Below are 144,179 nucleotides of genomic sequence, written 5' to 3' on the forward strand. Positions count from 1 at the left end.
TTACACTTCCACGAAATTACTCCTACCAAAAGCCGTATACCGAGACCTAAGATGTATACAAACCTAAAAATTGTTCTTAGTGTCCATTGTAACCGATTTCACAGAAATGATTTTGATCTATTGCTCTCATTATTTTACATACATAATGCATTTGTTTATTCGTTAATTGACAGCGAATCCATTGCATGAAGTAACTTATAACAAATCAAGGGAGTCACGGAAGGAATCGGCAAATGACCAGGGCAAGGATTCGCATTGGTATTTGCTGAGAGTGGTGGTTTATAGATAACAGTAAAAAACCAAAATGAGGACTACCAGACTGGAATTCTGGTCAGGGTCCTAGTGTGTATCTCCCATTGGTTACTCTTTCTCGCCAGTCGGACGTCCCAGGCGCTGCGCCATACAACAGCACCTACAGTGGAGAAGAACGGTCGCTGCGAATAATCGCATCCGGCTAACTACTCTATGGGTTTACTCATCCTATACTCCATTTAAAAGGTTGTGCCAACTACATCAACAAAAAAAAAAGAAGACAAAATCAAATTATTTGAATTAGAAACTTGGCCAATGCCGTAGCATGTATTGTTTGAAGGTGGCGGTCCAGTATATCCATTACATACTCATTTATGAGTAATTTTTCTTTTTAATTGAATTTCAAAAGAAAGTTGACTGCCACAATTCCAGAGTACACTTTCAGATCTCCAACGTTTACTCATAGAAATTTAAATAATGATTTTTCTTGAGAAAAGAAACCTGAAAAAATTATAATTTGGGTTTTATTAATTAATTTCAATACGTTGTTCTGAAAACAATTGTTCGATGATTTATTTGAAACTATTGATACATATATTAATGTATTTAAATACACGAATCACACATGTTGAGTTTGTATGAAAGACGTGCTTACAGTAGTAAAACGTGTGCAAATCTACACTATATATAGCCTACTTAGAAACACAATTCCTGTGGCTTCTGTGTATGAGTAATGTCAGGCTATAACTGAAGGGAGGAGGGGGGGGGGGGATACACTATTGTAGCTAAATTGCTATAATTTTTTTCTTGTTCTGTCTTCAGTTTTTTCTATTGAAATGCTTGAAGTGACCCCACGACCTACCTCCCCCCTCCCTTTTTTTCCCCCCGGCTACGCCACAGATTTTGACACAAGTTTGTAATTAACGACCTAACATTTCACAAATTTGCAATTCATTAATTAAATGCCAGAGGGTAGAACTTCTTTAAAATGTATTGAAACTACTCTTAAAAATAAGATATTAATTTTAGTGCATTCAGTAAGAAAATAGTATAATTATACAAAGATATTGAACTGATGTAACACGGGAGAGAAGTGTGGAGCGGATGAGTAATTTGGGTTGTTCATGTCAGTTGTCCATAGTAAGAACACAAAACATCAAGTTCCAGCGTGATTGCCTTGACGTGACCTTCATGGTGTCTTTATTATACCGTTCGCTGCAACGTCGCTCGAAGTCGGCTCTGTGGGAATGGAACATTAACAAAACGTGTAGCCTTTCCCGTGGCCCGCACATTCGATTACGGGCCCCGGACCCAGGATCGGAGACGGGTTTCGCCCCCCCCCCCCCCAACCCATTTTTACAGTCACGTGCTTCATTATAATTGCATGGTTATTTCATACCTGCTCTTTTTAGGATGTTATTTAACCTGAAACTACAGTGTATAATCATGGTTACTATTTTATAAGTACAAACTAAGCTTTATTTATAAAATATCGAACATTTTTTTGACGTGACGTCTAATAAATCGATGAACGCTAGCTGCACGCACGAAAAATTGTCCCGTTACGCATTTTGTCCCGTTACGCTGTGTCCCGTTACGCTCATTGTACGCTTGCGCCGCATCTATCTCTCTTCCACTCGATTTGACGTTTTCGAGGCACATTAAATTTGAAACACTCCCATTCGTTTCCTACTTTTCCTATCATCGTCCTTTCATCAATGTTTTGTTATGACGTTGTCACGTTAAACTATCGTCCGTAAACCGACTTTACAGACAACCAATTTTTTTCTAGTTTGTAAAGACTTATAGTAGTTTAAACATTTGTGAATAAACAGGGCTGGTCAGTGGCGTAGCCAGGATTTGTGTATGGGGGGTGTTAAGAAGCATGGACCCCCCCCCCCCCCCCGTATTAAAGCGAGGGGTCCGGGGGTCCTCCCCCGGGAAAATTTGGATTTTAAGGTGTAAAATAGTGCTATTTTAGCAGTTTTCGGTACTTAAATTTAAATATTGTAATGGTTAAAATTTTTATTAATTTTAATATGAAATTTGTTTGAGTGATGAATAAGAAATTAATTAAAGATTTGGCGCTAAGGGGGGGGGGGGTTTGAACCCCTAACCCCCCCCCCTGGCTACGCCCCTGGGGCTGGTCCCAGGGGTCCACCCAGCCCCCTCCCTTGTGGGGGCCGCGCATGGCCTTCCCACCTCCCAATGACGAGCCACCCACCGCGGACGCAGCACTGAGGAACGCCTGACCAGGCTAGTCTGGTGGTTCATAGGGGCGGATGTCGGGTGCCTCGACTGAAGAGACTGTGTCCTCTGAAGTTTGCAAGAAATTATACGGATATTGTCCTGGACGCTGCACGTGCCAAACAGTGAATCAGCGACGACCAGACACATCCACTGTTTGCTACATCAGAGGAAAATTTTCCAAAAACCTTAGGTATAATAATCTTTTTCTCTATTTTTACACGCTTTATATTAGCTTCACCTGTATGTTTGTTTGTATGTTTGTTTGTATGTTTGTAACCGACACCTTTGGGTGCGATTTTGACCCACTTTAAACGGCCAGATTTCATTCAAACTTTGTAGATTTATCGAGGACCGATGACAATACACTAATTTGATAAGATTATTCCATTAATCAATTTGCAAAATAATATTTTTGTCAATTTATATAATTGGTAAAATGAAGCAAAGACATATTTGTAAAGAAAACAATTTCGCTCATGTGCGAACTCTTTTCTTTCAGTTTGTCTTTGGCGCGATATAAACAAAGACTACTAAATATTGTGACATTTAATTAAATGAAAAGTGAGAGTGGGTTATGATTATTTTATCTAAACTTGTGAATCTATCAGAATTACACAAAACACTTTTAAAAAATAACACACTTTAACGTGTGTGAAATGTCTACATATATTGATTTTCCAATTGGGCGGTGATTGAAACAACAGCGTGCCAAACTTTGCCTCGTCGACGAAGGCGCGGGAGTTTTTACACGTTTTTTACACGCTTTATATTAGCTTCACCTGTATGTTTGTATGTTTGTAACCGACTCCTTTGCACTCGATTTTGACCCACTTTAAACGGACAGATTTAATCTAAACTTCGTACACTTATCGAGAAAAAAAAGAAGCGGATTAAGGCGTGAGTCTTCGATGCCGTCAACCGTCAACCCACGGATTCACCGGTCGTGGGCTCTAATTCTGTCCACGGCTGAAAAAAAAATAATTTTTTCTTTTCAACAAATTTTGGGATTGGTGCCGTATACATATCCAACTGTAATTCGTTTGGGACTTCGCCAATCCTTCTATTCAAACTAAAAAGTGAAAAATAAATATTGTTTAAAAAAAACTAATAAACATTATTTTAAAGCACATCGAACTAGAAAGTGAAAAATAATTTTTAAAATAAGCTTAAAACAATAATGAATGAAAAATACTAGTATTATCGTGAAAAAAGCGTGAGGCGCTTCGTTCCATATTTATCGTGCATCGAGCGCCCGATGGTAGAGCAGCCGACATGTCATTGGAAGGCTCTGGGTTCGAATCCCAGTCTGGGCTATCCGAATTTTTCTCACATATTCTACACACTCTCATTGAGAAGGTCCTTTCCTCATCCTTTCTCGATCCTTATCCATCCCAAAATTCCTGTTACCTAGATGTGGAACGCTTCACTGACTATCAATACAGCTGTACATATTAATAATTTGGTAAATAATTACATTTACTTATAGGCCTAGTTATCACGGAATTAATAGTAGAACAAATAACAATTTAAAATTTTTAAAAAACACGCTTTTATAAATAAACCAAACTAAAAAGTAAAAAATAAATAATAGTTTAAAAAAACTAAAAAACACGCTTTTATAGAAAATCCAACTAAACAATAGAAAATAAATTTTAATAAATTTGAATTAAAAATAGTGTAAAATAAAAAAGTATGTTATTTTAAAAAAGCGTGGGGTGCTTTTTAATATATTATCAAAATGATAATCCTTCTACTCATATCAGTCAATAAAATAATTATAACTATTGACACCATGCACCCCACGCTTTTTTAAAAATAACATACTTTTTTTTATTTTACACTATTTTCAATTCAAATTTATTAAAATTTATTTTCTATTTTTTAGTTGGATTTTCTATAAAAGCGTGTTTTTTTAGTTTTTTAAACTATTATTTATTACATATTTTATTAATAGTTAAATTTTTGTTGCTTATTCTTAAGTGAATTACGATACTTGTTAAAAAAAACATTATAAAATTAAACTAGCTCTTCCTTAGAATGAAAATTTAAAAATTGGTTAAACGAGGTCTAGTAGATACATTTTTTTTTTTTCTTTTTTTACGGATACGTGCACAGTTTCAAACCTCACCGAGGAAAGAACGAGCGCCTTCAACGACCAAAATCACACAGTTGCTACATTTTTGGACTTGAAAAAAAAATTCCTTCGATAGTGATTTTCACGCGGGTATAACCTACAAATTTTATCTTTTCGGACAATTATATAAAATTTGCTACAGAAGTAGCTAAATCACGCCTAAAACCAGGATTGCCACAATACAGCATTCTCGGCTTTGTGCTATTCAAGCACCCAAACAATGTTCGGAGGAAACTTTTCTGGGCAGCCCATCTCTTTCATCTGGACCATACTCTTTTGTCCTGTACTTAACCCGCTTGCTTTGCCCAATTTAACTTGTTCTGATTTATGATTAACAAAAGGGAATTGGTCACGGCGCAGATCTCTGCCGCACGACTGGCCAATCACCAGTGAGCACCCTGCACGATTAGTCGAACAAGCTTCGGCCTGAGATGAACGCAGAGTCTTCCCTAACCCAAACCCTCTCAAAAACCAATACACCTAGTTTTAGTCTGATTAGGAAACAAATCATGGCCGTGTCCACTGCGGCATTTGGCGAAGGTCTGCAGTTCGATCTCAACTATGATGCCGGTGATCCCGTTGCCTTTTGTGCATAACGCGGTGCGCTGCAAAAAGGTAACAACTAAGTTCGTCAAACCAAAATCATCGGTTGAATGAACATCATTTTGAGCGCTGTAAATGGCAAATAGAAAATACGTGCCAAACTGAGAATACATACGTAATGCTATAAATTTCGCTGTAACTTCTTAAATCGTTCATGCTGGAGATAGCGGTTCGAAAAGGCAGCAGGGGGTTTTTCCCAGTTAACTCGGAGGCGAACAACGCGACAGTGTGTCACATTTCTCAGATACGAGTGCTAGTGACGTCATCGTCACCCTGCCCTGACGGGCGCGGCTTGCGACTCAGTCGCTCGCTTCGCACGGCACTTGTGACATGGGATGTAGTCCTCGACAACCGAGCGGCTTACAAGGGGGTACAAGGTGTCTCCTTTTTTACTCTTGTGTGTATTTATCTTGACAGGGCGTAATCCGCTAGATTAGATAGTCGGTCCTTGTGACGTGAATGGACTCGACTCTTATAAAAATACTTAATGCTCCCGTTGGGGTTAGCGATTCCTCTGGTAGATCCCAGCCGCAGGAGACAACGTAATCCGCAGCAACGGTAGACGTACCGAACACTGGAAATCAGGTAGGCCGTCCACTTGCTGAGGTAAGAGGTACTCACTCCCTAGAAGATGGCCAACTAGGGTCGTCGAAAGGTTTGAGTCACGAAGAGGGGGGGATCCTCGGAGATATTTTTAATGCTCGGATTTATCCTAGTAAGTCTACTGTTAATTGATAAGCGATACGCCCTGATCACGTTTACAGTTATATCCTCAGTAACTGTTACAGTCTTAGGAATTTTTCTTTAATTGTGACGTTTGAAAAGTTTACTTTGAATATTAGGGAGGTAATCTGACAATATTAATTGCCACCAGCCCTTTATTTTTCTCCGATGGTACTGTGTCTAACTATGGGGAGGGATGGATTGACAGAAAACATTTTACTTCAGTTAGTTTAGCTCTCCTGTATACAAACCTTACATTCTGATATACTAAAAATCACTGCTCACTACCATTGAATTCATTTATTGAATGGCTATTGGCGCCACTGAAACTTCATAACCACGGCCATCTGGTCGTTCATGAGATTTCCAAGATTTAAGTTTTGGACATATTCTAGATTTTCTCGAATTCTTCAGTATACAATTTTTTTTATAGCTTTTCTGTTCTCGCGGCAACCGCATGTCCACTAAAATATTATCTAATTAATTTTAAGAAATTATCTGAAGTCATATTAGGTAAAAAAAGCAATTAGTGGGGTTATTGTTTAATTTTTAACATTATTATTACAAGGTCAGCAAGTTGTTGGGTTCAGTTCACCCTCGTAAAATATAAGTAAACCACAAAAAAAAAATTCAGTAAGAAAATGAAGACCTTTTAGAAAAAAATAAATTAAAATAAAACAGTTCACTGCTTTCTAGCGTTTCAAGGAGCACTTTTGGTTTTAACTAAATCAAATTTTTGAAATGCATTTAATACTTAAATGGTTTGATCTCCATAACTATTGACGGTTCACAAGACCTTATCTCTTGGGGAATTACTAGGGAGAGGAAGAGGAAGATTTGTGGAGAGGGGAGTAAGGAATCGCAAGAAAGTTTAAATGTAATATCCAACAGCCCTCAGATTTTACAAGTTCTGTACAAAATTTAGCAAACCCATGAAGAATTAATTTGAGTAACCAAAATACTTAAATAACTTACACCTAATGGTCATTAATTGTTTATCTATAGAGGGTTTTTTTATACGTACAAAACGCAACATGTAAATATTATTTGTACGCCAGTATAGTGTGTTGTCACGTTGCAAAAGTTTTGTTTAAAACAAATTATTATATATTTGTTGAGCTGTGGAGCAGGGTGTCCACAAAGAAAAAAATATTTCGTACCAACTTAGGCGAGAAAAAAGTACTAGATTTGAAAAAAAAAAGTACTAAATTATAATTTGTTATGGTTTTAACAATTTAGGAAGTTATTATGACTTGCAATGCTCTAACTTAAATATCACACCACACACACACATACATTCCATAGTTTTCAAAAATAATTACGCTTAATAATAAAACATATTGAAGTTACTGTAATATTATATTAAAGAAAAAAGTACTAGATCTGAGCGTAAATGTACTAGACCACTAAAAAACTTATGAAAGTACTAGATCTAGTACGAAAGTACAGAGTGGTCAGTTGGCTTCCAAAAGACGTCAGGGGGTTGACGGAGCGAGCTGTCCTGCCATGAGGGGTAGCATCAGCGCATGCGCGTCACTCAGGATCGACGGTGGCGGCGGCTGGCGGAGGGTTGGGAAACTGCTACCACCCCAGAGTCGAGGGCCACTGGACTTAACAACGGCGCGCAACAACACATCCCAGCAGCTGTGACGTCCGCCAGGAATTGCTATCACTCGCGCGACTTTAAACACCCACTATACGACACTTAGAAAAAAAATTATGTATTTAAAATATTTGTGACAAAACCACAAATGCAAGAGATGCACAGTGTTAAATTTAAAAAGATAGCCCCTTACTAATATAGTAATGACGTGAAAAGCATATATATATATATGTGTGTATATATATATATATACTAGCTGCCCGACCCGGCTTCGCACGGCTATACTAATGGAAAAAGAATTATGCTACATCTCCCATTTACAGTAATGGTTAATAATAAAAAATTCCGTGAAAATTTATTACAATGCTGTATAATGTACCGATGGTTTCCCGACTCGTGCACGCAACATAAAACTGATGTACCCGTACTTCGCTACGGCAGTCTACAGGCAGATCACTCTTGCGCCGCCCATAATACATGCCCCTCGTTGTGGGTACGCCACTGCCGCGCGATGCCTGTTGCCATGGAGACGCAGAAGGCATGAACAATGCAAAATACTGTTCTCATGCAGACAAAGTACCCACTGTTGCCTGGTTTTAACCACCTATGCTATGTGATCTAATTTTCGGAAAATGTCATCCTGCGTAACATAAGGAACATTACTGTGAAGTTTCAAGTCTGTAAAATATATATACTTGAAAAAAAGGGCAATTTTTGATATTTAAAGTACTTGCAAAATTTCAAAGGTGATGAGGACTGCACTAACAATGAAATAGCCGTTGCCATAGAGACGAATGAAGCATCAACAAAGCAACAGCCGTTGCCATGGTGATTTCCTACCAAAAACTGGAAATAAAAAAAAAATTAGGGGTAGACTACCCCTAACATTTAGGGGGATGAAAAATAGATGTTGGCCGAATCTCATAGATACCGGATAAGCACAAAAAATTTCATCAAAATCGGTCAAGCCGTTTCGGAGGAGTATGGCAACGAAAACTGTGACACGAGAATTTTATATATTATATATATATATATATATATATATATATATATATATATATATATATATATATATATATACTAGCTGCAGTACCCTGCGTTGTCCGGGCTGAACACAGGGTGAGGAGGGACCTTTTTCGAAATCAGATGTAGTTAGTAATTGTCTTCTTAATTTGAATGTCAAGTGTACAAAATAATTTATATCACTTTCAGATCCCGACAGACGTTGTTCTGCCAGTGCAGTAGCGGATCCAGAAAGGGGGGGGGGGGGGGCGGCTAAGGGGCTCAAGCCCCCTCCAAAAGCATCTGGGTCCACTATTGTTTTAGTGTTTGCCTTGATAAAGCATAGCCTCAGCTGAGTCAAGCCCCTCCCAAACCAAAATCCTGGATCCGCCACTGTGCCTGTATACATCTGTATATATCTAAAAATTGGTGGTCTGCATGTAGTCTAGACTCTATAAAGCACTATAGAAAAAAGCATAAAAATAAGAGATTGCTAACATTGAAAAGATTCAATTATCTAGCTAATGCTCGGCATGCATTGCAATGCCTCATTTAGTTTTGTTTTGTAATCTGTTTGAAGTTGTTACACATATACAAATCATCTATCCATCTCTCTAAACATATATTTATCTCTAACTACATATATATATCTTTATATCTACATACATATATAACTCCCACTATCTCTATCTCTTCTATATATAAATCTCTATATAGCTCTATACATCTATATATCTCTTTATCTAACCCATTTCATTCTCTATACCTCGCTCTATCTCAACTTATCTCTCTGTCTCTCTCTATCTCACTCTCTATATATAACTCTATCTCTGTCTCTCTTTTATATTTAAATAAATTGTGTCATGCGAGCGCACTTATACAACAAATTCAGATGAAGTGCCGCTATCTAATATGAAATAAACACATTTTTTGAAACGATTTGTGCTCCAACTATTGCAAAATAGTTATACCGTCTCAGAAACATTCACGGGCATGCGCATAACTCACCAAAATTTCATCGCAATCGGATGAATGGTATAGGAATGCATACGGCACAAACAAACGAAAATTAAAGACATGACAAACGCATCAAACGATGGTGCGTTTAAAATTCAAGGCAACTAACTCTATTTATTGACGAAGTTAAGAACAAAACTGTTATGAGCGCCTTTATTTTGCTAGCCGCTGCGAGCTCCACTAAGCGGGCTGGTCTCACCAAGGAGAAAAATACGAATTTGCCAGACCTTACTATGTGTATGATCGTGTGGCAGACATTGAGAAATGACACTCACTCACTATTTCTATGTCTATGACCTATGATTTTTTCTGTTATAAAACGAAATTATCACTTTTTCACTCCCTTAGGGATGGAATTTCATATTAATATGTGGTCTATGTGTTTATCCAGGTAATGAGCTCGCTGTAGGCGGGGAAGGTTGATTAAGTGTTAAATGATCAGCTATCGACCGGGGTTTAAAATATAAAATTCTATTAAAAATTAGGGGTTGGTGATAGAAGGGTGAAAATTTAGGGTTGTATGTTTTTTAAATGCCACATAATAAAAAAATTAAAAAACTTTTGTCCAAAAAATAAAATAAAAAAATGTTAGAGTGGACAACCCTTATCACTTAGGGGTATGAAAAATAGATAGTAGCCGATTCTCAGACCTACTGAATATGCATACAAAATTTCATAAAAATCGGCCAAGCAGTTTCGGAGGAGTATGATAACTAACACTGTGACACGAGAATTTCATATATAATATATACATACATGTAAAGGAAGCATTTATAATGGATGCAATTACATAATTTAATGTAGTGTGGCTGTTTTTAATGATGAAAAAAAATAATAATAAAGAATTACAATGAGCATTAAATACCCTATAAGTTTAACTTCACCAAAAGGTAGCACTGTCAATATATTTATTTAGGTTTTTGTCTGTCTCTAATAGAGTTAAAAATCAAAATATTTTTGTTTTAAACTAATATAATGCTAAAACTCTGAAGCAATATTATTTAGAAACAAAACACAAAACTATTCCGAAGCTAATGGATTCAGGGACGCACCAGTGGATGCTAGTGTCGCATCCCTAGAAATCTCTAGTTTAATGGACGTATGTAGGGTTGCATCGGCATCCCTTGTGAGGATTCGGAAGCAACACAAAGATGGCCGCTTCCACTACGACCACTAAGATGCACTTTTATTTGATACATCAGCTAAAGGCCCTGTCATACTGTCAAATATGTTTCTCCGGTATATTTTAAAATAGAGTTGGGGGGAAAGGTTTGGAAGGAAAATGGCTTACAATTTTCTCTATCAAATACATTTAAACAGATAACTTCCAATGTGTTTTAAATCATGTCACTCTATTAAAGTTTTTTTTTGTCTGAGCTATCTTGAACATTTCAATTTTTTCTTCTTCTCAGTTTTGGAATTAAATAATGCATCACTGTGCTGGGCGGAATTTTTAACTTGCAATCATGTTGGACGTTTTTAAAAGTTCTGGAAATGAATAAATTTTAGTCACAATAATACTGCATTGTGTAATAAATTATTAGAAACATAATTTTTGAATACGACATTCATATTAACATTAATTTAGTTATTTAACTTTTTTTAACCTCTTTAATCGACCATGTTCTAATCACCATTTTATAGAATCGTTGGGACGGAAGCGGATGACATTTCCGGTTTCTCCAGGCAAAATTTTGATTGGCCGATCGTGTCCAACATCTAAACATAGTTTAGAACCCGTCCCACGTGCAAAATATTTGACGGAAACGTAAGTCATCCAACTTCGCTAGTGACGATTTCGGTGACGTTCACAACACTCCAATCTTATTTGCCACAACATATTGGAATGTGTCTGAAGCGAAATTTCGACGGTGTGGCTGGTGCTCTCTATCGAGGATTTTTGGAACTATGTAATGGTTTGAATTTCTTTCAGAAAATATTAATTAATTTTAACTGGCATTTCGAAATTCTCAAATTTGTTACGATCTTGACAGCCAAGAAACATGAAATGTGTTTTTGTATTAGAAATGAGAACCATATCATGAAGTAGCCAGTGGAATTGCAGTTAAACCTAAAAAGTTTCAGTTCTGCAATAAATTAAATTTTCCTTATTTGAAAAACCAAAAAAACGTTAAAAATGTAACTTTGGCAGCTAATTATTCAAAAAAAAATATGCGCTGTATATATATTTTTCATTTCGTGAAAGTTAAACAATTGAAAAAGTCTAAAAGTTGATCAGTGAATAATCTAATATATAAAATTCTCGTGTCACAGTTTTCGTTGCCATACTCCTCCGAAACGGCTTGACCGATTTTCGTGAAAATTTGTATGCATATTCAGTAGGTCTGAGAATCGGCTACTATCTATTTTTCATACCCCTAAGCGATAAGAATTGTCCACCCCTAACATTATTTTTTTATTTTTTGGACAAAAATTTTTATTTTATTTTTTTTATAATGTGGCATTATAAAATACATACAACCCTAAATTTTCACCCTTCTATCACCAACCCCTAATTTGTAATAGAATTTTATATTTTTCAACCCCGGTCGATAGCTGATCAATTAACACTTGATCAACGTTCACCGCCTACAGCGAGCTCATTATCTGGATTAACACATAAACCACATATTAATATGAAATTCCATCCCTAAGGGAGTGAAAAAGTGATAATTTCATTTTATAACAGAAAAAATCATAGGTCATAGACATACAAATAGTGAGTGAGTGTCATTTCTCTATGTCTGCCACACGATCATACACATAGTAAGGTATGGAAAATTCATATTTTTCTCCTTGGTGAGACCAGCCCGCTTAGTGGAGCTCGCAGCGGCTAGCAAAATAAAGGTGCTAATAACAGTTTTCTTCTTAACTTCGTTAATAGATAGAGTTGCCTTGAATTTTAAACGCACCATCGTTTGATGCGTTTGTCATGTCTTTAATTTTGTTTGTGCCGTATGCGTTCCTATATACCATTCATCCGATTGCGATGCAATTTTGGTGAGTTGTTATGCGCATGCCCGTGAAGGTTTCTGACGGTATAACTATTTTGCAATAGTTGTAGTACAAATCGTTTCAAAAAATGTGTTTATTTCATATTATATAGCGGCACTTCGTCTGTTTTTGTTGTATAAGTGCGCACGCATGACACAATTTATTTAAATATAAAAGAGAGACAGAGATAGAGTGATATATATAGAGTGAGATAGAGAGAGACAGAGAGATAAGTTGAAATAGAGGGAGTTATAGAGAATGAATTGGGTTAGATAAAGAGATATATAGATGTATAGAGCTATATAGAGATTTATATATAGAAGAGATAGAGATAGTGGGAGTTATATATGTAGATATAAAGAGATAAATAGAGATAGAGAGATACTTACACAGATATATATAGATGTAGATAGAGATAAATATATATTTAGAGAGATGGATGGATGATTTGTATACCTATGTGTAACTACTTGAAACATATTACAAAACAAAACTGAATGAGGCATTGCAATGCATGCCGAGCATTAGCTAGATAATGGAATCTTTTCAATATTAGTAATCTCTTATTTTTAAGCTTTTTTCTATAGTGCTTTATAGAGTCTAGACTACATACAGACCACCAAAATATAGATATATACAGGTAAATAACTATACACTGGCAGAACAACGTCTGTCGGGATCTCAAAGTGATATAAATTATTTTGCACACTTGACATTCTAATTAAGTAGACAATTACTAACTACGTCTGATTTCGAAAAAGGTCCCCTTCACCCTGTGTTCAGCCCAGGCAACGCCGGGTACTGCAGCTAGTCTAATATATAAAATTCTCGTGTCACAGTTTTCGTTGCCATACTCCTCCGAAACGGCTTGACCGATTTTGATGAAATTTTTTGTGCTTATCCGGTATCTATGAGAATCGGCCAACATCTATTTTTCATCCCCCTAAATGTTAGGGGTAGTCCACCCCTAATTTTTTTTTTATTTCCAGTTTTTGGTAGGAAATCACCATGGCAACGGCTGTTGCTTTGTTGATGCTTCATTCGTCTCTATGGCAACGGCTATTTCTTTGTTAGTGCAGTCCTCATCACCGTTGAAATTTTGCAAGTACTTTAAATATCAAAAATTGCCCTTTTTTTTCAAGTATATATATTTTACAGACTTGAAACTTCACAGTAATGTTCCTTATGTTACGCAGGATGACATTTTCCGAAAATTAGATCCCATAGCATAGGTGGTTAAAACCAGGCAACAGTGGGTACTTTGTCTGCATGAGAACAGTATTTTGCATTGTTCATGCCTTCTGCGTCTCCATGGCAACAGGCATCGCGCGGCAGTGGCGTACCCAAAACGAGGGGCATGTATTATGAGCGGCGCAAGAGTGATCTGCCTGTAGACTGCCGTAGCGAAGTACGGGTACATCAGTTTTATGTTGCGTGCACGAGCCGGGAAACCATCGGTACATTATACAGCATTGTAATAAATTTTCACGGAATTTTTTATTATTTACCATTACTGTAAATGGGAGATGTGGCATAATTCTTTTTCCATTAGTATAGCCGTGCGAAGCCGGGTCGGGCAGCTAGTATAAATATAAAATCACGACCTGAAATGGGAGGCACCCCTGAGGCCAGTGTTCGGACGCGGCCGAGGTTGCGGGCGCGGGAAGGCGAGCAGGGGATCCGGGGTCGTTACCACAACGCCAAACGTACAATAACGCCGAATACCATAACGCCGAATGTCAAAATTGAATACAACGCCGACAGCTAGAAAACTGCTGTGTACCAAAACGCCGAATTACCACAACGCCGAAATAACTACTGAATGAATTTGTGTGTGTTTCTTAAATGTACCTTAACGCCGAAATACCACAATCAAACCTAACCTTACCTAACCTAACCTAATCTATCGTAATATAACCTAACCTAACTTAACCTAGCCTATCCTAGCCTAGCCTAACCTAACAGAGCCTAACTTAACCTAGTCTAACCTAATCTAGTCTAACCTAACCTTGTCTAACCTAACCTAGTCTAACCTAACCTAGTCTAACCTAACCTAGTCTAACCTAACCTTACCTTTGTGGCAGTCCTGCAATGACATTTTTTCGGCGTTAGTGTATTTCGACGATGTGGTAATTCGGCGCTGTGGTACACAGCAGTTTTCTAGCTGTCGGCGTTGTGGTCAATTTTGTCATTCGGCGTTATGGTATTCGGTGTTATTGTACGTTCGGCGATGTGGTATTTCGGCGTTGTGGTGCGTCCCCGGGGACCCGAGTCTGTCCCCGGGACGAGGTGGTCGCGCTTGTTGCAGAGACGGCGGACAGATGGCCCTGTCGACGCTGCTACTCTCGTTGTCGCTACTGGCACACGCCGCGCTCGGCACCCCGGCGCTGAGCGGCAGTTCCTCCGTGCAGCAGCTCTACGACTCTCTCACGGATCAAGGTCAGCCGACTCCTCTGGCTCAGACTGTTCGCTCGAGTCAGACAAACACTGCGACCGAGTGCGCCGCGAAACTGTATTGTCGTTGCAGCCAGGGCCGGCGCGTCCACACAGGCGAACTAGGCAAGCGCCTAGGGCGCCAAGTAGCTGGGGGCGGCGCAGCACGACACATAACAGCTCATATAATATGTTTAACTATTATTGAAACTAGATGAAAATGGATTTTTGTAACAGTTTGGAATGTTTATATTGATATAAGTAATTATTTAAAGTCCACGGTGACCTGTTTATGATTTGTAATAATAAAAAAAGAAAAAAAAACACAAGCCTGCTTACATTTGATTGTTGACAAAATATTAGGCTTACGTGATGTATTTTGAGGCAAGGACAATTTTTTTTTGGGTGTCCGGCCCGGGGGGGGGGGGGGGCATTAAGGTTTTTCGCCTAGGGCACCAATTTACATTGCACCGGCCCTGGTTGCAGCTGCTGCGGGCCTCGTGGTCCGTGGCTATGCCAGACCCGGGCATCGAACCAAGGACCCCGCGAGGAGTTCCACCCACTACCTCTAGTTGTGAAAGAGAAGCCTAAGATGTCCATCAAGTTCTGTCCCTGCCCGAACACGCCCGAACATTCACCTTCAGCCAACCTCGGGATTTGTTTTATTTTTGCGCAGGAAAAATGAATTCAAATATTAAAAGTGGTCGGTTAGGTTAGCTACATTAAAACACTATGGACGGTTAGTTAGGTTATTATTGCTGCATTAAAATAAACAGAGAAATATAAATATATATAAATAAACCCGAGGTTGGCCGAAGGTGAATATTCGGGCGTGTTCGGGCAGGGACAGAACTTGATGTACGTTAGGCTTCCCGGACATCTTAGGCTTCCCTTCAACAATGCACGGAAACTGAGCAAATGGCAACCAGTAGGATTGCATTTCATGGTTAATAAATATTAATTTTTTTTTTTAAAAAAATAATCTTCGAGATCATAAAAAAGACTACGATTATCATATATAATAAAAATTAAACCTCGAAGTAATAATACAACTGCTGTAACTGTGAAAATTTTCCTTAACGGCCGACTTCATTCTTTTCGAGGGCCAGATATCATTTTTGAAATTAATCCGAGTGCCAGACACATATTAATAATTATTAAAATTATGTAAATAACCACTAACATACGTAAAATAACATTTAAATACCACATGTTGCATGTGAAGAAGTAAACAAAAATTATTATCTTAAAATTAGTATTTAAAAAAAATTGTGTAAAGACAATTGTCATAAAAAATATATATATTTCCAAAATATAATAAATAAATATATATATTTAAACATATGTTCGAGAATTTGTGGCATCTGTGCAGTGTATGCTGAAAACGTTTTCTACATATAGGCCTATGCAAAAAAGACGATTTACACAACAGTATGACTGATGGTATTTCTTTATTGAACGCTTATTGGATTAGGTCCCGTAATCATGGTATTTTTCATATATTTTTATCTATAATTTTAATTTTTGGCATGTCAAAAAATAAATCACATCTCTCAGACATTCAATACCTTGTTGCAACCACATAGAGAGAAAAAAATTGTTTTCTAAAAATAACATAGTGCGGGGGGTTTTTCGCTTTCATTTCTTTTTCAAGCATTTAATATTCCTAACCATTTTGGATTTATTACAAATTTGATTAAAATAAAAATAAATTAACTAACATGAATTTAAAAAAATCATTATTCACTTCAAAATAACTGCTCAGGATATTAATTAACAATAAATATTACTCACTGTTGAAATACACCACAAAAGAAAACTGTGCTTGTTACTGTTTCTTCAAACAATTCTGCCATTTGGAACACGCCAAATCTCTGAACGAAATATTAAAATCACAACAGGGAAATGCAGGGACTGTCTCAACAGCGCTCTCTACGCTGCTGGTTGAACAAGGAGGAACGCGAGCGCGCACGTAGCAAATATAAAATTCGATCCATTCACAGCTGACTGTATAGTATACCTAAATCTACTGACTAAAACAAGCGCATGCGCACACTCTCTGTCATTATTTCGTTCATCTATCTCTCTCGGTTCAATTTTTTTTGTTTGGGTTGGAAAAGGGGGGGGGGGGGGGGGGGGGGGTTGAATCATCTCACAAAAAGGAGAACGAAAACGAACCCAGAAACGTATACAGCATAGTGCTCTCTTAACATAATATTTGACCAAGTACCTTTTCTTTGTCCTTTCCGCGTCGTAAACGTTTCACGGCAATGTTTCACGAAAACGTTGCATTAAAATTTAGGCCTTGAAATTTTACTCTCACTTCAAGAAAAATTAATTTTTTTTTGCATGATCGTCAGGATTCTACCACGATTTAATTTCACAGTTTCAAAGCGACTTGAGAAAATAATGATGTGTAAAAGTTCATGAAGTTCGACGTGAATGGAACACGTGTCTGGGGGTGTCTGTGGGGTCATGCCATAGAGCGGTGTTGTTGCAGAGAAGGAGTACTTCATCAGGTACCATCTGGGGAAGGCGGTGTCGACCCAGCACAGCGCCCGTCTGCCCGCTGACGTCGAGACAGAACCTGCCGTGCTCGTGCCCCAGCACATCCAGCAGAAGATCGAGGTCGTAACATAGAATTCTCGAAAAAAAAGAAAAAAAAAGGGGGGGGGGGGTTGTCCATAAAGTCGGTTTACGGACGATAATTTTAAGTGATAACGTCATAAGAAAACATTGATGAAAAATTATTGCATACTTTTTGATTTTCAAATATTATTTACAGTTTTTGCAAATTTAATTTAAATAATTTGTTTAAATATAATCACGAACAATTAGTTAAAAAGCCCGCCTTAACCTGTTTGATATTATAGAAGATTTTCTCGCACGGTATGGTTGGCCGGTTTTTTGCACGCTCGGCTCAGGCGATCAACGTGACAATTTTTTTTTCGTGCGTGCAGGCCGGCGTTCATCGATTTATAAGACGTTATCACGTCAAAAATCCACTTAGAACTCTCACAAGTTAGGGGGGGAAAAAAATATTATCTTAGAAACACGCAATATACCGAATCACACAACTTAAAAAAAAAAAAAAAAAAGTTGTAACTTAGAAAGTCGTGCGTTCTTTAACAGATTCGTGAAACGGGGAATCTCGATTTAATACAATTTCTTGGACATAATGCCGTTGCAGTTTCGCGCTGTTTTGTCAAGGAAAAAAAATCCAAGAACGCAAATTAATAAATAAAAATGAAATACATAAACCCACAGTCCTTGTATGCCTGATGACGGGAACGCATGCCAGTTTGCCGAAACGTTGAAACTGTCTTGCCTTGCGTTCGTTGACGTTGTCGTCGTTGTGTTGTCCATAATATCTGTTTACCTTCATCGTTGAGTTTGTGTATTTGCTGCTTTGACCAGGTTTTGTTGTCTGCCTGCATTTTCTAAAATTGTTGAAAGTGTTTCGTCGCTGTTAGCCCATTGTGTTCGTCTGTGCTTCTACGGAATTATTGTGCTGTCTGATACTTAAGTTTGAATGTGTCCGTCTGTATGCTGTCGTCGTTGTGTTGTCCATATACCTGTTTAGGTTCATCGTTGGGTTTATCTGTTTGGCATCAGCTGGGTTAGGCTTGTTCTTTGTGGGTTTATGTTTTCATTTTTATTTCTAAATTTGCGTTGTTGAACCTTTTTTCCATGACAAACAGTGCAAACTGCAATGAAGTATGTCCAATAATTTATATTAAATTAGAAATGTATAACTTAGAACTATCACTTAGATAAAATAACTTAGAAACACATTACTTATAACTGTTAAAATTTAGCTATAAGTAACTTAGGAATACACAACGCCGAATCATGTAACTTAGAAAAACATAAATTATAATAACGTGCACGACGTATAAAATTATATCTCGTGTGTTTCTAATTAGTGTGTTTCGATGTTATGACAGCACCCCGATTGTGGTATGTGCGTCAGGCAACGCTCTCCTCTCGCCAATTCGCAAAACTAGAGTTCCAAAGGCAAACAAATAATCCTTCTAAATTATTTAATTTTCCTCGTAGAAATTGATTTTACTGAAGTAATCTTCACCATATCGAATACAGGACGGATAAATGACGAATATTTTGTATTGCTGCGGCCGTTGCTCCACGTATTCATTAAAACCTCGACATCACAAACTATCGCTGAGATTGTGCTTCAGCCAAAACACACACAATAACAGATAACTGATAAATCTTCCATTTTCCATCACGAAAACGATTTGTCGTATTGCCTTGTTATTATATCAAACCGAATGCCCTAAAAACTTATGGTTATCGCAAAGATATTCAAAAAACAATACACTGTAATCACCAGGATATTACGATCTCTGCCCAAAACAGCAATGTCCAAGTTCACGCCCCTTGCTTAGTAGTTTCTGTCTGTCTCGACCAACTATTCTTGTGTTTCCTGTAACCAAACTGCTCTCATAATGCGTAATTTTTGCACCCCGCATGAAAGAGCCCAGGGTTTTCCCTGTGTTATGCAGGTTGTTTTACCTGGACCTAACTTATCTTAACTCTGGATATAATCTGAAGTTAAGAGTGGCTGAGGTTACTCATGGCATCAATCACTGCAGTGGTTGGCCAATCCCTTCCCTAGACCCCTCCTGCATGGCTAACAACACCAGTGGCGTAGCCAGGATTTGTGTATGGGGGGTGTTAAGAAGAATGCGCCCACCCGTATTAAAGCGGTGGGTCCGGGGGTCCTCCCCCGGGAAAATTTTGATTTTAAGGTGTAAAATAGTGCTATTTTAGCAGTTTTCAGTACTTAAATTTAAATATTGTAATGGTAAATTTTTTTATTAATTTTAATATGAAATTTGTTTGAGTGATGAATAAGAAATTAATTAAAGATTTGGTGCTAAGGGGGGGGGGGGTTTGAACCCCTAAACCCCCCCCCCCCCCTGGCTACGCCTCTGAACAACACCCTGCATGATTAGGCGTATAGGCTTCTGCCTGAGACGCACTTAGAGTCTTCCCTACCCAGACCCTTCCCTAACACACATATTTTTAATTGACTAGGAAAAAAAGACGATATTCTATATGTTTTCCCCAATGATTATCCAGTTTCTGCTATTGGGAAGTTTCACGAGCATTCTCGTAATGTCCCCAGTACACACCAGAAATATTTCTATATTGTGGCTACATTTGGTATATTCCTAAAAAAATATTATTTGTCTATGGAGATTCTCTTACTAAGTAGGTGTGAGAAATACATAAGCAGCGTTAGACTGAAGACGATGAGGAAATGGGACTGAGTCAAGGAAAATTTTACAAAGTTCACTTTTTTCCCGGATGTGGAATCGACCCAATCTCCTCAGTTGTAGGAAGTCCAACTGTTAAATGCTCGTTGCTGCGTTAGGTACACGCAACTAGAAACTTTTCTCGTTGGCTTTTAAGAGCGACTCACATTGAAATTTACATGGGACTCGTTAATTTATCTTTGCGTTCGTTTCACATCACCACAGAATAAACAATTGGTAACAGAAGCGACAAAATGTGGTTTTATCCTTGGTTAGTGCGTACCAGCAATCTGATGCTCTCGGGGCGTACACGAATGTAAATAAACAATGTTTTCCCATTGAAAGTAAGGGGCGTATGATTTAATGAACAGTTTGTGTGGTAGTAAATACAATAATTCGTCGTAATTTCACAAATATGTTTGAATTCATAGTATTTAGAGTATTCATGCGTGATTCCAATCAACATTATTCTTTTGTATTGGAATAAATAAGCTAGTTCGTGCGCATTCTAGCCTTGTGTTCCGTGATTCAGGGAATTGTGCAGTAAATGCCGAACAAATATATTTCAGAAAGAATGCATAATTTTTGGTGTAACTCGTCGACATGTTATTAAATAATGATTGAAAGCCAGTAGGCGTCTTCTTGTCCATCTCGTTTGCTGGAAATAATGCGTGATATTTGTGTAACTCTGTGCTTACTGCCATGCAACGTGTCTCGATGCCTTTATTTATTTATTTTTTGCCACAATGCACCTAAGACTACAGCAATCAAAATGTAGAGTGATTTTTGTCTATAATTTAATATGCCATTTATATTACAAATGCCACACTTAACATGCGTGTGATTTATTTTCCTGTAGGCCTAATTTAATATTGTTGAGAGTGAATTTATTTAAGTCGTTGCTTTTAATTGGCCCCTACGTTATGTAGTTAACACGTATAAAATATGTATTTACATACTTATAATAAACTTTGTAAATGCACATCATATCTATGTATTTCTAATGTAGGTCTAAATAGCTACCTACTTTTTTTGGCTTGTTAAATAAGTAGAATCTCATAACACAAATTAATTTAACATTTAAGTTTACTTAACCATTTTCTTATTGACACTAACTGAAGAAACTTTCTTGTCTGTAAATTTTAGTTATTAATGGGAGGACAACATATCATTATGTCATTTTGTTTAGCATATTTTGTCCATCTTGTCAGATCTTCTGTGTGTACACGTTTGTACAAAGATATTAGACGTCAATACAAAACAAACAAAAAAAACTTGCATTATGTTAATCAATGTACGCAAATGTGAAGCCTACGTAATCAAATCATTTACAATGCCAGAATTCACTCGCAATCACTAACTAATACAGTACTTAATTCAAATCCGACTAAACTGCTATCCCAGCATTGGCTAAACGCGCCCCGAAAAGATGGCGACCGAAAAGTAAACAAACGATGAGCGAGTACGCGGGTAAACCCACTTTGTCGCTTCTGTTACCAATTGTTTATTCTGTGACATCACTAAGGGATTCATAAACGTACTATAAATGAATGTTTTGGTTAAGAATGTCTTGTAATAAGTGCCGTATTTATGGATAACCACTGAAAATGTCTAGGCATTACGGGCTAAATGCTTATTACTTGTATATAACAAAAATCTTGCGGCACAAGTTTGGACATATATTTAGAAGATGGATATTTTGCCTTAAAGTACTTCTTACAATTTCATCATAACTTCTACCTATACTATCCTGTAATGTATTAATATATTTTTACATATTCACCTAACGTTTCGTTTATTTAAAATAAGTTTTAATATTCAGTCTTATTTAATATTTCGAAGTCATAATATCGTGCATTACAAAACATTCATCCTCATAAGCAGTCAGAAGTCGTCGTAAGTACCAGCAGACGTCGCGTCGATACAAATTTTGATAGATACAGAAAACACATCGCCACGATAACTTTGTGTGTTACATTGAAGTTGTATAAACATCCACGAAACGTTAACTGCAACTGCACATCACAAAAGGTTAATTGTGAAAACACTGATTAGTAGAGACCGGAAAAATTCGCGGATTCATTTCACGATAGGCTAGAATTAAAATAGTTATACCTCAGTGCTGCCTCTGCTATTGGCTCACAACTCACCTGGATGACTCTGGGCCATTGAGAAAAACTCAACTGAAGCAGCATCAAATCACAGACTGCTACGTTGGGACGTCTCACGAGACAGCAGCCAATGAGTGGGTGACATTTGACCGAGTGTACGTAGAACTATGGAGTTCATCCTGCAGGTCATTGAACCCGCGAATTTTTTTCCGGTCCCTACTGATTAGGCAGAGTGAATCGGCACTTAAACAAGGTTTGTTGTTCCACAGGACGTGAGCAAGAACCTGCCCACGGACTTCCCCAACAGACTGTACGAGCTGGTGACGACGCAGTACGACCTCACCTACAAGCAAGTGCGCACCTTGGTGCGATCGGGCCAAGTCTGCAACGCCAACGGCGTCTGCCTCTACCCCAAGGACGTCGGTTCAAGCTGCTGCCCCTTCTGACGACCAGCCATCGATGTGACGTCACAGCTCCTCAGTCGCATCATCTGTGCTCCACGACTTGGTCTTTGAACTAATTACCATTTCACTATACTGATTAAAAAAAAACAACACCTAAGATAAATTGTGTAGTACAGATGACTACGCAATATCAAACATGGACCCAGTAATGTAAATGGAGTTTTATAACAATTTAATTAAAACCTTTGCATTACTTTTGAAGTGAAAAAATCTTTACTGTGGGGGCAACATTTTTTCGAGCGTTGCGAAAATTCCGATCGCATGAGGGGAATAGTTAGGTACACGTGGTGGGAGAATCGGCAGAGCAGGAGAGTATGTCAGCGGCGACGCCACTCCAAATATTGCACTAGCGGTCGAATGGGAAGACAGAAAAAGGGGGGGGGGGGAGTTACGTAGCGGAGCATGCTGTATGCTAGATGTAACGGCCGGAAGCGGAAAGAGGTAGAAATGACGCAGCAGTGATGCTACGGAATTCCTCGTAACTATGCTTGAGTTTGTCTACTCCTCAGTTTTTCGTAACAGCTGAGGATTGACGTTGCCGTATTTACTTTTATTTATTTATTCGTTCTGAAAAGAGTTATTGATTTGTGCAATTGAGATTATAAATATCATTTATTTATTATGTGGATAGTTTGATCGCAAATGAAAATAATTTACGTGCAGTAACATCTAACCTCGGTAGCGAACAAATCTATGTGTTCTTATGTTGTTCGTTCAGAATGAATTATGTAATTTCATAACAGTGAAATATAATTTGTATAACTAGTCCGGCAATTTTTTAGTTGTTTTCCTGCATACAAACTTACAGTCCCGCTGTACAATAATTATACATAAATATAGACTAGTAAAAAAAAAAAATGTGAGAGCTTGCACTGTCGATGGTAAATTTATTTTGAAATAAATGTTAGATTTTAAAAGAGTGTGTTTAGTTAAAATATGTATGTGTGCTTACAAGCATGAAGTTATTGTATAAACATTTTATTTATTTGGTTTTGAAGCCACAGAAAAGTTAACTTTTTTAATATTACTTTTGGCTTTCTTTTGTTTTACAGTGTTTAACTTGCTGCAGCTAATACTGGAAAGCTATTCAAACAACTGTTTGCAAATAACTTTAAATATTGGAGGTACTGGGGCAACACAAAGTATAAATGATAACACTATTTTGTAGTGAAACAGGTATTTTAATGTAAATGTACAAATTAACAAATATGTAAGTTTACATGAATATTTCTGTTCTATTTACAAAGAAAATTTACGGTGCACAACGGCAAAAAGAATAACTCAACGATGACACTTAACCGATAAAAATTGAAAAAAAAAAAAAACAACAACAACAACAACGGCTATACAGAGACGCTCAGGTGAACCCAGGTTGAGTGAACAGCATTTTTGCTAGTTTCGTACTTCATGGATTGGTGAGGCTGATAGCCATCATGACAGCACAGACCAACACCGTAAGCAACAGTTGAGAAAAAAAACTATTTCGAAAACCGCAACGATGATAGCGCAGACTAACACAGTATATGATTCTTAAGAGAACAGTTGCGGCGTTTCGGGAAAGAGATCTATTCCCTTCTTAAGGCACAAACAGACTGAGGTTTGTCATGAAATAGGTACAGTTTGATGAGTAATGGCCGAAACTACATCTTGAATTCATTTACCTATTTTTTAAAATGTTGTTTGTCAGTTGAAATTTTATATATTGAACTACATTTAATTTGTTGATATTAACATAGATACTGACTTTCTTTAAATAGATTTGTGTTTTGTTTGTTTTATGTGTATATTTGTTCATACTCCTGATATAGTGCAGAGAAGCTTACTCAAAAGAGGAACCTGTTTCTGTAACAATAAGTGTCAAGAGCGTAGTAAAAAAAAAAAAGGGGGGGGGATTGGGGGGGGGAGGGGGGTAGGGTTTCCAGATTTATTTAGACAAAGAATTTTATTTTAGAAAAATTACAATGGCAGGAATTTCAAAAAGTAGGTACTTAAGGGATCGTCAACTAACCTAAAAATGTATTTTCAAGCATTAGCTTTGTAAAAGAGTTTACGGAGGAGGGACTGGCTTCTCCCCTCTCCTTCCACCAATACTGTCTACACCCATGGTAAATGTGTAAACAAAATCACACGTAGTTACACGCACTAGTACACAATATATCAACTCAAAAGACGTGAATTAAAATTTTGGAGACCGTAATTTTTGATAGTTGTACTTATAATATTAGATGTCAATAATTTTTCAAGACATATGATGATAGCCTACATGGAGTACTATAGTCTGAAACTATGTATTTGTACTGTTATGCAATAATAGTACACTCACACCTTTAGCATAAGGAATCACCACAAGGCAATCTGAAGATAAGAAAAGATACACTATCGAAGTTTAAGGACCGAGTCGTAAGACACTATATTAGTATTCCAGAGAACATAGGTTCAAATCCCGACTAGTAGGTGTCATATCATTTTGACGCGAAACGTCTTAAAAATCACAGCGAAACATATGGTACCAGAAAAAGTATGTCGAAAATGTCTGAATCATCTTGCTTTTAACGTTTTCCTAACTATAAAGGCTTCGGCCTGAGACCACTTAAGTCTTCTTTACCTAGACCTCCCAAATACACTTAGTTTTAATCAGGGACTGGAAGTAACGCGCTACTAGTAACGACGTTATTTGTAACAGTTACTTTTTATGGTAACGATCGTGGTAACGCAATATATTAAGTTTTCAGTAACTGTAACTGTAACTGAATTACATTTTTCTGCCTTAAAGTAACGATAATTGTCGTTACTTCTTGCGTTACATTTTTAAAATGTATTTCTTATCGAACGAACAACGATTTGTTGATTTTTTCAATCCCAGAACGAAAATCCCGACGAGCATATTATTTGCGATGGTACCTATTGCTTGTACTTGTAAAACTGCTGTTGGCTAGCCTGCGCTCGTATTTTGATTGTCATTTATTTAATATTTGCGGCATGCGGGTTTACTGCTGTGCTTTTTAATTAATTAACCTACCTGTGCACATGCGCGAAAGCAATGACAGAATCTAATGAAGCGAGAAGCCGAGAAAGCAGTCCAGAATTTTCGTTGCCGTGGCCTTCATATTCTAATTTTTTCGAAGTTCGGTCGAGTGATCAAAATAACCTTATTGTGAAGTGCTTGTTGTGTGGTGCTGCGAACAACTTTGTAGTGTGAACTAATTACTCAATGTAATTTAAAACCTATTTAAAGAATTTCAGTTTAAATAAACATATATCTTTACTAAACACAATATGTTTTATTATCTTTTAATTATAACAATATTACGTATCACATTTTTAGTTTTTCACAAAGTAACTAATAAAGTAACTTACAGTTACTTTTATCAGAACTGTAACTGTAACTGGTTTATTTTCAGTAGTGTAACTTGTAGTTGTAACAGGGTTACATTTCCAATGGAGTATTTGTAACTGTAACTGAGTTACTTTTTAAAAGTAACTTTCCGGTCCCTGGTTTTAATTAGAATCACAAGACTTTGTATGCTGCTTATTTATACTAATTCTTTCTAAGATAATAGACATAATTTACTCATGTTGTTAGAATATTAGGACTGTATGGTCACGTTTTAACTTATGGTAGTTTTCCGTCGCCCCCAGGCGGAATAATAATTCCATTATGGTAGTATTCCAGTATGGCAGTCTTTCGTCCCCCCCCACCCCCCCCCCCCCCTCCAGCTTTGTCAAAACAAGAGGAAAAGTGCCATAATTGAAAACTACCATATCTTTATTTTTACAGATCGTGGTTATAAGTATACAGTGCTGCTTCCTATAACCCATTTTTGGAAACATTTGTTTCTATTAGTGTGCGATCTGTTGAGTTGATTTATAGCTGGAACTACAGAAAGTAAGTGTCAGAAGCTCTATCTGTAGCTTTGTAAGTTAACCTAAGAAACAGCTAGGGGGTTAACAGTGCTACCTAGCGACATATTCTATACAATACTTCGAGAGCAAAGCAGCAGTACTCATTCTATGAAGTGTTTAAACAAATATGGTAGAATTCCGACTCGTCCTTTTAAATTATGGCAGATTTCCATTATGGTACTTTTCTGTCTTTTTCGAAGAGGCCAGGCGGAAAACTGACATTATGGTAGTCTTCCGATATGGTAGTCTTCCGCGTGCCCCCTAAGGATCGCATAGACGAATATGTATGGATCTCGAGAAATAATGATTCATTTTCTAAATGACAGTGGTGTAGGAACCGGGGGGAGGGGGGGGACAGAAGGAACGTGTCCCCCTGAACTTTTTGGGTGGAGGGGACTGTCCCCCCCCCCCAACTTTCTAGACCGTGATATTTCTATTTTATAATATTATTCTGCCCAACTTTATTTGTAATTTCTTCACTCTCAAATTTTATCTTAAGGAAACAATAATAATTTTAGCATCGATGTTTTCAATGGTTCGATACAAAAACTGCTTAAAAAGTGCTATTTTGCACTTTTAAAATCAAAATTTTCCGGTGGACCCCCGTCTTAGTAAAAGGGGAATGGGTTTACATGACATCAAAATCATTATTTGTCCCCCCCCCCCCCCCCAAACTTTATGAACACAGCTACGCCAATGCTAAATGATGTACTGTGAACTGGACTCGTGAGCTTTTCAAGATTGCAGGATACGTGATATTTATTCTTTGGACCTACTACTTAGTAAATTTATATGGAAACGAACTCAAAGGTGGGTTTTATTCTGAATAACTGCAAGTAAAGAACTATCGAGACACTAAATACACAAGAGATTTCCGATGTGTGGTCTTGTCAGCCGGGTTGGTTTCCCTGAAAATATAAAAACTTGGGTGAATTGATGTTGGAAATTAAACCAAGTGCTTTCAATTATTACCCACCATTAGTTAGTTTCGTGACGCGATGGCGAGTGAGGAATGTCTGGAGCGGGCGGCGATTGTGGAAGAGCTCGCTTCCTCAAGGCCTGCGGTACCGCCATAATCCTTTCATATCCATAACAACCTTAGCTACCTGTGCGTTGTCTCGACAGAGCCTGCCAGCGGGAACGAGGGTTGCACACCAGAAGTAACAGTGGGAGAGGTCACCCTAATGAGATGCATAAGGTCATGGCCCCCACATTCGATAACGGGCCCTGGGCCCAGGATCGGAGACAGTCCTCTCCCCTTCCCAACCGCACCCTTGTGGGGGCCATGCATAAGGGGCGCATCTGCACGCAGCGCATCACCCCATGCCTCGGCAGAGCCGGTCGGAGGGAAACGTGGAATGTCTGGGCAGTGGGCAGCGGTAGTTCTACAGAGACCAACCTCAAGGGTGCGGCCCAAAAGACACACCTTCACTGTACCAGTGGTGGATTCAGAAAGATGTTTCAGGATGCAGATAGAACATTATAACTGTAGCTGCAGAGATATTCTAGAATGGTTCTGGTTAAGAAGTTGACACTATAATATGCCTACATAACACGATATATCTTCAATATTACGATATACTTATTTTTTGTTGTTTTCTGAACACATAAATACTTATTATTTAATAAAAATTACTTTATGTGTAACAACACTTAATTTTATTATTATTGCTTACCACAATATGAATATTAAAATGTATAACATACTGAACAAAGTATGCCTATATGCAACTACAATTTAACAAATAATACTTAAAAGCAAACACATTACACATAATAAGAGGTAGGTTTATAAAAGAAATTAAGACATGTATTACCTACTATGAGTATAAATACTTTAATAAATTAAATACTTAAAAAAAATTACTTATCTTATAAATTTTTTGAATTATATTCAGACATATAACTAGTTATAAAGGAATACTACAAAGTAAAAATTATGGCTGTAAGCTAGCACTATAAGCATACTTCTAATAAATATGACTATAGCTTTGTTATAGTGGTAACGCCGACCGCCAATGCTCCTCTGTCGCATAGACCGCTATGCCTCATCAGCGTCTCGCAAAAGCGTGTGCACCGAACGCGCCCTTGCGCGCAGCAAAGGGTAGTGCGGGCGTCGAGGCGAACGCCATGCAACGAGTGCTGCGCCGGCGGAAGGATCCGGCCGGGTGTGGCATATCCTTCCGCCGCACTACAACAAATTATTATAATTATGTTTTCCACAGGTTTTTATTAAACATTATTTATCATTAATTAATAATTCAGTCCTTGCAAAATCATGTTTCACTGTGCGATTTGTCCCGAACCTGGCCGGTTCAGTTTCCCGCGAAATTCACACGTTTCCGCGGGAGGGCTGGCGGGGGAGGGGGGTCGCGCGCGGCGACACCGGCAGTGTCCTTCGAGAACTCAACCAGGCCGGCAGCCTGCGCGCAACGCGGAACCTTCAACCTTTGCTTTCACCGACATGTAGTTTTCAATAGTGTAATTTCTTTTCAACCTTTCACGTACAGTTCCGCGGTCGGCCTAAATTTACCATGAGGTACTTAACTTAATTAAATCAGTGCTCCAAGATGAGTGTTCTACGTCATATGTATAATCTGTGGGAAGTTTATGTGAATTTACGTCGGCGCTTCACGCCCCAACCTAGCCTACCGGCTACATAGTTTTGGCCCGCATGGGGCAGCCAGCAGGCGACGCGTGCCATCGAACATAATAACGATTCAGTCCCTGGGACACATCTAGACATCACGTAGAGTCGCCGGAGACACGGGCCTACGTGTCGCTAGCCCAGTTTATTAAGTGTAATGTATTAGTGAAATAGTTGTTCGTCCAAGTGTTATCTGTCACGTCAGGGTTTATGTATCATCGTCGTACGGCATTGAGCCGCCAAACATAATAACGATTCAGTCCCTGGGACACATCTAGACATCACGTAGAGTCGCCGGAGACACGGGCCTACGTGTTGCTAGCCCAGTTTATTATGAGCTAGGTAATAGTGAAGTGTATTGTTCGTCAAGATATCGTGCGCCATGTCAGAGTGTATTTTGTAACTTTCGCATCACGTGTACAAGTCCGCCCCTCACGCGCATTAAAATCGTGAGCCGCCACTGAGGAAGTGAGCTGCGCGTGTGACTAGTCGCGTCGGGCAAACCGTTACGGCCAGAACGGGCAGCACCATGTATTGGGCTGTGCTGTATTAAATTCACCAACTAAACTTTGTGTTATTCTTCAGGCGTCCCGAGTGGCCATAACAGCTCGGGGGGCCCTACTGCGTTAACCCCTACCTCTAGCCACAAGGCCGAACCTTCCCTGAGATCACGAACCCGAACAAAATCACGTCTAAATAGTCAGAGGTAGCGGGGACGGCGTCAGTGGTAGTCAGCAGATATGTCAATCCAAGATTACATCTTTAATATTTAAAACAATTTATTTTGAAATTTGAATAATCTCCACCATCACCTATTGCTATAAAATATGGCGGACTTTAGAATTTTAAACATAACTACAACTGTAAGTTTAGTTTTGGTGCCAGTATAAAAAATGGCTGCCTACAGCAGATTATTAAGTTTTTCAAAGTTGGCGATATTGTAAAAAAGATAGCGGCCATCAGCAAATGATTACATTTTTTTTAAATGTTTCACCAGTAATAAACCTGGTGCCAGTAATAAAGATAGCTGCCTACAGCAGACTACTGTATAATTTTTAAATCTGCAGCCAGCAACTAGAACTATAAATATCAACTTGGTGCGCCTCTGATGTTTGAATTTACCATTGCCCAACTAAAAGCATATATTACTTATTTAATTCTTCCTCCATCAACATATGTTCTGGTCTTGTGGCTAGCATCGATGACTGTCGATCGGTGCCCCTGGGTTCGAAGCACAGATACTGCGATAAAAAATATTATTCTTAAAAATAAAACCACACCAGTGGTCCCTAGCTTCGGAAAAATGAACCAAGATGGTCGCCTATGACATCACCAGCAGGACATAACAACAACCCTCACCTTGTGTCTCGAGCACCTGCTGCCATGCCAACCTCACCACATGTTCCGACCATGGGACCCCACACAGTGTCCCAGAACTATTATGCTTTGCCTACTTTAATATAGTTTTTAGAAATGGCATGTGCAGCATAATTCTTGTTTGCTGACCTTGTATAGTACCTATATATAATAGATTTTTATTAATTTATGTAAGGATGGTTTGATTCATTGCTTACGCATGCACTCAAAACATGCTTCGCCACTGAAGCCATGTAAGCACCCTAAAGTCGTTATTTTATTGCTTATTACAAAACATTGAGATTTCTCTACTATTCTTAAATTTAATATGATTGTATTATACTGCCACCACCTGCGGTTTGGAGATCAAAACTTTACGTCGACCCAAGTGTCTCCCCTGCTCATAAATTCCATTATGCTGCGCCAACCCCTGATCCTCCCCTGCCCCGGGCAGTGAATGTGTGTTATGTGGAACATACTGTATATTTAATAACGTGTCATTTTTATTATTTGTATATATTATATTTTTTCGTAAACTTTTGTCATTATAATTATATGTTTTTCTAAAGTATAATGTTAATTGCTGTAACCGGGCGACGAAGCCGAGGCCAAAACCCGGAATCACTTCGAGCGCTGCATGTGTCGCGAAGTGGGGGGGATGACGGGCGGAGAGGCAGAGACGCGGCAGGAGGGGGCAGTATACTATAGACTATACTATGCCGTCACCCGACCTATGTGAAAGGCCCGGGGGGTACCTGATGGGCGCTACGGGCGTCGCGGTGCTCTTGTTGTCCGGAGGGGCGTCAGGCTAGCGGGCTGCTAGGCCGTTGGTGTTGGGGCGTGGGTACTCTGCCCCCGCATGCCCCGCCAGGTACACGGCTTGAATCTACCCTGAATGGTTCTCCCTTGACTGTGAAGGCCGCTCGGCCGTGTGGAGGACAGGAGACTCCGGAAAATTAGTGTACACGAGTTTGAGGAGAATTACCTTTAATCTAGTCCCGCTACAAAACACTCTCACCAACACTTGGCGACGTCTAGCCGTTACACAATTAACACAGAAAAAACATAACACTACGCGACACTAATGGTTACCGCGGCAGTCTCGCGGGACGCGGGTCAATGCTCGCTGGAGACGGCCAGCGCCGAACATTAACGGGTGCAGGGGGGGCTCTATGAGCGGGCTCCTAAATTTGGCGAAACACTTATGTGAGTGATACGATCTGCAGCGCGGTATCACGATGAAGACGGTCGGGATAGGCCCGGTTCCGTAAAATTTGCGCCGAGTCGACGTGGGCAGCTATGAATTAATAAGAGGTTTAAATTTAAATATTTAGTAGAGAATAAAATAATCACAGAAAGAAAACTTGGATGCTGCCCACGGACACACGACTGTTCCCGGCGCGGAGTGGTTCGAGACTGCCGGACATGGCCGCCTCGCAAGGAAGAGAAACTTTCTCTTCTTTGTGAGTCGGCGTCAAAAAACTTATATTAATTTAATTTACTATATTACCAGTTAAAACATGTTCCAGGTGCCCAATTAAAATGTAGCACCTGGTAATTGGGTGCTTAAGGCTTAACAATAGTTTTAATGTATTTAATTATTTAAATTGTGACATCAAGTTGGCGACTGTAAATTTACTAACATGTTGTCCCACTGTGAATTGTTTTAGAGGGACTTCTCCTATTCCGACTTGATCATAGTCACGGGCATTTTAATTAAGGCCAGTGGCCGCGGTGACTGTTAATGAGGTTTGTTGTCTATTGGGGTCACGCCCGAGGCGCTCGCCTGACTCAATCCGGCTGGGCAAGGGGCGCGCTCCGAAAACTGGATACGGTACTGGCGGTGCGGAGCACGGGCTTAAATGCCATGGTCGGTACGACGTCAACTATAGACTATAGTCATCTGGCGGCTGAGCGAGGCAGTCGCACGGCGAGACGAGTGCGGCAGTGAGACGTGAGCCACGACTGGTGAGATTGGATCCGGGCGATCGGGACTTTCACGTTCACGGGCGTTATGCTATCGGTCGCCATTGTAACTAATTTAATTGTAAATAAGTATTTTCTTGGTTCTTTGCGGCGGGACATTGCGCGCATCGGCGGACACGTGCGTGCCGCAACGGAACGGACTTTACGTCGCTGGCGACAGCATTCCAATATAATTGGTTTCTCGCTATCATAGGGAAGGGGCAGAGACAGTTCATCAATCGCACACGGAACCAAGGGGTGCAGTCCGCACTTGGCGCCTGCCGACCCCAAACACGTGCAGCCGAGCCTCACTCCGCGGAGGGACGGATTTTGTGCCGCGGATTGCCCATGTACCTAGATTACGCGAAGGGCTCAATAAATACTTGTGGTCAAACTGTCGAAACATCATTGTAGGTCGGATAGTATTAATTTCCCCCGCCACGAGGCCTGAACCCTCCCTGAGAATACGACGCAACCCGCATCACGGGGGTGATATCCGGGACTACGAAAAGCTCAGGGTGATCCTAATGGTGCTACTGGTGCTGGATTGCTTAATTTACCCGGGAGGGTGCTAGGCTAGCTCGACATCGAACCTCAATGCTGTTGTGTTCGTCAATGGTCCCAGCGTGTCTCTAGGCTGAAGGCTAAACATCTAACTAAAACAGAAGTATAGGCTCTATTCTGCATAGTGCACTGATTCCTAACTGTGCCTAATGTAAAACTGGTAAATGACAGTAAACATTTTCAGAACACATTTTCATCAACACATAGTTTGAACTTTAAATGAAGGTGGTTGTTGCCAACAAGTTGCACTATTCTTTTAAACATACACATACACACTGTTAGTTCGGAGTCCACCGCGAGCTTCACTAAGCTGACAAAGAATGGAGGTAAGTTGTAACTTTAGTGGCCTACGAACTAACGGTTCTAGTAGTAGTTAAAACCATTATTAACATTTTTTTTTAAATTTAGAGTTTCAAATAAAAGTGGGCATATTTTTATAACTCTGGTTAGCTTTAAACTTTGTTTAAAATTTAGGAAAATATAATAATCCCTGGTTGCCAGACCCACTTCTAAACTTCGTGGCCAAGCCTATCCTATATGTCCCTGGTTTGCATGATGTAAAATTCGATTTGACATCAAATATTTAGTCTACGCTCTACGGCTGACATCTGCAGTGTAGTCGGATGCACACCGGCCTTAAGTACGTTTTTTTTTTTGGTTTGAGTCCCGTGTAAGGCATTGTTAATATTACATTCGAATATTTATTTGCTAACGGAATGATAGAGATTGCTTACGATGAAAAAGTTTACCTATTGCCATGGGCTCCGAGGTAGGCCACTCTCTCATCCAAAAAATAAGTCTATACTCTATGCTTTCAAACCACTTCCTTCTGTATTCTGTGCATGTTCTATGTTCTGTGCCATAAACATTTTATTTACTATATGCTACCAGCGTATACATAAATATTTGCAGAAATATAAGTACGCTGGTATTAAACTGTTACTTATTTATTAACATGGTATAGTGTACCGTTAAAATAAAAACAGACTTTATTAGAGCTTTTTAAAGTTTTTCATTCCATGTCTTTCTATTTACGGTAAGATAGCATAATTGAAGATGTATCTAACCTATAAATATAAACTTCAAAAGTAGTGTTAAAATTGGTCGATTTGTAATTTTGTAATATGTGATTTTAAAATTTGTGTAATATTTGAATTCTTTAAAGTATTCTTGAGATTAAGTGAAATTAACAATGAAATTGTGTCTGTTGGTTGGTGAAAGTCGTTGAATAGAAAAATTTAGTTTTGGAACTTTAAGAACATACAATTTTTGCCCTTTTTATAAAATTTCCCTGTTATTAAGTCGAAATTTTTAAGTACCCAGGGTACCTGAGATAGTTGGTGAAGATGCAATAGAGCAGCGAGAACGGTGATGAGTACATGGAGGAGAAGGGAAGGGCAAGATGATGAAGGAGTTGGGGGTGGCATTACAGAGGAGGGTAGAAAGGGTACTGAGACTGTATAAGGTGATAAAGGAAGAGTGTGGCTGGGGCAGTTGGGAACTAAACTGCACAGAGGTGGGTACAGAGAACGGAGAGATCTCGGGTGAAGCTCCAGAGCCTGTGGAGGTGATTGGAAAGAGGGAGGCATGCTCTCCTTGGGAGGACAGGGAGGGATTGGAATGGGCTGGAGGAGGTAATGCTGGGAGTGAGATATGTAAGGGATCTGAGGAAATGACTAAGGGGGGGAGTGAGAGAAAGTGGAAGACTCCTTTCCACTGGTTGGAAGCCCAATTGTGAGTGTAACAAACCTATCAATTCAAAGGAAAAAAAAAATAACAGGGCCTTTTTTGGTGTTAATGAATTTTGGGCGCCGCCTGGCACAGAGACGGTGTGCAGAGCTTCAGAAAATAAAAACAATTTGAAAACTGCTCAAGGTATCATAGTGGGGTCTGTTTATGAAAATCATTTAAGAATTCGTTGAGGGTTAAGTAATTTTGTTTCCGGATTAAGTTTTTAAACTATTTTTAAAGAGTTAAATTGGCTCTAAAAGGTGTGTTTTCAGAGTAATTTCTGAGTATAAAAGAACTAGTAAAATTTCTTGAAAACACTAAAGGGACTTGCATTACACCTTCATCTTCATTTACACGCCACATAATGTCATGGTAGTCGCTCAGACTTGCACGACGAGAAGACCGCACTCCAGTGCTTAAGAGGCGATAACCGCGCTAGAAATACCAGTGAGCTTTGCGCTTCATCATCTCGCCTCACCGACGCAGATACGCCCGTGACCAAACACGGGGCCCCTCAACACCGTCCCGAGGGGGGAAAGGGGGCAGTTCAGGCGAAGGGGAGAGAACCAATAGGTGCGTGTGCGGCTGGTTGCAGGAACGCGTTGGCAGCGGTGAAGGGGCGGCGGTGGCCGGGATTGGTGCCGCAGCGCCGGCAGCTCAACTGCCACACGGCCAGTGTGTGCAAAGTGCACAGACTCACGTATGCGCGCACCTACCCTACCGTGCTGGTGCTGCCAGACGGCTCCAGCATCGCCATGCGCTACAGCGAGCCCAGGAAGATCATCAGGGTCTGTTCCATTTCCTCTGCATACACCTGTGGTGAATCTGTGTGAGGGTGTGCCTTCAGCCTAAAGTATTTGGAATTTCTTATCTCAGCCGGGTTTACTGAAAAGAGGAAGATAAAGAGCATAGAATAAAAGCATTTTCGGAATTTTTAAATTTTATTTAACAAATATCGCCCAACTATGAAAATTAAAAAATTCTATATCTCCTAAAGTATTTGGAATTTATTATCTCTGCCGGCTTTAATGAAAAGAGGAATTTAAAGAGCATATAATAAAAGTATTTTCAGATTTTTAACATTTTTTTTCGCAAATACCGCTAAACTACATATTTACCGCAATAATAGGGACATGATTATCTGGTGAATTGCGATAAAACCAAACTGAAAAGCATGTTAAAACAAAGCGTAACACAGAAATGCCAGTTAATTACACCATTTAGCACTGAAATGTAAGTTATATCATGGAATCAAGTAACATTTAACCAAAATCTATTCAAATCATAAGAAAAAAAGAGGAATCTCTTAATTTTTTGAAATTCAAGGGATGTACTTAGTTATTTCTGGACATAAAATTGCACCAAAGTGCACATATCAGAAAAAATAATTTAATTTTATTATTGTGCATCTTTTATTGAATCAATTTTAAACCACAGATGCTCACTAATTAATTTTTATTGTTCTGAACGTATCTGTTTTAGATCAATTTATTAAAAATTATTTTACATTAAAAATACAATACCTATATAAATTTTACCACTTTTTTTTGGTAGTAAGTCTGAAAAATTTTTTTTTTATAAAAATAAAAATAGTTTCACCTAAATCCTCTATTTTAAAAATGATTTTAGACTACAAAAAAAAAAAACAACATAAAATCTTGTCTCTAGAAGTAAGCTACTAAATCAATGAATGTTATACAAGGAACATGAGATATATGCAGATGTCATTTTCATGTTGTCATCAACGTATGTTCCTGTGGGCAAGCAATGAGTAAAACATGGTATGTGGGGTGAAAATCTAAGCAAATCATCGCAACATTACTATAAAAATTGACAATGAATATGATAGGTTTGTGCTGAGTGTAAATTTCGGGCTTCAATTTGATTTTTGATTCTAATTAAAAATAATTATTAAATGCTAAATGTTTTTCAGAGCTGTGAATAAAGAGTCTTTAATGTTTTAGAATAAACATGTGTAATTTACTATAAGTTGTAAATGTCAGTAATGTTTAATGGATGCAAGAACTGTGGTTATGTTGTCTTTGGCTATATTGTTTTGGTTGGTTTCAAAGTGAACTTTTATTTCTGTCAATGTATAATTTTCAGAGGAGAAATCATACCTTGCTAAAAACAAAGTTCATCTGCTACAGTCGTTAACACTTTTGAATAAGAGAATTTTTTCAATTTAATTCATTTTAGTTACTTTTTCCCTTGATTTTACATCAAAATTATTTGTTCTTATTAATGCAAATTTAGAATAAATTTTGCTGTTTCACATCATGAAAAAAGGTAGTTAGTATTTTCCCTATATTTGTCAGCATGTATGTACCTACATAGTTGAGAACAGGGAATATGCAGGAGGAAAAATAAGAGTATATATCCCCCCCCTCCCCCCCAAACCTAAAAATATTTATCATATCCACTAATAAAATAAAAGAATTTGAAAGCAGACATCAAGCAAATAAGTTTTGTTCCCTTCTTCCGCCCCTTCCTCCTTTGTTTCCGAAAGAAATTCTGCGTATACTCCTGGTTAAGAAGATGATTAATTTTCCAGAACAAATATATTTTAACCTGGTTTAAACGTTCTCGCATTTTATCGACCTCAGAGTGAATGTGCCCTGTGTTTTTCAGTTGCCCCTGGACTTGTCAACACTGACGGAGGAAGAAAGAAGAGTGCGCCTAGAGAAAAGAAAACCTAGGAAAAAGTTGAAAATCGTAGAGGACGTTGAAGACAGTTTTGATGTGAATAAATATGTTAAATATATCAAGAAAGTGTGACATAACATGCGAGCACGATTGTAGTCTTTATGTCAGCGGCAGCAGCTCGAATAATTTTCTGTTCTGTTAAACGTGCCTGCATTTTCAGTAATGCTGTATGTATGCAATTATTGTATTATTTATTAAGCATAATTATATTCATGCAATAAGGAGAGGTATGAACAAAAAGAGGCCATATTAGTTTGAATAGTTTTATGCCCGTAAGCTGGAGTCACAATGCTATGCCGAACACAACACAGCAAATACAATCAGGCAGTCTTGGACTTGTGAAAGAAGTTGAAAACTACTAAAAGAAAAATGACGAACTATCTATAATTTTATTCAGGTCTACAGAAATAGAACAGAACTGATTTGTTGACCTCAGTCAAATCATGATTGTGTAAAATCTATGTAAAGTTTGAGCAGTAGTTTAGTGCATTTGCCTTGGTTGATCCGTGGACACGGAATAACACAGGAATACAGTGAAACCTCATTAATAAAAATCCTGTTACTACAAAACTCTCATTAATACAAAGTGTCTTCATAGTCCCTAGAAATTATGTGGGCGTTATAGTGCTAAGTAATATGTTTAATTCAAAAGTATGGTTATTATGTAATGCGAATTTCTTTTTTGTTCCAAGGGTAAATAGTTACGTGTAGTCAAGGATGGTTAATACAAATATTCCAAAATAATGTAGAGAAACATTGTGAAGTTTTAACTAAAATAATGCTGATGCCATTGCTTCGGTTCATTGTAGGTTGAGGAAAAAAGGTTGGAAATTTTAGTCTCCCAAAATGACGGCAGTATGTCTTTTTGTAGGTAATTTCTAGACCTTTGCTTTATTCTTCTGTCTTAAATCCTTTTTAGTGTTATACATCAAAAAATATTTTTTGAGCCTTAGGTGTAGCCATTTAAAAATTTTATATATATTATATATATATATATAAATTTGTGTGCAAGTTTGAACTTTATACTAATTTTATTAAAAAATTGTATAGATATTGTGATAAAAATTTTGTGAAGGTTTGGTTAATACAAACCTCGTTATTGCAAAGTGACACTTTATTGTCCCCTTCAGGTCTGTATTATCGAGGTTGACTAACACAGAAGTAACAACAAGGAGCCACCCACGAGTGTTTACTTCTGCGACCCTTTGGACATCCTGTGGAGCCCAGAGGCCACCCCAGTCTACGAGAGCGTGAACTGACCACCTCTGAGGTGGCTCTGTGGGAACAGACCGCTACTGTGAAGTACTCTACTGCCAGCTGTGTTATTGGTCCCTTATCTGAGCTGTAAGACTGAAGTTATGTTGCGTGGGAACCCACAGACACGGACCTCCCATTCGAGAGCTCGGAGAAAGTCTTGGGGTGTTGACTGCCGAGACCAGCGAACAGGTGAAAGTGTGTAGATGTGAACTGCATTCTCTCGCTTGAGGACAATCAGCAGTCACGTGTTAACAGTTTCTTTTAACTTTCAGTTTTACTTCACGGTTAAAAAAGGATTATGGTCATGCAATAGTCTGCTGCAACTTTTGCGAAAAATTTGAGCCAACTGATAGTGGTTTTTAATGTGAATAAAGACAAGGATAATTTTTTCTAAATATGCAGGAATCATTTAATTCACCCAATCAGGCACAAATATACATTTTAAGTTGTGTGTAAGAGAACAGTAAATCAATATGTTGATTTAATAAATCACTAAAATGTAACACTACAATTGAAAGTTTAATCAATATGATTATAGAAAGAACTAAAGGTTTGCTGGTGGAATTAATTCCTCAGCTGTGTTAAAATAAAGATGCATTAAAGTCCAGCAAGAGTAAAATGCAATTTGAAAAATCCCTGAATAGTCAAAACTAGAACTGTACCAAAAAATCTCGCATGGTGGATTCCACTACTTAATGGGTAGTACACATATTTTTGACGTGACAACGTCTAATAAATCGATGAATGCCGGCTGCACGCACGAAAAAGTGTCCCGTTACGTACATTGTCCCGTTTCTCTGTAACCCGTTACGCTCATTTTATATTGCTCTTTGCTAACCTGAACCTCCTAGCATTGCGACCGAGTCCGTGGCGTAATTATGTTTTCAGGCATTTCAATGTAACATTTTCATTGCTCTTTGCTAACCCGTTCCTCCTAGCATTGCTGCAGAGTCCGTGGCGCAAATATCTCTCTTCCACTCGATTGGAACAACCATAGATTTGACTTTTTCGAGACACATTAAACTTGAAACACTCCCATTCGTTTCCTACTTTTCCTATCATCGTCCTATCCTTGACAGAATAACACAGATTGGAAGAAGTTAAATAGCAAACATGTATTAAAGTTATAGTTAAAATAATCTCTTCGTCAAAGTAATAAACATATTTGAATTAATGAGTGCAAATAAATGTAAATTTATCAATTAAATTGTAGATTTCATTTCACTCCTTCTTTGTATCCGTACAAAATAGTTATAATTCAATAAAAATGATTCAATTTTATTCATAAAAGTATGCAATCATTTCATCAATGTTTTAATTTTTTTTCTCGTATAGCTAATATTGTGCTCTTGGCGTAAAACATTTTACCCTCCCAGTGAGTGGATGCAACGACTGTTCAACACAAACATCGACAGATAAATTAAAACATAAAATTATCAAAGCATAAATGCTTCAGGTGCTCACCAAACAAGAGCAACATAATTTCCACTAACTTTATTCAGGAGAATAAGCATTAAACATGCTCTCTAGCCAAAGTGTGCTATTCAGCGTGCAGTTCATGCACATATTTTTTATAATGACCAACTAAAGAAAACTATTTTCAGTTGAGCCAAAAAGTCAAGTCACTGCAAATGTCCGAAAGAAAAATTTTTCCCTTCAATTCGGGGCAGAGCAGAACACAGTTGTGTTGACTGGCCCTGCGATTTTTAACACTTGGAAATCGCTCCTTGTTTATGATTAATAACTTAGTCCTTGATATTGAACAAAAATCAAACGCTGCCTAGTAGCCCAAAAAATAAATATTGAATTGGGTCCAAAAATCGTACTCATCCCATGAATAATAAGCACACCAGCACTCAAAGTTTCTAAATTGACAAAATTGAAATACTAGTTCTTTCCAAAAAGACAAAAAAAAAAAAAAAAAAAAAAAAGAAAGAAGTAAAAAAAACATTTAACATGCAAATAACTTTTCAAGCACAAATTTGCAAAAAAAAAAAAAAAAAATGTTGTCTGCTATGGTTGTGGTACTGGCATTAACACAGCCACAACAAAACTTGCAGCAGAAATCTTTGGGGGCCTGAGTGCATAAAAATTATAAAATTGCAAATCACTCACGGTGCATCTTGTCCTTTGAGTTTTCCAGCACTGAGGGGAGGCAAGGCAGCGTGCTGATTTGTTCGGGTGCGTCTTGAAAGTCTCTTGGCACACACTGCGTTCCCCATGACGCTGCAGACGCCTCAGCTTCAAAGAAGAGATTACAGGCTCTTCACCAAATGACAAATAATGTCAAGTTGAAACACATTGTGGTTAAGAACAGCTCTCTCGAGGGGGAGGGGGCAATAGTGGCGATCCCCCCCCCCCCCCCCCCCAAAGCCTGTATTGTATTTTTTATTTTATTTTGTAGGGTATATATTTATTTATGTTAACTCAAATACTTAAAGTTATCTCACTTTTTTTTTTTTTAATTTTTTGCATTATTTCTTTTATTTAAGAATTGATTCTAAAATTTTAAATTCAATACCTCCCTTTCATGTGTTGTGCTGCCACAAATATTTTCAACATATATTAATTTAGTGTAATAGCACTTAAATAAAAAAAAGACAAAAAAATTAAGAAAAAATTTCATTGTGGCATGTAAGAGACAGCCTTAAATTCATGTGCTAAAATTATTTCGTCAAAAGTTGTGGGAAACTATTTAAGTTAACTATTTAATACAACAAATTTTTAAAGATTCCAAGTCTATTTCTGACTTAATTGATTTAATGTTTTACAACTGTATCCTCTCTTTGAATTATAGTCCCTCCCGAAAAGTTTTCTGGAACCACCCCTTATTCCCTGTATAGCAGTCTAATTAAAAGTACAAATTTTTAAGCTTTTTGCAATATTTTTTCTTTGAACCTGAAATTAGTTTTTATCTTGTAATGCCTGTTTTGTTTTTATTGCACTATACGTCTCATAGACAGCGAGGACATTAGAGATAGCTAAGGGGCCCGCCTTGTCAGGGGTGTGTCTGTGTTAGTGAAGCAGGATGATAAAAGCAATGCTCGTTGGTGCTTCTAGCACTGTGTCGCCTCTGAACTGGCACGTAGTTTTCTCGTCGGCGCAAGACAACTGTGAAATTTGAGCGGTGACCGTAATATTATATGGCAGTGAAATGAAGACAGAAGTGTAATGCAAGTCCCTTAAGAGTTTTTAAGAACTGTACCAGTTGTTTAGTGCCTAAAAATGGGTCTGAAAACACACTTTTTTAACTCTTCTAAAAATACAATTTAAGAACTTCATCCGGAAACCAAATTACTTATCGGCCCTCAGCGAATTCTTAAATGCTTTTCGTAAACAGACCCCACTCAGATATCTTGAGTAGTTTTCAAATTGTGTTGTTTTTCCTGAAGCTCTGCACACCGTGTGTGTGGCCGGGTAGGCAGGGGCCTTAACACACAACTGCAGGAACTAGGTATATTGTGAAGACACTCGTCCACGGTGTATAGTAAAGGACTCCCACACACGACGTGTCTGAACTGACAGTCGGAACTACCAAGGACGGTGGACTGATCAGTCGGGAATGATGGGCTGACGTACTGATGGCTTCCCATCAAGTCAGACTGTGGGCTTGGAAGCACTCTGTCCGAACTGCCGTGGAGTCCGTACTAGCATCTCGCCAGCCCAAATAATCAGTTCATCAGCTGACAGGGTTCTTATACCTATTTAATATCCTTAGTTCTTAGTTTGTCTAATCAATATATAAGGGCCCTTAAAAATCCTTAAATTTCACTAATAATCCTTACAAACTCCTTAATAAAGACTGATGGTGTGCAAATAATGGTTAAACACTACTTGTGAAAATTGTGGGAGTTAAATAATACTTCGTCATTCCTTTCTGTTTAATAGTACATTTTTGAAACACGAACTGGGAACCGAAAATATGAGTTCTTCTTCTATGATACCAAAGGACACAGATTGGGGCATAAAGTTCAGCTTAAGTTGACCAATGTATTTGGACCACTGTCCATGCCATCCATGACGTCAGAGGGTCGCGTGGACCAGTTGGCTATCATTGTTCGTCGGGCACAATTTGGGATTAAATGACCAAAAGAAAAACTATACAATTATTAGGAACATAATTGTATGGTTTTATTTTTAGGTAATTTCATTTTTAAAACTGGAGATTTCAGTGTTAATGTTTTTATTTTTATACATTTTTTTTTTTTTAAAGAAGCTGTATTCATTCAACAAATCTGAAACTCAGATATTTCTTAGTATGTGGTTATTTCACCAAAGTAGTCTAATTTTGACTGACTCATGATTCACTTATACAATAAAATCATTATTAATTAAATTAGTATGTCTACAACAGAACTACTCATAAAAATAATAATATAAACGATCAAACAATGCAATATTAATTATTTTCCAATCCATTTAGTTCATACATTTTTGTACAAAATTCATTCTCAATAAATTACATTCAATGTATTTAACAAAATAAAAGATAAAATTGTTGTAATGTGTAAGTTTTGTCAAATTACTGATTGGTTTAATGACATTTTAGTTACATTTTGTTCTATTGACTTGCATTGCGGTGTTATATGGTGTACTGACATTATTTGGGATTTTTTTTTGTTTTATCTTAATTCACCATATCATCTTGTCTAACAATTATACGTGAGAAAATGTGTGTTTAACTGGTGTTTTACTTGCCATAAAAGGCCATATTGGTTTGGAATCAGGGATGTATACTGAAGTGTGGCAGAACGAATTTTGTTCGAAGTTATTTCTTGTAATTAATGCACAGGAATCGTTATTTTGTCAATGACTTCGGTGTTTACTGCTGTGTGTAAGGCAGAGCTATCCTTTGGCATTGTGGGACTGTGAACTTGGGACTGCGCGGTTACTTTCACTTGTGGGAGGTGAGCGTGTGACCCCCCCGAGATCCACGCTGGGAGCCGACACCGTGAAAGTGAGAGCAGCATTACACCTGAGAACTTCCACGCATCCTCTCTTAATTACCATCAGCTAATAATCCTCCCCCCCCTTCCCTTCTCTCGCTGAGCGAGCTTCACTTCCCGTCAGTCTGCACACGCTTTGGGGAAAAAGTTCCACGCCTTAATGAATGTCTGAATCAGCTATCACAGAAACAGATTGTTATTTAAATGGTATTAAAACTGAAAAAATTAATTACTTTTGTGTACCTGAAATTTTTTTTTGTAAAAAAGCAGCTGTTATGAGAAAATTTAATTGTAATAAGTATTCAAGGCTGCTTGTCAACATGTCTTTTCAAAATGGGGACTACGGTAGCTGGGTGATTCATATCACTCGCCACCGACTGAATGATCCACTGTGGATACACTCGGAAGTGAGATACACACGGACGTAACAAGACGAGTTTCCCTGGGGGCAAAAACTCATCATCCTAACCCTCCCCCCCCCCCCTGCTTTTTTTTTTTAAACAATTGAATCAAACATTTTCTAACAACAACACACATCGCCACCACACATTAATTCCACTGATCCAAATATTTTTAATTCAAAATAGCTGTTAATTAAATTTGCAGTCTTTCCATTTTTAATACATCGCAAGTGTGATGGTACGTGAAAAATGCCAGTTTTATGATATTTTGATGATATACATGTATGTGGGGCACAAGCCCTGTCTGACCCCCTCTAGTTACGTCCTATAGATATTTGGTGGACAGCATGAATGTGCGGGTATTTCAGAGGTCTTCCTGTTTTCCCGCCAAGGCATTCTGCCGCTGCTTCATTCTATCATTTTGCTCTTCATTTATCTCTAAAGACCCTGATGTAGATGAGAAATTTATTTTATTGATTCAACTGTTTTGCCATATCCCATTCTTGGACTAGGTACTGAATCAGTTAATTTCAGTGATTTGAAGTGCACTTCAAGTGAATGGAAAATATTTTTGAGAATACAGCTAAATATTTATGCTTAAATAGATCAATATACCCAATATTCATTTTAACTAATGTTTACTGAAATTAAAAATTTAAAAGAAATGGTTGCAGAAGTCTTAGTAAAACACTTCAAATTAAATATAAATTATGCATTTATTTTGATAATAAATGGGAATAATTCTAATAGGTACCTTACACATGTAACGAACAGCATGACAATAGTTATGGGTAGTTTGCTCATTAGAAGAGGGCCAGGACTAGCTGTACTCTCGTAAGTACACTATATTTTAGGATGAAAAAAAATTTTTATTGACATACTTGGAAAACTCATTAAAAATTGTACAAAATGTTATTAAAAATATATGGGAATTTGCAATTGTCTCCTTTTGTACCTGTTTATGTCACAATACAAATGAAAGCTGTCTATATCAGGGTTTCCACACCACAGAATTATCAAGCCTCTCTGGGTTTGCTGCAACAATTTGGTAAATACAAAAATATAATCTATAAAAACTATATTTAAGTTTTTGATATAAATTTGTAATACAACCATTATCAAATACTGCAGTAAAATAAAACTGGTCTTTTTAAATTAAATTTATAGTAATTTAAAAATGAACAAAAACTATGGATATAATATTTCAAAGTGGCTTAATTCCTGTAGTGTCCAACTAATTTCAGCTATCTCATCAATAGAATTTGGTAAATAATATTTTTGTATTGTAAGCAGGTAGACAATATTGATTGATTTATTGGCTAGAAATAATTTGAACACCCTTGTCTTAAAATAGCTGTCTAATTTTTTTTTTCCGCACAATTCTAAAACAATAGACTATGGGACTTTGCTAGTGCCTGATTAGAGAAAATGCAGGATTATCAAGCAGTACCTCCTGCGATCACTAAATGCTAAGTAGTAGAGCAAATACATCATTAAGTTTGTGTTTGGTAGCAAATATTTTTTTAACAGGAAAATTAGGATAAATATTTTAACATAAATATAGGGGCAAAACTAAATTAGCTGTTAACAACTACCGAGTTCTGCAGAGTGCTTCTGACTACTACTTATGTACGTATTGTAAAATCATTTTCGACCCTAACCTAAAAATTATTGTTTTTTAACTTAAGTTGGCTTAGTTGGTATACCGGTAAGTCTATATATTCCTCGATAGTGACCAAACATATAGGAAGTCTACTGCAACTATCCTTCATATTTAAATAACTATGCAATAAAAGTTAAATTAATCCCACACATTATTTAATCCTCTTCCGCTTTTTTTTATAGCAGCTTGTCCCCAATGCACTCCCCATGGAATTGTAGAGTTTTTAACAGACATTATTCACGCCTGAAAGTAAATTGCACTTGTTTACTGCAGTTTGCTTAGCAAGCACTTTGCAACTAATTAATTTTTTTTCCATACAGATTGTAGCAAATAGAGTCGCTAATTATGTGCATTAATTTTCAAACCTTTCCTGTACGTCCCGTGGCGGTGTGATTTCAAAACTACTAACGCGCGGAATGCGCGAGTGACGTCACGACGAGATTCCGCGATCTTCCGGCAGGCGTCGCGTCGGTCGAGAAGATGGCGGTTGTGGTGGAGAGGCGAGAGCGAGAGAAAGTCGAGCAATGTTGGAATTAGAAGTTCACAATTCAGTGTTGTGCGTGATGCCGTCCGAGAAGAGAAGGTTCATTTTGTGATCTTCCGACATTCGTCCACTTCGTCTAGTTCCGAGTGAACAGTGAGTCCGCGCCGCTTTTGCAATGCGAAGGATTTTATTCGCGATGCGTTTTGGCCATTCCGTAAATACCTCGGTGATGTATTTGTTTTGTTGATACTGAAAACGTGCCGAATTTTTTTTTGTAGGCGCGTCATTGAAGTTCTTTTTTTTTTTATGAATGTTTTCCTTTTGTTTATCGGCCTTGACGTCGTTTTGACCAAATTTCTGGCGTGTCATGCCACGGGCCCATTCGAACGTGCGAGACGCGAGCTCGCGGACGTAGCCAGCGGGACCCGTCGGGAGTGCGGGAGAGCGGAACATGGTCCCGGGTCTGGGACGCAGCCCCCTCGCCGTGCCCCGCCCCGGCAGAGCCGTCACCTAGCCAGGGCGCGCCGCGATGTTCGTGAAGGCGCCCAGGGACCCGGAGCAGGACAGCTGCCCGCTGTCGCCGCTCAAGCCGAACCGAGTGGCTGGGTCGTCGTGCCAGGCGCTGAGGCACGCCGTGGCGGCGCTCAACAGGCTCGACGACTTCAACTGCGAGAAGATCGGCACGGGCTTCTTCTCCGAAGTGTTCAAGGTGAGTGCTCGTCGGTAGTTATCCAGTAGAGGGGCTCATCCGGAAAAAAATAAATCAACCAAAAAAACATTTTTTAAAATTCCCGACATGTTTCATAATCAGCTTGTAAAATGACATTGCAGTATTTCAATTAGTTCACCTGTAGTTTACCATTTTAATAAATGTTCAAGTTAGGTTAGCTACATTTAAAATACAGTAAAAAGTGTGAACGGAAGATTCAGTTGGATAAACTACATTAATGATGCTCATATTAAATTAATTTTTTATTAATGTAGCTGGTGTAAATCACAAACCTTTCTTTTTTGGAAGAATCGTTAACATGTGCTAAAGTTTAATCTCAGAAACATATATTAATGAAATAAGAATCACCTATACTACAAAATACAAATAAACATTAAATAACTCACCATTGCTACAACTTGCAGTCGCTAACTACATCCAAAATGGAAATTGCATACTAAGTAATGTCTTGTTCGAAGTATTAAACATAATGGAAATCATATCCTTCCATTTGTATTCTACTGAAAAATAATTTGTGCTTGATTAATGAAATAATACAATTTCATAACCTCAGAGTTTTAATGTATTTTCTAATCCTGTAAAATTAATATATTAATTAATAAAATCATAAATTTAATGGTTTACCAAAGTACTGAATATAAATTGAAATGTTAAAAACCCTTATGAAAAATTTAACACTTCCCAAGCCAGTGGCGCAGCGTGCCATCTCGGCGCCTGGGGAGGGAGACCCATTTTGCCGCCCCCATTCTATAGGTGCTTAATTAAAATTAGTGATTTCGCAGTTTTTCTTTTAAATAAATATTAACAAATAGTTGGTGCGCAAAATTTTAGATAAAAATGTAACATTATAGTGTGTCTGACACATGTAATGAATGAATCATAGATCATATCTCAACCCGCTTCACCGGCGACCCGCCCCCGCGGGCTGCCGCCCGGGGCGGGCCGCCCCCTCCGCCCCACCCACGCTACGCCACTGTCCCAAGCCAATATAAAATGACATAAAAATACATAAAAACACTTAAGTAATTCTGTACAAGTGATGCTGAAGGATAATAATGCAAATAATTACTTGAGTGAAAGCATGGTTAGGTTAGATCAGCTGCACTATATGTTTTGTATACTATGTAACTTGTTTCGTGGACTTAACCCTAACCACCTTTCACTTAAGTTATGATGACCTACATGTGCAAACTTCTGGAAAAACCATACATCTGACAGCAATCTAGAAAATAAGAATTAAGTACCTACACTTAAGACATACAAAAACCACTCATTTTTCTTAGTCACAATGAATAATGAATACTTAAAATGGCTCACACTCATATTAAAATTTATAATAGAAAAATAGATGCACCATGAATTTCATTGAATATTAAAAGAAATATGTAATGGCCCACAAATTCACATAACTTAAGTGTAAGTTAATTTGGAGATCATTATGCATTGCACAATTACATATTCCACATTCGCAAACAACTCAAAAGTGACCATCTAAGAGAGATTAAATGGTATTTCCTAGATTGACAACTGGGTAAATATGTACAGTCGCGGTAGATGCCAAAAAAAATGCTAAAAATCCGAAAACACTTTTATTATGTGCTCTTTCACTTCCTCTTTTCAAATCAACCGGCGGAGAAAAGAAATTCCAACTACTTTCGGAGATATCGAATTTTTTAATTTTCATCACAATACCTGCGTATTCATGCGGAAAAAAATGCTAACAATCCGAAAATACTTTTATTCTATGCTCTTTCACTTCCTCTTTTCAAATCAACCAGCGGAGATAAGAAATTCCAAATACTTTATGAGATATCGAATTTTTTAATTTAGCAATACAACGCCCGTTTAACCCTTCGAACGTCGCCATTTTTTATTTTGACGTGTGTTAGTGAATGCGTAATAAATAAAATGGTTGATTAGGTCAGGTCAGTTACATTATAAATACTTTCAAACTAAGCGGACATTAAAAATAATGTGAATTTAATTTAATGGTTCTTTAGTTTTAAATTATTTATAATGTAACTGACCTGACCTAACAAAACCCGGACAAATGATGAACATTAACAACTCACGTAATTTTTTTTACTTAATACTTGCGCAACAATATCCAAATAAAAAAATAATACTTTAAAATTAGAAACGTTAAAAACTCACCTAAGTTGGAGGCGGGTACATTTCCTTTGCCACTATAAGGAAATGATGTTGTCGTTCACGGCAGAAGTTGACCGATTAATTAAACATCGTATTGAACAATAAATGAATAAATAATCACATATTGGTTCATTTGAATACTGACCAATCACGGAATAAATAATCACCTATTGGTTCATTTGAATACTGGCCAATCACGGAACAGTCACGTGACAAAATTGTCCAATAAGAAACATGATACTCGTAAACAAGAAACCTTATTATCTATGACAAGAAACAATGGTGATGGCCGCATACTACGCAGGTATTGTGATGAAAATTAAAAAATTAGATATCTCCTAAAGTATTTGAAATTTCTTACCTCCGCCGGTTGATTTGAAAAGAGGAAGTGAAAGAGCACAGAATAAAAGTATTTTCAGATTTTTAGCATTTTTTTTTTGGCATCTACCGCGACTCTACATATGATGAAATTTAAAAATTCGATATCTCCTAAAGTATTTGGAATTTCTTACCTCCGCCGGTTGATTTGAAAACAGGAAGTGAAAGAGCACAGAATAAAAGTATTTTCAGATTTTTAGCATTTTTTTTAGCATCTACCGCGACTGTACATATTTACCGACAACTGTTCCTTGGGGAAAGAAAAAAATTTTAAAATTATATTTTTGAGCACTACACACGTCCATTTATTTCTACTGAAAACGTCAAATTCATTCTGAATTCTAAGAAACCCAAAGTAGGCACGGCCATTAAGTTGAAGGAAAGTGTAGGTAAAATTAATTAAAAATGAGAAAAATATTTATTTTGTTGTAACAAAAATACTAGCCTATAGCGAATGTAATAATTTTACAACAATTTTCTACTCATTTTCAACTTGTTAAAACAAATGGTTATTGCTGACTTAAAGGCCATTTTCCACAATAAGTTTTCTACAATTAAGTATTTCATACAATCAGTTTCAAGTGCCACAGTATTTTCGACGTACTGAACAGAAACGGCAAGCTTCATGTACCCCATGATCAATGTATACAGGATAATGCCATCAGGATCAAATTCATAAGATCTGGGTGTAACATATAAGAACAAAAATTAAACGTTGAACACTCGCCTCTGTTGGAGGTGCATGCATCATCTTCGCTGTGAGCAGTAAATACTGTTGATGTTGACGATCTATAGAACCTTCGATGAAACATTAATACCGCAAGGTACCCAAAGTAAAAAAAAAAAAAAAACCAATATGTTATCTTAATAATCGTTTGAATCTAATGATGAAGTTTTTGAAAACCATGTGCTTGCCGAAAAGCTTTTAAGTTACGTAACTGTCTTCAGCTCGTATGCCATTATAGAAAGTTTAGTTTGGGTACTGCTAAAAGCTTCCACTAAAACTGCTCCATAATAGCAGGTATGGACGTTTTTATTGGATAATCTATGCCACAATACTTTATCCACAGCACCTACAATGGGAATGTCAGTTTAATTTCTTGTATAGATAAGTATAATACAAGATCATAAATATTTACAAAAATTTGTATAGGTTCATGATATATTTTTGCAATATTAAGTGTGAAATATGAATTGTGTTAATTGAAATGGCACAATCATCACAAAATACAATTTACAAATACATGGCAAAATTTTACACTGAAAATTCCTGCCTTTTTAATGTAACATTTTAAGTAATGTGGCTGTAACGAAAAGTTACAAATTTTTATTTATCTTTTGTTAGTATTAAGGAAACTATTTTCCATTTTTAATACACACTAACAAATGAAATTAATTTAAACTTTACCTTGGAAATGTTATTTAGTTTATTCAGCTGTTTCTCTGGAACACACAATTTTTATATGTGGGAATGACATTTTTGTTGCAATTTTAAAATGCAGTTAATTACACATATTCTTAAACCCATCACATAAGTAAAATTACAGTTTTAGTATTTACAAATTTCATCACCATTGATAACTCAAGATGACAGCTGTAGTTTTATTGTCAAAAATTTCAACTTTGTAGGAAACCTTCTACAGAACTAAGAACACGACAGATTACCAAAACTTCCTTGAAAACGGCCAGCACTCTTCAAAACCTTAAATAGAACCATCCATACCTGCAGGCGTGGATGCTTCTAAAAAAACCTTCCTAGGAAACTTCAATCATGGCATAGGGACTTTGACATGTGTAGTAGTCCATTTACAATGAAACTATTTGTTGTCCTCTATAACCATCACACATTTTTCGTACTTTATTAAAAAAAAAAATATTGTAACGAATCCACTATTCATGCAAATTCAATTACGTCAAGGCACACAGCCAATTCACAACCCCTATCTGGAGCCATGGTGAGAATTTGCCCTGGGGTTGACACAAAAATTTTAAAATTTTAAAACTCAATTTTTTTTTCGATTTGAAATGTTTCCGATCCAAAGGAAAATGTGCCTGGGGTTTGACTTTCTCTCCCTCCGAGGGGGACATAATGCCCCTAAATTTCCAAAATTTCAAAAATATATTCTTTTTTTTTTTAGTGTTTCCGAGGTTGGGTTATGGTGGAAAATGTGCCCGGGGTTTCTTTAATGGCAATATGGGTAGTATATCTGAAATTATCTGGCCACTCTTCTGGGGTGATCAAGTTTATGACACAGAGATTCCATCAGTCCGTGTTTATTTCCGCACAGATGGTGTACATATAATTAAACCAATAGCCATTCAATTTCCAGCGAAATACAGCTATAATACTGCTGAATACTGAGTTGGGCATCTACCGTGCATAAGATGCAAGACTGCACTGTAGATTATGCAGTTGTTTATTTGGGATCGTGTCTCTGCTGCCAGACATGCTTATGTAGCTCTTAGTCGTGTAGTCACTGGATGGTCTCCAAGTAGAAGAACTTGATTGTTCTAAGATAACAAGGAACGTGCCATGAATTGTTGACACATTAACTGAAATGACTTGATTATGTGAACATTAATGACTAATTTTAAGTAAGTAGCTACATTGTAACAAATAAATAGTTTAATCACTCATATTTAGTATTTTTTTATTTGTTTCAATTACTCCTATTTACATTTTTCATTTTATTTTGATACTAAAAAGAATAAAATTAACTTATAGTTTAAAAAACTCAATTTTGTTTATTGTTGAATGAATTAAAAATTAAAAAAACAAAATATAAATTTAAATTCTTTGTTCAACACTCAAATAATACACCACAATGTCTATAACTAAAAGCATGGGGTGCTTGACATAATTTCTATCAGTAATAACAATATGATTTGTAATAGACTAATGGAATGTCCATTTAAGACAAATTATATCAAGCACCCCTTCGTAGATCTTAAGGGGGCCCCGGGCCCTGGGGGGGGGGGGGGGGAAGCCTGTCTGCACTTGCAAAAGCATGACTGGGAAACGTGTTTGAAGTCTAAACTCTGTCTAATGGAAAATGCTGTGTATGTTTAGAAGGTATATTCTTATTGCATAAATTTCCACAGGCTCCACTTGTAAATCCCACAGATTTGCGCCCCTGAAGCACTCCATTATTAATTTTAAGTTCATTATTGTTATTAAGTTAATAAAATGTTGCGATTTACCGCGGGTTTTTAAAGGATATCCCGATTAAAGATTTTATTACACTACACAGTTTTATTGATGGCCACTACTTATGTCACTTACAATTAATCTTATAAAATTTCCAAATAATCAATTTCACTAAAAAAAATGTTTCACCAGTCACTCGTTTCTTACAATCCACACACCTCACTGGGCCGCACCTCTGGCGCAACTCTCGCCACAGCGCCCCTCTTGGATCTCCGCCGCGGGACTCTCGCCGCACTCCGCCGCCGCCGACGCACTTGCCTTCGCCGAGGATCCGCTCGACGCCTCGCTCAGAACTTCGCTCGGGACTCCGCCGCGCCCGCGACACTATCGCCCGGAAAATCCGCCGCGGGAAAACTCCCGACTCCACTCATTCACTCACTCACTCACTCACTCACTCACTCACTCACTCACTCACTCACTCACTCACTCACTCACTCACTCCCTGCCCTGGAACCTTCGTCCTAGGACTTCGCCATTCTGTTGCACCCGCGGCACTATCGCCCCGGAACTCCGCCGCGGGAGAGCTCCCGCCTGAACTCTGAACTGACTCTCTCAAGGCCGGCGTCTCGGGCACATACATATATAGGCCCAGAAACCTTCCAGAACTCCCGAGCGCGGCTGGGGCCAGTCGCGTCATTCCGCGCCGACCCGACGGCAGAAATCTCTCGAAACATGTCGGCGGCTCGCGTAACTCCGCAGCTGTCAGGTGTCAGTTACGTGTCAAAGGCAGGGCGCCGCGCGGGGAGTGATGGGAAGGAGGTGGGAAAGCGACAATCCTTGTTATCTTCCAGGCGCGCGCGGCGCATATCATGTTGCGGCAACCGCAAGCCAGCTCTGCACCTGTACGTGTCCCGGCCTTGCTCACGTTCGTAACAATATTTATTTCCGTAATGACTGTGTCCTAAAATTTTCGTATTGACTATATCCTAAAATTAGTGATATAAAATCTATTCCAAATCATATTGTTATTACTGATAGAAATGATATCAAGCACGCCACGTTTTTAGTTATACAGAGTTGTGCTCCAATATTTTTTAATATTTAGTTTATTCAACGATAAAATAAGTTTTTTTCAAACTATTTGTTGGGCCATTTTTACTCATTTTAAACCCTAAAGCCCAGTTGTCAAAAGAAAAAAAAATGATATAGTTTCTATAAGAAACTGTCAGTCTCAATCAGTTTCTCAATGACCAACACTGTATTAATCGTGATTCCGAACGGCCCGCAGAAAGATGTATGACTGCGGTCCACAATGGCGATAAATTGGAGACTAATGTCGCATTTCGCCCACCTGCCGGTGTAAGGTACGTCGGACTTGTTTATTGCCAGAATGCGAGATATAGTTTTAAAACGTGAAAAAAAAAAATGAGGGGATTCGATAATAAACAGTTTTTTATCATTGTGGACTGCAGTATACCTGCTACTTTTATTATTTTCTTCAGTTAGTGCAGAAGCGATCAGGCGGTAACACACTACCGTGAAAAAGAAAACCCACGTTCAAAAAACAATAATATTAAATTATCTATGTTTTACTGCTGTTTATTATTTAATTCCGCCATGAACATTCCAATGGTAATGTAATAATAAGTATTAACGCTCTCTGTGGATCTACAAAAGAACTATCTAGCTACAGTGGCGCTATCTATCGTGTCGATGTGTAAACACTACTACTTGGTCACTTATCGGGTTGTTTGAGTGGCCAGCCGATGGTTGCAATGGGATGATCGCCCTCTGCCCGCCCACGCGCGCGAGGATAGTCCCTCGTCGAGTCGGGCCAAGCTATAGTCTGTCCCACGCTTCGATTGCAGCACACTGTTGCCAGATTGATACTATCGACAACTATCTTTTTAGTATATTAATTTCACCGTAAAATATTGTTTTTTGATAGTATTCTAACAGTTGTAAATATTCTGAAGGGGGGAAAAAAAATATCAATTCTAAACATTGGTCATTATTTCACAGGAGAGACTATTTGCAGCAGGAGGTTACTATTGACAACAATGCATTCCATTAAATATGCGCTATGATCAAGCAGCAAAAAAAAAAAAAAAGTTAAAATGTATAAAAAATTATTTAAAAATCTGTTGAAACCAAGACGGCGTTTTTCCGTTAACGTTTCATTACTAAGGATAGATTATCATCATTGCTTTTGATGAACTACGGCAAGAAAATGTTTTGCCAAAATTATCATTCCAAATTTCTTTTTAAAAATAAATAATTGTTTAAGTACATTTAAAAATTTGTTATAGTATAAGGTTATGTATGAAAGGTTTTTTTTCTTTGGGTGGATCTGGCAACAATGCACACTGAAACAAGGACGGCTCTAATAGCAGACACATGCATTAGAGAGAGAAAGTAAATTCCCACTACAATCCAAGGTTGAGAGACACTGCAGACTGCTGGCTGATATATCCTGGCGAGTCCCCATGTACCCGCTACGCCGGGGTGAGACCCTTCACAGGTCTGTGCTCATGTGAGTAGCTCTGTGCGGTTGGAGTATAGCTTCAGGTCGCATGCTCGTGGCTATTGCAGGGTGTCCATCTTTTGGTAAAGCATGGAATGGAAATTCTCCATTGATAGTAATTTAAGGGGGGGGGGGGAGGGGTGTTCCATGCTCCATTCTATCACCCAAGCTGTGGAAGAATTTTTTTCCCGGAAGGTATCGTAGTGCATAGTCGTGCTATAAATTGATGTATGCAATGGGGAATTGTGAAGGCTGGATTTTCGTTATCTCTTTCAGAAAATTGCAACATTAGCAAATTATTAAAAAAAAAACCGGAAAATTTTATAATTTTGCTTGTGGTAAAGTCAAGGAAATTGTATTACTGATTTGCGTAGAAACTTCGCGTTGGCAGGGTTTTCTGGAAAATGGTTGCATTTTTGGCTATGGGACTCTCCTTGTCAGAGTTGGAACGCTACCTTAATATCCTTAAAAATACCTAAATGTGTCTTAAATTGAAATGCGTGGTTTACCGTCTTACTTTTAACTTATAAAGTAAATGTAAATATGATCGAATTCAATGCTAGGCTTCAAATTTCTGATAGATACATACTATGCTTGGGTTAGATATGTGTTCCAGAGATAATTATGGATAATAGGGGTGTATAAGAATTGAACAAACCAAGGAAATTATTTTTTGTGCATGAACTATTTAACGCTATTTTCTTAAGGGGTTTTGAGATATTTAAATATATGTTTATCTTTTGATAGTGGTCTTCATAGTGATCCTTAAAAAGTCCTTAGGGACTCCGTCTTACGTAGACACAGACACGATGTTGCAGAGCTTCAGGAAAAACGACGCTATCTGTTTACTAACATCTTTTAAGAATTCTTTGAAGGCCGATAAGTAGTTTTTTGTTTCCGGATTGAGTTTTTGAACTTGTGTTTTTAGAATAGTGAAAAAATGGCTAAAATGTCGTGTTCTCGGAGTTAAATTTTGGGACACGAAACAAACGGTGCGGATTCTTGAAAGCACTCAAGGGACTTGATCTTCATTTCTCCGCCGTGCGCGACGAGAAGACCGCGCGCCAGTCCACAAGAGGCGACGGCGCGCCGGAAGCACCGGAAGCACCGGACACACCCCTGGCCAGGCGGGTGGGAAGCAGGCTTTGACCAGCATGGTGCGGAGGTGGTGCCGGGGTGAACAACTTGCGACCAGGGCCGGCGCGTCCACACAGGCGAACTAGGCAACCGCCTAGGGCGCCAAGTAGCTGGGGGCGGCGCAGCACGACACCTAACAGCTCATATAATAATGTTTAACGATTATTGAAACTAGAAGAAAATTGATTTTTGTAACAGTTTGAAATGTTTATATTGATATAAGTAATTATTTAAAGTCCACGGTGACCTGTTTATGTTTTGTAATAATTAAAAAAGTAAAAAAAAAAAAACACAAGCCTGCTTACATTTGATTGTTGACAAAATCTTAGGCTTACATGATGTATTTTGAGGCAAGGAAATTTTTTTTTGTGGTGTCCGGCCCGGCTGGCGGGGGGGGGGGGGGGGGGGGTTGTGCATTATGGTTTTTCGCCTAGGGCGCCAATTTACCTTGCACCGCCGGACGGGCGTAGGAACCCGCCACGTCCTCGCGGCCGGACCACCAGGGGGGGGGGGGGGGGGCCGGGGGAGACGGCAGGGCCAGCTCTTGCCCCGAGCTTGGCGACCGTCGAGAGCCAGGCCGGCTATACTTAGCGCCGCGCGGGGGACGTTGCGAAAAAACAGTTTCCAAGGTGACCGCGCGCGCGCCTCCCTGGCCCCACGACTCCCTGTTGCCGTGCTCCCGAGTGTGTGGCCTTGATCTGCCTTCGAGAGTCCGTGTGCCCGACCTGTGGGTTTGAGGGGGGGGGGGGGGGGTGTTTCACAACAAAACACACTTGACCAGTATATGGCTCTTTGGATATTTTTAAAACATTAATGTAAGTAATAATTTAATTACAACAAATTTACAGATTATTTTATTGCAGTGTAACATACATTACAGATGCATGCTACTGGAACACAGTCCTACTTCAGCTTATTGTAACTAACCAACCCTTTAGAAATGTTGATAGGCTTAATATTAACAATTTCATTCTAAAAAAAAATTCTTGGTCAAAATACCTACCTAAATGCGGACTTTTAAAAAAAATATGTCGAAAAAATACGCGTTTTTTGCCATTCATCTTGAATTTGCAGGGTTTCTGCAGACTGGGGAAACTCAGGGAATTGAAAAGGTGTATTCAAAAACAATATATTTTTTACAAAACAGTATCAATATTTTATTTATTTATTTTTTAATTTTATTTCGGAGTATCTCAATGTCTTGAAACTGGCATGCATTTTAATTATAAATTCGCGTGTCGTAAATATTCATTATCTATTTTTTATTATCATTAATAAAGCACAAGGGATACTAAAACTGTGTATTTTTCTGAAGCATGGTCAAATATCTATAGCAGGAAAATTGGCTGAAGTTAATCTTGCCCTCGCCCTCGCCCTCGCCCTCGCCCTCGCCCTCGTAACGCCATTGAATTGTGTTCTAAAAAATAGGAAACCTCTTTTAAAAAAATCAAAATTTTATGATTTTCCTGTATCGATTGTTAGGTAGCCTAATGTTACTGTGTTTAGTGTTCTTATTACATACATGTGTTTAGGACCACACAACATACTGAGGAGTTACGAGCATCCAAAAATTGTCTCTTATGTATTTGCTATGTGCAATGAAGCTGTATTTAAATTAATTTTTACTGCGAAAATTAAATTGACTTGCATCTTAAAATGTTTTATGTAACTGATTTGTACTGGGAAAAAATGCGCAATATTAACTCATCAGTATTATTAGTTTGGTCCTTGAAATTGTATTTTTAACCATCTAATAAATATTAATAAGTCATTGAAAATCCGACAGAATTATCTGAAAGAAGAGAAAAAGGAACTGGTAACTCTGCCACTTCTTAGTTGTGTAGTATCTACGTCAAAATCAGCAGTGTGTATGAAATAGACGGGTGACATTGTTGTATCGAAGTTTCAACACAGTACCTACCCATGTCTTGTTGATAATTCAACTGGTTCACAAAGCTGCAGTGAAAACGATTAAGCCGAGATTCAGGCGAGTTTTTTTTTCTAAGGTTTATTTTTGATGAATCAAATAGCGTGCACTTCCTTTAACTGTTGTCACAGGATCACGTGAACTCATCAGCAACGCCTGTCCTCAGGACACAAGTTAAGGGCTCTGTCTTCTAGGGCACACACACCGTGCACGAAACCTCGCGACTAAGAAACTGCTCAAAATATCAGGAGTGGTGTCTTGTTTACGAAAAAGTCTGTTATGTCGAATGTGTTGAGCCAGACGTTTATACATCAAGAGAACGACTGGTTATTTTCTGTGCCGTTATAAGAATCATGAGTTTGTGCTGCGTCTTTGGTCGTCTTTACTATCGTTTCCGCGCACTCTCGTGTTCATCTTTTATCTCGGTCGATTTGCGCTCATTTTCAACGCTCTCTTAGCAAACTTCCCTGAATAGAAACGCTCTAGATTTATAAAGCGATCTCCCAACCACGAAACCAACCGGAATGTATTGTTACGAACGCAGACAGGACCGCGACACGCGCCAGGTTCGGAGCTGGCTGGCGGCCTTGCAGAGCCGCTGGCGTCACGCGCCGTCCACTGACTCAAGGCATGCCGTGCGTGCCTGGCCGGATTACAAGGATCGTCGCTACTCCCAACCCCCCTCAGCTCTCCGCACTTCGACCTTCCTCGGCGCTGTTATCTATCGCTGAGCGGCCTTGGGAATTTCCGTGGGCCGCCGCGCGGAGTGGCGTGAATGAGCGCCGCCTTTCTGGACGTTTCGGGCGTCGACCCGGGATGACGCGACTCGTCACAGCCGCTCTCGTCGGTTCTGGAAAAGACAACCGACTAGTATTAAAAGGGCGACACCGGCCTTCGCGGGAGTTCCGAGAGTTCGGAGAGATCCGCGAGTGAAGGGAAGTGCGTCATCGGCGAAGAGGGTGAGAGACCCCCTCGAGAGTGGCGCGACGCGGAGCGACGGGCATCGAGAGAGTGCGACTAAGTGGCACGAAACTGTGTGTAGACAGGCGCGAGGAGGAGAGCGAACTTTAGATCTTGACAGACATTGAGAGACTTGCGAATAAACATTTTTAATTGCCAGTGATGGTGATCGGACATTTTTAAGTAGGCTAAAATTATTTATTAGTAATTTCAATATTAGTAATTAACAAAAATTTAATAACTTAATTGGAAAACTTAATTTTGGTATCCCTTACGAACCCAGTTCTCCCCACATAGGTTGTAACAGTACGTATAATGCTTTTTAATGTTGGCGCTTGAGCTTCGTGCTTGTTGCGAGATTACTTCTAATGTATGGAAATTGTATAATTGTAATCAGGATTGTCATTGAAATAAGTAAGTGTGCAAAGAACGCATCCACCTCTGCAGTCTGTGGTGTCACAAGCTCCTGAAGGCGAGTTCTTGTTTTATATCCTGGACATGTGATAAAAGGTCTAGCAGGTCCTAGCAGAGTGAAAGATGGAGTCTTGGAGGCTTGTTAATATAAGCGATGGCACAGGGTATCCGCATTCTGGAAAGTCAGGGTAGTTGTAATTGGTTCAGGGAAAAGTCAGGGGATTTACTTGAAATTCCGGAAAAGGAAATTCCCCAGTGATAGTATTTTAACGAGCAAAAAATCAAGTTCCTGTCTGCCATTACACAGACTGTGAAAGTATTTTTGACGTAAAACGTCTGTTAGCTGGTTAACAGTGATAATCGGTCGAACTCTCTTGTGTGACAATATACCGTCCGATTTTAATCGCTAATAACTACGATACTAATAATGCGTCAACAATGGTTGAGCCCACAATGGATAGGTAATGTATGTAGGTACGTCTGCCGCGGACTATTTTTTGGCCTGTGACGTCATCACACCATTGTAGTCGCATGCGCGTAATAGTTACAAATTAGGTTTGTGTAAAGTTATACTTTTTTTTAGCGTGGAAACGCGTTTAGCAGGGACACTGGTTCGGGTGTCACTTGGAAGAGCTTACAGAGCACTAATAGGACACAAAGTGAGACAGTAATAACATTCGCCGGAATATAAGTCGAAATCGGTATTAAATGGAAAATTTCCAAATAATTTTAAGATGTCTTCTCAAATAACATGTAAGTAGGTTCGGAATTATAGAAAACGCAAGTCAGAGGGAAAACTCGCGTCGAAAGAAATCCAAAAAGCCTAAAAAAAAGTCTAGTGCCGAGCGAATGCGAGAGCTGCGGCAGCGTAGAAAAGGAAATTATAAATGAATTAAATTACATGTTAATACGAGGGGAAAAAAAACACCTCATAGGATTTTATCCCGACGTGTTCACGAGAAAAAAATTACGGCGCGGAACCGAACTACGCTTTTCTCGTTTTTTTTATTAAGCGTTTTTGTACGTAGTCATAAATTTATTATTAAATTTGTGTGTGCTATGTTCTGTTTGAAATATACCACATATGGGGATGGTGGAAGCAGATATATATATATATATTTTTTTAGAAAATTGCAAAGTATATAAATTATTATTAAAAATAACTAATCAAAGATTAATTAATTAATTAATTTTAGAGATCAAGTATCTGATTTTATAATTTCCGTTTTTACTGTGCTCGAGGATTTATTTTACCTTGATGAAATCACACCTCGTTTTTATTTCTTGAGGTAGGTACCCAATTTAAAACAATGTAAAACAAGTGCCCATGTTTACTTTCTTTTTAAGACTTTGCACACGTTTATATGTATTCAGATTTGTGTGAACACCCTGGTGGTAGGCATTCTCTGTTACCTAACCCGCAGCTATCAGCCAGCACGTGCGAGCACACAGCACGGTAGGCCCACATCACGTCTGTGTGCGCGCGCGGGGAGCAGTTACGTAACTGGACGATGTTTACTCGCGCCGCGAGGAGCTACTGGTTCTCGCCTCATCCCGCCCCGATGCCACAGCGAGAAGGTGGCAATTACTTGCATCTGGAGGCACTGCAGCCGTGTGGCGAAACCAAGGAGAGACCGTGCTGCCAGTCTCTGGTGGACCGACGAGCGGGCGAAACATGTGAAAACTTATCTCGCGCTGTACGTCGGAAAGTACTTGAAAGCCGCCTTCCAACCAAAAAGGAAGGGGGGGGGGGGGTGTCTCGTTCCCGACACACCCTGGGTAACTACCAATAAAAAAAAAAGGAAAACCTGAAATACGTAAAAAGTTCTAGAAAATCTACCCAAGCGGTCGAGCAAAAAATAGGACTATATTCACACAAAATAAAGGCTAGTATTTGGCAACAAACAATAATTAAATAATTTAAAAAAAATACAGCGACTGACTTTTACAGATTAAAAGTGTAATTTAAAATGGAAATAAATCAGTAAAATCAATAAAGCCAAAATAAAAATAATATAAATGTGGCCTGGTGGCCACATACTTGTTCAAACGGATTGAGGTTTGAATGTTGATGCATTGTTTGTTTCTTTGTCGCGGGTTTTTTTTCCCCCCAATTCCAAACCCTTGAATCAACAAGGAAGGAATAGGTTGCGCAAAATTAGTTAAAATTTTCGGTGCAGGCATAAAGATGCGTGCGAAATAGGTAAGATGGCTACACGTGAAGTAGTAAATTGATGCGGAACATATTTAAATCCACCAGTAAAGAACTATAAAACACTTTGAAACGTGGACATGCCCAGTGGATGTAAAGGGCCCGCTTCGTCAGGGGCGTATAGCTGTGTTAGCGAGGCGGGATGATAAGTGCGTCGCCCGTTGGTGCTTCTAGCGCGGTGTCGCCTCTATCTCGTCGTGCGTAGGGCAACTGTGAAATTTGTGCGGCAACCGTAACATCGAATGACGGAGTAATAAATATAAAGGTGTTATGCAAGTCCCTTGAGTGCTTTCAAGAATCTTTATCGTATGTTTCGTGCCTGAATTTATTCTGAAAACACGCGGATGTAGCCTTTATCACTATGTTAAAAATAATGTTTCAAAAGGAAATCCGGAATCAAGAGCTGCGAATCTTCCTTCGTATCCTTAAATACGCTTCGTGAACAGACGCCGTATGTGTGCCCGGGTCTCGACAACCCACGTACGCGGTGACGCACGATTCTGACCGTCATGTTGGCAAGTAAGCAGTTTGTTGATAGCCATGCGCAGTTTGGGCCCGCGGTCTTTATCCATATTTAGTCCGTGCCCCCACCGCCTGGAAGTGTTTATGGCGAGCGACTTATACGAAGTGAAACAAAGGTCAGCAAAAAAAAAAAACTGTTTCACATCTTTGCGAGGCAATCTTGCCTGCTAACGATAAAATCGTTGTTTATTTTCCCCTTTACCTGATGGCATTCTTTTTATCTGCGTTCTTTGTGTGATTCTTGGTACGGGGAAGATGCCAATGCTTGTTTACACTGGCTGCCGTAGAAAAAACTTCAAGAATGGACAACGAAGATGAACACACGTAAACGCACGGAGAACAAGCACGCACCAGTCTTGTCTGCGCCTGGCGATGTCATCCCCGACACATCGCAATTGTTTGGTCATCCGCGCTGTCGTTCTTCCGTTGTACAGATCTGTTGTGTTTCGACACTGGGTTCGTCTGCGCGTCGCTGTGTTGTCCAGTGATGTAGTTTTTACTGTATTTATGGTTATTATTGCAACTGTCTCATTGTTGTCGGCCCCACTGTCTTCGTAAGTTCTGTAGTTTTTTTTGACGTGACAACGTCTAATAAATCGATGATAGCCGGCTGCACGCACGAAAAAGTGTCCCGTTACGCACATTGTTCCGTTACGCTGTGTCCCGTTACGCTCATTGTACGCTTGCGCCGCATATCTCTCTCTCTCTCTCTCTCTCTCTCTCTCTCTCTCTCTCTATTCCACTCGACTGTTTATAAAGTGAAGTGAAAAGTTAATGTGGTTTTCATTGCTTAATACAACAATTTCGGCAATAAATGTTAATTATTCTTGCATTTTGAAAATCTGATTACTATTATAATTTCAAGTATTTATTCTTTTATTATTAAAATAAAAATGATTAAATTTTATTCATAAAAGTATGCAATCATTTCATCAATGTTTTGTTATGACGTTGTCACGTTAAACTATCGTCCGTAAACCGACTTTACAGGCAACCGATTTTTTTTTCTTCCTAGATTATTTCCACGGTATTATCTGTGATGGCTAGGCATATAAAATTTGAGATACGTATACGGGCTTGTGTTTATGATTTCTAAGTGTAAACCAGCTGTGGCGTATGTCCATTAAATTATTTTTAAAATATTTTATATTTGTTGCGCAGACTGTAGCAAACCCCGGGGTTGGATTGTTGGGCGAGGCGCTTGCGTGATGGTTTAGAAGGGGGGGGGGGGGGGGTGAGAGAGGGCAAGATAAGGCGAAGTAAGGGAGAGCGAGCCAGGCCCGGGTGAAGGCGCTGCCATAGAGGTCACAGTCGCGCGCTCCGGCGCTCTGCTCTGCTTGGCCGCGCATCTGGGCAGCGCACGCCACTTTCACCTTTCTCCGCGGCCACCTGCCGGCAGATATCACGTCCCCCGACGTCCTGCTGTGTCGGCTTCGCCCGGCACGCGGTCCTCCCCCCTCCTCCCCCCGCCCACCGGGGCGCGCATCCGGCGTGCGGAGCTGTCTGGAGAAACCACGCGATACCCGCGTCATGTTCACGACAATCATTCAAGGACACGCTGAGGGCGGATGAGCAGTTCCGTGCACGGGGGAGAAACTCTTAATTACCGAGACTTAGAACAATTTTTTTGAAGTAGTTATGGGCCCGTCCGCTAGATAGTAGTTTTCATAATATATTGCTGACATAACTACATTAATTTATTAAGAGAAGCAATGTATAAGCTATTATCAGGCAAACAAACCAGTGAAAATTCACTCTATTTAGGTAGCCGCTAATTTTGTGGTGTGTAATACAATGAGTTTTTGCACCTCTTACTCCTTTATTTATTACACGACGGTTTATTACAAAACAGCATTAAGGATTTTCACATCGATTAAATTAGTTTTGCGCCGCCAATGAGATAACTTAATATGACCAAAAAAACGTATTAACTAAAAAAAAACTTTTCATGAGAACCTCTATTCCGATTTTTTATTTGCTGGTAGTTATGGGCCCGCCCAACAGATAGCGACACATGTCGCGTGAAACATGGTTTCAGTTTCCACTGTAAGAGTCGCACTTCTATATCTCCCTCTTTCCGTGTTCGTATTGCTTTTTTAAATCGTTTTTTTTAGAAGAGTGAAAATGTATTATTTACGCATACATATCATAAAGCACCTAGTGCAGATTCTTGAAAGCGCTCTTGGAGTTTACACTACACGTTATCTTCATATATAATGTCATGCTTACCACTTAAATATCAAAGTTTCCCTATGCACGACGAGAAGACTGCTGTGAACAGTTCAGTGCCTTGCGCTTAGAGGCGATACCGCGCTAGGAGCACCAGTGAGCGTGGCACTTATCCCGCCTCACTAACACAATACAACCCTGACTAGGCGGGCCCTCTTAATCAAAGTTTAAATTAGGTTTATTTTTTTAGCCCGAGTAAAGCATACTACTAATGACTGGTTGTCTCTGTTTTAAAAGCTTTCTCCCTCCCTGGCACCTTCCCCCCCCCCCCCCCCCCCCTCACATACACACCTACTCGCACACATTTACAAAACAACTTTTATAAACAAGTTTCATTTTTATTTCGGTATGGTGCATGTTAAATGGCACAGGAAACGCAGTGCATCTGACAGTGAGTACCACTCGGTCCCATTTGACGTATGTTGCTGACAACACCGCGCGCACAGCCAGAACAGTCACAAATGCAATTTAAGTTATTTATAACAATCCATTTTATAAGTACTTCGCACAGTTCAGCTACATTTTCATAAATACTCGTTAGACTTGGTTGGACTCAGCAGTCTGGATAGTTACTGGAGGTTTAGATAGAGAAATAGACAACAGTCCTACAAAAAAATGTTAATCTTCGACTTATCTTTCATCTGTGCTTACTGTTATTTTTTGCTTACTTGCAAAATGTTTTAGAAGTAACACAAACAGCTGCTGCAATACATCTTCAACTTAACTCGGCAAGCAACGCAACCGCCGAAAGTGCCCTTCATGTCACATTCCGTTTGGAGCTGAGGAGTTCGTTAGTGTGGTTGTGTGTTGTGACGTGCGTGATCGATGCACCCTGAAGTCAAGATGAGTACGAGAACGTTAAAGGCCAATTCAACACACACCAGTGACGTGACAGTGACGTGACAGTGACGTGTCCGGCCCGTAACTTCACAGTCCGTGGTCCCTTAATTGTGTCTTATTCACTGTGGTCAGCGTTCCACCTGCACTGTAAAAAAAAAATTGGTTGTCTGTAAAGTTGGTTTGCGGACGATAGTTGAACGTGACAACGTCATAACAAAACATTGATGAAATGTTTGCATACTTTTATGAATAAAATTGAATCATTTTTATTGAATTATCACTATTTTGTATGGATACAAAGAAGGAGTGAAATGAAATCTACAATTTAATTGATGAATTTACTTATATTTGCACTCATTAATTGAAATATGTTTATTACTTTAACGAAGAGATTATTTCAACTATAACTTTTATACATGTTTGCTATTTAACTTCTTCCAATCTGTGTTATTCTGTTAAGGATAGGACGATGATAGGAAAGTAGGAAACGAATGGGAGTGTTTAAAGTTTAATGTGCCTCGAAAAAGTCAAATCGATGGTTGTTCCAATCGAGTAGAAGAGAGATAGGTGCGGCGCAAGCGTACAATATGCGTAACGGGACAATGAGCGTAACGGGACAGTGAGTCATCCTTTTTCGTGCGTGCAGCCGGCGTTCATCGATTTATTAGACGTCACGTCAAAATTACTTTTTACAGGGAAAAGCCTTGGAAACCCTGTCGCCAACGATATCACTTGTAAATCTACAAGGCAGAGCTTTGTACGAAGACTTGCCCTGCAATTTTAAAAGCAATATCGTTGGCAACAAAGTTTCCGAGGACTATCCTTATAAAAGTACGAGAAAAAAAAAAATATTCGAGTGTGTCGTCTGGCAACTACACTCGCAATTACACGCCAGTGTGACGGCCGGGGAACGAGGGAACATCGTCCGCAAGTAACCTGGCGGAGACACGTGACTGCTAGCAGCGCCGGGCGAGAGGAGACCAAACCCTTCCGACTCCCAGAAGAATACTTCCCACCTCGTGGGTGGATTCACGGGGCCGTCAGCGACAGTGTCACGTCACTCGTGTGTGTGTAAATCGACTTTGATTGTATCTTTTTTTTTTTTTTTTCGTTGGTAAATCTTATTTGCGCAAAGACAAAAAAAAAGGTGTTGCTTGTCCAGAATTCTTTACTATTACGTGTCAGTAAGCATTAAAAAAAATTTTTTAACGGTTAACACACACATACTTGAATGTTTACGGGTCCGTTGTTGTGATATGTTAATTTAAATTCATAGTTCCAGTGATAATTACTTCCTCTTCTCCCATTTTTTTTATATCTTGTGTTAAAAAAAAACCTTTGTCGGACTAATATTTTGAGTTTGATGTATACATATCTGCGGTTGGAGTATTGTCTTGTACATAATTAACTTCTTTGCTTGTGCAGCATATAGTAGGTGGTTTAATATTTTTATTATTAAAATGTTAAAGCTGCATTTTCTAGCTTCGTTTCGTGGTATTGGCTATAAATTAACTTTAGTTTGTTTTGGCATTATCTTCATTGGCGACATGATTTTTAAGTGGTTATAACGTTTGTATATTTTATTCAAAATGTGGCAGCGGTTTGAGAGTTCAGTATCACCAACCTCCCGCCAAGGTGACCCGGGTTGATTCCTGGCGGGGCCAAATGTGGTTGCAACAAGGTATAGCATGTCTGGGAGATACGATTTACGCCCATAAACATGTCAAAAATTGGGATAAATAGTTACAAAATTAAAATTATAGCAACAAAAAAAAAGAGGAAAAATTCCAAGATGGTGGAGACTAATTCTTCTTAATACTGAAAATTTACCTTCGTTAAGGCATAGATCACACATTGATTCATAAAGTCAATAATTACTGTCTGCTGAGGTGCTCTTGCATTGTAGTAGCTAGCGGTCGGTAGCGAATTGTCCGCTACCCACAAGTGTCACTAAAAGTTTTTTTGACGTGATGACGTCTTATAAATCGATGAACGCCGGCTGCACGCACGAAAAATTGTCACGTCCGCCTGAGCCGAGCGTGCAAGAACCGGCCAACCACCGTGCGAGAAAATCTTCTATAATATCAAACAGGTTAAGGCGGGCTTTTTAACTACTAATTGTTCGTGATTATATTTAAACAAATTATATAAATTAAATTTGCAAACACTGTAAATAATATTTGAAAATTAAAAAAGTATGCAATTTTTCATCAATGTTTTCTTATGACGTTATCACGTAAAATTATCGTCCGTAAACCGACTTTACAGGCAGTACCCTTTTTTTAGTGTTGCGAGATGATCCTTTTGAAGTTCTTGTATCGCTGCTGTGGTTCTCTCTTGTCGGCCCAGGATCGGATTGCGTAGGACTCGCAGTGGACAGTGGTGCTCCTGTCTCTCGGATGATTCCCTAGCCTCGTGAAGAGCTGACACAGCTCCGGTACTGGCCTGTACAGCCAGGAGAGGTTGGGTAGGCCTCCGCCGGGACCACGGGTGTTTCTGGGTGATTGAGGAGTACCAGAAGAAAGTCAGCAGCACCGGGTCCAAGGGTTCAGGGCACAGTCGACTGTCTGGTTAGCTGGGGGGAGTTTCTGGTGGCGTCGATGCAGCCTCTCGACGTAGCATCCCTGATGGCGACTGGAAGGAGTGTTATCTCCTTCTGGATGCGGGTGACGCAGCGTCCATCTAAAGGCCCGTCTACAATAGCAATGTCCTAAACTGTGTCCGAAGGACACTCGTCGCTGATTGGTCCACGTGACCCTCTGACGTCATGCTTCAAGTGGGCGAAGGTCCGAACCTACCTGGTCCGAAGACATTCGTCAATTTGAACTTTTTGTCCCAACCTGTGTACTTCGGACACAGAAAAAGAACAGAACACTCACGATATTTGAATTTCCGGTTCCCGTTTGAAAACGTGGTGTTTGTTTTTGTTATTGAAGGAAATGGAAGGTGTTGTAAGTCAAGAAGAGCCACTTTGCCTTACTGAATAACAAAGCATCAAAACAATAAACAAAAACGTTTGGTTTGGCACATTTACTGCGCTCTGGTGACAACTTTAGAAATCAACACATTCGGATTTCGGACATCGCAATTGTGGACAGGGCAGTGTTCGGTGAGACAGTGTGACGTCACTCACATTCGGATAAGGACACTGACCACGCACAGGTTCGGACTATTGTAGACGGGCTCTTAGGCTCTGGACTGGAATGGGTTCCGGTGGGACCCAGTACTGTGCAGACGGGCTTGTATAGGTGTAAGGGCCGGTACTGGCTGGGGTCCGGTCAGCCTTGGGTCAGTGCTTGCTGGGGACGGTCTTTGTCGCGGTGAAGGCTGTCACCGGTGCCCGAACTGGGCTGCTGGTTCTCCGACCATATCGGGACTGTTTTGTGCGGACTGTTGTCACCCGGATGGCGAACCACCCTCGTACCACGTGCAGACCGAAGCCAGCTTGAAAACATGTCTACCGACATCACCGTTGCAGCCATTCCCGAGAACGTATTAAATACTAAAAGCCAGCGACTGAACATGGTAAACAATTTGTAGCAGCCAGTTACTACTAACTTCAGACATTCCATTAAATTATAAGCTATGTCCTTACGAAGCCAGATTTTTAACATCAAATTATGGACAGTGGTTATGGCAAAAAATAAAACACTGTTGAACCCAGGATGTAAATTTTTTTCTATGTTCTTAATGCAAATATTTTAATTTATCTCTTTCCCTTCTTTAAGATGTTATCTACATCAATAAAATATTCTCTTTTCAAGTCCATACCAAAATTTCTAGACGTGATTCAAACAAATACTTCCTCTGTCGGCGCTAGAATTCGCCGCCTGAATATTAAACGCTGCTTGCCACCATCGCCCGCAGATGGCAGCACGAAACAAGCGGTAATATTAAACTTTTATAAACGGCTCCGATAAAAGCGAAAAAGACCTTTAAAAAAAATCCTAAACACCGGCTTTGGACTTGATTTTCGACAAGGGGTTTTATTAAAATACTTTCCTGCAAATTCGTTGAACAGCTAATACTTAAAATTTACGCAAACGTTAGAAGTTATACTTTATGGCATTACTTAAATATTAACCTGAAACCTTTTAGTTTTAAAACACACATAACACTAAGAATATGTTTATATATTTGTTTTTGCTTAAACGACTGAAATCAGTCTGTAAATAATTAGGATGTGTGCAAGTTTGCAAGAATGCGAGTTTACAAGTATGCGAGTTTACAAGTATGCGAGTTTGCAAGTATGCGAGTTTGCAAGTATGCGAGTGTGCAAGTATGCGAGTGTGCAAGTATGCGAGTGTGCAAGTATGCGAGTGTGCAAGTATGCGAGTGTGCAAGTATGCGAGTGTGCAAGTGTGCGAGTGTGCAAGTGTGCGAGTGTGCAAGTGTGCGAGTGTGCAAGTATGCGAGTGTGCAAGTATGCGAGTGTGCAAGTATGCGAGGTTGCAAGTATGCGAGTGTGCAAGTATGCGAGTGTGCAAGTATGCGAGTGTGCAAGTATGCGAGTTTGCAAGTATGCGAGTGTGCAAGTATGCGAGTGTGCAAGTGTGCGAGTATGCGAGTGTGCAAGTATGCGAGTGTGCAAGTATGCGAGCGTGCCTGTATGCTGCTTCATTTCTACCTCTCCCCTGCCGCCTCCTCTACTGGTTCGCCCGCCACGTACCTACTCTGCTACTCGGAATGTTCGTAACGCTCGACAGTCGCAGCCCCTCGGCAGAGAAGTCGCTCGGTCGCTCGGCGCGCGGACACGCGTGTGCGCTGCTCGCTCCGCCGCGCCGGGTCGAAAGTGAGCAGAGGACGCGAGATGTGGGAGCTGCGACGGGCTTTCTCTCCCCAGGTTGTGTAAGGCGGCCCGCGCTGCGCTCTCCGGCGTGGAAACAACAGTTGCCATTCCCGCGGAGACAACACTCGTGCAATTGAAAAGGCGTCTTTAAAACCCTGGGGTAAGGGGGAGGGGAAGTAAACAGGGAAGTAGACGGGATTAGTTATTCTTAATAAGGGATCATTTGTGTGTACGTTTGCGTAGCGCGGAGGCGGTGAAGCGTAGAGCCGTGAAATTATTTTTTGCATGGATTCTCGATTGGAGGAAAAGGAGGGGGGGGGGAGGGGTAATTTTTTTTAGGAATTCGTTTGAGTGGTTTTTATTTAATTTTTATTTTAGTGGTAGCTATATTCGCTCTCGGATAATAATCCATCGTTTCTGTAATCATATTTGCGTCATATTGACAAATTTGGAAAGCTTTTAAAAAACTTTGAATCCGAATTTGCGTCTTTGGTTTGTATTGATTCTTGCTAGCTTAGTTTTCAATATTTTTTTTTTTTTTTGAGGCGCGGCAGTGGCGTACCCTCAGGAGGGGCAAGTGTAACGAGCAGTGTGAGAGTATCAGCACAGGTTTAACAGTTAGTTTTTAAATAATAGTGTGTTCTTTTTATGTCTTAAAGTCGGTCTGGTCTGTATGTTAGTTATAAGTGCGTGTACAGTTGAAGACCCATCTGTTTCAATGTTTAATTAAACACAAGAACAAACAATGGATCTACTCTGTTGATTTGATGATTTGAAGCACTATCAAATTTCGATAGTCATACGCCTGAACCGTTATGTTTCGTAGCTTGATCAATTAAACAGATTTAGCATTTTTTTTTTTGGCATTAAGTTAACCAGTGCGAACTTGAGTGCTGTGCCAAAAAAAGGATTTTACAATCAGTTTGAGATTTTTTTGTGTGGTTGAAATGTGTTTGAGTAAGTATTTGTAGCTTAATATACTTGTTTAGATTATCGCCAGATTTATATACTTTTTCAAGACAATTATAAAAAATGTTTGTTTCTGCGTATCCTCCCCCCTCCTTTCACACACACACACACACCTACATCAATAAACAAGACCTTGTCGTCAGGACGACATATACTATTGTCAGGATCAGCATCTAGTGTTTTAAAAATGGAATTTCGTTGTATTGGACTTTCAGTCTGTTAAATTTCCTTTGTGTAATGCGCGCTTATTTAATGGTATTTCCGCTGAATACCAAAATTTCAGCCTCAACGTACCTAAAGAAGTATAACCTCAGAAACGCAGCAGGCGATGGTAATTTCGGTCTATGGGTAAATGTCACAGGGTCAGCGTTGATGCATTTACATGCTACACATTCGGTACTCCTGTTGTTCGGCTAGCTCTGAAGAATCAATAGTACCATCTTGTTAAACATACTTATAATTAGGTTTCAAAATAGGGGAAAACATATTTACAGTTTTTCCTTAAAATGATTACTTTTCGTTTGTTTATCACGCTCGGCATTATTTTAAGGAATGCTGCTTAAAATTTCGTGTCTCAGATTCATATTATACATTTATTTGCAACGTCAAAACACATGGAATTTGCTAGTTACCGAGGTTAGATGTTACACATCACTGTCTAGTACTGAAAGACTCGCTGACATTTTTTTCCCTCTCTTTCTCTCTGAAATATTTGGTCATAGTTACTGAATTATCTAGAATTATCCTCCCAACGTTTCGGTCAACACTGCAGCTGCCATAACACAGGTTAGCAGTTGTCATCGAACGTCCTGTTTTCCGTGGCGTGGCCATGTAGTCGTTAAAACACGTTCCAGCCGCAGCTTCGCTGCAGCAGTATATTTCTCCGCTCAGATCAGTTGCTTGATGAAGCGACCCCAAGCAGCCATCGCTGACTGACTAACAGGGACGTCATCATCGCCAGTAGCGGACCCAGTGACCGAGTACCCGAACTTGGCATCGAATCCCCGAAGGCCCGCGAGTATTTCTCCGCTGGCGGCACAGCGCAAGTGAAATGTCCATCCCAGCTGTGCGTGTGGCTGTGCATGGGGCTATGCGTGTGCGTGTGGCTATGCGTGTGCGCGTGCTGCAGGCTGGGGCAGATTCCCGGCCAAGGTCGAGCATTTCCGCACTACTTGTTCCCACATATTTTTTTTTTTTCTCCACACAACGTTTATCAACGAAACTACATCCACCATCGATTGAGATGCTATTTCGGTAACAAAAAAAAACTGAGGAATTACATCTTGAGTCCTGCTCCATATTTACAATTTATATAATCTAAATTATACAATAATTAGCATAATTGGATTTTTTTAGTTTTGTGATATAATATATAAAAAACCACGTACAATATTTAACACATTTGGGTATCGTAAAATGATTCAAAAGACCTGCAAAAAATTTACATTTTCATAATTGCTGAACCTGTTTAACTTTTTTTAAAAGTAATTAGGCTAAATATTTATTTGTTTCAAATGATTTTATTGGATTCTTAATGTTTTTCTTTTAACTATGGGAATTTTTTGCTAGGTACTGTATTTATACTTCAATGAATCCTTTTAAAAAATGGCTAATTTCCTAACCTTATGGTTTATACTATAATTAAAGGCTCTATGGAATGTATTTAACTAATTAATTAGATGTGTTTTTAGTGACGTCTAACGGGTTTTTCAATTGGCGCGATAGTTTCGTTTTAGTCGGATACTCGCCTTACAACGTTGGACTAGGTGATAATTTTTTTTTTCCAGCGCGGCCAAACCCGAATGTTCGCGTTTTAGGAAACATCGTGGAGTTGCTAGTAAGCAATGTAATAACACTAGCCGTAAGTATTTTTTGATTATGAGAGTACAATTACGTGACCATCTTTTCTGCCCAGACCAACTCTTGTTTCGAACCATCCTCTGTCTCCTGTATTCTCCTGCGCTATTAATACATGCAAATTGTACCCCGCATGACAGGGCCCAGGGTTTTTCCCTGTGTCTGTGCAGGTCTTACCTGGGCCCGACTTAGTATAGTTTTAACCTAGATTTAAGATAGGGGCGCTGGTCGTGGCTTCAATCGGTGTCATGGTTGGCTAATCCCCGTACAAAGCACGCGTTGAATGGCTGATGCCGAGCATGACTAGGCTTCGGCCTGAGACGCACCTGGGTCCCTCCCTAACCCTGACCACTCCTACATGTACATTTAGTTACGTTCAGGCATCTTCGAAACTCCAGCCCCAATCCTCCCACTTATTTCACTGGCTGCGTGCCAGTGTGTGAAAGTGTCGCCTGCGGGGTGAACGTCTGCCGACAGCGGAAATATTTAAAAAAATAAATAAAAATCGGTGTTGTCTTATTTGTAGCCTGCCGTATAAATATTTCTTTACGTTAGACCTCGCGTGGAAGTATGCCAATTTCTAAATATCGAATTTTTTCTGGAAGGAAGGTGGATTATAAACTCAACGACTGTTAACAGCTCTAGTTTTGACGATATGTCAGTGAACGCTGCCCCATCGCTCTGTCCTTGAGGACCTATAATAGAATATGATCTGCTGTTGAGAGAATAAAGAAAATAAACTTCAAAAATCCTGCATTTTCAGTTGGGCAAATCATGGAGTGACGTTGAAGAATCCGCGCTGGAGAAAACCTGTACATCATCCCGAAAAAAGTGATAACCACTGGGCCATCTGAAAACCAAGACGATTTTTTTATTATTGTATCTGTTTTGCGCATCACTAGGGAGTAGGCCTACTGAAGCCCTGCACACCGTATGTTGTGCCCTGGTAGAGCGGGTGACTCGCCATAGGGTCGCCAGTAGGACATGGACGGCGTGTCACACCATCGTCGGCAGATAAGTCCAGGCCGCTGATGGTGACCCGGTAGGCAGGAGGTGGTGATGAAAGCCCTGGACGCCGACGCTAATGGCACACGGGCCGAGTGTAGAGGGCGCCGCCCAGAGGGCTTATCTCTGTCTCTCGCACGTGTGCGTGCGTGTGTGTTGTAACCGGAGGGGGTGGTCTGCGAAAGTTCGGAGAGGCAACATCATCGCCGGACCTGGAAAATAACAAGTATTTGCCCCGTGGTCGCAGGGCTTCCGGCGTTGAACAGACTGTGTGATCCGTCGTGGCGTTGAACGACCTCCGGCGGGCGCCGGCGACAGTGGTCCGGACGAGAACAGCTGCGGCCTTCAGAGACCTTCACCCGCATCCCCGGCGCTTTCACCGCGACACACTTGGGCTCGGAACCATCTGGTCCGGCCGGCACGCCGTCAACTCGCTCCTGACATTGCCCACACGAAATTCCTGCAATCGTGTATACTTTTGTAGTGTATTAAAAATAAAAGTCCTTCCGTGTTTATTTTTTCACGTTTGGCTTTGGGGATGAGATACTTTTGGGGGGAGTGTGGGTATGAAATGGCGAATGTGATACGGTGTAACAGCCTGGACGTGAGACATGAAATATAACGTAGAATTCTTTAAAAAAAAAAAATAATTTCGCATGCGATGATCAAACTGTCGCTTTTCAAACATCAAACATTCCGGATGCGAGTCACACACGTACTTTTCTACGCCCGCCGCTATAGAATTCTCTGCTTGAATCGTAAACGTTGCTTTGTCACCCTCAAACGCAAATAGCAACTAGCAGAACGAAAAAAAAAAAAAAAAAAAAAGAGGAAATTTTAAACTAATAGAGACGGCTCCGATAAAACCCCCGGCTTTGAACCTGATTTTTCACCAAGGAATTTCATTAATATACAGAACATCGTGTTAAAAATTCATTGAACAGTTAATACCATAAAGTTTCCGTCACACGTTATAAGTTATACTTCAATGAAATTACTAAAATGTTGACCCGAAACAATTTAAATACACATTATAACACTAAGTATATGTTCGTATATTTTTGTGGTTGTGAGAGAGTGCCACAGTGAGACAGTGTGGATGCGAGTGTAATATCGTGACTGCGCGGCAGTGAGGGGCAGTGTGACAGTGTGCGTGTGTGTCCTTGTTGCAGGTGACGCACCGCGCCAATGGACAAGTGATGGTGCTCAAGATGAACCTGCTGCGCTCCAACCGACCCAACATGTTGAAGGAGGTGCAGCTCATGAACCAGCTGTCGCACCCCAACATCCTCGCGTGAGTCTCGCTCTCTTTTTCTCGCTCTCGCTCTCTTTCTCTCTCTTGCTCTTTATCTCGCTCTCTCGTTCTCTCTCGCTCTCTTTTTCTCTCTCTTTATCTCGCTCTCTCTCGCTCTCTTTTTCTCTCTCTTTATCTCGCTCTCTCTCTTTCTCTATCTCGTTCTCGCTCTTTCTCTCGTTCTATCTCGTTCTCGCTCTTTCTCTCGTTCTATCTCTCGCTCTCTCTTTATCTCTTTCTATCTATACCCCCCTCTCCTCTTCAAGCAGCTGCGTGGTGTTCCTCTGGCTTATTCATGGCTCGGCGTCAACACGGTAACTTTTTTTTGGGATTGTGCCAGTTTTAGATATTTGAGTAAATGTTCCGAAACTGATAAAAACACTCAAAGCGACACGAGTAAGCAATTAATGGCGGCGGCATCAGTATAGTGCACAGATATTGAAATGTGAGCTAAAAAAAATAGTATTTCTCAGAAACTAGTAGGAATTTATTATCGAGGTTTTCAGGGTAAACACAGGAACTCCTCTAGTATTGAAGATATGATATTTTCGTAATTTTATTTGTACTTTGCGGAAAAGCAGCAACGTAATATATTTACCGGTATGTACCTACAGGAAGAGGATTCTCGATAGAATGGATGTTTTCCACAGAAAGGGGATTTACGGTACTGTCAAGGATTTCCCACAGTAAATTTATTTCCTTTTTTTACACTTTTGACTACAATTTACTAATTTTAATTTTCGTGGAGAAACTAGCTGGGTATAATTTACAACTTATTCAGATAATTTAAATGATAAGTTCTTGATTATTTTATAATTATTTGTTCCTGTTTCACAAGAAACATTACTGGGAAAAGTATTGTTGTTATTAGAGGAGAATTAGACCTTTCTTTAAAATTTATTAAGATATTCTATTTCAAAATATTTTAAATTTTTTTAAACCACTTGATTTAAACCATGGTTTAAACCATTGTGGTTTATATCAGGCAACCCTGGTTGAAAGCTTTTGTGCTCTTAGTATTTCGAAACAAGAACGACGACTAATAGCAAACATTGTGCATTGGAAAGAGAAAGCAAATGCCCATTAAAATGTGAGACAAGGAATAGTATTCAGAATACATTCAGAAACAAGTTTAAATGACAGAAAACTTTAAAAATAAGAAATTTTGGCCTATTTTCGTCGCATGTTCATCGGATGAACCGTTCTAAAGAACATGTACGCTCGGACGTGGCCAGGTGGGATGACCCTTCAAGGATATAAATGAAGAAAAAATTAGTGAAGACAGGATAAGAAATTAACAGCAACTTAGCTACAAAAGGTTACAGAGAACTTTATTTGGAAGGCTTATTGTAATCCTTATAGTGGGCTACGATAAATGCATTTCCTCCCACATCCAGCCAAACATGCACAGAAGCGGTAGTTTTTTTTTCTTTCAAGAAGTCTATATTTAATGCCGGTTTGCACACGTGTTAGTTGTAAGCATGTCTTTCATACAAACTTGACATGTGTTTAATGCATTAAATATATGTTTTGTGTTTGTATTTATGACTTGTTTTTAACGAAAACATCAAAATAATTGCATGAAGAAAAAAAAGTAGTATTGAAAACAATCAAATAAAAACCAAAAATATAAAATTCTTAAATTTTTATTTAATGAGGCAGAAAAGTTATTTAAATTTCTGTATGTAAGCGTTGGGCTTCTAAAAGTGTAATTTTCCCTTAGATTTTACTGTGACCATTTTCTTTTAAAACTAAATTTTAATATTAAAAAAATTGGTTGTCTGTACAAAACTTTGATGAAATTATTGCATACTTTTATGAATAAAATTGATTCATTAATATTGAATTATCACTATTTTGTATGGATATAAAGGAGGAGTGAAATGAAATCTACAATTTAATCGATAAATTTACTTTTATTTGCACTCATTAATTCAAATATGTGTATTACTTTAACGAAGAGATTATTTTAACTATAACTTTTATACATGTTTGCTATGTAACTTCTTCCAGTCTGTGTTATTCAGTTAAGGATAGGACGATGATAGGAAAAGTAGGAAACGAATGGGAGTGTTTCGAGTTTAATGTGCCTCGAAAAAGTCAAATCGATGGTTGTTCCAATCGATTGGAAGAGAGATAGATGCGGCGCAATTGTACAATGAGCGTAACGGGACAATGTGCCTAACGGGACAATGAGTCATCCTTTTTCGTGCGTGCAGCCGGCGTTCATCGATTTATTAGACGTTGTCACGTCAAAAACTATAACAAATGTTTTGATGGCTACACTACTCCTTCACAAAAACCTGGTCGTGGCCCTGTGGATCGTCCTGTACATTGGCGTGGTGCGGCGGCTCGGACTTCGTTCACACGCTTGTTAACCCGAGCTGACGGCGGCGATACGACACTCGCTACTCAGTCCTGGCCAGCTTGCGGTTTCACTTCTTCCCCTTACCATCTTCCCACGTTTACTGCAGTTACATGCTTGCTGGGATCAGTGGCGTAGCCAGGATTTGTATATGGGGGGTGTTAAGAAGCATGCCCCCCCCCCCCCCATTTAAAGCGGGTGGTCCGGGGGTCCTCCCCCGGGAAAATTTGGATTTTAAGGTGTAAAATAGTGCTATTTTAGCAGTTTTCGGTACTTAAATTTAAATATTGTAATGATAAAATTTTTATTAATTTTAATAAGAAATTTGTTTGAGTGATGAATAAGAAATTAAAGATTTGGTGCTAAGGGGGGGGGGGTTTGAACCCCTAACCCCCCCCCCCCCCCCCCTCTGGCTACGCCCCTGGCTGGGATCATAGTAAACAAACAGGCTGGGAAAAAATAGACAGCAGGATTACAAAGACGTTAAGGGCACCTTCACATTTAACCATCCTTAATTGTACCCGAATGTAAACGACAAATCACGAAGTCACTATCATTGAAGATTACGCCTTGGAGGTAGACTGCTCCTTCCATCGACGGCAGTCCGCGGCAGTCAGTGGTATAACGACTTTGGCGTAAATCAATGAACGAAATCTATAACGTAATTAACAGAACCCGGCAGACGTTGTCAAGCTAGTGTTCATTTATTTACCTCTGTGTATCTCAAATGGTAAGTTTTCATGTAATCTAGAAACGGAACTCCCTTTTAAATTCATTCACCAAATACTAATCACGATCACAATTTGTTGTTATTGAGAATTAAAGACAGTTAAAATCACGATATACCAATTTTCATGGCGATCGGTTGAACGGTTTAGAATTTTATGCGCATCAGCATGTGTGTGTGAGTGTATGTGTATATACATATCTACATACATACATACATACATACATACATACATACATACATACATACATACATACACTGAGCTTAGACTATGAAACTCACTCGTTTCAATGAGACTAGTGTCGGGCCCGTAGGGGCGAGTGTCGGGCCCGGCGGGGCGAGTGTCGGGCCCGTTGGGGCTAGTGTCGGGCCCGTTGGGGCGAGTGTCGGGGCCCGTTGGGGCGAGTATCGGGCCCGTTGGGGCGAGTATCGGGCCCGTTGGGGCGAGTATCGGGCCCGGCGGGGCGAGTGTCGGGCCCGTAGGGGTGAGTGTCGGGGCCCGTTGGGGGTAGTATCGGGCCCGGCGGGGCGTGTGTCGGGCCCGTCGGGGCGAGTGTCGGGCCCGGAGGGGCGAGTATCGGGCCCGGCGGGGCGAGTGTCGGGCCCGGCGGGGCGAGTGTCGGGCCCGGCGGGGCGAGTGTCGGGGCCCATTGGGGGTAGTATCGGGCCCGTTGGGGCGAGTGTCGGGCCCGTTGGGGCGAGTGTCGGGCCCGTTGGGGCGAGTGTCGGGCCCGGATGGGCGAGTGTTGGGCCCGGCGGGGCGAGTGTCGGGGCCCGTTGGGGCGAGTGTAGGGCCCGGATGGGCGAGTGTTGGGCCCGGCGGGGCGAGTGTCGGGCCCGTTGGGGCGAGTGTCGGGCCCGGCGGGGCGAGTGTCGGGCCCGTTGGGGCGAGTGTCGGGGCCCTTTGGGGGTAGTATCGGGCCCGGCGGGGCGAGTGTCGGGCCCGGAGGGGCGAGTATCGGGCCCGGCGGGGCGAGTGTCGGGCCCGGCGGGGCGAGTGTCGGGGCCCATTGGGGGTAGTATCGGGCCCGTTGGGGCGAGTGTCGGGCCCGTTGGGGCGAGTGTCGGGCCCGTTGGGGCGAGTGTCGGGCCCGGATGGGCGAGTGTTGGGCCCGGCGGGGCGAGTGTCGGGGCCCGTTGGGGCGAGTGTCGGGCCCGGATGGGCGAGTGTTGGGCCCGGCGGGGCGAGTGTCGGGCCCGTTGGGGCGAGTGTCGGGCCCGGCGGGGCGAGTGTCGGGCCCGGCGGGGCGAGTGTCGGGCCCGGAGGGGCGAGTGTCGGGTCCGGAGGGGCGAGTGTTGGGCCCGTTGGGGCGAGTGTCGGGGCCCGTTGGGGCGAGTGTCGGGGCCCGTTGGGGCGAGTGTCGGGGCCCGTTGGGGCGAGTATCGGGCCCGGGGGGGCGAGTATCGGGCCCGTTGGGGCGAGTATCGGGCCCGGGGGGGCGAGTGTCGGGCCCGTTGGGGCGAGTGTCGGACTAGCAGACCAGTGCGTGAGGTAGCGACTATCACGATGCCAAGGCGACCAGGTGAGCGCGCCGCGGAGGCTACAGGCCCTACATGGGAGCGCAGACCTACTTGTACATACAAGGTCTGTTGTCTGCCTCCAGCACATGTTTGTATCGTCCGTGGGTGTCCACAGCGGGTATGGCTTGTTATTACGTGTGCTGGCGAAGTGAAGAGATAGACTTGTTGCATCTAGACATTGTCTGCTGCGCTCAGCCCATTAGCGGGTCATCAAATTTAAATTTAAACATGTACAGCTAATATACTAATCACATAAATCATCTATTGAAAAGTTTAAAAAGTAATTAAATAATTTTTATTAAGATATTAAAATGGCTACGCCTAACTAAGTATTTTACACTGTTTTATAAAAGAAAGCTTTTTTCTTTTTTTTCTTACTGCCTTTGCAAATTTTTTTGATAGTGAGAAAATTGCTATCGAAATTTTGTTCATTTAGAGCCAATTAAAAATAATGTCAGATTCCTTTAAATTTGTTAGATTGATATGGTTTATCTAAATTAATAATTATTTTAATAATTGTGAAGTAATTACAATTATTTAGTTTAACTAATATTTTAATTCTGCTGAATGTGTGAAAGTCTTTAAATTGAAAGTGATTAAATAAATACTTATGCGAGGAGATCTTACTGAAACGATCAAAACAACACGTTCATCTTGTAATCCCCGCCCACACAGGCCCACACGGTGTGCAGAGCTTCGGAAGAAAACACGCAATTTGAAAACTAATCGATATATCCTTGTGGGGTCTGTTTGGGAGAAGCATTTAAGAATACGCTGAGTACCGATGGACAGTACTTTTCTGTAGTTCGTTTTTAAACTCTATTTTTAGGAGAGTGAAAATTGCTTAAAACTTGTGTTTCCAGAATAATTTTTAAGGCACGAAACGCCCGGTGAGAACACCTAAGGGCCTTGTGTTTCACCTTTTTATCTTCATTCCCCTCCGTATAATGTGGTTACCGCTCAGATCTACAATAATTGCCCTATGCACGGGGAGAGAGAGAAGCGCTTTTCACGTAGAGGCGATACCTCGCTAGAGACACCAGCCTAACACAGATACACCCTTGACGAGGCGGGGGGCGCCTTAAAAATTTTAACTTGCATTATTCCAGATGTGGTGGCGTCATGAATCAGGAGACAATTAAAAAAAATGAGGTGTGGTTGTGTTATGGACACGGCCGTGTGTTGTACGTGAATACGTGTACATACAGACGTATATATGTACACTGTAACTATTTTATACGATTTTTTTATATATGCAATCGATAGATTTTGACAATAGCTGACGATTGAAACTCAAACGAACGTCTTAGCTTCTCCGAGTCAAAAGTTATACTAAATGGAAATCTCGAAACGCAGCAAAAATGACCTCCAAATGGCGGCGCTTCCCCCTCCACAGCGCGCGATGCGTTACAGTCCTCACTTAGCGTAAGGAATTCTTTGATCCTTTAGCTATCCAGTGGTGTAATTAAATTTTGGATGGAGATGATAGATATCTAGCTGCAACATCAAACTGTATCCACCCGATATTGTTATAATTCGTTGTTTTTTTTTTTTTTTAATTGCCTCCCACTATGGAAGCATTTTTAAAGACGTATTCACGTCAAAATGGTTGAATGTTCAGAGGCACCCGAAGCAGTTGAAATACGGCTGATAAAGATGCTAGGTATGCGGTTGACTTGTTGGCGCATGTTTGTAGCATCGGCGTGCGACGTGTGTGCTGTACCGAGCTTTGTATTTGTTGCAGGTTCAAGGGGGTGTGCGTTCACGAGGGACAGCTGCACGCGCTAACCGAGGTGAGCACATCCGGCGAGTGGCGCGTTAATCGAATCGGGGGGGCCCCCCCTCTTTGGCCTTCGCCGCCCGCCGTCGACACCTCTTGCCATGCACCCGGGTGCTCATGAACCCCGTCGTGACGTCGCCGTGGTTAAGTGCTTGCGAGTCTCTTGGCTTGGAGGTACTCAGCCGCGTCGAGAGCGAAGTAGTCGGGATGCCTATGAACACGTTGAAACAAAAATTGTCTTTGATAAATAAAAGTTATTAATAATGCACAGTAACTCGAAAATATATTTTAATAAATATTTTAGAGTTCTTTTAAATCAATTTATAATTGCCGCGTTGAGAGCGATAGAGTAGGATGCCTAGGAACACGTTGAAACAAAAATTGTCTTTGATAAATAAAAGTAATTAATAATGCACAGTAACTCGAAAATATACTTAAATAAATATTTTAGAGTTTTTGTTTAATCATATTTATAAATTGCCCTGCCACACTGTCATATTTTCACTTACAACACCTTCCAATATGTCACGTGAAATAAAATTAGAGGGTTATGTCGTCATCAAAAAAGTCGCTAGCACAGCCAGTTAAAAAAAAATAAATAATAATGTTAATGTGAATGTCTTATTTGAAAATGTGTTATTTGTAAAAATGAAATTATATTTCAATAACTTAAAAATAAATCACTGAACATCTATTTCATTAAGTGATGAAATGTTATTGTGATTTAATTGTTAACCTGTTCAAAAAATTAATTCAGCACTGTGATGCATTATTAAATTTCAAAATTAAGATTAAAATTGAAAAGTTTGTAATGGCTCAAACTAAAAATAAGCTTTGCTGCACTGCTAAATCCCACAAACCAAGAAACTTTAGACAATGTACTTGAAAGCCTGCAATTTTTAAGATTATTTATAGTAGATACATTGCACTCACTATCTTTGTACACTCTTTAACAATCTACGTGGCATTCTGCTCCAACTGAGTTTCATCATTTTGAAATAATCTTGTAATGGAATGCTTTATGCCATTCACAAGTGCAGTTTTAAAGTGATATTATTTATTTTAAAATAATTTCATTTCCTATCACAGTGGTGATCTTTAGGTTAAATTATATTTCAGACACCCAAAATTTTTTAGTTACCTAAATTTTCATGTAATTTGAGAATAGGGAGTTAATTTTTATTTCTTGAAAGTTTATTTGATTTTTCTCTGTGAGCCAAAGAATAATGTATGTTATATAATGGACACATTAAAAATCACTTGTTAGTATTACATTAATGAATTTTATAGCATAAGACAATAAAAGTACATTAAAGTACACTTAGTATGCGTGCATACATACATAGCCTTTTTTTGTGTTCTCATGCAAAAGCTTAAAAGTGTAACCTATAAAATAATTACTTTTTTTTGTATATTTTAATTCAAATACTAGGAATCTTTTTGCATGACAATAAATGTTAAATAGTGAGAGACTGTAGGATCAAATTTTTTTTTAATGTTATACTTGTAAATAATTAAATAATAACTGTCAAACCTTCATATTTGTATACTTAAAAAGGGAAATATAGGATGTAGTCTAACTTTACAAAGTCTACTCAAATGTTGTGAAGCTGAAACTGTGTATATTACTTCAGTTTAAAATTTTTTTGCTATGAAAACAAGGGCGGGGGGGGGGGGGGAAATGAAATACTTGTTTGAGCAAATCGATGCAGAGGCCATTATTTATTAGCCTTGGGAAACGAAAGTTCCAGCAAGATTTCTTCTGCACATGTACATACGTGTGTAAGCTGTGAGTGGAGCTACTATGGCATGTATGTATGCACTGTATGCAAGGAGGCAAGAGACAGCACGTAATCCCGGAGCTTTTATCTTTCAGAGGTACGTGTTCAATGTAGAGGTTGGGAATCCGGCTGAAGTGTTAAACATTACGAGAAATATTGTAACGTATACTAACATAATTTAAATAATTGACAAAACACACACATATATCTAAATATATATAAATCCAGTGTCCTGATGTTTGTTTCCAGTGAACTCTTCACCAAGTCAACCAATTTCGATGAAAATTGGCATTTATGTGTAATTTTTTCCAACTTGAGAGATAGGATAGTTTTTATTTCGATGAATGGTCTTAATAATTTATAATTAATAATAAACTGATTATCAATGTTGATTGGTGTTTAAGCCCGGGAAACAGTGGGTACTTGGTCTCCATGACAACGTTGCGTGCTCGAGTGTCGGGAAACCATCGGTGCTATTCGTTTTTTCTTCGGTACATTACAAAGCATTGTATTATATTTTGTCAAAATTAATTAATTTTTATTTTATTTCATTTATTATAACTGTAAATAAGAGATTTGGTCTCATTTTTTCCCCAATTAATACAACCGTGCGAAGCCGGGTCGGGCAGCTAGTATGTGTGTGTATATATATATATATCTATCTCAGTTTGTTTGATGTGTTGCATAATGGAACAACTGCAAAACATAATTAATTTTTTTCTGTCTGAAGCGCTACATACCGAACGTGAGTCGAGGTAGGCTGGTGGTCCCTTAAGATCATCTGAACGAAAATCGCATAATTAAATTAAATTAATACTTGTGACATGTGGGCGAGATGGGAGCGAGGCAGGAACGGAGCAGCGAGGCGGTTGTTTGTTGGCAGTACATCAACGGCGGCAGCCTGGAGCAGCTGATCCAGAACAGGGCCCAGGAACTGCCCCACCTCACCCGCATGCAGCTGGCCCTGGACATGGCGAGGGGCGTGGAGTACCTGCACTCCCGGCGGGTCTTCCACCGCGACCTCACCTCCAAGGTGCGTCGCTAGACCAGCCCCTACGCCTTTCGCCAGAGGAGCCCGATTGAGCTTTGAGAATTTTTTTTTTATATTGACGTCACGTCTAATAAATTGATGAACGCCGGCTGCACGCACGAAAAAGTGTCCCGTTACGCACATTGTCCCGTTGCGCTGTGTCCCGTTACGCTCATTGTACGCTTGCGCCGCATCTCTCTCTCTTCTACTCGATTGGCCTATGCGTCCGAGGAGGAGAAGAAAGACAGCGGCAGCACACAATTTACATCTACACGTGAACTGTTTCGTCGACTGTTTATAAAGTGAAGTGAAAAGTTAATGTGGTTTTTCATTGCTTATTACAACAACAATTTCGGCAATAAAGGTTAATTATTCTTGCATTTTAAAAATCTGATTACTAGTATAATTTCAAGTATTTATTCTTTTATTATTAAAATAAAAATGATTCAATTTTATTCATAAAAGTATGCAATCATTTCATCAATGTTTTATTATGACGTTGTCACGTTAAACTATCGTCCGTAAACCGACTTTACAGACAACCAATTTTTTTTTTTTTTTTACAGATTTCGTAAGTTATGTGATACGTGCGAATCACATTTACACTTAAGAGCTCTGAAATTTTTAAAGTCTTGTAGATATATTTTTTAAATTGTGGGGTTTCAAATGTACGTTAATAAATGTAGAGGGGGGCCCGACAAAATTATTTGCCCCAGGGTTCTTAATTTCTCTTTGATGGACCTGCTCCTTCGCTCGTGGTCTGTACGCTTATCTAAATAGTGTCAAGATTTTCTGCTGACTGAACCTTGCCAGGCATACGTTCACTTCTTTTTTGACTACTACTGGTGTGTCCACATTATGGAAAATCAGGGAATTTACTTGAAATACTGGGGAAAAAAATGGGTATGGAAATTCCTCGGGAAATTCCTGGTAAAAGTCATATTCCAGTCTGCTGTCACTCAGAATGTGAAAGAATTTTTTTATAGGTGGTCAGTGCACACACACAGTCATAACAACTATAAAATTGTGTACGCAAGATCTCTTTTAACTAGGCCTGCTATTGGTATGGTGGAGGCAGAATTATCTTTATTTCTTTCAGAATACTATAAAATAGATTAATTATTTTTATGAAATTTCAGGAGGATTTTGAATTTTGGTCATGGAAAGTCAGGGAAATTTAATGAAAGATTTGTGTGGATACCCTGATTTTGTAGTTTAGTTGTTTAAACGCATTCAGCATTCAAAATGGAGTGCTTTTGACTTTTTTAAAAATAATTGATGAAAAGTGGAATAATTTTTAAATAAATAAAACAAAATTAATAATCACTTTATATATTTCTGTATTTTTTTTTTTTCTGAACTGGCTCTCTGTACTCGTTTTCAACCTCAGGCTGTGAAGCTCCTCGGAACCAGTAATAAAAGTGTGACCATGTATAGGTACCTAATTAGGTATGTATTTACCTACCCTTTAGTAGTTTAATAGCAGAATGTTGTTTAAAAATGTGTTGCAGAATGTACTGATCAAGAGAAACGAAGAGACTGGAGAAATGACTGCTGTCGTTGGTGACTTTGGCTTGGCAGCCAAGATTCCTGACTCGTTGTGAGTACAATAAACCATGTGACATGGGGTTGTCAATCATACCAATGGCTGAAACTATAAACTGTTATAAAAAAGCTCTTCCAACAGTCCTCTAGCTGACAGCATGGTCACGTCTCTGTATTTAAAAGTTACTTTCGTAGGACTGCCGTTTGAAAGTTTATACACATCCATTTTGTATGTACTTTTGACAGAATTGTATTTTTCTTTTCCACTTTTCACACCACTTTGTGTTAGTGCACAAGCCATTAGAAAATTGTGTTATTCGTCAATATTGTGTAACGAAGAATAAGTGATAATTGATAAATGTTTTAAGTAGTGTTATTATACTGTGAACTCAGTTTGTATGTATCTGCTTATGTCGCAGCCGCAAGTAGGGAAGGTGGAAAAAAAAATATAAAAATAATAGGTTTTTTTTTTATACCGCAGAGACGCGGAGACGTGGGGCCACGGCTGTTATCAGGATCTTGAACTTAGTCTCAGTTGAAGAAGTTAATTATTCATACATTTATTCATTTCACCATTGCCCATTGCTACTGGAATATTATTTCATTTATCGCGGTTTTTCAGGTCAGTTTACTGCCGGTCCACTGTCACTTGGACGTGGGTGTCAGGCGAGCTTGCCAATAAGAAATAAAATATTTTTCCCTAAAAAACATCGCGAGGTCTCACCCTGGACATGTCGCGGCTCCTTTAGCAAAGAAAAAGCAAAAGCCATGCATGTGTTGTAATGTCTCGTTCAATTATTTTTTCATAATTTATTCGAAGTAGGTTCACACATACAAAGTATCTATCATATATCTATATCTCCCTTGATATCTATCATTCTCCTCTCTCTCCCCCTCTCTCTGTGTGTGTGTTGTGTGTGCACACACACACACACATAAACACACGCGTATTCAAATGCAACATTGTGTCAAAATTTCAAAGCCATGAGGGAAGAAGTTATGGAGAATAAAGATTTTTAACAATCAAACATTTACATATATATATATATATATATATATATATATATATATATATATAATTTTATGTATAATTAATTAATTAAATGAAGGAATTAAGTCTGGCCCCGTACCAGTCAATTCCGGATCCCTGACCGATGAACGGAACAGTGTATTTCTCCAGCTTGCTGCCAGGTTGGGAAACCTCGCTCTCTGAGGGCTCACCACCACTTCCTGATTACTGGCCAATCCGTCAAATTTCTACCCCTGGTAGCAACACAGCGTCCATGCTGCTGAGATTGCTAGTTTGTTATTTTTCATTACTTACATTTTACATTAAAATGGGGAAATTAACATTCTGTCAGTAAAATTTTATAGATAATTAAAAAAAAAATACTAACATTAAATACTACATCCATATACCCTCGTATTGTTATTTTTCACAGCAGAAAGCCGTAATATTGACAATTCAAGTCGCCTTACAAAATTTTATTTTGGTTACCATTTTCTCACTTGTTTTCATTTTACTTCCATATTCTCCTAAAACTGTATACATATAATTTTCATCATAATAATGTATTTAAATATTTTTTTTTTTAGATGTATACCATAAATTCTTTTATTACCAAATTATTTATTTTGGTTATGAAAACTTATTTATCTTACTGCTTATTTTAATACTAACATTACTCTTTTAGATTTTTTAAACCTCTATAATAATTAACTGCAGGAATTTTTTTGTGTATTATCATCTCACATTTACTGAAAACTATAATATATTTCCTTAAATTATACTGGAGAACTTAATAGCAATTAATTCAATCTAACAGAAATGGTACTATGCTAACAGCAATTACTAAAACATTTTTAACAAAATAATTTTTTTTTTAATGTTGTCACATTATGTTTTTCTCTCTATATACATAAGCCACTTTTACTTTTGTTTCCCTTTCCATGTCTGTTTAACCAAGCCACCTGCTACCACAGTTACCCTTCATTTCTTTTCCTTCTTTTTTGGAACTTATCAGAAACCGTTGTTTATAAGTTCTAATGGGGTGAAAAACTTAAAGAAGAAAAAATTTACAGTAAACTTGACAGTTTACTGTAAAAACTGAAGCAATTACCATTGTGCAAGTGCGAGCGTGCATGGAACTTGAAGAAATACGTGACGATTCTGAGCAAGAGGTCATATACACCAATGTCTTTTTGTTATTTGATCCTTAATTAACATTTCATGTGCTTACATTACTTTTCTAGTATAGTATCATCAGGAAAGAAATATCCTTCGATATCACTATCCTACAAGTGACATCAGACGCCTTCAGCCAATGAACGCGCATTGAACGGGAATGGCTTACCTTATATACTCTAATTACCTTGCTCTTCATACTTCCTCTTTCTGCCCATCTATGACTATAATGAAAAACGAAAGTAAAACTTAAGCATCACTCTTTATCACTGGTCTGTGAACTCTTTTAACGTGTCTTGTTCCTAGGGATGTGCGGTTGCCTACGGTTGGCTCCCCCTACTGGATGTCCCCCGAGTGTCTCAAGGGCCAGTGGTATAACGAGAAGTCGGACGTGTTCTCGTACGGCATCATCCTGTGCGAGCTGATAGCGCGGGTGGAAGCCGACCCGGACATCCTGCCCCGCACTGCCAACTTCGGGCTGGACTATCTGGCCTTCACGGAGCTGTGTGGGTCGTGTCCTCCGGACTTCCTCAAGCTGGCGTTCTCCTGTTGCAACGTGAGTACTGGGCTTGCGTTGCGCTGCAGTGTGAGTAGCTCGCTCACGTTTGTCTTCTGTGTTAGTTGCTTATTCGCATTGTGCTGCAGTATAGTGACTGAAACCAACTGCGGGCTGAAGCGTGATTTTAACCGGGTGTTCTTGAAAAAGAGCTCTTAATTATTTATTCCCAAATATTTTTATTTGATTATATGGTTATATTGCTTTTAAGTTTTTATTTTCTTTAAATTTATGTTACTTATAAGTAATTTTTTTAAATATTTTCTCTGTAAAGTTGTTTTTCTATACCATTAATTGCTTTTAATTGTACATGTTATTTTCGGTATTCAGACTAGTGATGTTAATAGTGCTTGGTAAGTAAAGCGGAGAAGAGCTTGAGGCTGCTGTGAGCAAGAGACAGTGCTGCTGCGTTGGTGATGAGATTGGTGCTTGGGTCTGCGAGCGTAGGCAGTTACAGGGCCTGATTGATAGTGGTCGAGAGAGTGCAAGAGTGAGTAACAGTAACTGAATCATTAAAGTATCTACTGGCAGCTACTAATAGATTCAAACCAAAGACGTAAATGGTAAAGATAATCCCGCACACTATGCACCCTGCTGGCATGCCACTTAAGTCATCAAGTTACTAGCGCTGGTATTCCAAGACAAAAATAACAGTTTAGGTGTTGAATGTGCTACACCTGTTCCCTAATCGTATTCCTAGTGCACGATAGGACAGGGCTAGTCCCTTATTTTAGGGAACAGATTTTGGTGTCCTGTCCATTGCTGATTTGTTGCCCAAATTCCGCGCATGTGTAGAGTTGACTTTTTCGTTGATTTCGTCCAGATGGTGGACCCATGTCTGGCCACATTCACTCGTATAGTTATTTTTGTGATATTTGGGGGATTATGTAAGCGTTTTGGTGTGCCAAATGAAACTTTATAAAAGGGAAACTATCCTGCACACTTTATTGGTCATAACAAGAAATAATCGTAACTTAAAAATTACTCGACGAAACTAGAAATGCAGTTCAATATGTGCCTTAACAATTGTATCGGTGGTTGCGAAACATCCTATAAAATACGTTAAAACCAATTTCTAGTCTCATGCAGGACACTGTCTTTTAAAACAGTTTCCGATTGGTTCCTTACTGGGTTTTGGTTTGGACATGTTATGCAATTCAGCCCGTGAGCTAGGTTACGGTAATGTCCCAACAAGGCCAAAAAAGTAGTGCTTATTCGCTAACTTATCCAAATGTTTTAGAATACTGTCCTAAGACACTAAACAACGTCAAACGAGGATAGGGAGGAAAAGGAAAGGAATAAATACACACCAAACCACCCTGATTCTCTCGTCATTTACCGCTTTTGTACCTTGTCAGCAATTTATCGGTAATTTCCGTTGGTGGCACAGCCACGGTTCGGCCCAGAATAGCTCCAAGCATTGCCCCAAGAACTTGCTGACCATGCTTCGCATTCCACAGCTCTCGTGTGCGAAGCTGAAGAACCCCGTCTACTTCGCCCAACAACAATACTTTTAGTGCTACTTGTTGATTTTACTTCTTTTGACATGGTCGGAAAGGCATTGAATTTACAGTTAACTCCCTATTATCCGCGGGCGGATGATCCGCGGTGCGGATGATCCGCGCCTGCTACGAAAAAATACAGCACATATGTAAATCTGTATTTTATTACAAGTGAACAAACAAATTTGAACTCTACTGACTAGTGTCTCTACTGACTAGTGTATTGTGTGCAGTATATAAATGCCACAGGCCTTCTCGGAACTCACTCAGTAGGCTGGCATGCGTTGCTATTTTTGTCATGGTTGAGCACTTTTATGTTTACATTACTGAAATGTATTGTATGTTAATTATTCGGTAAAATACTAACATTTTAGCATCATTAAAAAATATTTTTACTATTAATTGTAACTTTTACTGAACATAAATTTTTAAGTAGAAATTAATGTTTCCTTTTTTTGTTTCCCATTTTCAGCTCTTTTGCGGATTATCCGCGATTTTCACTATCCGCGGTGGCCCTGCCGCTTAATTTTGCGGATAATTTGGAGTGTACTGTACCTTTAAAGGAGCTATTATGTTTATAAATTGTTTGGACTCCCCATGCAACACCACCTCAGTCCCTTTCGGTCGTTCACCGAACTCGAGGCTGGGTCCGCCGATGTACGGCGAAGCGGTGGAGGCGAGTGATGTTTCGACGAGCGAGTCTCTTGTGTCGGCAGTTCGAGCCCAAGAACCGTCCGTCGTTCCCGGACATAGTGGGGCAGCTGGAGGGCATGGTGGCTGACTGGAAGCGGAGCCTGGAGGCTGCCGCGTCCCCAGCCGTGCTGGCCGCCTCTCCCGAGGACGGCTCCAAGGCCAGGAAGATGGCCGCACGCAGCGAGGAGGTGATATCCACCACCGAGGCGTGCGACAACGCAGACTTCACGAGGCAGCCGCTCAAGAAGAAGCGTAAGTTTTGCTGTTTGTGAGATGTCGTGAATAATAATAATAATGTGCATGCAAGCAGATAAATGCTTATTCATTTCCTGAACAACATGACTGTCTATAAACATACTTGGATTGTGCGAGCTTATTTTTTTTTATTTGAAAGTTGAGTTGTTTTTTTGTTTCCATAGTGTTTTTAGTATTCTTGAATGTTGAAACTGTATCTCATCACAGTCCCTCCAAACGCTACACTATTGTAATAATTGGCATGCTATTGTTGTCTTACGTAAAATTAATGAATATAGCGCATCTAGATCAAGAATAAAAAAAAATGTTAATCAACCACATGCAGCCAAAGTACAAATTCCCTTTTTATGTTTCGACTCCAAATGTGAGAAATACACTTTCTTGTATCCGAGATTACACTTTTTTTGTACTACTTGTAGTAAACATTTAAACATTAAATTCATTTTTGCATAATTATCTTTTGGTATGATGTTTCTACATATTTTTTTATTTTTATTGAATTTGCAAGTATGAAATTAAAGAATTGAATACACTTAATTTACGTGACTGGAATGTAACTTAACAAAGTTAAAAAAAAAACACTAAATTTTCAATTTTACTTTAACGTATTGTGCATGATTCCCATAGCCAGGGAAAACTCAGGGAATGGAAAAGGTATCTTCAAAACCTGGGAAATTACAAAATCATTTGTATCATCTAAAAGGCAAAACTGGATTGGTAATTTTTAAATACTAATTTGTATCTTTAATATCTTAAATCCAGTCTATACTTTAATCACAAATTCAGGTTCAGTTAATTACCTATTTCATCATAATGAAACTTTATGAACAGAAAATTAATTTATCGACTGTTTATTGATTTAATGATGTGAAGCATGATAAAATCTCAATACGTAGTAATTCACCTGGTCACAGTAAATGCTGTATTATTTCAAAGTTTGATCAAATATAGTTGTTTTATATCACAAATGGCAGTCAGTGTTGTTTGCATAACATCGATGTTGATGACGACAGTGCAAACTGAGTGTTGTGCTGGAAAAGATATTATAATTAATTTGACATGTTACATGTGGTTGAAATGTGTTTTGATACATATTTTTAGTGTAATATATTTATGTTGTATTGCAAAGTTGATTAAAAACACACTGAAAAAATGTTAAGTGTAAAGTAGGACACGGAAAGCAAGCAAACTGTCACAAGTAAAAGCTTGCAATTTGTGCGGTTTTGCAGTAACAATGCCAATTTTTATTTTTGACCGTGCACAATGGTAAATGCACTAGTTTAGCATTTAAATACTATGAAACAAATTAACAATGCTATGAATTAATAATGTGACGGATCAACAAACAATATTTTGCTCTTTCCTTAATAGCTATTCGCTTACTTCACTGCGTATTTATTTCAGAGGACGCCCAAGTGTTCAGCCTATGTTTATATTCCGCCATCCTGCATGTCAGCAGCAGTTCTGGAGAGAAAAGCCAGAAGCTTTCAGAGATATTTTACCTTGCACTTACTAGGATGTGCTAGTGGCAAATCATGGCAGAAACAAATTTAGTAAACAACAGTGTCTGGAATTACCTATGTTAACAATATTCTAACATTCCATTCGGTATTTTTAAGTTGTGAAATTATTTTCTCACTTATTATTCAAATAATTTATCAAGATAATCATTATTTAAGATTGATGTTTTCAGGCTCCACTCAAGAGTGCATGTATGTCACTGTTTTAGCAGGTTTATTTGATAAAGTTTTAGGTAAAACTAAGGTGGCCATAACTTTTATCAAATACATTGACGGAAATTTTTTTTGATGATCCCTGATCACAAGGGGTAGTTGAAGTACCCTGTGATAGTAAATTAATGTGAAAGTAACTGTTATGGTAAAGTTAGTTGAGAATTAAACTGTATTTTAAATTATACAAGTATGACATTAAAGAATTCAACACACTTAATTTACGTGACTGGAATGTAACTTAACAAAGTTAAAAAAACACAAATTTTTCCATTTTACTTTAATGTATTGTGAATGACTCCCATAGCCAGGGAAAACTCAGGGAATGGAAAAGGTATCTTCAAAACCTGGGAAATTACAAAATAATTTGTATCATCTAAAAGGCAAAACTGGATTGGTAATTTTTAAATGCTAATGTGTATCTTTAATGTCTTAAATCCACTCTATACTTTAACAGAATCAGATGTGTGAATATTCTGTAAAATCAGGGAATTCACTTGAAATTCTGGGAAAGTCATGGGAATTCCCTGATGATATTAATTTGAAGGGTAATGTCATGCTCCAATCTGCCATCTTTAGGGACAAGATTTTATGGTTTTATTTTTATAAATTCATTTTATTCATAAATGTAGTGTGTTTTCCAGCAAAAAATATGCTCGGATTTTTCTTAATATTAATTTAACTAAAATAGTGCCAATTTGATTAATATATGATGAACTTTTATAATATGTTTTTTAATATGTATGTTTTGGGCAGAACTATTCTGCATGAAGATGAATCTGTGATTGTGTGTTTGGAAAAAGTATAGCGCAGATGTCAAGAAATAATAATAAAAAAAAAAGTTACTGATCAGAGATGCAAGCTCAAACGAAGTAAAATTAATTTTTTTTTTCCTATGTATTTAGATACATTTTTGTACAAATTTCATGCTGCCAAAATTAATTTTAATTTATTAAAATTTAATTTTTGTTGCTTAAGTTGTGCTAAAATGCTGATTAATTTCAATATTGTAGTTTAATTTAATATATTCAAGTGCATTGACATCCTTTTCAGTGTTGTTTTGGTTTTAACGCAATTCACTGTGTAATCTTGTCCCTAGTTATAACCCAAGCTGTGAAAGTATTTTTTTTTTCTTGATGGTATTAAAATGGTGTATGTATAGTATTAATTTTTTAATAAATAAAATGTAGAGAGAACTAGGCCAGCTGTGGTGACAGTGGAGGCTGCATTTTCTTTATTTCAGTACCGTTGAAAAATGATAAATTATTTTTTTTTTAAATAAGTGTGTGAAATTTGAAATTTTGATGGGGGAAAGTTAGGCTGAATATTAATAAAATTTTGTGTGGACACTCTTAAGATGGACACAATCTAGAAATGGAAGTGGGACTGAATACAGGTATTGTTTCTTTCAGAAATTTGAGATTTATATACTTTGTGGGAATGTCTTCAAAAAACTTAAGAGCCAGTAGTAGTATGCTGAGCGAACCTCAGGAATGTAGCAGCAAGGGCTCATGGATTGCTTGTGCATTTGACATTGAGTAAAAACTTAAAACACTTGAATGTGCATCTGGACGTTGAAATAAAGTTTTCCCTGAGAATAAGTCTAGCAGTTATTTCATTCTTGTAGTAGTTGAAGCCTTGTGATCTCTGTGTTTCTGTTCAACACATAAGAGAGCAATGAAAATGCCTTTAAAAACTATCCAATGTCACATCTGGACGTCACTCTACTGATTAATAGGCAAGTCATTTAAAAAATGCTGAAAAATATAAAAAAAAAGTGCATTAAAATTAGAATGGTACTAGATGCATGTGTATCCACTATAAATGTATTACTGATTATAGTGAGCCTGACAGTGTAATATTAGAAGAAAAAGAAATAATTAAAATTTATGTTTTATCAGCATATTTACCGCAATGCAGACTCAATTCACAGTTTTAAAATCACTAGCAGCATCTGTGCCCATGAGTGTGGCAGCCACAACTCATCGTGACTGCATGGCTGAGCTCTGGTCAGACTGGCAAGACCGATGTCTCTATGATTTCTTTACATCTTCTTTGAACTTTGTAAAATGACATGCAAATTAACTGGTTTAGTCAAATTTAAAGGGCTTTAATAAATACGTACAATCTCTCTCAGTGAAATGCATTAAGATAAAAAGATGGCCGGCTTTCCTAAAATCTTGAATGAAACCTATTTTTTAAACCATAATTAATTATTACCTATAAGTAGGAACAGCGATGAAACTGAACAACACTGCAAAGAATGCAAGTTAATACTCCATTTAGCACCAAAAATCTAACTAAAAACATGAATCAAACAGCAATTTGACAAAACTTAACTCAAATTACACAAAAAAAAAACTTTTTTGGTTAGCTCATTGAAAGTCATTTATGTAACATGAATTTTGTACTAACTATAATTTATGATCTAAATGGATTGGAAATAAATTAATATTACATTGTTTGATCATGCATTTATTACATTAGCAACACAATTTTAGATAAATAACACAACATGTTTCAAACACACAAAAATGTGCCAATTAATTTTTCTTTTTCTGAGTAGTTCTCTTCTAGACATGCTTATTATTATTACTAATGATTTTACTGTATATGTTCATCAGGTGTCAATCAAAATAAGACTGTTTTGGTTCAATAAGTATTTTGAAATATTTAAGTAATGAATAAAGACAATATTTAAAAATAAAACCATGAAATATTGTTCCTACGTATAAGACACCCTGCTGAGTAGCTAAGCAGTTAAGGGACTCTAAAGGCTCTGCAGGGGTTGGGTTTGATTATCTACCAACAGCAGAGTATTGCCAGAAACAAATATGTTTTCCTGTTCCTTCTGTCCGTTTCCTCTTTCCTTCTTCCTCTCCACATTACGAGATAACGAGAAAAGTTGAGATTCCCTGAAATGGGGCACTAGCAATACTGCCTTTTCTCTACGTCTCTGTACTGTTCTCACTGGGAACAGCTGAGATCAGGAGAGAATATAATTTAAAAATGGAATATAGGTTTAAAAATGTTTTAAAATCCTAAGAGATATTACCTAATCAATGTATTGCTATCGCACAGGGTTGTTTAAGGAGGCGGATACTGAGTTTGGGCGCCACCACGTGGTTTGTGGGCACGTGGACCCGGCGAGACTCCTTTCTCGGGCCGTGACGTCGCCCAAGTGCAACGAGGCACACAACCCTAATAATGCTTCGCTGGTTCCTAACACCCGCTCTCAGCGGCGGGCACGCTGGTACACTCGTGTAATGCCCTAATCTTTACCTAGGTGGGCTCTAGGCGTCCCACACATCAGACAACTACACCGGGGCACCCGTGACCGAAATAATATACACTCGAGATTCACACCTGAAATTTATTAACCATTCCTCGTCTCTACGTTGTTCATGTGAAGCGGATAAAAAGCCAACGGCAAACAATCGGTTTAGGAGGTGGGCCAGGTCACCACGTGGCCTGACCAAAGAAACGTAACGAAGTTAAATTTAAAATGCTCGAGGAGCTTCAATTCTTATTGAAACAGTCTACCACCGGGAGTAGGCCTCGAAGACAGAAAGAAAGTGATTTAGATTAATATATGCGAAATGGATGCTAACTGATCAGATATTACCAAAAAATGAAGTCGACGAGGTGCGGGAGCGTCCCACTCCGGGCGGCGGAAGAACAAGACTGACTGGTCAACAGGGTGTCATGGCGTCTTCCAACCCTCGAGTTTCCGTTAGCTTGTTAACTTATAATTACTCTAATTACTAACATAGTTTAACCTTTTAAAAATTAGTATAAATTAAATGACAATTTCTGAGACTTCCATCTTATTTCATAACAGAATACTTAATTAAATATTGTCTAAAGATTATTCGTCGGTAGTTCCTGTAGCGGCCACGTGTGGCTGTGTGCCGTCCTTCCTGTGACTTAAGACAAAACACTGAGCGAAATTATAAAAACACACAATACATAGCCCTTTATTTCTTTACTTATTAATTAATATTTTACGTTTCTGGGCCGTCGCCGTGCCTCTAATGCCTCTTGCGGCTCACACGCACACGCACACGCACACGCACACGCACACGCACACGCACACGTCACGGTGGTGGGCGGTTCAAACAAAGGGTGATGGTGCTGGCGGAACAGGGGACACATCGGGCTCAAGGGAGGGCGCAGCCCTGGTTGATGTCAGTATGTAATTGTTTATTTCTTTCGCATTTAACAACTGACCAATCAGTCCTTGTTACATATCTTACATAATTCTTAAAATACATTTTAAAAAAAATAAAATTTATTTATGGTTTATCATTAAAAAAAATTTATCTCCACTCAGTGTACAAAATTAATCCATTATGAACATTATTATAACTTTATGCTGTTTAGTAAATTTATAATCAACAATATATAATATTAGGAGAAATATAAAAATCAATTTATATTGGTTGTCAATAACATAATTATTGAAAAAGCAAAGATACCAAATGTTACTAAGAACAAAAAATATAGTATAATCAAACAAATTCATGGAGGTAATATTCAGAAATGCAAAGAATAATTTGAAATAAATTATTGAAACACAAATACACAAATATAAATTATGTAAATAGTCACATGACTAAAGGAATAATATGCCTCACAGCATGAGACAGTGCAGCTATGCTACACTGTGCCATCTCGCAAGCGGAGAATGTGGCCACTGGTTCAAGGCCTGTGCCACATGACAGCAAGGACGTAACAGCGCACTCATTGAAGGCTGTGCAGCCATGGGTACATTTCGCAACTGAGATGGTTGGGGGAAAGTAGCAAACGCACAATTAAAGTATGCCAACTATAGTGGTCACTCTCCATGTGCCATAGTGTGCCGTTGTGTTACTTCGGCTTGTGGGGGGGTGAGGGGCTGCCCCCCACACAGCAGCTGGAGTGGGAGCGAGGGCCCCCATGATGGGCCTGGCGGGAGAGTTGGTCTCAGACCGAGCTACTGCATGGGAAGGCGCGGGCCATACCGCTGGGTGTCAATTAAGGTGTGTCAGTTCTGCAACAATGTGGCAGCGCTTCCCGCCACGACAGGGACATTAGTGGAGGTGTGGCAGTTGGTAAGGGTGCGGGGGTTGACGAGTTAGTGGTGGCTACTGATTCTTGTCCGACCAATTGTGTAATTTGGTGTATGCCGTTGCGTGTGGTGGGACCCATGCGGCCATTCAGTCTTAGGGGAGAATTATTCCCAGTAGCTCTAGATGCTGAGTGCTATAGCTGCCCTCACCACTGCACGACAAGACTGTTGGAGCACTGCTGGGGGCTGCGAGGGACGAGCTCTAGTCACCGGCCCTCCATTCGGGGCCCATCGTGGGCCAGGGTGGCTGAGAGACAGAGTTGAAGAGTGCTAGGAGGAGGGTCCCCACCGAATGGACACACCGCGTATTTCTAGCTAGCCTTTATCGTGCAAATCTTTACCCACTCTCAATGCTATCCGTTGAGGCATTCGGGGCCTAGAGGTGGCGGCAGGGCTCAGAGGATGGTAGGTTGGGCTTGCTGCTTGCAGAGTTATCCCAGATTTTTGGATTCTAATCACATTTTCCAGACACATTTTAAAATTTTTTCTTAAACTGACCTAAAGCTTTATAGTAGTCATTTTTAACCATGCTACCTACCCGTTGGTTCATAACACGGTACAGAAAGATAAGTCACTTATAAACAGCCTTTTCATATCTATATGGCCATACCGTAGTAACTTTGTTCCATATAGACTGCAAACTTTTTTTTTTTAAGATCTTAGTGAGTGATTTGGTCACTAAACAATCTTAATTATCTTCAACACACTTATACAGCACCCTTAAAGAAACATTGTTTGAATGCTTCTTGCAGTGGTGATGATTGATTCAAGGTGGTATTTTGGACATATGATATGCCATTGTTAAAATTAACCAATGGTGCAAGAGTTGGAAAATTTAAGTTGACATAGCTAAATCTGAAGAAAATGTGTTCACCCATAGACACATTCCTTCAGTACATGCCCGGCTACAACTAACAAAGTAAACAAAATTGCTTCAGATTTAAATTTGCCAACTATTGCACCATTGTTAAACTTTGTTTAGTGTGCTTTGTAATTGTGTAGTGGCTAATTGAAGATGGTGTGACAGTAAACAGCACCGAGTCCTCAGCGTAACAGCCCAAATGCACTTAGTAGTAAACATGTTAAACATGTTACTTGACATTTTATTTACATAAATACAATACTCCCTTGTGGCTCTCCGGATGTTATTAGTTTTATTTGGATTTTGCTCCCTTGTACTGCAACCCGAAACACAACACAGGAATCCCCTGCCCCAAGAGTATCACTTAACCAGGTCTACCACATCTCTGTGACCCCTCAGCCACTCAGAGAGCCTGTGGAATGGCCTAAGTGCTACTAGCTTTCCAGGCTAAAACCGGAGCTGTATCACCGCTCACTGCAAGGCCAGGGTGCCCTCCCAACTTGCTCCAAGTGACAGGAGACACGAAGAGAGACAGGAAGAGAGGCCCCACTCCTGATCGGATTACCACAGAGGGACTGGCGTTAAGTGTCCGGTAGGTGGGGCCTACGGTTGTAGTCGTAGGCGACGTGACTTTTTACGCAGTTGAAATTGCAGGTGATTTAACGGCTCACCCTCCATCACCTAAAATAAACATACTGCCTTCTCTGATAATTTGCAAATTTTTTCCCAACATATGAAGGGCCTCCCTATCTCCCACCCTCCCTTGCGTCCGTCACTGGGTCAGAAGCAGTCTTCCAGAAGCTGAGCGTTGCGTAATTGCTGGTCCGATGTGGTTGGTGTTGCAGTGAGCCACCGACGCTCGCTGTCGGAGGTTGTGTTCCCCCCTCACACGGCGCCCAGCGACAAGGCGCGCTGCCACTTCCTGTCGTCGCGCCCTCCCTCCGAGGAGGAGCTCCTGAAGCACGTGGGCGAGATCATGTGCCGCGAGGATCCGCACTACCAGCCGCCGCCCGTCGCCGAGCGCACCAACCCCTTCGCCGCGCTCTCCCAGTTCCGCGGCGTCAAGAAGATCCTGGGTGGCGTGAACAAGAGCAGCGCCGGCGCCTCCGACCTCTTCTCGTCCTGCTTCGAGCTGCCGTCGCCCTTCTACGGGCCCACGCCGCCCACCACGCCCATCGCCGACCCCTGCTCCCCGCCGGGCTGCCCCTCGCCCCCCGCCCCGTCGCTGTCGCTGCCCGCGTCGCCCACGCTGTCGCGCCGCCGGGGGCCCGAGGCCGGCGCCCGGCCCGGGCCGTCCAAGGCCACCCACGACCCGGCGAGGGCCAAGAAGGCCAGCACCGCCGCCTCCCTGTTCGTGCACCCCCTGTTCAGGAGCTGCGAGGCGTGCCGTGGCACCCAGCTGCGAGGCTGCTCCTCCAGCCTCAGCCTGGTGGACCCCGCCTCGCTGCCCGACACGGCCCTGCGCCGGCACGGCTCCTGCGAGTCGGGCTTCTTCAGCAGCGTGGGCGAGGACTACGGCCCGTCGGCGGCCGAGTGCGTGCCGGCCTCCGCCACGCTGTCCTCCTCCGCCGCCTCCTCGCTCTTCCTGCTGGACGACTCGGCGGTGTCGAGTGGCGAGCTGGGAGACCTGGACGACCCCGCGCCCCCGCGGACCCTCCCCTCGCTGCTGTTCGCCGCCAAGCGCTGCTCGTCCGTGTACACGGACAGCTGGGAGGACGTGTCCAGCCTGGGTGGCGACCCCTGCTGGGAGGAGCGGCCGCAGCAGATCAGCAAGTACGTGGAGTACTTCGAGAGGATCGGCGCCGACATCAACGCCAGCTCGTCGCGGGCGAGGGGGCTGCCCTCCTGCCCCAGGCACCGGCGGGACGACGCCTTGTGCCGCGCGTCGGCGCTGGAGATGGCGCGGCGGCTGGAGAGCACCGGCCTGGACGACGCCGTGCGCTCGTCCAAGATCGCGCTGCTGAGGAGGAAGCTGGAGCGCGGCATGGCCACGGGGAGTGGTTCCTCGGCCAGAGCGACGGTGCCGGGCGTGGAGGGACGCGTAGCTTGCGTCAAGCGGGCGGTCAATGCCACTCAGCGGCTCATGATCTGCGAGGGTGCCGTCAAGTCCAAACTGCCTTTGTTCGACAAGAAGTGAGTTCTTCGAGCAGCAAGTATGTGTGTGTCTTATGTTTAGTTGAACATTCGCGAAGCCCAGGATGCAAAGATGAAGGGTTGATTTCATCCTGAAGTCTGTTCTTGCAATATTTTACTAATAAAGATGCCAATTGTGCTGTGCAAATTTATTTAAACTGAGTGGTTTTTTAATAGTCATTTGTTAAGAAACTAATAATGAGAAAGCAGGCAGTTTGTTAGAAACCTTGTCGCTTACATTAATCTGATACATATCCAGCCAAAGATAAAGATTTAACTTCTAGGCCTAACAAATAGGTGTGTATAGTTACTTTCTGATTAGAATTAGTTTTTTAACTGATAATGATGTAATTTAGCTCCCATTTTAAAGTTTTTTTTTTTAGTATATTCGTTCCTGTTATGAACATGGTTATATTTTTTTTCACTCTTCCGGTGATAAGGATAATTGCAGTGAATGCTTTAGTTTTGGTGCTAGTTGCAAATATGAAGTAGTGCATTTAATTTGTGGCTTTGCCGAGTACTTCAGAATAGCAAGCAGTGGTATTCTTCACCTTTCGTCTTAATTGTGGCTTACTCTTGGACACAGTCTTTTAAGAGCTTGCTTGGTGATAAATGTCACACTAGAAGAATACTACAGTTGTCATGTCGTGGTGGCATGGATTGGCGTAGCAGTTTGTTCAGTAGGTCACAAAATCTCTTAAAACAGTTGCATTGGCCTCAAATGGGAGCTACGTTCTTCAGTATTGTGTTTATTTGTCTATTTATTTATTTCTATTACAGTACTTCAGCACTACTCGGTAAGGAGCATGTTGTGACCTTAATAAATTTGCATTGGAGTGTTAGCCATGTTAATGAAATTACTGTTATTAATGTTGTTGAGTGTTTGTGAATGCGTTGAAATGAATTTTACATATCTAGTTACTAATTTGTAGCAAGGTGTTTTAAATACTACACAGTCATACCATCTGACACTTATTCATTACTTGTTGTGTGTTTTTGTATGTGAGCATACTGTCCTCCTGTCCATTGAACAGGTAAAGATGCTAAATTTATTTTTTATGTTAATATCCCCTCCCCCCTTTCTCCCACCTCACGCCCCCTCAAGTTTTGTGAGCATAATATTAAATCTTTTGTCAGCTTGCATTATAAAAACAGTTTTGTGACAAACTTTATACATGCAGGAAGCAAATGGTGGCATGAGAATCATAGATGTAGTAAATGCTGAAATTATATACAAAAGATTTTTCTTTATTTTGTATATGTGACAATCTCATATCTTACTAAGGTTATTGCAGCAGTAAAAAAAATTAAAACATGTATACAAGTACTTAGGATAAGTTTCATTAACTTTAATAATTTTATAGGAGAGAGTTTAGGTCAGAAAGCCTTACTTCACAGAGTTTTTTTATTTATAAAAAGCTCTGTTTACTAGTCCACCAGAATATGGTGCGCTTAATTGATAACAATTGGTGCTCCTTATTGCTTTGTTAATTGGACACAATAAAATATTTATAAATAATTAAATGTATACTTCTCCTTGGTGGTTAATTATTTTGTAACTTCTTTCCTCGTAACAACAAAATATGTTATTTAGACTGTCGGTCTCAGTACACATATTTTTGATGGAGAACAAAGCTCTGTTGGGTGTAACATCTGCTTCAGAAGCAATTGCCAATCTTTGTATCTTGCATGTCTCCTTTCCATTAATATTCTGAGCACCTTTTGTACGTACAGACAGTGTTTCACTTCCACGTGTGTACTCTATTATCGCCCAGCTGTGGACACCACGCACGCGTGCCTTGCCGAAGTTCTCGTCAATACTCACTGTTCCTCTTCAGTTTCACCCGCTGCTTGCTTGTGCAGTTCACTTGCAAGGTGTGGATCCTGGAACACATCCATCAACGTGGTTTTTGTCCTGTGGCTCTTTCTTGTCCTCATCTGGTTCCACTCTTATCTCCCGTTCGTTCATTCATATTTTTCCCTCTTGCACTCATTTTCTGTTCCTCAGTTACAGGTTACAGCCAAATCAAAACTTTACCAAAGACAGTTGCTGTATTTTATTATATTGCTCCATTTATAGTTTGTTCGTTGTACTTTCGTATGTAATTTTTTTTGCACTAAAATGGCATTTCTCGCAACAGCTTCGTTTTACCCCAAATCATTTGACTTTGTAAGGAAATAGGGTGAAGAGTTCCTCATTCTAGAGTTACACATTCTGTTGCTGTCATAGAAGGTTTTAACAAATGACTCTGTTGTAGCACATAAACATACAACAATATTATTACCTCAGTTTGTGTGTTATTTCTCATACCAAATGAGTATAATTATTTTCTCATCAAGGAAAAATAATAAATGCAATTGATTTTGGTCATTGGCACCATGTTGGTGGATACATCAGTCTTCCTTACCAAAAAATAACCTGCATGTATAAAGTTGTTCTCATTTTTTATGTGAGTGTTCATGCGAAGCGGCAATCTGTTTCCTAGTAGAACCAATACGTCCCAACTTTACCGTATTTACCCGTGTACGGGTCGCAGATCTTTAGCCAATTTTTTTGTTTATTAAAATGTACTGTGACCCATATGCGAAAATTTTCATTTTGGGTAAAAAAAAAATTAACATTGCACTGTTGTGGTTGACTATATGTTTCAATAACTAACCTGTGTTGGTTTTTAATAAGTATATCACAAGTAAATATAAATATTTTTATTAAAATGTCTCAGCAGTGAGAGTGAAGCATCATTAACTGCGCTGTTAAGCCACCCCCTCCCTCGTCATCATGAACTGGCACCGTACACAATTATCATGTCTATCTCTGCAGGTTTTTGTGACACAACTGTGCGTTTTTTGCATCAGATTTTGTACGCTCTCTACTGCAACATTTCATTCATGGCAAAAATTGCCGTAAGAGGTGCGCATGTTTTTATTGAAGAAACTGACAAAAAAAATTTGACAAGAAACTAGCCTGCTGTCTTTTCTCTCTTGGGGAAGGCGGGAAGGGGAACATGGGTATATAAAGTAGCATTTTTTTTTTCCTTTGTATTTTTTGTTAGATAGTGCTAGGGTGAAGGGGGGAGGATGGACCATAGAGGATGAAGAGGGAAAAGACAAAGGGAAGGACATCAGTACCATTTTTACTTAACAGTAAGCTGAGACACGGACCATAAAGACTTCACTTGTATTCTAGAGAAGACAGTTTTATGGCGCGACTCATTCGAGGGTGACCCTTACAGTGAAAATGTTAGATTTTTGCCCAAAATTAAGGGTGCGACCGATACGAAGGGGCGACTTTTCTGCGGGTAAATACGGTAACTGATTTTTTGGCTCGTCGGCATGAATTGATGAGAACCTATGTGGGAGCAGGTTCAACAAGACACTACACCTGTTAATCTCTGCAATCTGCCAGTTGTGTTGTTGAAGCACCAACTATTGTCCAGGGTGCAACTCCTTGTTTTGTCTTCCAGTGACCTTGTCTCGTTGTGGATGGTGTTCAACATATCATAAGCGTGATAGTGTGGGTAGCTGTTGAACATTGTGATTTGTTTGCTTACCTCATAAGGCATTACCTCTGTGGGAAATGGTGTGGCCTTCTTTAACCACAACTTCGTATGTATTTTTAAAAGTTCCGCAGAAGGAATTTGGTTTATGACATCCTTAAAACAACATAGTGAAACTTTGTGTATTCTTGAATCACATTTTTCAATAGGCAGGCTACAGTATTTGTTTGTGTTTTTGAAAGGTTGATTCAAATATTTGTAATAAAAAAATAATTGTACTATTTTAATCAAGGATTTTTTTAATTGGTGTATGAATTTTAAAAAAAATATTGGTACAATTTGGAAAACTTTACTTGCAATTAAATAGCAGTGTAAATGAAATTCTAGAAACTTCTAAACTTATTCCAACAATAAGATAACCTAGTGAATCTTGGTATATTTAATTGGGGTTAAGTAAAAAGGAAATTGGAGTCACAGATGTTTTAGTGCAAATCACTGAATGGTTTTTCAATGGTAAATTAAAATGCTATTATTTTATGAGGGCTAGAACAAATATTTAATGTGATGTAATCCTGTCCAATTATATTATCAATTCTGAAAATACTTTGTGTATTTTATGTTTTGAATGTGTGTTATTACTCATATTGTATAAAACTACCAAGTTTGGTTACTGTGTTTGGCATTATTGGGAAATAATATCATAGTAACATTATTTTATTGTTCAACTTTTTGATTTGTGCATTATTTAGATATTTCTTTACAAGTTGTCTTTGTGATTTAACTTATAGTTTAATTTAGTTTGTTTGCAGTTTTGTTCAGTGTGATCTAGCCTCTCTTTGAAGATAACCGTCATTGCCAGTTGAATGTGGTTGTTTCTTCACAGGTATAATGTTTTTTTAACAGCAGTGAACTTGGTTGGCAGCTTCCTTTAGGGTTCTAAGGAGTGCAGCTCTTGCTTTCAAAAGTTTCTTATTAAATAAGTATATTGTTAGTGACCGTTTATAGTTGTAATATTTTTTTTATACATTGCAAACTGCCAGTGTGAATGATTCCACTCGTACATATGCTAACGTACACCTATGTGTATCACGCCAGCATGTCGAACGAGCATTGTCGCTTTGGCTTGCAGCCCAGGTGTCTTTGTCTGATCCTTGCTAATGCGTCGAACAGTTGATCAAGTGTAAAGATACTCAGTTTCGTTGATGATATTAACTACCTTATAGTTGTACATACAAATGTGGCAGCTCAAGTATTGTTTTCCTTCAGTTTTAATGTGCAGGAATTGTTCACGATTCATTTTCTTTGAGTGAATCGACCTGTGCCCCGTGCCGTCGTTTTTCCCCGCTGAGTCACCACAGTGCAGTAAGATCAGAGGTCCGTAGCTTATATTATCTATATTTGTTTGTGTATCCTGCTTATTTAACGTATTTTGCAAGTGCATGACAATCTCGTACACTTATGATGGTTGTGAGGGAAAAATATATATACGTCCTTTTGTTTTAACTTTTGTTAACTGGTTTTCATTTGATGTGCAAAATAAAACCATAAAAAATAAAAAATAAAAAATTTGTGGTTAGACATTAACAATAGAGTTAGAAAAATCGTAAAATAGATATTCTCACATGATTTTGGCAAACAAATTTAAAAAAAAAAAAAAAAAAGATACTTCAACTGAAGGAAGACGGAAATAAATATGCGTGCTTATTTTATTACCAGTTAGGTGGTAAAAGTATTAGACTATTGAAAGTTATTTTTCCGACATAAGAAAATTTCTTGAATGTACGTGATCCATAATTGTTTCATAGAGCATGTACTAGGTATGTAGCTGCAACATTACGTCCAAAACATGTTTATGATCTTGGTAATTCATTCGTGCTTACTTTTGGGCAACAAAGTGTATATTTACTCAAATTTGAATCATGCGCAGTGGGAATGTATCTTGCAGGCTCTAACGTGTCCCCATCCCCGGGGTGGAACTGCATCTTGTCAGCAGCTTCATTTAACATTTAACATTTAACTTTAAAAAATTTCTGAAAACAGCGCCTGACCATTTACCTCAGCTCCAACCACAACTAGTAATGGGCCAAAAACAAACATACAAGCATTTGACTGGTAAATAAGTCAAAAGAAAGCAAGACATTTAGGATGCATGATAGTAGTAAATGGAATTCAAACTCACTAAAAAAGTTGCTAAACATTTAATATAAATAATAAGATATAAACAAATGTGGAAACAAACAATCTACGTATTGGCAAACAATTTAAAATTACTTTTACAATGGATTTATCAAAGAATTACCAACTAACATTTAATTGCATGTGCAAGAGACAAAGCAATAATTCAATTATAAATTATTTGTTTCTCTAGCCACACATAAGCAAACTAGATTATTCTGCCAAGTATGACAAAAAAATACCATAACTTTAATAGGTACAAATTGTTTAGACACTTGAAAGCATCTTAAAAATATTTACTAAAATTATTATAAACGTTTGTAGATACAACGTAATTTGGGGAGCTTAAAAAAATATTAAACTATTTGTTACACAAAAAAGTCTAACTAAAAGATTACTAAAAAGTTATGCCAGCATAATCAACTTAAAAGAAAGGTCCATTGTGATTCATGATGTATTTCATGTGCAGAAACGTCTTAAAAAACATCACAGTTATCTGTGATTTCGAAACGGGCCATGCCCATTAATTTCTCTTTAAAATACACAAACGGTTTTGTTTGGGTTTCAATGGCTTTTAAGTCGGCAAATAGGGAGGCTGCCCCTCCCCCCCTCCCCCTTACTTGTAATTGCTAAGTCCAGAGTTTGGAACAGCATTCGCTTGAGCGAAGTAAGTCATGCCTCAAGTTGCAGTAGGTAAAAAGGACACAAAAACACTGTTAAATACTTGAGCAGGTTTCACTGTCTGCTTCCTTGTAGCAGCCCAACATGTTTTTTTTTCACAATTCCGCTGGCAAATATCCACTTCAAATTTTGACACGGAAATCTTGCTCGCGCAACTTGTAAAGTACAGGAACGTAACTTGGCTAAACGTTCTGCTATTAAGTTCGTTACACATCCTTGTATACACAATAACCTTTATTAAAGTTTCATTCACTGCATTGTACCGAATACGCCTTAGAAACCTGTGTGGCACACTGTCTGCGTGCCACAATCGCCGGCCTCGGTTTTGACTGCCTCACATCCATACCCACACACTGGCTGTGCCTCACGCCAAAACATCACTGGTACTTTCGGGAGTTTATATTTGCACATGTGAATACAAATATAAATAACAATAAATGCTTAAAGTGTCTATGCTCCCCAAAAAAATTATATATAAATAACATTACCATTTAAAAGTTAGATGAAAAGTTAAGTATAGACTTAAACTAAAATAAAGTGTCTATTTCTCCGAGCTTCCAGCTCATTCCAGTCTTTTTAAAGTTATTGCCAACCTGATATATTAGGAACCAAATTTACCAGAATTAAATAAAATTAAGTTATTAACAAGTAAAGGGAATAAACTAAATTACAAGAGTAATTAAATAAAACTGATTTTATTAAAATAATCAGAAAATAAGTTCAATAATTAAGAAATGAAATACAGTTGGAGGTGAGGTGGATTTATGCTGTTAGATATTCGTTTAAAATTAAAACTTGTTGTTTATAAAGTGAAAGTTACAAAGTTGGCAGTCGGAGCGCACTTGTATCCTGAGCTGGGTGGAATGGTTACCCCAATGTGGGTGGGCTGCAGACTTGACAATAATGACATCAGAAAAATTACAATAACTTTTAGTTTCCCTGGTTTTTCCTTGGGTTTTGATTGTCTAATTTGGTTTAAGTGACTGACGGTTACATAGGTGTATGTATTTTTCGTTCTTTATTATGTAATGTTACTAAACGTAGAAAATTGTAGCTCCTGTGAAAAATTAATTTAAAAATGCCAAAACGAAAATTGTATTTTTGTTTATATCTAGTGTTGTTGATTACTCCGCTAAACAGTGTTTTTCAATTTCCACTGGATTTCAAAACCCTAAAGTGGGAATGCCATGAAGTCTTGGCGAAATTGTGAAGTAAATATAATTGAAAACCAGAAAGTATTAATGCATGGTTATGATACTAGCTATAAGAGTATAATGAAATATTTAAAAAACAATTTTCCATGAATACTTACTTGTTTTCAATTCTCTAAATGACACTGTTTTCCCTGTATTCAAAGCACTTCAGGACTACATATTTTCCAGAATCCAGTAAATAGTTTAAATTCCATTTTTTTTTTCTCAATAATTTTAACAATTTAACAATTTTAAAGAACATTTTAAATTTACCTGACAAACATTTCACTTCAATTACAATCACCTAAATACTACCAAATCCGCAAAAAAAAAAAACCATTACATAACATACCCTTCTTGGATGATTCATACAAGGTTAAATAATACAAAATACATAAAACCACACAAAAATCTCACTTTTTCCTAGTCATCATAAATGCTTAATGAGACTCATTCACACACTAATATTCTTAGAAAAAAAAATCTGTTGTACAAAGAATGCAGTACGTATGTACTAGGTTAAATAATAGTGAAATATGACACAATTTCATATAGTTAGTCTCTAAAAAAACTTGCTGCTACATTTTCTGCAATGACAAAATCAATATATACGTGACATACTAGATCTGTGAATAACATTAATCATACATTCACAACTGTAAATTTGCTCCACCTTGTACATATTCTAGAATTTTATCCAAACCTTAAATTTAAGAAAACATAAATGTTCAAGTACACAATGAAAAAAAATCAAAGAATAGAATACAAAAATCAATATAAACAATTATTTTACATATTTGAATTTTATCTGAAATTATTACAAAACTATTTAACACCATGAGCTATTAGATTTTTTTTTATTTTTCTCCCAAGGAGACAAATCACAAATCTCGTAAAAATAATATATGTATTTCAGGATCATGGAAATGGTAAGAAAACATAATCTTTCCAGCAAATATTGACAATTGCAGGAGCCGCTAATTTTCCACATGTACCCTATTATTTTTATGTTGTTGGTTGTTCATTCTGCCGTGTCCATGTTGTCGACCGTGCAAGAGAGCCGTGTTGTGAAACTACGAGACTGCACCCAACGTTTGCTCCATGAGTACGATTCTTAGTTTTGGTTCGCTTGTTTCTGCTGAGTAGAGCTCTTTGTCATCTTTTTTTTTTTTGTACAGTATGCACTGTAATAATGTACTAATTAAAATTAACAGCAACAGGAAACCAAAGTACAATGTCTTAGATAAAATATCAGCACGTATACAGAGTGTAATAAAATGAGACTTACTGTGTTATAAAAATGTTTATATTTTAGTTGAGTGTAAGGTACATCTGAATTTATTTTACGATAGTGACTACAGTATGTACCTAACACTAGTGTGTAAACAGTTTATTCTAGGCAGTTGGGCATGTATTTTGTTGATCATTGTTATTTTTCTGATTTCTTGTTTTCACTTTTGTGTCTAGTCAGTTTCCTTTGAAATGTTTCAATACATATTTAGGTTGTTGGATTTCCTCTGAGAATGTCAATTTCAACTGTTATATGCCAAGTAAAAGGGTACGTATGTTTGAAAGTGAGTTGTTTAATCTGTACACTTGTTTTCAAAATGTGTAAGGTTTTTATATGTAAGGAATATTGAGAAAATAAACTAAATGAAAAAATGAATATTAGTAGTGCTTGTCATTTTTGGGGCTATTTATCCGATGCAAGGTGCTGGTTGCTGAATACATGCCGCTTCTGACATCTCGCTACTCAAGTCTTTGTTACGATTTATTTAATTATTATTTTAATTTAGTTGGAGGGGGAAACAGCATGCACAATGAAATAAAATTATATAAATTAATTTACTTCTGCAAAAAAAAGTCTATTGATCCTGCATGCAGTTATGGAGAGGTAAAAAGTATACAACTTTTTTCAGTCAATTTTTTTTTCTCATCCCGACCAATTAGAGTTGAGAGTAGTGACATCATAAAATCCTTGGCAATTTTCAAAATTGTTTCTTAGTCCCTTTTCCACTTTTGTAATGACAGCAACACCTAAATTGCTTGATTTAGACACAGCATCATGCAGATCCTTAAAATAAAGTCAAAAATCATTCCTGCAAACAAAAGAAAATAATGTGAAAGCAAGCAGCAGGTAAACAGGTTCTATCCCCCTCCTCTTTCCCCAAAATTAAATTCAGTGTACGGTCTGTTAGCAGTGAGCCAATTTTTTCTAATAGCTCTATGCTAAACCGAACTTTCAAAAATAAATTTACTCTTCAAGCTTTTATATTATTTATTTTAAGACAAAAAAAAATTTATTTTATTTTTAAAATCTATCTTTATCTAGTTTTTACTCAATGACTTGGAAAAGTAGGTAACTCAATAAACTAAGTAATCTCTTGGCTAGGTCTGCCACTATTGTTGTTTCAAGCTTATCAAAACTTTGATTCCTTATGCGAGTACCAAAGTCAGTAGTTAGTTAGTTACCTTTGCAGGATTCTTCTATTCATTTCTTTTCACAAGTTCAAAATTTTTCAACACAACTTAGTTTAGTAACTGTTTGGCTGAGGAAATATAACGTCTTCAATATTATATAGTCGACTATCAATTCGGTCACAATATAATAAATATTTTATATAATTTTCTAATTATCTCTTCTGATAATAAATTAGACATCTTCCATAGAGTTTTACTAATATTTTGTACTCAACACCATCAAATGTTTGAAAATTGCAGACAAAACTAGTTTTGAGGTTCAACTAAACATTTCAAACTACTGTGCTGGGAAACCTCATTAATCTGAACAGACTTTATAGTATCAACAATTATTTATAAATTACATTAATTTTACAAATGCCTTAATACATAATACATACTTAAGTAACTTTTCAAATCGAAAACCACGCCTTACAATATCCTGCCTAAAAATGAAAATCTATGAAAAATATTAGACATATAACTTTTTAATTAACTTAAAATCTTTAAATACAAAATTTTGATTATAACCAAGCTCAGTATTGGGTGTTAAGAAAAACTTGAAAATCGAAGATCCAAAACATTGATGAAATGTTAGATTGAAAAGTAAAAGTTAACTAAAAACAAATTCATAGAGATAAAACCTGAAAATGCAAGGAATATTTTTAGAATAAATATTGAAACTGAAATGTGCCTTTATTCTCCAGCAATCACATGACTTAAGGATGAATATTCCTCACAACTTACAAGGATAACCTTTAGCAGGAATGCAAAACTGTATAATTGTTCCTGTGTGGCCAGAGAGTTTTGCTCGTGGGTTTTAACCGACAAGTCATCTCTGGATAGGGTGCTTGTCTGTTGTATACTGCCCATATTTTTGCCTATTTGCATGGAATAAACATAAAACTTAAAAATATACAAAATGTTTTCCATAAACCACAGTTTTAACATTTATGTTTTATCTACACCATGTCACGCTCACGATTTTGCAAGCGAAAGCAGGCCCCCTTGTCAACCCCCCACCCAGTAGCGGATACAGAGGGGGGGCAAAGGGGCTCAAGCCCCCTCCAAAAGCATCTGGGTTCACTGTTGTTTTAGTGTTTGCCTTGATAAAGCCTAGCCTCAGCTGGGTCAAGCCCCTCCCAAACCAAAATCCTGGATCCGCCACTGCCCCCACCCCCAACCCGATATCTACGCCCATGGCCTTTAGGCATATAGTTTGCGAATAATACACATTTATGGAATTGCGACCCATTCATTGAAAGTTTTCAAAGTGGATAAAACAATACAAGATGGTACAAAGAGCAACTTGTATATTTGAGGATCTGAAATGAACATTAAATCAAAAATTATTTACCTGTGCCCGTTTTTACACCTCCTCTTATAATACATTCTTTGAATGTTTCATGCAATGGGGAAGATTGAAATCATGACAACTGCATTCATGTTCGTCATGTTTGCAATAGTGTAGCACAATTTAAATTAAACACAAAACGCCGAAATTCGATAGCTTTGAGCGTCCACTCCATAGAGGTATAATATGGTCCACTATGTACTAGTAGGTACTTTATTTACTCTATGGACGCACTAACATGGACAACCTCGTCCATGTTGGGGTTTGCACACGTGACTTGACCAAACAACCAATAACAAAAAACTTTAAAATTACAGCAAATAACTAACGATGTTGAACATAAGAAAAATGTCCATGGAACTTTGCGACTTTTACACGACGCGGTATTTCACCTCTCTCTCTTTCTCTCTTTCACAGACCGATAAAGTATTTCAGAACTGAAAAGGTCCATCACCGTGTTCTCGGACAGTTGTTGAATGGACGTGCGTCACTCGGCCAGCTCCACAAGCCGATATCTATATCTATGATAGTTGTTCGCGTGGCAAATCACTTCACCAAGGTTGGGTTCATCAACTGTAGGGAAATCTTGGTCGTACATAATGCACGGAAGTCGCAAGCAAGACGTTTTCAAATTGTGCAAAGTTGTAAACAAAATTTATTTCCTGGGCTTCTTTTGATAATTCACGTTCATCATGAAAAATAAAACTGTCAACAATTTCACATAAAATTGGCATTTTCTTTCACTGTGCGAAAGTTTGACAAGAAAAAACGTCATGTGTGTACCTAATGAAATCAAAATTGTGGCCGCCTATGCACATAGCATCTCTGATCTCCGTCTTGGAAAAGTTTTCGGATCAAGCCGCTTCAAATACGGAAGGCGGAAACGCAGGAAGTCGATAGTCGGGTGATGTTTGCATTGCAATTTTGCGTCGTTTATAGAAGAGCATTTGAAAATATCGTTATTGAACTTTTTGCGTCGCACTTGTTTTGCTAATATTATTAGGTAATCCGGCCTAAAGAAGGGTTTACGAAGAAAATCTTAAGAATTATGCACTCAAACCGTACGCCGACATACAGTTGAGTAGGCTAATAATGTTAATATGTACCGTACTGCGCAGGGCCGCCGAGAGGGGGGGGCAAAAGGGGCAAATGCCCAGGGGCCCGGTAGCCTTAGGGGCCCGGGCGCATGCTGGGAAGTGGAAAATAAATGGCTGGAAAAACCATTTTCCCTGCTATCAAAACATCTTGTACAATATATATATATATATATATATATATATATATATATATATATAATCAATGTGATCACCAATGCAACATTTGTAACTACAGGTTGAGAAAAATACTACTACGACCAAACATTTATTCCGGGAAAAGGAGGGGGGCGAAATGCTACTCTCGTTCCCCCAAGCATAACAGCATGGGGGCGACTCGCCCCTGCTGTCCCCCCTGTTCCGACCTCCCTGTAACGTTCCCATTCGTTACAGGGAGGTCGGAACAGGGGGGACAGCAGGGGCGAGTCGCCCCCATGCTGTTATGCTTGGGGGAACGAGAGTAGCATTTCGCCCCCCTCCTTTTCCCGGAATAAATGTTTGGTCGTAGTAGTATTTTTCTCAACCTGTAGTTACAAATGTTGCATTGTTGATCACATTGATTAGAAAATCAAATTTATGATTTTCAATATACTGTAAAATGATTGTAAATTCCTAGCTGGTATTTTATTTAAATTGTACTACATCTACTGTCAGAGTAGTATTTAATACATACTACGTCATCAAATTCTTGGAATGGTATATTTAATATTTTGGTTCGGAAACTCATTAAATAGCACAATTTTGCATCTAAAATTCCAAATTTTTCCGGGGGAGGGCCCGCTCTATGACTGAGGTAAGTGTGATACATCTGTTCGGCCCCTCACTAATGAAAACGTTCCGACGTCCCTGGAACGTTATAAATAATTAATATGTATTACAAATTTTTCAATTAAATGAACGTGGTTCAGTGTGTTTGATGTTTTCGAAGTAATAAAATTGATTATTACTTTACATTATTTTAATAATATTTACTTTCAGAATAAATTATTATACTTATGTATTTTAAACACTCATATAATAATGCAATTTCTGATTACCATTTAAGATTTTTGGTTTTTTTTAGCAACATTTACATCAAAATTAATTATTATTTGTATTTTGATGGTATTAACAATGTAAAAGTGCACTGAGATAATACATGCAAATGCTATCTTTCTTTTTTGCGTAACTAGGAAATCGTTATGTATGTTCAAATGAAGTATGCAATTTTACGATACCATATATATTTATGGTATAGGCCTACGTAGTAGTGGTATGCAAAAAAAAAAAGGAAGGGGGCCTACTACCCCAGCTGCCCAGGGGCCCACAAATTTTCACAGCGGCCCTGGTACTGCGAATAACCAGTTATTGATTGAATAAGTGTTCGTTAATTCCAGTCAATGTAAACGAGCGAGAATACTGTCACGTTACAGAAACTGAATTGTTGTATTTGTGGGTATCGTCGGCATTTTGAAGTGCATTTCGGTAAGAAATCGTTGCCGGTTGAAAATTTGTTCAACAAAACATTTATCCACAGTGACATTGGTTAGGAACCTCCTTGATATACCAGACATATGGCTACGATTGAACCTAAAAATTGCAACATTTAAGCTCGTAACCCAGAATTGTTACACAAATTACAATCACAAATATTCAACTTGAAATACTATTTTATTTAATGCATAATATAATCTATTCCAAGCCACCATACAGTTAAAAATCAATAGATTCGTGAATTATTGTAAATACATTCTTATATAATCGTATAATAGCAAAAATCAACCAGAAATACTTTGGAATAATCAATTTCCGAAATCATAAAAGAAAAAAATCCAATCAGAGCTTTTTATTTCCTGCAATTTTCTTCTAAGTACCTATCCAATCTTTTTTTTACATGACTTCCATATTTCCTATTACTTTCGTAATAATTCATAACCTGCTTTCTCCAAGGAAACCTTATTTCGCACAAACAACACGTACTGCTGTGCTCTGAGTGCTGCTTTCCATAATTCATAAGGAAAAATATAAAAAAAAAATAGCCTATCCATTTCTGCTAAATCTTAAGTCACATGTGATTCGCTCACGACCCGTCAAAACTCCTACATGACAATCATAAACCATTCCACTAGTATGCATAGAGTCATATCTTAAGTACACAACTAATTCTTAATATTCAATCGTAAACCCGGACATGATACCTATCTGTGTGTGCTCGGACAGTTGTGGTAGACGTACTAACTTGTTGGTATACGTACCCAAGATCTATAGATGATATTAACGTTGATACGTACCATATTTTAGGGTCCCGTACCATGAACCAACAAACATTACGTTTGTAGGTACGCAGAATTCTGACATCAACCTTGAATTAATCATTTTGTCTATCACCAAGAATAAATCTCAGTAATAATAATTAGAAACTTCAACACCGGTTATAATAACTTTTCACTGTCTCAAAATTAGTTATTTATAAGCTCTCAAGGTTTCCAATTTTCATTTATTCAGTTACTGTGCGAGCTTAACATAGCCATGTGTTAAAAAATATCGATACTACACCTACTTCTCGATACTTCTATATTGTAAATATGCCAACAAAAAAAGTTATATGATTATTTAATACAATAATTATTGTTCTTAAAATATTAATGCTTGATAGTGGTATCATATTTATGTTTTAAATATTATTTATATTCTAAGTTCTCTTTGGTAGTTTAAAAGTTTCAATTCTAATAAATTGCTTATTTGTAAGTGCGAAACTAATCCTTAGATGCAGGCATTTTCCGCGGGAAAAAAAAGCTGAATGCCTGTTAGACTGCAACACGGTATACCCGCACCAGAGGCTTCTTCCTCGTGATTGGCGGCCGTCTGCGAGAGAAGTCGTTGACTTTATTTGACCGAGCCACTCAGGACGCGTACCTGAAAGAAACTCATCCAGTCACGAAACACAGACGATGCTACGATGTTTTAACTTGCGGTGAGTCCCGGAATCTTTTTGCGTTCTTTAAACGATTCATGCAATAGGAATTTTTGAATGCAGTTATTCACTGCTTGTCATAGAAAAAAATTCCGAAAATCAAAAATGAATAAAAATATGAAGATAATAAATTCACAGAAAACAAGTGTAAAACTGCAATGGCGTATTTCCAAAAAAAAAAAACTGAATTAAATATAAATGTGCATGTCCGTACTATATCCATGAAACACATTCTGTAGTAGTAGCTCGGCTTCTGGGTTGTAGCCGTGTCCTCGGCGTTTAATTCCCCGACGTTTCGGTCGACATTGCAGTCGCCATCATCAGGGAGCCGTTACCTACTGAGGTTATCGCAAGTCATCAGACAGATCGCCCCTGATTGGCAAAAACAGCCCAGCCAACCAGAAGAAAGGAAGGCTCTGATCGGCCCACAGCTGCAGCCAATCAGGGAGCACCTTTCCCCTCAGGCAGTATACCTAACTTGTAAGAAACTCAGTAGGTAAACTGCTCCCTGACCATGGCGACTGCAATGTCGACCGAAACGTCGGTGAATGTATTCTCCAAGGACGCGGCTACAAAACCCAGAATACCAAGCTGCTTCAGACAATGGCCGTGAAAGCCTGCGAACATTTTTTACATTCTATAGTATTTCATTGTATGTGTGTTACGCCAACTTTAAGCGGCATCTGCACCACTTTCTAACGCAGTCGAGCAGCGGATGTTCGCCGGGCGAGTAGTAGTACCCGACAACTCGTGTTTTTTCTGCAAGGGGGCGACGTTATCGGGCCGGGTAGTGCGACGGGGCGCGAGAGCTGTCGGTTCCTATTTAGGACCCGTGATTAATAGGTTGTGGTCGTGGACTGTTTTTGTTGCCTCGGTCGGGCCCCGGTGCTCCGGCCGCGCTGCGCCAACAACAACGTGATACGGCACGCCCCCCTCTTCGCCCGATATCGGCGGCACAGCGGCCCGCGCTCCGCGATCGCCGGACGACCCGGCGCATCGCCTCCCCCCGGCAGCCACCAAACTGGTTCCCGCGCGCCGTTCCCACAGCGCAGCCGCGGCCGTGGGGAGAGGGGGGGGGGGGCAGTGTGGTGGGCCGCGGGGCCGTGATCCGGTCTTCCAGTACTCGCCAGAGACGCTTTACATCCAACACCACGCGGCGAATACACCTACCATCATTAGTAGAGAGACCTGCGAAATTCGCGGGGTCATTCGGTGATAGGCTAGAATTCAAACCTCTTAGATAATTTTGCTATTGGCCTACTGTTCATCTGGACGAATCTCAACCAGTTATAAACCCTCAACCAAAAGAAGGATCGAATCACAAACAAACCAGCTAAAGACGACTTACAAGTCGGCAGCCGATGAACTTGCGTTATTTGCCCGAGTGTACAGGGATGTGTGCGGTCTATCCTGAAGGCCATCGAAACCGCGAATTTTTCCGGTCTCTTAACCATCATGCTCGGTGTGGTAAAAAATATACACACGCAAATTTGTGTTTTCCGCTGCATTTCTCGACGCGACTCACACGTAGTTCCGGCACACGCCGCTAGAATTCGCTGCCGAAGCAGCTACGTCGACCTTCGAATAAATCGATTTTTCTGAGCGAAATTTTAAACTATGTAATGAAACGGCTTGAGGGGGGAAAATAAAATATACTAAACCTCGGCTTTAGACCAGATCTCCGACAAGGAATTTGATTAAAATATTGCCCATTTTCTTAAATTTGGTTCTGTATGAACTTTAGTTCCGGCCATCCATCCTCCACAGATAACAGCACCGTGGTTGCACGAGTATTTCCGTTCCATGCGACTTCCGTTCGCATTCACGAAATCACCCCAACCAAAGAGCTTAAGACAGAATAAGAAAATTATATCAACTAAGCTACACGAGGTTAATGAGATTATTTTAAAAGGACTTTTGTAATCCCAACTGGACATCAGTAATGTATTTTCTCCCCATTACAGCCCGACATGCTCGCAAGTGGTCTATATTTAATGTATAAACGTTGGAGTTCTTAAAAGTCCACTACCCTCTGAAATTCCAATTTTACAACTTACTTACGCGTATTACTAGTGGCACTAACACACTAACATATGCGCCTGCAGTAATATTCGTAGGCGACGAGGCTTCTCACATAGTTGTAACAAATTACAAGGCATCATCCAAAATAACATACTTTCTTCATTAACATTATGCAAATATTTTCCTCATATCGTTGGAGGGGTTTATTTCCCCCCTTCCCCCCGGTGACCGATACTGCACCCGTTTAAATGAAAAGTCCGAAATTTTGAAAGGAAAGAAAAAAGACACCATCAAATAGCTGTTTCAACCAATTTTGTTGTATCGTGCTTATTTATGTGCGCAGTCAATACTGAAAAAGCTATAACTTTAACTGTTGGAGGTAGATACTGGGACAAAAGCCCCGGTGAGAATCCGAACCCAGTATCACTGCGAACACTAATTTGTAGTGATACAGTTGTTTTCGTGAAAATCAAAAGAAATTTACTCTACTTTCGCCGCGCGGCCATCACCGTTTTCGCTCTCCGGCCGGACCTGTGTGTTTTTCTGGTTTTCTCAAGTTACCGCTTCCGTTCTCGTCGACTCCAATTCTATGTATTGCACATTCCCATCGCTATCCTGTTTGTTCTCTCTACAGAGTCTCTGGCACGAGGTTCCCTTTTCGCATTCCCCCACCCCCTCTTTTTATTATCTCCACGACTACGGTGCAAACCTAAGTGTGCATTCAATGTGTTAAACATTGTGCAAAATTGCTTAAAACACACATAGATATTTATTAGAAGTTTAAGTATATACTTAGTATTTAAAAAAAAAAAATTTTTCTTAAAAATTATATAAAATTTGTGATCTACCTAATTTTGCAATAGTTTGAATAAATACATGCTCATTATTACCCAGTTCTAAAATATATTCCCTTAAGGTGTTGACAAAAAACTTCATAAACGTGTTTGAAACTACAGCTGACATATGTTTGTGTGTGTGTGTGTACATACTTATTATTCTTGCCAAACTACATTTACATAGAAATGTATTTATTATAAGTGTTATCCAAGCTTAGGAAAAAAAAAATTCTTCATCTTCGCAACCATTACAAAACTAATCCCCATGAAAAGAGTAATATTATTATTTTTAACTTTTTTTTTTTCGAAGCCGTGCTGTGTGCCGAGATAATAAACCGTTCTCGTCCGTTCCCCTCGGACGCTATTCAAAGTACGTGGACACGTTGCGCCGTAACGAGAGATGGGCCGAAGAATAGTTGTTGGTGTAAAGCTGGCGAGGGAGAAGGGGGAGGGGGGGGGGGAGGTCGCTGCGGCCTCGCGGCTCCGAGATGAGACACGCCAGATAATAATAATTTCGTTCCAGTTTGTACGGACCGGTGCAAGGGGCAGTTCTCCGCACGGTGCGCCCCCGCCCCCTTCCGAGGTGTGCTGGCCGGGCAGAAAACATGCACCTCTCCCTGCTCGCTGCGCTCTGTGTGCTGGCCGGGCAGAAAACATGCGCCTTTCCTCTCCCTGCTCGCTGAGCCCTGTGTGCTGGCCGGGCAGAAAACATGCGCCTCTCCCTGCTTGCTGAGCCCTGTGTGCAGGCCGGGCAGAAAACATGCGCCTCTCCCTGCTCGCTGAGCCCTGTGTGCTGGCCGGGCAGAAAACATGCACCTCTCCCTGCTCGCTGAGCCCTGTGTGCAGGCCGGGCAGAAAACATGCACCTCTCCCTGCTCGCTGCGCTCTGTGTGCAGGCCGGGCAGAAAACATGCACCTCTCCCTGCTCGCCGCGCTCTGAGTGCTGGCCGGGCAGAAAACATGCGCCTCTCCCTGCTCGCTGCGCTCTGTGTGCAGGCCGGGCAAAAAACATGCGCCTTTCCTCTCCCTGGTCGCTGAGCCCTGTGTGCTGGCCGGGCAGAAAACATGCGCCTTTCCTCTCCCTGCTCGCTGAGCCCTGTGTGCTTGCCGGGCAGAAAACATGCGCCTCTCCCTGCTCGCTGAGCCCTGTGTGCAGGCCGGGCAGAAAACATGCGCCTTTCCTCTCCCTGGTCGCTGAGCCCTGTGTGCTGGCCGGGCAGAAAACATGCGCCTCTCCCTGCTCGCTGCGCTCTGTGTGCCGGCCGGGCAGAAAACATGCGCCTCTCCCTGCTCGCTGCGCTCTGTGTGTGATGGCCGGGCAGAAAACATGCGCCTCTCCTTGCTCGCTGCGCTCTGTCTGGTTGTCTGTGCTATGATAATTTTTTTCCCCCAACTAAATTCCTTACACGAAATTTTCTCTGTGCTGTCTGTTTGTTTAACATTTGACATCAACTGATTTTATGTGTGTTTGTGTGTTCATCTTTCTTTTTGTTTATCTATGATAAAGTTAAAACCATCAACGGCGTATGTCCATGAATATCTTTTAATTCAAGGTAAGTTTGAATTTATGATTAAAAAAGTCATATTTTCGAAGCTAATAATTTGTATAAATAACAAATTACTAAATGCTATCAATTCATTTTTATCATTTTCAGAAAATCTACTCATAAAATGGATAAAAGAGGATAGGTATGGTTTGAAAATAAAAATTAAAAAAAAAAGCATATTTCCGAAGTTCATTACGTGAGAGACAAGATAGTGAATAAAAATAACTAACAATCAAATAACACAAACTCATTATTATTGTTTGAAATTCACCCCTACCATTTTGCCAAATTTTACCCTTGTAGTATTTAAATGGGGAGGTATTGGTATTTGAAGAAAAATTAATATAACAGAATTTACTATTGTAGTAGTTAATAGAAAATACTTTCTGAGTCACTGACCACCAAGATGGTGAAGAAGGAAGTTAATTCAGAGTTTATAAAAAATTCATGTGTTCAAAGTTAAGTGAGAAGAAAGATATTGGGCATGAATAATAAAAATACTAAATTTTATCCCTAAAGTGGTGAAAATGGGGTATTTTTGAAAAAGTAATGAAAAAAGCCTTACAATTTAATATACTTAATTGGGACGTTTTAAACTAGGCATTTATAGAACATATAAACAGAGTTATTTATAATTAATGATTTACCATTTACTTTTAATTACCAATTCCTAGTGAGTTGTTACGGGTGTCGGTCGGACTTTACAAAAGCTGTATATAAGTATTATTTGTTAAATTTTGTATTATTAATCAAAATTGAAAATAAATTTATTTTTAATATATAGTTAGTTTAAAGTTTAACTCTCTGCAATGGTGAAAACCAAAAACGTATGGTCTGATTAGGGTAACATAACACCGATCAACTACAGCAGGGATGAAATGTATTTATTTTACATTAAAAACGACGAACCAGTTTTTTTAATATCGTGATTTGCCCGAGGGATGGGAGGGGGGATGGGACAAAAAGTTTTTAGTTTGTTCCATGGAAACAGAAATTAAGAAATTTTAAGAACATTTTTTGTTTGATACATTAAAATTTAAAATGAAAGTGTATCTCAATTTCTTTAATTTTTATATATAATGAGGTTAAAAAAGGAGAAGTTTTTTCTATCAAAGTTTTACGTGCAAACATATCCAATGAAACAAGAAACATGAACCTGTTTTTTTTTTCTTTTTTTTTTTCAAATTTCGTTCTCTCATGGAGTTGATGAGGTAAGCTTAATTTTATCTGGAACATTTTATTGAAAATAAGTAGCCTTATATTGCCACTTTAGAAACTCCAACCCTGAATATTACTTTACTTACGGATGTTTGAAATTTATCACTTACTATTCTTATAAAATTTATAAAAATTTTAGTACTACCCGAAGCATGTTGGGGCAGGATTCACTTCACACCATAACAACATAAGTAAGAAGTAGGATAGCATTGGATTCTGTCGAACAAGCCTTGGAGTAGAAACAGATTTACGGAGAATAAATGGAATGTCGATAATTTTGTTTAAAATATTTTAGCTGCCTATGTCTCATATCCATGAGTTCGGTCATATTGAACTAGCTTTTTGACATAAGACTTTAATTTTATAATTTGCTAACGAAGCTAGCTACCGAGATAACGGCAGTCTGGAACAGTATTGAGATAAGAAACTACTGCTACTGTGAAGAAAAAAAGGCCGTCATGGGGACTGTCGACAGAAGTGAAAACTTAAACTTTGTTTTTAAATGTACAATACGACATCATTTCTACGTCAAATGTACGTAAGAAAATGATTTTGGTATTATATCACTAGCATGTCGGTGACGCGAATCCATAAGTTTTGCCCCTACCAATAATAACTTTAAAATTAGAATAAATTAAGTTTTATACTTGCAAAATCAAAAAACCATGAACTTAAATCGACAAACAATCAACAATAAACAATAAACAAAAGAAAATCGCTCAACGCGGTTAATTTATCTTCACGTACTGCTACTACAGCATGTCGGTGACGCGAACTCACAGTATTCTACCCATACTGAAAGAGTCCAACACGCACATGATACAGTCGAGTATATACAATGTATTAGTGTATATAAGCGTATAATTACATGTACACAGGCCGCTGCGCGTCGCCAGTCTGGCGCAACACGTCACTAGCATGTCGGTGACGCGAACCCATAGATCACTCAACGCGGCTAAAGACGTTTTCACTTCAAAAACACAAAACAACCCAGGTGTAATTTAAAACACACTTTAATAAACCATTGTGTAAGGTAACAAGTTACCAACGTATGTGGGAAAGGGTGAATGATGATCTTCTCGAAGTCACTAATAACTCAGGCTACATGTTTTAAAACCATATTTCCTGTCTCGGTAGTAAAAAAGCAACCGTAATTTTTTTTTTCAGTTTATTTCAGATGTCAGGCGATTTATTTTTAAATATTGGTTTCAGAATTGTTATACAGCATCCGCTCTTATGATATGGAGATAAAACTATTCTAGACAAGATAATATGATCTGCGTCGAGAAATCACTGCATTTGTCATCCAGATGTTGAACAACTTCTCTAAACCAGCTCAATTATAACTGACAAATGTGATAAGCGTTGCCTTTTTAGTGTCAAATGTCAAATATCAAACTTAAAACGTTTTATAGGCAGTTAAAAACAAAATACGGAAACAGCTTGTAAAATTTAAAAAAAAAAACTAAAAACCTTTTAATAAAAAGACAATGCCTTTCAGACATTTTTGAGGTTATAATTTCATCGCCCGTCCGTGGAAAGTTAAAGCTTGGCGATGTTTTGAAAGACGGTCGGATAGAATGTTTTGGGCCATCTGATTGGCTGCAGATCACGTGATTGACAGACGGACGGGCGACGGCTTAAAGCTGCGCGCATAATTGAAAAAAATAACGGTATTAGTAAGAGTAGGTCGTGTGCACAGGATTTGACCGCCATGTTTTCCAACCTACTGATCACAATAGCGCATAGGAGGGAAATTAATACAATTTTATTTCCGTTACGGAGGCGTAGCGCAACAGTCAAATGAGAGCAAATTAGGATGCCATTTTGGCGGGACTTTAGAATTTTTTTTATTTATCAATCATATTGTGGCGAGAATTTGTCGAGGTGTGATTCCTGCTTTAAAAATTAATTAATACTATTATTTATATAAAAAAAGAAATATTATAAGTTAATTTAAATTAAAAAAAAAATATTCGTGGTTAGAATATTTACTTAAAACTTAACGTTAAAAGAAAACTTTGTTCACGTATTACTAGAAACCGGAAAAATTCGCGGGTTCATTGACCTTCAGGATAGACTCCAATATCCTCTGCACACTCGGGCAAATGCCAACTGTTCATTGGCCGCTGACTTGTGAGTCGTCTCGACTGGGTGGCCTGTGATTCGACACTTCTATGAGTCAGGGTCTCTGATTGGCCCTCAGTCCTACAGATCAAGCAGCACTTAGGTAAAATTATTTGGATTTTAGCATTACACGAAATGAATCTGCGAATTTTTCAGGTCTCTACGTATTACTGGTCAGAAGTCACTGGGTATATGTCGTTTGGTAGTTAGTGTAGTTATTTACCGACCTTTCCGAAAGATGTCGGATACATCGCGAAATTTCACCGGCTAGAATGAAGAACTCTTACCGTGCGCGCTTGTGGGTCGGCGGATCCGCGCGGGGAGGGGGGGGGGGGGGGAGACGGAGATACGTCGTGTCATCGCGGAGCTGTGTCGAGTCTGAGGCCAGCCCCTCGCGCCTTATGCAACCAGCAGCTCTTCCTCGCCGCGTCACGGCCGGGTTACAGCCCATCACAGTCTGACCGCGGGATAGGCATTTGAATGCAGAATAAAATTTCGCCGTGATTCCCACAATATTTTTTTTTTTTTTTTTGGTGATAAAGCGTGTCAAAACAAAACAAAACAAAAATGTATCGTATATTTTGAAGATCTGAGTAGTGCTGTGTTAATTTTAAAATTTTTAATTGTTTTTTTTTTTAATTTCAAGATGGCGAATATAATGTGATAGGTACATTATTCAGAGCAACATATATTTCAGGCTATTCATTTAAAAAAGAAATAAAAATGTCTTACGCCACAACCGTCGTTTTGAATTATGTCACCACTGTATAAATTATCGTTACGGACACCATCTTGAAAATCTTTATTTATTTATTATCCGATTTTAATGGAAAAAAAATGTTCAAAATTCATCAAAAAATTTACTCATTAGAATACTGATTGATTAGATCGATTCCCGTCCTTGGTTCGAAACCGGTGAGAGCAAAAAAATAAAAAATAAATAAAAACTGATCCTTCCTCCACGGAAGCTACCTAGACTGACCTCACACCACCAATACCAAGGTATATATATATATATATATATATATATATATATCGTCAGCTGGCATATATTTCTGGCCAGGGGCGTAGCCAGGGGGGGGGTTAGGGGTTCAACACCCCCCCCCCCCTTAGCACCCAATATTTAATTAATTTCTTATTCATCACTCAAACAAATTTCATATTAAATTTAATAAAAATTTTACCATTACAATATTTAAATTTAAGTACCGAAAACTGCTAAAATAGCACTATTTTACACCTTAAAATCCCCCGCTTTAATACGGGGGGGGGGGCATGCTTCTTAACACCCCCCCCCCCCCATACACAAATCCTGGCTACGCCACTGTTTCAGGCTACTCATTTAAACTGCAACATTACACTCTTAGACTGAGCGGTGCTGATACTCTAGACACGGCATGTTTGTTTGTAAACGGAGACGTCGAGGACTTGTGGCTCCCGCACGTGGTCTGTCCCCCGGGGGGGGGGGGGGGGGGGGGCCTGTGCTGGACCTACGAGAGGTCCCCGGGTCTCGCTCGGAACACCCAGGGAGCCCGGGGACCGGCCCGGGACGGTGCGCTGAGCGCGGCTGACGGCGCGTGTGGGGTCCGCCGCGGGCAGAGGGCTCCAGTCAGCGCGCTGCGGTGATTGCAGGCGGCTCGCGCCACGCCGAGGTGGGAACGGCTCAAGAGGGTATAAAAAAAAAACACGCACGCACGCACGCACACACCCTCTCGTCCGCGTCCCTTCCGAGGGCCCCCTTCGATGATTGATCGCCGTTTCAACGATCCCGATCTGCTAATGAACTCCTATTTTTTCACAATAAATCAATAATTGATCACCGTCTAGGGGGGGTTCGGGGAGATGTGAATGTTTGATTTAACGAAGTAGCCATTGTCTCTCTGGGGATGATGTATGACTGGTGTTGAAATGTACCGTCGGTTCGCGTGGGAAGTCGGCACCGGGTGCCGGGCGCCGCGTCCAGAACAACCTCGTGTACAGAAGCGGGCCTGTAAACATCCCCCCTCCACCCCTTACCCCCCCCCCCCCCTCTTTCCTGTCACGACCGCCGCGGACTCAGTCACCGCTCAGTGCTCTATCGGTTCTTGTCCGCAGTTCGACAAGATAACGAAACTAAATATCGCGCAACGTTTGATGAATTATGAGCTAATGAAATAATTGAAAAAGTTTGCATCACCACCAGCGTTTTGCCCAGGGCATTGCTGACACGAGCGTCAGCACTTTGCGATTCTTTCTACGCTATTCAAAGTTCTAAAACCTTCAATTTACGTAGAACGCCGGTCACGAATTATCCAGGGATCTTCACAAATTGGCGGCTATCTTCGTAAATCTACGGACACTGTGTTAATTCACCTACTTTGAACATGAATCTTAAAGAATATTATTGGCAGTTACATTTTAAAAAGTTTTACTGGTGAAGCCTACATAAGAACACTCTTAATTTGTCCACATTCTGTTTTTTTTTTTAAAGAAACGTACAACTCGGAAATCGAAACAAGGCGTAGTTTCTATAAGACCCAGATATCTGAAATAACGAACAACTCTTAGTTTATTTCAGGTGAATTCTTCGTTTGAATGTTCTTAAATTTTCTGCAATTTTTAACAGTTTAATCAAATAAATGTGATAATAAAATATCAAAACTCTATGAATACACAATGCTCGAAATGCTTCGATTATATTTACAAAATAGTATCATGGGGCGAGAAAATAATTATCTACCTAGGTTCCAACTGTTAATAAAATCGCTTAAATATATATTACTTAATATTAAAATGCACGTAACAGTGAACTAATAAAGTATCATAAAGGTATCACTATCATGAAAGTGTGAAATTAATAATTTCATTGAAATGTTGTACTAGCTCACAACTCGTGGTTTCGCTTGCGCAATTATTATGATAATGCTTATATTATTGTTGCTAAAGTATGTAAGGGTAAGTGGGATTATAATCCAGGGCTGTTTCTAGTCAACAAGTCTGTACAAAAATACGTGAATGGTGCTGCGCTCTGGTGTTTATCCCTAGACAGTCTGTGTAAAACGAAGCTATAACAGGCTGTAGGCTTATGACTCTATCGTGTGATTTTGTTATTATATTATACCTATAATATATCGTAAATATGATTCATAATTTGATAAAATGCATACGGAAGTTAGATGTTGCTGTTTATTGTATACTTAAGTATTATATTTAATTTAAAATAAGGTGCCATATTACCCGACACACGCCATATTACCAGACATTAAGGTTTGGCTAAGTTTTCTTGCAGATGACTAGAAAAAGAGCCCTATGGTTGGCATAGCCTACTCATTAGTAGATGCCGTTGAGGAAGAATATTCCGAGACTTATATTAGGCATTGTGCACAGACACACAGTGTTACTTAAACTGTGACTAGAAAAAAAAATTAAAATTGTAAAACGTAGTGAGGAGAGTAAATCCGTGCAAACGGACCACGAATTCCGTAAAGTAAAAAAGCCCAGTTTGGATTCCGAGCAGTGGGTATATTTACTTTTGAACAGGGAACTATTTTGATGATTCTTACCTTTTTTTCAGTTCTTCTCGAGGACAGCTTGCTGCCGAGGAAGGCAGTAGCGGTACAGCACCACCAATACTTCCGAATTTGTGAAGACAAATTTCAAGATCATCCACATTTATTTCCTACCCAACATTTCATAAAATTTTCGTAAGATTATATTAAGAATATATTTCACCAGTGCCAAAACATGAAGTTCTTACTACAAACTAAACTAAGAGAAGAATACCAAGCTCAGATTCTAACAGCAACACCAAACAAAGCGATGATATACAAAAAAAAAAAAAAAACCATACGAAGCTGAAGTCAGAAACATCGTTGAACCAAAACAAAATTGATTATAGGAATATTGCATAGAAGTAATAATAATAATGCCGCAATATAGGGCCAAAAACTCTTTAAATATCAAAGTCCGACAGGAAAATTCTATTTATTTAAATCATAATTCAAAATCTAAAGCGGATGAAGCTAAAATGCTAAATTTAAAGTAGGCTACAAGGCGAGGGGTATATTTGGCAAAGATAGTTTTTTTCAGGATTTATATTTATATATATATATATATATATATATATATATATATATATATATATTACTAAGCAGTTTACTATTATTTAATTCCAAGTATTTTTATTTTCTAATATATTTTATGATTTTCCTTGGAATAGCACTGTTTATGTTTCTAGTAGGTCTGTAATAGGTATTTAATAATTTTCCCTTGCCTAACATATTAATTTATAATGCAATATTGAACTTTTTATTTGTTTTATTCTTGAATAAAATTAATTTCACAACAGAAATTAAAAAAATATTTTTTTTTTGTTTAGTGTGAAAACTGTTTTAATGGCCCATAATTTTTAATCACAACCGGCTTGTATAACTTTTTAAAACAGTGTCAAAATGTATTTATTTAAAGGGTTTTAAAACTTTCCTAATACATTTAATTACTCTTTATATTATAAAATACTAGCGACCCGCCCCGGCTTCGCACGGGTGCAATGCTGATATACTAAATATAGCCTACTACAGAATGTCTTTATATACCGGGCCACCGGCCGGTACCGCTATGTCCCTGCATTTTAAACCTGTAATATCTTCGAAAATATTCATTTAAATTACATGGCCATATTGATCTATATTAAATGCACAATGTATTTAAGGTACATAATTGGATAAGGATCAATGCTGTATTGCTTAAAATCGCTTCGAATAAGCCATTATTTCTCGTAAAAAGTAAAGGATAAAAAATTGTTATTGTGGGTTATCCCTAAGAGATAGACATATACCATCGCGGATTTTTTTGTAGACCTTTTTAAGGTGTAGGTACAATACTGTAGTAAATTATTTTGATCTATCTCGTAGGGTTCAGCCAGCGTTTGCAATGTAAGAGTAAACAATGTGTTTATTTACATCACATTAGAAACCTCTAAAATTATCAGAGTTTCTCTACTATATTATACATGTATTATACATATAACCTTTCTCTTGAATCACTCTATCTATTAAAAAAAACCGCATCAAAATCCGTTGCGTAGTTTTAAAGATCTAAGCATACATAGGGACAGACAGACAGCGGGAAGCGACTTTGTTTTATACTATGTAGTGATAGTGAATCATGACTTTACTAGAAATTTTTGTTTTTAATTGTCATATATTATTGCGTTAGTCCGTTACATATTATTGTCATGTAAAATAGAATGTTCCCTTGATTTTAATAATGAAATTTGGAAACATTTTTGTATATTCGTAAAAACCCATATCTAGTAAAAAAAATATATAAGCTTGCAAGAATACATTTTTTTTTAAATCGTAATTAGTAAAATAAAATGTTACGCAAACATATATCATCAGTCCAGAGAAAAAGTTCTTAACGCCTTTATTTTGGTTTTTATAAAATTTCCTAACCAGAAGTCAAAAAGTTTAAAAAGTACTTTTTAAAGTATTTAGGTACTGTTGCTAGTAAGAAATTTATACCAAAACCATAGAGAGAAATATTATCATATTAAATTTAATTTTGTCTTGAACTTTTGGTGGTACCTGTACACGCATAAAAATTTACTTGCCTAGAATACGTGTAGGTACCTGAAATGGATTGCGAACTTTATTTTAAAACAAGAGGTAGTGGGCGGCAATCCGCGGCCTGGAACTCTTCGCGGGCCCTTGGTTCGATGCTTTGTTCTGGCATACGGACCACGAGGCCCGCAACTGCTATGATGACAATACAGTTTGCGGCACACTGTGTCGCAGTGTTGTCTGATAAGCAAACAGTCTGAGCAGTGAAGCCAGAAACGCAAGGCCCCCGCCTACCCGGGCGCACATACGGTGTGCAGAACTCCAGATAAAAGAAACTAAAAGTCAGTCATGGGGACTGTCGACAGAAGTGAAAAGTTAAAATTTTGTTTTTAATTGTGTAATATGAAATAATTTCTACGTCAAATGTACGCAAGGAAATGAGTTTGGTATTATATCACTAGCATGTCGGTGACGTGAATCCATAAGATTTGCCCCTACCAATAGATAATAACTTTAAAACTAAAAGAAATGAAGTTTTTTCATTGAAAGAATAAAAAATTATTAACTTAACTCTACAAATAATCATCATTATCTCTAATAAATCAATAACCTGACATTTGAAGAAATTCACATCGTAAATAAATAAACAAAAGAAAAAAACATAACCTCAACTTGGGCTAACTACCTATTAAAATTTATCCAATACTCGCAATATGTACCACACAATAACGTTAAAATTTCCTTGAAAAAAAAATATAAAATTAAAAACTTGTATCTTTAAAAATAGAATAAACTAAGTTTCATCCTTGAAATGTAAAAAAAATTATCACGTCGCGTGACCATGTCGATGACGAGTAGTATAGGTTAGTATGTTCTGGCACAGGCTTCCAGGCTGTGGTGCTGTGTGTCCTTTCCGCCATATTGGATTGTGACGTCACGGCGGCCATCTTGGATGACCTTGACCTTGACCTTTGACCTTGACCTTTAATTTGATCCTCAAAAATCGCCAAAATCCGCCAAAATTGGGCAAAATTTGCCCAAAATTCCTCAAAATTCGCCAAAATTTTCATTTATGTGGAAAAAAATTCCGCCAAAAAATCTCAAATAATTCCACAGTTCAAAAATTAGGATTTCGAAAATCCTCAAAAGTCGCTTTGCCCTAGAAAAAACGAAAACTCCTAAAAGCGGCTTAAAACTCCTAAGAGCTAGCCGCTTATAAGCCGCCGACCTTGAAAATAAGGATGTCATGGCAGCCATATTGGATGATGACGTCACCGTTGCAAATTTTGTTACGGCCGCCATCTTTAACTTTTTTATTTATTATCCGATTTTAATGAAAAAAAATTTAAAAATTATAAAAAAAATCCATTTATTAATATTTTAATAAAAGATTTATAAAAATTATATTTTTACGACACGGAGTTCGGAGTCCTCGGTTCGAACCCGGCGAGGGCAAAAAAATTAAAAATGGCGACCGATCCTTCCCCCCGTGGTGTGTGCTAGCAGACTGACTCCCACCACTTTTTTTCAAAGCATATAGATCGTCATCTAGTATGACGTCATGTCCGCCATCTTGTCTTTGATGCTGGAAGCCATCATCAATGTATCGTCGGCGAGAGTGCGCTCACGCCATGTTAGTTTAGTTCTTATCCGATAGAGTGCAGTAATCATTTATTACTGTGACACCCGCCATCTTGAAATTTGGCCGCCATCTTGAAAATCCGTAATTATTTAGCTAGAAATTCGGGAAAAGTTCCAAAATTCATTAAATAAATCACTCATTAATTTACATATTGATTCGATCGATTCACGTCCTCGGTTCGATACCCGATCGATGCAATAATGTTTAATTTTATGAAAAAATAATAATTTCAATAAACCATGTTAAACTTTCGTAAAGAGACTTTAAATCCTCTACTACCATCATCCTATCAGACGTCAAGACTACCATATTGGAAATTCGTAATTTTAATGCTAGAGATTCGGGAAAAAGTTCAAAATTCATTAAATAAATTTGTAATCAATATACTGATTGATTGGATCGACTAAGGTCCGTGGTTCGATCCCTTGTCGATACAAAACAACATTAATATTTTAAAAAAGTACCACTAAAGTGTAAGGTTTGAGAAAATAAAAAACACCGCAAGTTCTTTTAAAAAAACTTTTATTTCATACATACTACACTAGGTACTACAAGTACAAAAAAAAACACTGACAAATTACTAAAGTTTTGTGGATTTCTCGATTCAAACAGTCTTCTTATTGTACGGACTAAGCCTTTTACATGACTTTAAATGTCTATACGATCCGTTCATCACCACAGCCAGAGACGGACTGAAGTTCATATCACTTATATAGTCTCATTAGCCGGTACAACACATGAGTCGAAACAATAACCATGTTCATTATACGTCTCGGAGCATTTTTTATAATGACGATGTAAGCTATCGAGACGTGAAATTAGTTTATTACATTTTATACGCTGAAATTGTATTCTTTGAACATTATTAGAACAACCGCTCCCTTCATGTCTGCGCGCATTTGAAGTTCTAGTAAATGATGCGTCACAATATTTGCACTGATGCGATGCACGCTCTTCATGAATTGAAGTCTGGAATGCAGATGGTGAAACTTCAGCTGATGGTGGAACAGCACATATCGAAGTCTCCTCCAGCATTGTCAGAGGCGTTGCCAACGGGATCTGCTCCAACATCGTCGGCGCCGACGTCATGGTTCTCGTAGTCGATGGTACATCCTCCATCGAGTACGACGTTAAAGTCGGTAAAGATGCCATCGAAGTCTCAAGAACAGGCAATTACGCGACTTATACACCAGAAGAAACAAACTAGGTGATCCGTACACCGTCAACGGCAGTAACAAAATAAGCGTCCTGCTGTATAGGACTCGTTTATATACATTAACCGGTTTGAATAATACGCTAGTCAAATCAAGAACAATTTACTAAAATACTAGAGTCAAAACATCATTAAAAAATAGAAGCACCATCAACAAAAAAGGAAGCACATTTGGAAGCACCTTCAAAAAAGGTAAAACAATAGGAAGCACCGACTACGAAAAAACAGCACATTTGGAAGCACCGACAACGAAAAGACAGCACATTTGGAAGCACCGTCATCGAAAAGGCAGCACATTTGGAAGCACCGACTACCAAAAGGCAGCACATTTGTAAGCACCGACTACGAACAGACAGCACATTTGACAGCACCGACAACGAAAAGGCAGCACATTTGGAAGCACCGACTACGAAAAGGCAGCACATTTGACAGCACCGACAACGAAAAGGCAGCACATTTGGAAGCACCAACTACGAAAAGGCAGCACATTTGGAAGCACCGACAACGAAAAGGCAGCACATTTGACAGCACCGACAACGAAAAGGCAGCACATTTGGAAGCACCGACTACGAAAAGGCAGCACATTTGACAGCACCGACAACGAAAAGGCAGCACATTTGGAAGCACCAACTACGAAAAGGCAGCGCATTTGGAAGCACCAACTACGAAAAGACAGCACATTTGGAAGCACCGACAACGAAAAGGCAGCACATTTGGAAGCACCGACTACGAAAAGGCAGCACATTTGGCAGCACCGACAACGAAAAGTCAGCACATTTGGAAGCACCGACTACGAAAAGGCAGCACATTTGGAAGCACCGACTACGAAAAGGCAGCACATTTGGCAGCACCGACAACGAAAAGGCAGCACATTTGGAAGCACCGACTACGAAAAGGCAGCACATTCTTAAGCACCGACTACGAAAAGGCAGCACATTTGGAAGCACCGACAACGAAAAGGCAGCACATTTGGAAGCACCGAAAACGAAAAGGCAGCACATTTGGTAGCACCGACAACGAAAAGGCAGCACATTTGGAAGCACCGACAACGAAAAGGCAGCTCATGTTGGATGCACTATCATAAAGGCAGCACATTTTGGAAGCACCATCGAATAAGGAAGCACATTTGGAAGCTCCATCAACAAAAAAAAAAAAACCAAAAAAAAGGCAAAAAGGATGCAAAATTTACGAGATCTAAGTCTTAGTTAGAAATCAGAATACAAGAAATAAAAACATTAAATTCTTATAACTTAAATTATTTCTTTTCATTATACAAATGCAAGTAAAACAAGCCATTATTGTATGTAGCCAGCTTCCCTCAGTTCCTTGAGTATGAAGGATATTTCTTTGATGCACGAATAGTTTCCTGCACAAAGCGAACCATGTAGAATTCTTAACCGGTCAACCAATATGTTTGGATCTTTCCATGATGTGTAATCATTCTCTTCTATCACCATCTTCCTTGCACCTTTATAATAAATATTATGGTCTCTGGTGTCTTCCGTTTTACCACCAACCTCAGGGTAACTTTCATGTTTGAGACGGTGATCATCACAAGCTTGATCAGATTTATTTAATATATCACGTCGTTTCCAACGTTTCGGTCTCAGGACACCGCCACATTCTTCGATCTTGGCAGCTTTAGGTGCTTCATCATAGGCTATGTCTTTGTCAGCAGCCTCAGAGTCACTGTAACAATCACCGTAGAAGGAATCGTCTTCACCCAATTTACCATAATAATTCGATGTTGATGATGTTGAAGTGTCTTCATCGTCTTCATGCTTCCTTTTTAGGAGTCCATCATTTTTACAAAGTAGGAAAGAACTACTTGAATTCGGCTGGAATATATTCTCACTTTTCACGTTAAGGATTCTTCCATTGTCTTCATTCTTCCGTAAATCATCATCCTCCTTCAATTTTAGTTCTTTGTCGAGATCGGAAGAGCCAAGAAAATTATTGTCGTAATGCAGATCACTCTTCCTTAGGCTAGTAGATTCATCGTTGTCCTCTAGCTTGTACGCAGGCTTGGCGCTACAAGTTCTGCCATGTCTTTTTAGGCTCTCTCTCCGCGTAAACGACTTGCTACATCGAACACAACTTATCATATTGCGCAGTGGATTTTTAACACAGTCATTCTTCTCGTGTTGTCTTTTATTCTTTCTCAAGATAAACTCTTTACTGCAAAACTTACACCTATGTTCTTTCGATACAGCGTCAGATCCCAAATCGGAATTCATATTAGTTACTGACACTAATGTCAGATGCAAACTAAGAGTTTTAAATTAGATATATTACTTAAATATAATTTTTTAATTATTTCATCAGCGATAATTAATATATCTCATGAAAAAGTACTTTATGCATGTAGTTCTGCTTTTCAACAACAGATGTCGACACATGTTGCTTGCAGGTAAATAATATTTAATATTTTATGCGGGATGCCTGATGCTCACTAACGATCACAAAAGAAGGATGGCTCCGATAGACTCCAAGGAAAAGGAAGTTCGTCTTGCATGTTGGTGCTCCACAGATGTCTCATGGCGTAATATTAATTTGACTGAGTAATGATATTTGACAATTCCACCTGATAAAAAAAAATTGCAAGTTTTGATTTAGTAGCAGAAATTATCGAATTAAATGTAACTCCAATTAAAATGACATGTCTCATTAGACAAAAAAAAAATCCATGCAGAGAGCGGTTCCTCAGAATAGTCAGAAACACTTGAAGAAACCACAGGAATGATTGCAAGAACACGGGAAAAACCATCAAAATATTGACATTAATAATCAGGAGCACACGGAGAAAACCATCATAATATTGGCAAGAATAATCAGGAGCACACGGAGAAAACCATCATAATATTGACCAGATTAATCAGAAGTACTCGGAGAAAACCACCACATGTTTTCCTTGATATCATAAAATTACAGGAAAAAATATTTAAAAATAAAAATAAATTTAAAAAAAAATAAAAAAAATGCATAAACAGTTTCTGATAGCTTGTAAACTTATCATTGATGAGCAAAGATAGAGTTCTTGTACAAGCCAGAAATTTATGCATTTTTTGCCCAATTTTGGCGGATTTTGGCGGATTTTGGCGATTTTTGAGGATCAAATTAAAGGTCAAGGTCAAAGGTCAAGGTCAAGGTCATCCAAGATGGCCGCCGTAACGTCACAATCCAATATGGCGGAAAGGACACACAGCCCCACAGCCTGGAAGCCTGTGCCAGAACATACTAACCTATACTACTATGACGACTTACATGAATTTACTCCCTATCCAAACCTTCCTATAGAAGTTTTCACTTCAAAAAACCACGCAATTTGAAAACTGCTCAAGATACCCGAGCGGGGTCTGTTTACGAAAATCATTTAAGAATGTGCTGAGGGCGGATGGTAAGTTCTGTTTCCGTGTTTCGTTTTCAAGCTGCATTTTTTTTTTTATGATCGTGAAAAGGGGACGAAGACGCGTGTTCTAGACGTGAAAGACCCGGTAAGGTTCCTCGAAAGCACCCGAGGGCCTTGCATCTCCGCCATCTAGTGCCACGGTCACGGTTTGTCCTCCGCGCGACGAGAAGACCGCGCGCTAGCTCAGGGTCGATGCCGCGCTAGAAGCACCATCATCCCGCCCCGGTGCTGTCAGTGGCGACACAAAGACCGCCAGCGAGTGTCGAGGAGGTCGCGAGGCCACTCACATTCCGTCAAGGCTTCATTAACCCCGCCCAGACCTCGTCCACCCCTTTCCCCTCCCTCCTTCACACCCACCCTCCTTCTAGCGACGCTCCGCCGCCGAACGACCTGTTAACCGCAAAGCAAAGAAGATAAAAAGAGTCCGCAGCGCAACGATGCTATAACTAACATTCTTTCTTTGAAAATCCGGGAACTGTGCGGTATTATTATTTTACTTTTCTAAAGTAAAATGTCGGCAACCTTGTTTATTTTTTATTAATTTTTTTTTTTTAAGATGTAAACATATTAGCCCTTCGGTCGGGGTGCGGCATTTCGTAGGAGTATAATTTCGTGAGAACGGAACGGAAGTGTGACGCAAAGATGGCGGACCCACGCGTGGCAAGACAAAGCCCGTATGTAGTCACTTTCGTGAACGTCAGGGTGCATTACTGACGTGCTGGTGTGCAAAATGAAATTTTGTGATTCGTGAAGTTACCCCGGAAATGTATTTCCGTAGACTAAAATAGTCATGGTAAAATGTAATCTGAAGTTTTAAAATAATATGTTAGAAACCCGGCATTGCAATGACGGTAATACATATTCTTCTTGCTACGTGTCAAATGGCTCGGTAGCACAGCGGTGGAGCTTGGCGATGCCCCGTGGATAATTTTCGCAGGCTTAGACGGCCATTGTCTGAAGTATCTTGGCTTCTGGGTTGTAGCCGAGTCCTTGGCGAATAATTCACCGACGTTTTCGGTCGACATTGCAGTCGCCATAATCAGGGAGCTGTTACCTACCACTGCTCCCTGATGATGGCGACTGCAATGTCGACCGAAACGTCGGTGAATTATTCGCCAAGGACGTGGCTACAACCCAGAAGGCAAGCTACTTCAGATGCTCCGTGGAGTTTCTCGCCTGAGGAACCCGAACTTCGACGGCAACAAATCAATCAACACAGATTATATGTGACCTGGCGAGGTTGGTTTGATATCAAGGAGAAAAAAATGATTTAATTAATTTTTTTTTGGACGTGGAGAACTCTGGACAGAAACGCAGTATGCAAGCTTCGAAGTTCAACGCACTTTGTCCCCAACGTTTCGCCAGTTTCGCGATTCCTCCGCGGGAATAATTTCCTTCAACGCTTGCAAAATACTCTTTTACTTCCTGTACGACCACTTCACTCGGCTGAAATTTTCGTCATTTTTAGGAAAGTTTCGAGTTTCGGAGACAGATGGCAGACGGAGGGAGCTAGATCTAGCGAATGGGCAGGAAACGGAAGCAGTTCAAATCGCAACTCTGAGTGACACGGCTTTAATGCACCGGCGCATTGTAAAGGTGAAACAACATACACATATTTTTTTTATTTGCCATTCTTACACTTCTGTGTAAACAATTGTTTATCAGCGAAAGGGATGAAAGCCACAACCGAATAGTTCCGAAGTTGCAATTCCATCTTGCAAAGATTTATATATTTTACGGTCATAACGTATTTTAAATAACGCTAACCTAATCAAACCAACCTTTCATCTCAGTTACGATAACCTAACCTAACCTACCCTCTCTAGAAAAAAATAAAGAACTATTATTTATTACACTGACAGAACCTAACCTACTTTTTTTTACTTCGGTAAACATCGGAAATGTTCGGGTTTATGTTGCGACTTTCAGCCCTGTGAACTGTAGGCGATCCCTGTGGGAATGACATGAGACCACAGATTATGTATTCATAGGATGGTAACTTCATGACTATGTATACAAACCATCATGGTACTTAAGCAGCATCGAACAGAGGAACTAATAACATGACACAGTGAAGGATAAACCAAATTGTTGGTGGACTCAAGTTAATGTCAGGGAAATAAGGTAGGTCCTGCTTCGTTCATGAACGTGACAACAGGGAGACCGTCTAAGACACTAAAGACGATGTTTCACGTGGGAACCGCGCACATCAGGATATCGGGAGATCAGGAGGTCAGGAGGTCAAATCGATACCCGCGCAGTACCTGCGACAGCTGGTAATTTGTGTAAACACGAGACCCTAACCACCTCTGCCATCGCCGAGATAATCTGCCCGCGCCGGCGACAGATGAGATCCCCTCCGACTAACTCGCCACTCTGCTTGACACGCTGACCCCGAGTTAGCGGGCAATCTCCGCGCCTCAGGGGTAGGCAAGGCGTCTCATGGGTGGGCAATACCGCCTCAGGGTTGGGAAAGTGTGTCTCAGGGGTGTGCTAGTGTATCTCAGGGTTAAGAAAGGTTGTTTCTGGGGTGGGCAAGAGTGTCTCAGGGGTGGGCAAGAGTGTCTCAGGGGTGTGCTAGAGTTTCTCAGGGGTAAGAAAGGGTGTTTCTTGGGTGGGCAAGAGTGTCTCGAGAGTAGCCAAAGGTGTATCAGGGGTGGGCAATGCCACCTCAGGGTGTGCTAGGGTATCTCAGGGGTAAGAAAGGATGTCTCTGGGGTGAGCAAGAGTGTCTCAGGAGTGGGCAAGGGTGCCTCAGGGGTGGAAAAGAGTGTCTCAAGGGTAGCCAAAGGTGTATCAGGGGTGTACAATGCCACCTCTGAGGTGGTTAAGGGTTTCTCAAGGGTAGCCAAAGGTGTATCAGGGGTGGGCAATGCCACCTCAGGGTTGGGAAAGTGTGTCTCACGAGTGTGCTAGGGTATCTCAGGGGTAAGAAAGGATGTCTCTGGGGTGGGCAAGGGTGCCTCAGGGGTGGAAAAGAGTGTCTCAAGGGTAGCCAAAGGTGTATCAGGGGTGTACAATGCCACCTCTGGGGTGGTTAAGGGTTTCTCAGGGGTGGCCAAAGGTGACTAAGGGGTGGCCGAATGTGTCTAGGGAGTGGATTATGTAGCCTTAGGGGTGTAAAAGTGTTTCTTAGGGGTGGCTAAAAGTGTCTCAGGAGTGGCCAAAGGTGCCTCCGGGGTGGGGAAGGCACGTCAGGAGTGGGAAAGGGTGTCTCAGTGTCTGCACCGTGCTGAGAGAACGGTCTGACGGGGTTAGCCGTGTTGCAGTGACGTGGTTGGCTAGAAACGGCCGCAACGTACCGCATGTTCGGGCGTCTGGTAAGACGTATTTTTCTTTACAGTGTTCGAACAATTGAGAACTGTCAGTTCGTGTTTTAACTTTAGTATACGAAGCAAAATATTGCGTTGTTATTGATAGGAAAAATATAAAGTTAAAAATCTTAGATTGAGGGCCTCCGTGTTGTATTGTTTTATTTTGTCAGTACGGTTCAGATACACACTTAAATTGTTCTTTATCTGTCACAATTATGTTAAAAATACCGTAAATTTGAGAGCATACTCTTTCTGACATCAATTGTAAGAATATCATACTTTTTAAAGTGGGTTTGACTTATTTCTGACGTCACCAGTGTAAACTCTGGAAGGAAAGGGAAGAGATGGTAGGGCGAGATTCTGGATATCTGGATCTTCGCACTCATCGGTTTAAGTATCTATTGCCTTAGTCTGGGGAGTTAGGTTGTTAGGGCTTGATGTAACACTATCGTCTTTTTTTTTTTTCGATGAAATATTTTGGAACAAAAATGTTTTGTTTAGGAATACTACTTAAATTTCTTTGAAACTAAAAAAAAAAAAAGGTAAACGTCTGAGATTTTATTTTTAGATTTATGTTAACGATATCCCTGTCTCATACTTGATCCGTTTCGTATACCATCCGTATTTCACTTGGGTTGGAAAAGGCATTCTGTTTTCCTTTCCACGGCTGAGGGCGCGCGTGTGAAAAGTCTTATCTTTCGGGATGATTCAGTGAAGCCCGCTGTCCCATCCACTTCTCTCTCTCTCTCTCTCTCTCTCTCTCTCTCTCTCTCTCTCTCTCACACACACACATACCTCCCGAGCGCGCTCATGACCGCTCATATTTACGAGCGGGGCGCGATAATATAACATTTATACGCGGGCGGAATAATTCGTCTGGCGCGAGGAGTGATGCGCATGCGCTGCTGGCGGCCGGCGGTCGTGCGTCACCCGGCGCTGACTGGCGTCGAGATTATCAGAGCTCTCTCCCTCTCCCGCGCGGCTCTGACACCCGAGCCCCGTCCCCGCAGTTGTTTACATAAACTGCCGCAGTTTACCGCCGATCCCGCGGATAACTCACGCCGCGTGATTTCTTAATACGCCCCATCCCTCGCCCCGCGGCGCTGGAGAGACGCGATCAGCCCGCGAACTGCGTTTCTGCTCGGGAGTCCTCCACTTCTTTCCACAGACGAGAGAGCCCAACGACCGATCGTGCACCTTCGGTTTTTTTTTTTAATTTGTTCATTGTAAATGTGTTGATAAAAGGATACTAATGGTCAATTAGGTTAGGTCAGCTGCATTATAAATACTTTAAAACATCGTGGACGGTTGATTTGGTTAGGATAGCTACAGTACATTAAAGATACGGGGGAAAAAAAAAGCGAGCATGAACTTCGGGGAACTTCGGGTTTTGGCTCTCTCGTCTGTGAAAGAAGGCTTCCCGTCCGCAAAAAAATCCCTTTCGGCACAGCCTGCAATATCGAAGTACATATTTCTTGTGCGAATATTTTGGAAACGTCTGTAAACTCCTGGGACATTTTAAGAACATAATGTAGCCTGCATAACATCCTACATGTTCGCCAATATTAAAAAAATGATCGATTTAACATTTTCTCATATATCATGCAGCGAAAATATGTGAAATGTTTTTTTTTTTTTTTTAACTTAATGCATCCAGCATTGAATGTTTTAACGAATTTCATAAGGTAGTTATGCAATAGTTTTTGATCTTCAAACATTATTTTTCATCCCTGGCACTAATACGTGATCGTATCAATTTTTTTTGACAATGGTTTAAGGAAACATAGATGGTTATTAATAAATTCCGACGAATTGGATTCTAAGAAAACTTTTTTTTAAATTTCAACCTCTGTTTTACAGTAATAGTTCGTTTCATCAAAAATTATTTCAGCCAAAGGTTTAAGATAAAGTTTAACCTTTTTACAATAAATTATAATGGATTTGATAGTATATCTTTAAAAAATAAGTAATGAAATTTTGCATTTCTACCTTTTTCGTTTCCGACCCATTGTTTCAGACATGGTTTAGGTAAAAATTATACGATTTAAAAACAATATGAACGGATTTGATAGTTTACCTACTGAGAGAGTTATGATTTTTTTAAGTCTACCCCTCAATTTTTCAACCTCTTGTAGCAATGGTTCGTCTAATAAAAATTTGTTTCAGACAAAAAGTTTTAGATCATTTAAAAAGATTAATATATAATTTGTACGAATTCGATTTTTTTTTTCCTACAACGGGAGGTATGATTTTTTTTTGTCCTCCAACATCTGTTTTTTTCTACCTCTTGCAGTATTGGTTTATCGTATAAAAAATTATTTCAAACGAAAAATGTAGATATTAATTTAAAGTACACCTCTTCACATAACGGACTACTTCCTAAAAAAAAAAAAGAAAAGAAAAGAAAATCGTGAGATGCTAGATTTTTTTTCTTTCAGGGTAAGTTGTGTGGATTTTAGATAAAAATTGTTCCTGGTACTACGGAAGTATCTGGGGAAGCTCGGGCCGGCACTGCCCCCCCCCCCCCTCCGGCAGGTGCCCCCCCCCCCTCCTGAGCCGCGGGCGGAACTCTACCTGCGCCCCATGAGGACACTGCTATGAATATATTACCTCGCTGAAGGTTTTATAAGGCGCAATGAAAATGGAGGGAGAAGTATTGTTATTATTATTATTATTTTGTTCCCTTCCCGCCTTAAAAGCGGCTGGAAACAGAAAACCACGCGGCGATCACAATCGCCGCGGCTTAAATACAAATTTATTCAGTTATCCGCGGAGTCGTGAGAGCGCGCGGGGAGTTACTGTCGTCATAGCCCTTCCCCCCCCCCCCCCCCTTCAAGCCTACAGGGTCCGGGCGGGCTGCACTGCCCTAGGGAGGCAGTCTCTCTCCCAGACGTCCCCACCTAGGACCTAGACAGGCATTCCAGCACACACAAACAAAATAAGTGTTGAAGTTCTTCACAATGATCCGTGCAATGGGGGATTCCGATTCGATGCAATTTCTTGCACATGCGCCATTTTCACTTTCTGCACTGTTCGTCACGTGAAGGAAAAAATAATGTATATTCAAGAACAAAAAAAAAAATTGGGACATAAAAATGAAAACACAAACCCGCGGAGAACGAGCCTAAATCCGCTGATTTCAAACAGATAAACCCAATGATGAACCCAAGACGAAATCACCACGGACCAACACATTTAAACTTGAATATCAGACAGCACGAGGACTCCGTGGGAGGATTTGATACTCGTGAAAAAATAATTGGTTGTCTGTAAAGTCGGTTTACGAACGATAGTTTAACGTGACAACGTCATAACAAAACACTGATGAAATGATTGCATACTTTTATGAATAAAATTGAATCATTTTTATTGAATTATCACTATTTTGTATGGATACAAAGAAGGAGTGAAATGAAATCTACAATTTAATTGATAAATTTACTTTTATTTGCACTCATTAATTCAAATATGTTTATTACTTTAACGAAGAGATTATTTTAACTATTACTTTTATACATGTTTGCTATTTAACTTCTTCCAATCTGTGTTTCAAGTTTAATGTGCCTCAAAAAAGTCAAATTGATGGTTGTTCTAATCGAGTGGAAGAGAGATAGATGCGGTGCAAGCGTACAAGGATCGTAAAGGGACACAGCGTAACGGGACACTTTTTCGTGCGTGCAGTCGGCGTTCATCGATTTATTAGACGTCACGTCAAAAAATATAGAATCAGCACAGACGAACACAGTAGGCTAACAACGACGAGACAGTTTCAACAACAACGGTAAATGCAGGCAAAAAAAAATAAAACCTGGACAACGCAGCAAATATATACGAACACAACGATGAAGATGAACAGATATTATGGACTACACAACGACGACAACAGGTTTCCTATGACGAAGCAGTTGCAGTTCCCGTCATCAGGTACAAACAGATCTTCCACGGAATTCTTGTGCTGTCTGATATTTAAGTACGAATGTGTTCGTCTGTGTGCTGTCGTCGTTATGTTGTCCAAAATACCTGTTTAGGTTCATCATTGGGTTTATATGATGGTCATGGTTTTATAAGCATTATTTCAAAGAATTATACGGTAAATTTCGTGTTTGAGATTCGTATTGTAAGTTTAATTACAACATGAGAACACGTTAATTTTCTCGTTACCGAGGTTAGATGTTACACATCACTGGCGAATACTGAAAGATTCGCTCACATATTTTTACGTCTCAGGTTACTTTCACCTCGGAAATTAAAGTAGCTTGGCTTCTGGGTTGTAGCCGTATCCTTGGCGAATAATTCACCGACGTTTCGGTCGACATTGCAGTCGCCATCCTCAGGGAGCAGTTACCTACTGTAGGTATCAGTAGGTAACTGCTCCCTGATGATGGCGACTACAATGTCGACCGAAACGTCGGTGAATTATTCGCCAAGGACACGACTAAAACTCAGAAGCCAAGCTAACTTCAGACAATGGCCGTGAAAGCCTGCGAACATTGGAAATTAAAGGCCAAATAAACTTGGCTCAGTCAAGTGAGTGATACAGTTACATTTG

The 144,179-nt window shown here is 39.2% G+C and overlaps 3 protein-coding genes across 3 annotated transcripts; all 3 read left to right on the forward strand.

The window, feature by feature from the left end:
• The first annotated feature begins 5,725 nt into the window (after positions 1-5,725).
• LOC134535051 (uncharacterized) lies at positions 5,726-23,785 on the forward strand. The gene is made up of 4 exons (XM_063373890.1): positions 5,726-5,824; positions 14,887-15,017; positions 17,512-17,639; positions 22,674-23,785. Exons 2-4 carry the CDS (start codon positions 14,900-14,902, stop codon positions 22,848-22,850), a joined length of 423 nt encoding a protein of 140 aa, XP_063229960.1. The 5' UTR covers positions 5,726-5,824; positions 14,887-14,899; the 3' UTR covers positions 22,851-23,785.
• Positions 23,786-34,141: 10,356 nt separating this feature from the next.
• On the forward strand, positions 34,142-38,310 carry LOC134535050 (large ribosomal subunit protein mL55). Its single transcript, XM_063373889.1, has 3 exons — positions 34,142-34,339; positions 35,630-35,822; positions 37,666-38,310. Exons 1-3 carry the CDS (start codon positions 34,323-34,325, stop codon positions 37,810-37,812), a joined length of 357 nt encoding a protein of 118 aa, XP_063229959.1. The 5' UTR covers positions 34,142-34,322; the 3' UTR covers positions 37,813-38,310.
• A 7,687-nt stretch (positions 38,311-45,997) lies between these two features.
• LOC134535053 (dual specificity testis-specific protein kinase 2) lies at positions 45,998-110,564 on the forward strand. Its single transcript, XM_063373891.1, has 8 exons — positions 45,998-47,200; positions 75,456-75,577; positions 81,935-81,983; positions 84,635-84,784; positions 86,293-86,381; positions 88,818-89,067; positions 91,286-91,514; positions 100,065-110,564. Exons 1-8 carry the CDS (start codon positions 47,021-47,023, stop codon positions 101,354-101,356), a joined length of 2,361 nt encoding a protein of 786 aa, XP_063229961.1. The 5' UTR covers positions 45,998-47,020; the 3' UTR covers positions 101,357-110,564.
• Positions 110,565-144,179: the final 33,615 nt, after the last annotated feature.

The sequence above is a fragment of the Bacillus rossius genome, chromosome 8 (assembly GCF_032445375.1).
Source record: "Bacillus rossius redtenbacheri isolate Brsri chromosome 8, Brsri_v3, whole genome shotgun sequence".
NCBI lineage: Eukaryota > Metazoa > Arthropoda > Insecta > Phasmatodea > Bacillidae > Bacillus > Bacillus rossius.

Excerpts from the sequence above, each read along its gene's own strand:
- LOC134535053 (XM_063373891.1), top strand. The coding sequence starts at position 47,021 with ATGTTCGTGAAGGCGCCCAGGGACCCGGAGCAGGACAGCTGCCCGCTG. Across the intron at positions 47,201-75,455 it reads TCTTCTCCGAAGTGTTCAAG|GTGACGCACCGCGCCAATGG; the intron begins GTGAGTGCTCGT and ends TCCTTGTTGCAG. Across the intron at positions 91,515-100,064 it reads GCAGCCGCTCAAGAAGAAGC|TGAGCCACCGACGCTCGCTG; the intron begins GTAAGTTTTGCT and ends TTGGTGTTGCAG.
- LOC134535050 (XM_063373889.1), top strand. Across the intron at positions 35,823-37,665 it reads AGCCCAGGAAGATCATCAGG|TTGCCCCTGGACTTGTCAAC; the intron begins GTCTGTTCCATT and ends TGTGTTTTTCAG.
- LOC134535051 (XM_063373890.1), top strand. The coding sequence starts at position 14,900 with ATGGCCCTGTCGACGCTGCTACTCTCGTTGTCGCTACTGGCACACGCC. Across the intron at positions 15,018-17,511 it reads CGACTCTCTCACGGATCAAG|AGAAGGAGTACTTCATCAGG; the intron begins GTCAGCCGACTC and ends GTGTTGTTGCAG. Across the intron at positions 17,640-22,673 it reads ACATCCAGCAGAAGATCGAG|GACGTGAGCAAGAACCTGCC; the intron begins GTCGTAACATAG and ends GTTGTTCCACAG.